Genomic DNA, 106,396 nt, shown 5'->3' on the forward strand with positions numbered 1-106,396 from the left:
ATATATTATATTGTGCCGGGAAAGTTATTGGTCATTTTGTGTCAAATTCATTTATTTGTATGGGATTGTTTGAAATTCTTAAAAAGATTAAATCCAGAATTTGTTGTCCGATGGTGGGGTCGATTAATATATTCGGCCCAAACTTAGGCCCAATTAGATCTATTAAATCTAGGGATGTAAATGAGCCGAACTGTTCGCGAGTTTTTCGGATCTCGGCTCGTTAAAAAGCTCGTTCGAGCTCGTTCGTTAAGTTTATCGAGCCGAGCCCGAGCCTTAAATTGTCGAGCCGAGCTTGAGATTAATGATGTTCGGCTCGTTAGCTCGTGAACATGTTCGATAATAGGTTCGTGAGCTCAAAATTGAGCTCGGCTCGTTATGCTAGCTCGTGAGCTCGAGCTCGAGCTCGGCTCGTTTAAGTGGTTCACGGGAGTTGCTGGTAAAAAAAAAGGGGATATCAGCGACGGTTTTTACTAAACCGTCGCTATATAACGACGGTTTTAATTAAAACCGTCGCATAATAAATTAAGCGACGGTTTCTTAAAACCCGTCGCTATTATAGCGATGGTTTACATAAAACCGTCGCTATAATAGCGACTGTTATGAATAAACCGTCGCCGATTAATATCAGCGACGTTTTAGCAAACCGTCGCTCATAGCAACGGTTTTGGGGTTTAGGGTTTTAGCAACATGGCTGATTCATTTTGTATGAAACACTTGTATTATTATTTGCAGATTAATAAAATAGCAACGGTTTTGGGGTTTAGGGTTTAGAGTTTAGGGTTTTAGTAACATGGCTGATTCATTTTGTATGAAACACTTGTAATATTATTTGCAGATTAATAATATGATTACATTTCTCAAATTTTGTTAATTTTTTTTCGATTATACAGCACAATATATTTTTATTTCAGATTTAAATAATTATAATATTTTTTAAAAAAAACATTTAGCGGCGGTTTTTTGTTCAAACCGTCGCGACATTAGCGACGGGTTTTATAAAACCCGTCGCTAATGTCGCGACGGTTTGACATACTGTCGCTATAATAGCGACGGTCTAAAATAACCGTCGCTTTTTGGCGACGATGTCTGTAACTAGCGCTATTTGCAACAGTTGTAGAAACACGTCGCCGATCAGATCGGCGACGGTTATGCATAACTGTTGCTGTTGGCGACGGTTTAAGAAGACGTTTTTGTAAATACCCGTCGCTATTAGCGACGTTTGTGTCAATATCCGTCGCTATTAGTGACGCTTTTAATCAAAACCCGTCGCTATTAGCGAACCCGAGCCAGGCTCATTAAACAAGATAAACGAGCCATTAACGAGTCGAGGCCGAGCTTCATAAATTCCGAACGAGCCGAGCACGAGCTTCAAACCCGAGGTTTGTAACGAGCTCGAGCCGAGCCCGAGCCGAGAAAATAATGAAACGAGCCGAGCCAGCTACTGCTCGGCTCGGCTCGGCTCGACTCATTTATATCCCTAATTAAATCTATAATTAATTTTCGGCCCTCTATGAATCGTTCGTCTGATAAACATACAAATATTTAAATGTAAAATGTTCATCTTTCAATTCATCGGCTAATACACAACCAATTAATGTTTGGATAAAAAAAAAAAAATTTTAACTTTTGATCATCCTCATACTCAATCTATGTATATACTTGAGTTGAGCCGCTAGTGAGATCGAGCAAATTCGAGTAACTCGAGTATGATATCGATTTTCAAGACAATCTCAAACACTCGGTGTAGCATAGAATATTTCAACTTATCATTAAATCAAATCTGCCCATCATTTAAAATTTGTGGAAACACACGACGGATAAAGTGGGGAAAAAACACCAAATAAATGTAGTGAGTGTAAAGTGAAGTCATAAATTCTTAACCACGTGTGTTTGGTAGCACATCACATTCTATGTTAGTTTTAGTACTATTACATATTTAAGGCATAAGACATTACATACTTATCAAAAATGACACATCGAGTGTGACATTCCATGTTTCATATCAAACTAGGCGCATGTGCAAGGTTTGGTGCTCATAATAATAATAATAATAATAATAATAATAATAATAATTTCCAAATTAGGATGGAGTATTTGTTACTATATATATATATATATATATATATATACACACATTATTATCTGTTTGTCATTCAAGCTATCGTAACGATATTTATCGGAGTAGGTTTCTTGTGATACGGTCTCACAAATTTTTATCTGTGTGATGGGTCAATCATACCGATATTCACAATAAAAAGTAATATTTTTTCGTGGATGATCAAAATAAGAGATCTGTCTCGCAAAATACGACCTTTGAGACCATCTGAAACAAGTTTGTGTCTATTTATCGCGCACGAATTACGTTTTTGACGATAATTTGCAGGACTAATATCCGATTTGAATTCGAGACCTTTTCCCATTTAGGGACATCATTGAGCCACAATGTCATGTAAAAAATAAGTAGACATTTATTTTCCATTAACGATATTTATCAGAGAAGGTATCTTGTGAGACGGTCTCACAAATCTTTATATGTGAGACGGGTCAACTCTACCGATATTCACAATAAAAGTAATACTATTAGCATAAAAAGTAATGTTTTTTAATAGATGATCCAAATAAGATATCTATCTCGCAAAATACGACACGTTAGACCGTCTCAAACAAGTTTTTGTCTATTTATCGCGCACAAATTACGTTTTTGACGATAATTTGCAGGACTAATATCCGACTTGAATTCGAGACCCTTTCCCATTTAGGGACATCATTGAGCCACAAGGTCATGTAAAAAAATAAGTAGACATTTATTTTTCCAGCTAAAAATTAGTATAATTTTATGAATATAGACATATTAAATGCACAACTCACTCAAAATATAATAAATTATCGAACCATTATAATAAAAAAAGGTTAGACTTGTCCACGAGGGAGAGTAAATTATTTAGATGGGCCCAATATTAATGGAGGGCCCATTAAGAAATAAAGCGCTTGCTTTGGTTGTTGGAGGAGTTTGAAGTGGGCCTACCATGTCTTAATCCTTACAACGTTCCAACACAGCTGTTCGGCAGCCAACAACAACGTCCCTCCCCATTTTTCCTTCTAAAAGTTTGTTAAAATTCTTGGAATGTTTGATAAATTTTGACAACCCATCTCTTTTTTTTTTTTTTTTAAAAAAAAAATATTGTGTGCACGGATAAATTCTCTGGTTAACACAGTCGTCTGCAAATTCTGTACGATTTAGGTCATCCATGAAAAAATATTACTTTTTATGTTAAGAATATCACTTTTTATTATGAATATCGGTATGGTTGACCCGTCTCACAGATAAAAACTCGTGAGACCGTCTAATAAGAGACATGCTCTTTAATAAATTACATGAAGCATTGGTTTTTGCTCAAAAAGTGTAGACCAAGTGGTATTAATCTTGTCCACAAACTTAAATCTAAGTGCAAGAAACAAATTGTAATCAACAATGTTAATAGCAACCTTAAATCTTTATTAATGGGTCCATTATACAGCAACGATTGACTTAATCATTATATTTTATAAAATCAATTATATCACTAAGATTTTCTAACTCAAAAATCATAACTAAAATGAATTGTTCCTTGATTAAGTTAATCAGATGCCGATTAGTTTCGACTTATCTTAAATACTTCCTTCCTAATGAATAAAAACTCGTCTATAACATTTTAGTTTAACAATCTGTGTTGAAACAACGTTAAAAAAAAGTTATATTATAGTGTTAGTCACTCGATTTGAATTCGTGATTTTATCGAGACAACTTAAATATTTTAAATCATGTATATGAGTATATCTGTATCATTTTCCAGACGATTAAAATCAAGTGTTACATAAAATTTAAAGCTAGTGTTAATAATTTTTATAAAAAAATGGAAAAAATAAATAAAAAAATCCAGAGCTTACCATATATTAGACGCCAGCTTCTGAAGAATTAAAATTGCAGGGAATTAATTTATAGAAAATTTTTTTAATTTAAAATTAATATATTCTTAGACATATGTTGTTGCTTTACTTTAAATGTCGACATATATTTATTAAATCGTAGTGATATTTTCAAGATATAAAATTCTTTAAATAAGTAGAGGAAAAGAGATCCGGCAAAAGTTATAAATTTAAACTCTATTTGCCTTAATTTTTGACAATGAAATTAATGTGTTCTTTTACTTCACATAACTTCATTCGGGCTTGCATTTAAGTGATTTTGATTTAATTTTTTTAGATTTCCAAGAAAATTCAAAATCTTAATTTGAAATATAAATTCAATTGATTTTAAAAATTTTAATATAAAATTCTAATACGATATGAATAAGTTTGTAACAGCCGAGACAACGACAAGTTCTCACTTGAAAGAGAGGGGTGTCTTCGGGAACGCGTTTGTGGGTTGAATGCGAAAATTGTAATTTGAAATTCAAATAATTTAAATGCAATAATATTCAAAATTGAACTCTCACGTCCAGTTTTGTAGTATCAAATCGAATAAAATTCAATTGTTTACTTATCGTATCGACTTGAAAAATATAAATATTCCAGGTTTCTTCAAACAACAAAGGACTGGGTCCGATTCTTTTATTTATGTGAAATCAATTTCAACCTTTTAGTTTTGTCGTAAAATCCTAATTTTAAAATAAAATGATTTTAAATTAATTATTACAACCAATATTTATTTTACTCGTTTATAAATGCTAACAACCTTTTTCTGATTATTTGTAAATGCTACGATAAATGCAAAGATACAATTTCTTAAATCTTCAAAATTATGTAGTTTTTTAATATATTTTTTATATTTTCATTTTTGAACATTAAAGCTTATATTTAACTAAAAATTGCATAATTTGTGTATATATTTAGTTAACCGTAGCTCTCTCTATTCACCGAAGTTCAAATGGAGAATGATAGAAAAGAAAATAACACGTTTAAATTTTAATTCAAATACATGTGTCAATTTTCTATGGTTAAAATAAAATTATAATAACAAAAAATTGGACACGTGTAAAAAAAATGAAATAGCGTGTAACTCACTTAAGAAAAATATCTAAAGCAAAAATTTGTGTGATACGGTTTCATGGGTTGTATTTTATGAGACATATATCTTATTTGAGTAATTTATGAAAAATATTACTTTTTATGTTAAGAGTATTATTTTTTATTGTGAATATCGGTAGGGTTAACCCGTCTCACATATAAAAATTCGCGACACCGTATCTGCGTGACCTATTCAAAATCATGATATGTTAAAAGTATTAAAAGTAAATAATTTTTTTTATCTATATAGAATGTAGGGTCAAATTAAAATCTTCATCTATATAAAATAATTGATAAGAAAGTGAATTTTTTTTGGGTGTAATAAATCAGATCAAAATAATTATTCTTTTATAAGATAATATAGACTAACAACGATTACATAAGTTGTGAGTAGGTCTCTTGTGAGACGATGTCACGAATCATATTTTGTGAGACAGATCTTTTATTTGAAAAAATAATATTTTTTCATGGATGACTCAAATAAGAGATCTGTTTCACAAAATACGACGTGAGACCGTCTCACAGAAGATTTATATTTTGTGTTAAATTTAATGTTATGCTATGATAATATTTTATATTATAATGTTATAATTATTTAAAAATTAGAAAAAATTAAAGAAAATATTTCAAAAGTTATAATTTTTTTAAAAATTGGATGTTATTATATTAGTAAAAATAAATAAATAAAAATGACCTCACACACACACACACACACACATATATACATATATATATATATATATATATATATATATATATATATATATATATAATTCACCATAAATTGGACTTTTGTGTGTCATTTGTCAAAATTAATTCCCTCTGCCACCCTCTGGTCGGCAAACGAAGCTTCAACTTCAGGTGTCTCTTCAGACCCCCACCCTCCACTGTGTGTTCTCTGTGTCTTTGGTCTCTGTCTGTCCCCGTCTCCCATCATCACTCCTTCTGCTTTGCTTAAATACAACCCCATTCTCTTCTCTCTCATACACATATCACTTGCAGTTTCTGTACTCCAAAAGGTGTACACACACCCAACATCATTACTTACTCACATCTGTTTTTGGATGGGTGTTTTTTTGCTCTGTGGATTTGATGCGATAAAAGGGATAGAGTGAAAAAGATCGAGAATTTTTGTGAGTTTTATGTCCTTGCTTCTTCTAATTTATACCGCGTTTGATTTGTGTTTAGAAGTTGCAATTTCTGGTCTTGATTTGTTTTTTTACATAATTGTTGATCCGGGTACCTAAAGGGGTACTCGATTCTGTTCTTGTATTACCTGTTGTGATTCTTTTCTGCGTGTTTGTGTCTTTTTGGCAGAATTTTACACAAATGACTAATGTTATTCACTCGCTGAACAAACCCATGAATCAAGTGGAAAATATCTTGGATCCTCGGCTATGGCATGCCTGCGCTGGTGGGATGGCTCAAATTCCACCTGTTAACTCAAGGGTCTATTATTTTCCTCAAGGCCACGCTGAATATGCTAATAAAACTGTGGATTTTGGTGGATTTTGGAGAATCTCACCTCTTATACTTTGTAGGGTATCCGCCATAAAATACTTGGCTGATAGTGAGACTGATGAAGTTTATGCTAAAATTAGACTACTCCCTTTGAGAGGGAGTGAGTGCGATGTTGCTGATGAGGGCATGCTGTTGGGATTTGAAAAAGACGAGGAAAAGGAGAAATCCAATTCCTTTGCCAAGACTTTGACACAGTCTGATGCAAACAATGGAGGGGGTTTTTCTGTACCAAGATACTGTGCTGAGACCATATTTCCTAGGTTGGATTACTCGGCTGAACCGCCCGTTCAGACGATCTTGGTTAAGGATGTCCATGGTGAGGTATGGAAGTTCAGGCATATTTATCGAGGTACTCCGCGGCGCCACCTATTGACAACGGGTTGGAGTAATTTTGTTAACCAGAAGAAGCTTGTAGCGGGGGATTCAGTTGTGTTTTTAAGGGCAGAGAATGGCGATCTTTGTGTAGGGATACGAAGGGCGAAAAAGGGGATTTGTGGGGGAGTCGATGCTGTGTCGTCTGGATGGAACACTGGTGCTACAAATTGTGCAGATTCTCTTTGCCGAGGCTTCTCCGGTTTCTTGAGTGAAAATGGGAATTTGTGCGCTGGATATGCCAAGAAAGGGGGTGAAAATGGTGGAATGGGACTGAAGGAAAAAGGATGTGTAAGGGCTGAATCTGTTGTTGAAGCAGCAAATCTAGCTGTGAATGGCAGGCCGTTTGAGGTTGTCTATTTTCCTCGGGCAAGCACACCAGAGTTTGTTGTGAGAGCTTCTGCAGTGAATGCTGCCATTAGAGTACAATGGTGTTCTGGAATGAGGTTTAAAATGGCTTTCGAGACGGAGGATTCATCTCGAATTAGTTGGTTCATGGGAACCATTTCGTCTGTACATGTGGATGACCCTGTTCGTTGGCCTAATTCGCCATGGCGTCTTCTTCAGGTGATTCAGCGTTTAACTCGCATTTCGTCCATTTGGTAAAATTCATCTATTGAATGCTTAGTTACATTGTATCATAGAAGGTTGGATATATTCACAACTATAAGCCAATTCCATCAAGTAGTTTCAAATGGATAGTTTGTGAATTTCTTGTCGGTTCAATGTGAAATACTCATTATAAATGTAACAAGTGTGTTTGCATGAAACTATAAATTTTGATTATTTTAAGCGTGGCCATGTTCCTGGTTTTTGACTTTGTTTTATAAACTCGTTTGAAGGTGGTATGGGATGAGCCTGATTTACTACGAAACGTGAAGCGGGTTAATCCATGGTTGGTTGAATTGGTATCTAATGTACCGGCTATCAATCTTTCTCGCTTCTCACCACCAAGAAAGAGGTCACGGTTTCCACAACCTTCAGAATTCCCGTTTGTGCATCTTTCGATGCCACCTCTACTTGGCAACCCCCTCAGTCCAAGCAGCCCCTTGGGTTTTTTTCACGAAAACATTTATCCAGGCATACAGGGAGCCAGGCAAACTGAATTTCGATCATCTTCATCACATCTCCACTTCAAGAAACCGCAGATGGGTCTGCAATCGATTGATTTCAAGCATCTCGATTATGCTAGCCCACTGCCTAAAATTCCCACAGGGAACTGCCCCTCAGGACAAACAAAATTTGATGCATTGCGATGCACGTTGAAAATGGGAAGTTCTACTCAAGATTTTGAGAAAAACAACGAGACAAAGAAACCCGCGTTTGTTTTGTTCGGCCAGCCAATTCTCACAGAGCAGCAGCTCTCTCAAAACGATTCATCAGACAAAAACCAAGAAAACATGGCCAACAATTCAAACGGATCAGGATCGGCCGTCATTCAGAATTGCCCGCTAGAAGCCTCTTCAGATGGAGAGTTCCCACTGGAGAAAGACGAGAAGCTCGACTTTGGATTCGGTGTTACAGGACATTGCAAAGTGTTTGTGGAATCTGAGGATGTTGGCCGGACCCTCGACCTTTCACTGCTTGGCTCATACGAGGAGCTGTACAAGATGCTCGCCTCCATGTTCAACTTGGAACAATCTGAGATGTCGAGCAATGTAGTTTATAGTGATGTAACCGGCGCAACTAAAAACATGGGAGACGATCTCTTTCGGTAAAACTCGTATAATCATTCACTTCCATTTTTTGCAACATACAACAGCTGTAGCTGTGTTTAACCGATCTTTATTGTCATCGATTCTGCAGCGATTTTACGAAGAAAGCGAGAAGGCTAACCATCTTGATGGATTCAAGCAGTGACAATCTTTGAAGTTAAAACAAGAACTTGTTTAGCGATTTTCATTGTACAGTTCCAATTTAACTTTCTGAGAAATGTATGCCCTAACTTGGGCACATTGGCTATTTGTTCTTCTTGTCAAGTTCTTAGATTTATTTCTGCATATTCTTAAATTCGAATCACTTTTTCAAGAAATACTACACATCTAAGTCAAACAAGAAAGAGATCTATTCATTAATAAGAAAAAGAAAAAGAGTAGGTATATTGCGAGACAGTCGTACGAATCTTTATCAATGAGACGAGTTAATTTTACTAATATTCATAATAAAAAGTAATACTCTTAACATAAAATATAATATTTTTAATAGATGATCCAAATAAAATATTCGTCTCACAAAATATGATCCGTGAGACCGTCTCACAGAAATTTTTGTCAAAGAAAAAACACAGCTTGATCTTCGGCCTTAACCCACCTTCCGCGGACGAACCTTGCGGAGGAATCCTTAGTTTTTCGGGACATTGGATTTTGTTGATCAATTGTGATTTCTTTTGGAGTTAAATTCGTTCTTCCATCCCAAAGTATTGATATGCAAAAAATATTAGTGAATTTCAATCATCAACCTTTTCGTTTTAATAATCAACATATGGTGGCCACACTTTGAAATAAAGATAGTATATGTTTACCTACTCATATTTGTCATTAAAGTAACAATTTATTTTACATTTATTTGCCTAATATGGAATATATAATTGTATATAAAGAATAGAGTGCCAAATTACAGGTGAAATTGTTAACAATTGAGCCACTGATGACTGAATGAATCATGACAATTTACTTTCGACACTTAAATTTTAAATCACTATTTAAATCTTAAGTTATTTTTTAATTGTTAAGCATGTTAATCATGTCAATAATTATTTTATATTTCCAAATACCTAATTTTTTTATGAGGTATAAAATATAAAGAAATAAAAACTTGAAGGAAAAAATTAATATACTTTTTGTCTCTTGGTTTTCATGCTTATTTATAAATTTATTTAAAATATAATATTGCTCTTCTTAACAACTTATATTCATCAAATCAAGGGTATTGATTGCATGGAGTGATTTAATCTTGTGGTTACAACTGTTCATTTAATTAATAGTTGTTGCACCATATAATATTAAGCTATATTAATTGTGTTGTATTTATTAATTACTACAAAGCAAATTTGTACATGTGATGATGATGAACAAACAGATTAAGTGGATCTAATTAATGTAACTAAATAATCTCAACTCTTGCATAGTTAATTTTTGAGTGCTTCATCAAAGCTTAACATGTGTGTTTCATAATTGCTATACTGCATTAATTGTGTCTTTACTTGTTAGATTATTCGAAACATGGTGTTGTTATCCGATTTAAAAGATTCGAGTTTTATCGTTACAGCAGGTATAACTTTTGATAAAGTCGTAAACGCTCGATCATTTATATATATATATATATATATATATATATATATATATATTCACAATCTCAGTTATTTTTTTATATCCTTTATAAATAAATACGTGTGAATCAACAAAGTTTAAATAAATTTCAAACATTCGAATTAATTTAAAAAAAATATGTGATCGGATGCGTTGTGATTTGACTTTACAACTCAGACCCCAAGTGCAGATGAAGAAATCAACATCCAGCCATGAAAGACCAGCAATGGTGGCGCAAGAGTGGGGGAACTCAATTGGGATTTGAGCAAAATATTAGTATAATTAGGGGGATGAAATTAAGGATTAAGTAGGGAGGACCGTACATACATATATGGATCTAATCCCAAGTATAATGTTTAATACTTTGTCGGCCAAACAACACCAACCACCAAAGATTTATGGGATCGGATTCAATATTATAAAATAACCCTTTTTACGGTTCAGTCGACCCTACCCTTGCGGGCACTGTCCGCAAGGTTCGATCCAACGACTCGGATTTTTTCGAGTCAAATATTTTTTTTTTTACATGGAGGTGGGCCCGGATCACTCATGTGGAGTGATCTGAGCCGTTCATTGCTCGTGCAGACGGTAGGTTGAAACAAACCCCTTATTACCATGTTCATCCAAAGGGGATTTTTTCCATGTTATCAGCATATGTCGTGTTATTAACAACTCAACACATGACATGTGTGCTCGCATATATTGTTCTCTTAACAACTCAACACGTGATATGTGTGTTAGTGGATAAATTATTGTCACTCATTCAACCATGATATATGGATGAGTGATCATGATTCATCACTCAACACACATCTCATATACTGAGTGGATGATAACACTGCTGATACGAACAGCTACCAATTCATTCAAAGGTACCATTGGTGGCTTTAGGTGGATTTCACATATATTTTTTAAATTATTCACCTGTTAAATCAAAGTAAATTCGAAGGCAACACGTATTTGATATTTTCTTCTTCAACATCATCTATTTCAGTGCTCAAGCTTTTGAAGTAGTAACTTTATGCCATTGTTTTGTTTAAAACTGAGGAGTGAGTCTCATGTGAGACCGTCTCACGGATCATAATCTGTGAGACGGGTCAACCCTACCCATATTCACAATAAAAAGTAATACTATTAGCATAAAAAGTGATACTTTTTCATGGGTGACCCATATAAGAGATCCGTCTCACAAATAATATCCGTGAGACCGTCTCACACAAGTTTTTGCCAAAACTGAGAACCGGTTTGTTGGAATGATGCAACTAGTAAGTGATCTTAAAAAATTTCATGCTTTTCGTGTTTAAAAATTTCTGATAATGTGTGACGTTTAGACTGTTGAATGATTTAAAAATATTAAATTTATGCGGTTATATTAACTATAACTTTTGATAAAAAGTACGCAGAATCGTAATTTCTCAACAACGGTAAATTTTATCACGGAATCATAGTTCGTTAATTAAATATTTAATTAAATGAACTGGGCTCACGTGAGGCGGCCTCGAGAGGTCAACCCTCGAGGCCCAGAAACAACGCTCGCGCCGTGTGGATGCTTGGGCCTTTCTCATTTCGTAACTCATACGATCTAATCTAATAATATATAATAGCAATCAATTAAATTATTAGATTACTAATCCCATAAATGATTATTTTTTTATATAATTCCATAAAAGTCAATTTCCCAACTGTAAAACACTGTCTCGATCACAATTTTACTGATTTTGTTCTTTATTTTCAAATTCTAAATGAAATAAATCATTAACATGTTTTATTTTATTTTAGTTTAATAAAATATATGGATCCACGACAAATAATCCTAGAGTGAGCTGGTTAAGAACACCTTTGCTTATTTAATTATAGTATTAGTCGCTCAATTATGTGATTAGTAGTTAATTTCCAACTACTTAATTGTGTTGGTGTATTAGTTTCTCGCATCTAAAACGCGAAAGAAGTTTAAAATTTTAATTTTCGATAGTCGAAAATTTATTGACACGACTGAAAGTTACGTTCCTCGTCTATATATCACTGGAAATCTGGTTGGAATTTGTGTCGAGAAGCAATGATTGGAAGATGACGACAATCTGGAGGTGACATGACGAGTGGTGGTTGCGAGGTGGTGGCTGAAATCTTAGTCAAAACCGAGGAGGTGGCCTAGTGGTTGAGTTGAAATAGTTCACTCGACCCTACCCCTGCGGGCACTGCCCGCAAAGTTCGATCTAACGGCTCGGATTTTTTCGAGTCAATTTTTTTTTTTTTTTTACATGGAGGTGGGCTCGGATCACTCATGTGGAGTGATCTAGGCCGTTTATTGTCCGTGCAGGTAGTCAGTTGAAACGAACCAAGTTGAAATGAGAGAGAAATTCTCTTGCCAGCAAATTTGAAACACAATGTCGTATTTATAAAATTAATGGATGATGTAGAATGTAGAATCCCACTAGGATTCTTGCTAGTAGCTTTGCCAACTGTGATGCTTACTACTAGGTGTTAGAGTAGATGTTTCAGCTCAACTGGTGTGGTTTAATCTAACTATAATATTATTTATATAATTTAATATTTTCTAGATTATGTGATCTCATCTAATAATAGTTTGATTATGATATTTCAATCAAATGAGTTAAAACTCTTATCGGGTATTTTGTCTATCCAAGACATCCACTAATTAGAGTTTTACTAGGATAGTCCAAACACAATCCATGATCATGGTTTCATCATAATTCCGATCGATCAGATATGAGCGATGTGGAGAGGGTACAAACCTCGTTATAATTATGCAAAGTCAAACTTTTCGGAAAAAAAAACAACTTACTCAAGGTAACTTCTACTAACTCTATTTTGGCAGCTGTCAATTATAAAAAAATTTCACAAAATTCAGGTAGTTGTACTACCCTTACAAATTTAGCAGACATGCTAATTTTCATTTTAAATATGAAATTCACTCGTAAACACTTTATAAGACATGTGTTCGATCTCCCTCAAACTCATCAAATTCAATTCCTTGAATTTAATTATCTCAACAGGAACATAAAATCCTATATTTGAATGACCTTCAATTGTTCAGAATACATCTAGTCGTGGTTCATAACTCATGTAATTCGAGACAACTCGTGTCCCTTATATAGGATTATCTTGGTTAGCTCAATTCTTTGCATCAATCTTTGATTACAAGAACGTCAGAACTCATATTTGATTATACTATTCGAATCATAGTAAAAGCGTCTAGTAACACCTTCATTGTTTTATAGGTATCACTAACAGTTCCTGCAATAACAAGTATATAATGATTAACGATAGTACGGTGGTCCACTCAACTCATATATCCTGATCGAATCTACAACCACATATTTATCGAGAGTTGAATATGAATTCGAGAATAATATTATATATATTTGAGTAGTCATAGTGACATCTTATGTGCAACTAGAAAACCATTTTTCCCTAAAGCACATTTTTTTCTATGACCATAGATTCCTTACATTATTATCTTATTAGATCACATATGATATACACACTTTTACGTGGGTAGTGAATCTCTGACTATAATACTTCGGATTCTATGTATATTGAAACAAACTACGCTCAAACTCATCAGTTGATGGCCCTCGTAGAATCGTTAAACGATTCTAAGTGAAACTCTAATACGTACCACATACTTATCTAATTGATATATGACAACAATTTGGAAAGTACGATGAACGATTGATCAGTGACTGATGATATAAGCACTCATTGTGTATGATAAGAAATCTTTATATCTCTACCAATGAAACATGATATATACCACAATTTTAGTTGATTTGATATGTGAGACATGGAGGTCATACATACATATTTAAATGTATGTATATATGCGTCTACTCACATATGTATTCTAGATGAACAAACCTGTAATCTGAATCAGATTTTGATTTGGGTATATCTAGTAATACATGTTCTACAAGTCGAAAGGGTTTAATGTACACGGACTTGGAAAAGTTGTCCGAATAACCTTAACTTGGGCAATATATTTCACACATTAAATTAAGAATCGAAGGCTTTGTAATGTGAAAACTGACAAATAAAAACTCCATGTAGGGATCTCAAGTTTGCAGGTTTCAAACCAGCCGATCTACTAAGTAATCTACACTCGATTATGTAATCAATTGATCGTCGATGTGCAAAATCTGTAACCAATAGAATCACGACAAAAAATATAGCAGGCTAGCAGCCTTGGTACATAAAAAAGATTTTGATTTTCTTAAAAATTGTGGTAACAAAGACTAATTTACATGAACGATACAATTCAATTCTTTTATCATGAATCAGTCCAGGAGTCATAGAAGCATCATACCTACACCAGTGATCTCTTCCGAGGCAATCGCTTGCGCTCACCAGAAATCAAAACCATGACCTTGGCTCCCAGGTCGCCCGTAGAACCGAAAATCCATCACTGAGCTAAAAGGCCACCAAATTAAAATTAGACCTGGAAGATACGTTGTACCCACCTGCAACTTGTCAAATGTCCATGTACACAAACATTTACGCTACTTTCAGTTTTACGGTTTAGATGAGATACAATTATTAGCATCTTCAAATAAGTTTCATCATGAAGTCGAAGTGCATATCAGGTGAGGTTTTTGGCTGAGGCCAAGTTGCATTTTCAGGCACTTTAATACATTTGAAGCCTAGACTTGCATATAAACTTTTGGCTCCAAGGTTTTGTAAGTCGCAGTGTAATGCAATTGCCCGACATCCCCAACTTCTGGCTTTCACCTCTGCTTTAGCTATTAGCATTTTTGCTATTCCCTGTCTACGGTAGCTTTGTCGGACAGCAATGTTTGATATGTAAGCAATTCCTTTCCTATACACAATGGCATCATGTCTCATTCTGACCAATAATCAGATTTATCACTGATAGAAATCAAAGATTAAAGTTGGATGTTATTATAATTATAATGCATTCATTTGATACAATTTTATTTTGATTTGGTTTTACGAAAGAGTTTTGCCACTCCAAGCTGTCCTGGAAATAGTTCTTTATGGCCGAACCGAGCCACATAAATTTTATATTTTTAATTCTGAAAATTCAACAATCAGTTTTAAATACATGTTGCCTTGTTTGTGCTCCAACGTTTTTGGAGGGGAAAAGGACTCGGCAGATGTGACTTGAAATCGGGGCTAAACTTACAAAAGTGAACTCCTATGCTGCAGATAATGTTTGTTGGCAATTGACATGCTTTAACTTAAGCATCAAAAAGACAATCCTTACAACTAAAACAGATTTGTGTGCTTCCGAGTTGGGGGCATTTTTTGGCTTCAATTCGTTATGCCAGCAACAATTAGGGTTTTTAGAACTCCGACTTTATTTTTGCATGGGCAAGTCCCAAGTTTATAGAAAATCTAAAATCACGATAGAAAATGATTTCTCAAACCTGAACAAAAGTAAAGATTGCACTATAGGTGCCCACAGAATTTCATAGTCTTGGGTGCTATTATAACACAATTTGGAAGTCAATGCATATGGCTTTATATGTACCCTCTTCTCAGAGTCTTTCCTCTCCTTTTAAGGTATACTCTCGAATATCTTCCCTATCAATTTCAATTTTCTTGGCTTATTCATAAATGATTGGTAACATAGTGAAGCTATCTGAAAAGGAAGAATTTAACTTTTCAAGGTGAAATCATCCAGTGTGATGGTAGACTATCCCAATATTTAATGTTTCTTGAAGAAACTAAAATAATTAGTCAACTTCCACAAAAGAAAGATTTTTTTATAATTCCAAGCTAAAAATAAGTGCTCAAAAATGAGAACTAAAACCTACCTTCTCTGAAGAAGAGGTCCTTTTCTTGGAAGAAAATCAGCGACGGTGTCCACAGTCAAAATTCCAATCACATATCCTTTACTTTGACCATGTTTTCCGTTAAAAATTCCGGCTTTGAAATCATCATGCCCCATGAAGAATGAATCTACACCAGAACTTCCAGCTACAGCCACCATGCAAGTTCTTTTGCAGCCATTTGGTATTGAAAATCCAAATAGCATACCTATAAGCCTGTCAATTCTCAAAACAACATCTAGAGGAAAAGAATATTCAGGGAAGAAGGAACTGCAATGTGTCTCCGCCACTTCCCAGCAGTCTTCGATCCTGGCATCGCGAACAAAGATTTCAGGAGACGTGGGGAAAATTTCAAACACTTGACTAGCCCTACAAAGACCTACAAAGAAGAGAAATTCTTTAAAACAGGAACATCATAAATAATTAATTAGTTTAAAATCATTTAAACTCTGCTCTGCCTATACAACAGAGTGCTAGCCACATACTAGTTCACTTCTTATAGTTTATGTTGTTTGTCACCATTCTAGCATTGTCTATCTTTAAGTACCAAACCTTAAATTTGCCTCCAAATCTTTTATTCTCTGCACTCACTATCATAATTCATATGGTTTCGGACTCGTGACACTAATTCTAATTAATACACCTAGGAATTCACACTTGGATCCAGAGATAGCTCCAACACAAAAATACACCACTCATATCAATCTCATTCAAAACCCCAGTTTCTTACAAATAGGTTCAAATGAAGAAAAAATCACATCAGTCACGGTCAAATTTCTTGAATTTCTTTCGACCATCTATTTATGCTAGACTAGATGAGACGATTCACCTATGCACCGATTGTTCTAGTGGGACTTACAAGGTACTGACTATAGATCATAGTACACTGGTATCAGCATCTATTGCAAATTGCAATAGTGTAGATTTGTAATCATATTAGCACACGATTAAAATCATGTCAACCCAGCGTGTTTCTGGAACACGAGCACCACCATATTTGGTCAAATATTATCATGAAAATAGACTTCAATTGTAGGAATTTAATCAGACTGATACAAGATTCCAACCTCTTCTTCTTTAGCTAAGGATCGAGTTCATACCACATGGCCTACACAAAGTAGAGTTCAATTACCAACCTAAAACTTGATTTTTGATTAAAATCAATAACAGTAAACTGAGCCTTATGGCTTATCCTCATCACACAAACAAACAAAAGCTCAAACCAGGTGCAACATAGTTTATCAAGGATGACAAACTAACCATTTCAAATGAAATAAAAATGAAAACTTTTAATTGCCCTACCGGGCCCGCCCAACCTGATATTGTAGGAAAGGAAGAAGAGAAGGATGTGGGCACTCCCAAATGAGAAATCTTGGAAAGTGAGAAAAAGGGACGATCCAGATTCTTGAAGTTGAGACAAAGACTGAAGAGGTTATTGCCCTTTTCCACAGACAACCCTCCAAAATTAATCGTCTGCATTTCCAAAATCACGCCTCCTCTCCTCTCCTCTCCTCTCCTCTCCTCTCTCAAAATTTCCTTCAATTCTGCTCTCTCTCTCTGTCTGTCTCCTCCCTCCACGGGAAGAAAAAGAAAGGAAATTTCAACTTCAGAAACTTTCCGGGTTTAACACTCCCACCTTACCAAATTAATTAATTATTAGTTAAGATTGTCCTTATATTTTTTTTTTTTTTGAGAAGGTCCTTATATTATTTATATAATTAAATTTGAATTTATCTTTTAAAAAAACTCAAATATATATTAATTTTCAAAAAGTTTGTCACGATATTTTATCATATATATGAATAAAATATAAAATAGTAAAGAGATTTTATTTTTAATCATAAATTTAAAATCATTAATATTTTATTGTAAGTTTTAGTATGTAAATACAAATGGTATGTCTTTTGTTATATGATCGTGCAAATATATTTCCGTAAAAGAAATCACTTTTATTCAAGTTTAAAATAAAAAATAAAACTTTTAATATAAAATATAATATTTTTCATTAATTAAGTCGATTATAGATCTGTCATAAATAGTTCACAAAATTTTTGTAATATATCAATATTTTCAAAAAATTTCACACAAAAAATGAAATATCGAGATATCAAAAATTTTAATTTTCTGAAATTTTTATTAAATTTTTATATAATATATGAAATATCTTAAAATTTATACTAAAATTAAGATTATATATATATATATATCTTCTACTAATTAACAACATGATTTCTATAATATAAATATACTATTTTAAACGATAAATATTAAAAGTATTTATGTTTATTTTTTATTTTATTTTAAAGAATACTAATACATAAATATATTAACTAAAAATTTGAAAAATATGTTATATTTTACTACTCTTTAAAATAACAATTTATTAGTAGGTTTTAATATTTTATGTGTTAGTAGTGGCTAACATTTTGGATAACTTATTTTAAGAATTGAAACTATTAATGAATTTATATAAAAATAAAACAAATCAATTAAAGCCCAAATTAAAGGGTGCTACAGTTAATATTTAGAATAAAAATTAGAATGAAGTGCATTTAAAATTTACAAATTTATATCGACAATTTTTTTATAAATAAAGATAAAAAATTTTATATTAACAATAATAAATAAATAAATAAAATATTTTAGAATTTTAAAATGTTTGTAAAAATAGATAAGATCGATGCCAAAAGATCTTTATCGAAGACCAAACAACATCATATCTCCCAAAAACAACTCCACATCAAGCAATTCTCCCAAAACTAAAAACAATGAGTGAGTCTCATGTGAGATCGTCTCACGGATAATAATCTGTGAGACGAGTCAATCCTACCCATATTCACAATAAAAATTAATACTTTTAGCATTAAAAGTAATACTTTTTAATGTGTTACCCAAATAAGAGATCTATCTCACAAATACGACTCGTGAGACCGTCTTACACAAGTTTTTGCCAAAAACAATTTGAGGGTTTGATACATTTAAAACTTGCATTCCCCAAACTAAAAAAACAGATATATTTCTTCCATTTAGGAAAAAAAAGATATATAAATTAGGTCTGAATATGTTTAAAAGAAATATTTTTGTACTGATTTGTATAAAAACATACAAATTAAGGTATTGCATTATACATCTACATTGAAATATACACAGCACTACAACTATCTGCTATAATTAGCGACAAAATTGGAAAAAATATCATTAATTTTAGTGACTGTTTTTTTCTCAATTTGTCGCAAATTCGAATTTTCAAATAGGTTTAATAAAATTGTGGGTATATTCCTGATACTGTGGTGAATAGTGGCGATTTAATTATGATTGATGTTATATCGTAAACAGTCGCTAATAGATATTATACAATATAACCCGTCACTAATATTAGCGACAATTTTCTTAAATCGTCGCAAGAACATGATATTGAGATAATAATACATTTCGCGGTGATTCAGGTATAATTTTCATAGTTAATCAGCGATATAATTTAATTTTTTGTTTCAATACCAATTTCACTCAATCATGTTTATCAAGTATTAATATTAATGACACATTTGTCTTTTCGGATAACAATTAATACAAAAAATTGAAACTATGGTATTGGTATATGATATTTTAGTATAAAATGTTTCAAATTTGACACTAATATATGATTTTCCAGTACTCAAACATATGCAGCAAATGATGATATTAATACAATTATTCCAATTTTATACTCAAAATCTTATCTTTTGTATTATATATGAAACAATCGATACTCAAATATTACATATCTATATCATATTTTCAATGTTTGTACATATTTTTATCAGTAATACATATTTTTATAATCAAAATATTTTTTTTGGTGGATAATACAGAAACATTTTTTTATGACAAATATGAGTAGGTAAAAACATTATCAGTAACACACAAGCCTATATAATACAGAAACATTTTTTTTTTGGTGGATCAGATAATATAAACACATATTTTTTATGACAGAATGCAAAATTAAGTTTGATTTTTGAAAATTTTAAGCAAATTCACCCTTGTTAAAAAAAATTAATAAACAAAAATAAGAATGTAAGACCAAATATACCCCTCAAGTTAATAAAATGGATTTTAATTTCACCCAATAATTCATTCATTTGAAATTAATTTTATTTTTGGGTAACTAATGTATAAATAAGTAATATATTACTTTTTATAATCAAAATATATGGATTTATCCCCAAATGCAAACTCATGGTGTGTTTAAAATTCATCTTTCAAATAATTTCTCGAATAAAATCTACTCTTTCAAATCAAATACATCGATCCAAGCACAACCTAATACCAGTTGTTCGATTTAGTGACAATTGTTGAGTTGAAAGTTTATATTTTCCTTTTTAATCCAATACAGGAACACAAAACCAGAATCATTACATATCCAAAAACATCAGTAATATTTTCAAACATTGAAATTTAAAAACTTATGATGTCCGATTCTCAGTATCACATGGATATTCTACAATTGGGACCAAATCACCTTACTGGCTCTAAAATTTAATTGATGTCTCATTTGCATGTCTTTACATTTGAAGCACATTATGTATCAACAATTTAACATACATACGATCGTTGATATGGGAAGTTATTGATAGCAGTAGAATTCAATATTTTTATGAAACAGATCGATTTTGTTTATATATGCAGTAAAAAGTAATATATTTTTATCTAAAATCAACATATATTTTTTCATAATATAACTTACAAAAAATGATATATTTTACCGTGAAAAATAACATTTTGAACATACAAATAATATTTTTCATAAGATGAATCGGATATTTATCTCACATAGTTGAACCGTGAGACGGTTTCAAATGAATTTTTGTGTTTTAAATTATATACCAAACTTCTGGGAATCGTGATCCTGATTCTTTTTTTTTTTTTTGATAGGAAACTATTATATTGATAATAATAAGAAAACGATTACATAATGTTGTGGACAAGCAATCCACTCAAAAGGCTAGGAATCTTAAATGAGCCTAATCTTAATAAAGTCATTAAATCAACACGAAATAAAACTCCAATCCCTGACAAGATCTGATAAAAGTAAATGTTTAAACGCCGTAGTCGCTGTTGTCCATCTTGCCACCCTGATCCTAACGACTTCCCATAAATTTTCTGAAAGTTCTTCAATGCTGCTGAATATTCTGTTGTTGCGTTCCAGACAAAGCGACCAAAATAAGCAATGAATAATGATGCACCAGAAATGCTTTAGACGTTTTCCTTTCAGGTAGCTATGTTCCATAAGGTACATATCTCTAGAGTGTAGAGGAAAGATCCATTCAAATCCCAAGTGTTGTATGACCTTGGTCCATATACGCCGCGAGTAGGAGCAACTAATCAGAACGTGATCCTGATTCTAAGTTGTAAACATACGAACAATGTCTTTTTTATTATTATTATTGCAGCACAAAATATCAATATAGGATAGCGGTGGTAAATTGTTGCTTTACGGATTCAACAACATCATTAAAATTTATTAAACCATAAATTAAAATGTGAAGAATATGGCAATCTTAACACCTCAGCGATATGTCAAATGATGCCAAGTATCAACGTTAGTTCCAAATACACAAAAGATACTCACACGAGCACTAAGCTCTTAGAACAATGCTCATTCATCATTAGTCAATCTTGTGGCTAACACTGCTCCAGTTAATGGCATGGAATTCAGAGAGAGAAGATCTTAGAAAACAACAGTATCGTAGATACAAGCACAATAACTGGTTATATATATATATATACATATATATCCATGATCCCGAACACCACAAATAGAACAATGTCGATCTCTGATGCACATTATTTAGCGCCTATATTTGACTCAGACATATAATTAATTCACTTCAATGCCCTCAAAGGCAAGACAGAGAATAACCAAAGAAAACAGGAAATTTCAATCTAGAGTCATTTCAATGTTCTACAAATATGGCGCACATCACAAGTTCTTGAAGGCGGACCCATGAGCTTGCTTTTGAGGGGTCAGCTTTGCCAACAATGCCTTGTTGTGGCAGTGCTCCGCATCAACAAAATAAAATTTACCATTAGCCTTGAAGGTCACAAAAGGCCTATTTGTTTCTGCAGGTCGAATATCTGCAAACTTGATGGTTCTTGGTAAACGTGTTGCCAGCCATGACAACATCTCTACCTCAAAGCTGTCTGAACCAGGTTGCCATCTCAGTTTGTGGATGTAAGGGCTCACAAACCAGTGAAGGGCAGCAGTAGTAGAAGCACTGAGGAATATAACGGTAGATGCCACTGCCCCCTTTAGAATAACATTCATATCAGGTGATGTCATGAAAGTGATGACGGGCCCTAATGAAACAGAGAGGCAGCAGGTGGAAAGGGAGAGGAGCTTCACTTTCTTGATAGTATTTGATATGGGACCGCAATAGACAACACCTGTGCCCATTTCTTTATTTTCCTCTTCTTTCCTGTTCTGAGGTCCAATACTAATCTTGTTGGCGTCTTCAGATGTTGAAGCTCGAGATGACATCCGTTTGTAAACTTGGGTAAACTTCAAGACAGGGTTGGTGTCAATTTTGGAACCAATTGTTTGTGGGCATGGACTAAACCTAGCAACTACATGAAAATAGAAATATGAGTCTCGATCAAAATCTAACAGCCAATATTAGCTTCTGGTAGTCACATGTAGAACTTCTCGTGCGTCATTGAGTTCAAACCAATATTTATCACGAGACAAGTTCATTAAACAATATTTCTCCTAACTCTATTCCTTCAGGTGCTTCAGTTGGCATTCAAAACTTCCCTATCCGAGCCTCTCATAAATCATGATATTCGAAAGCAGGGGGGAAGATCGGGCGCAGTCACTATTTGCTAGCCGAAAATCTTCAAAGGGAAGTTATTTAGAGTTTTAGACATCTTATCAATCAACATTAGTATCAACATTGATGATTGGTCACTGTTGAGTCACCCACGCCCACATCTGTGTTCTAAATGGCGGTTGAGGCGGCCGCCTAGACAGTAGGCGGCCCTCGACCGCACTGCCTACGCATGAGGTGGGTGTTTTAGGCGGTCCAAGCTATACGGTATTGGTCAGGCGGGTCGAGGCGGTGAGCAGGCAAGCGAGGAAGCGGGTCGAGGCGGTGAGCAAGCGGGCAAGAAGGGCAGTCAAGATTTTTAAGTTGTAGTCAACAAATTTTAAAAACTTAGTCAAAGTCAACTAATTTTAATCTCAAAACCCTAGCACATCCCACTTTCTCTTTTTTACTTTTGGTTTTCACTCTCAAGTCTCAATCACTAAGCCCACCACACACTGGGTACATATATAGATGATTTGGAAGATTAGTTATATTTAGTCTAGTACTTGTTCTAATGATGGATAATGGATTGAAACTTTGAAATTTAAACTTAGTATTTTTGAAAAAATTATAATATTACTTTGTCAGCATAATAACATTAATATGATGATGAATCTTTATTAATTATCTTGTTAGTTTGCATTTATATATTTATTTGCACATTATCTAGATGATATTATATTGTATGAAGCTTCTTTGTGCTTAAACATTATTAATTACACATGTTATATAAAAAATATGACTATTTGTGATTATATTGCATGATTGTATATGATTATCTATAAAATTATTTTAAAAAATTCAACCGACTAGGCGGCCGAGGCGGTAGGCGGTCACCGACCGCCCCGCCACCATCTCTCGCCATTTACAACCTTGGCCCACATACACACAAACAGGGTTGCACACCATTGAGTCAGAGTGAGAAAGATTCAAATACATCTACTCAAACTGAATGGGTAATCGATAAAGGAAAAATATGTCCCTACCCTTTTCACAACTGCTGCAGAGCACATAATGAACTTTCAAAAACACCAATCAGCTGAGTGTGTAACTTGTATTTCAGTGTGTTCGAAAAAATGGTGATACATAGAGAAGAGAAGTATACGAAAAGCAAATAAAATATTATGAAATTGGATTTGATATCATGGTGATTACCACAAACCTTGACATTTTTGTGACTTATTTAGATCTGATTTCTTTCCATATTTATTCCAAATCAATACCTATATAAAGGGGTGATTACAGTATTTAGAAAAAGAGCAATTAATTTAAATTTTAGCACTGTGGGCATTGTCTCATGGACGTGGATTCAGGTGGTTGCTGTAAATTTTGAGTTGTGTTGTGCTCTTTTCACTAAATATTAAAATTCAGCCTGGTGTCGAAACGTGAAGCCCTGATCTAGGTGGTTATATTTCAAAAATTGCCTATAAAACTGAAATAAATAAATACAGCCACTGCAAATGTGAACAAAGATTCCAAGAAAAATGTTTTTTCTTTCATCCCTCCCAGGTTACTATTTGCGTGATTTTTAGCTATTTAAAATTTCAATCAAAAGAAGAATGTAAAGCAAGCAATGCAACATAAGTTATATAAATGAGAAGAGGACAGACATATGCATAAAGAAGCATGTATATATACAAATAGTTGGCAACACCAAATTCTTCCAGGGAAAATGAACGAGTAGAAAAGAGTAAATATTGTATATTCCCCATATCCAAAGCGAGAACATTATATCAGAAAGTGGCACAACCAGGTGCATCAGTTACTTCAGTTTTTTAACGGTGATCATCAAGGTTATCAGGACTTAGATCCTAAGTAGAATCAATATGAGGCCTCCGAAATTCGAAAAGTCCGACAAAAAATATTGATAGAAACAACTTACCAAACCCAAGACAAATTTATCGGTTAATCAACCAATCTAATAAGCACGCATCAATATATCAAATCCTTGGTAAACACGAATCACTCAAAGCATGTATAAATTGCTAGTAAAGGAAAATAATCAGAAAACAGCAAACAAAAATGCATGAGATAACCTGAAGTCCATCTTCTTGTCTGAGATCGCGCCAAATGGAGGAGAGCACCTCTCGCCATTTTCCCTCTTCCGAGGAAACTAAACTAAAACCCCAAAATGTTTAGGGTTTTATTTTACTTTTACTTTAGCATCATATAATTTTAATTTGTTCCTCTTCTGTCCGTCCCACCGCACGTGGAATTAAATAAAAATCTCCTAAAATAAAACTATATATATATATATATATATATATATATATATAGACAAGTAAGGACTTCTCTAACCTGCGAATAATCAAATGTTCTTGAAATAATTGACGAACATGTAGAAGGAAGAGATTGAGCAAAAGAAATAATTTAGGCAAAAATTTGTGTAAGACGGTCTCACAGGTCGTATTTGTGAGACATATCTCTTATTTGGGTCATTCATGAAAAAATATTACTTTTTATGGTAAGATTATTCGTGAGACGGTCTCACATGAGACTCACTCAATAATTTAATGATTGATGATTATTGAATTGTATCGATCATAATTATTATTATTTTTTTCAAATGGTGTTTTATGCACGGTTAATTTATCAACGTACTACTGTTAAATATTATCTTAAAAATATTTAATTAATGTCTTCTCCTTATGTTTTTTAAAAATACAAAACAATTTTTTTGGAAGATAATCACCTATAAACGGTGAACCTCTTCAAAACATTAATATTTTGTAAAATATTATGTGTTTTTTCTTTAAAAAAAATAATTGCTCTCTTATTATTTTTAAAAACTTTCCTTTATTTATTTAAATATTCGATAGTTTAGCTCTTTTAAAATGCGTATGTCCGTCGACCATATTCATTTTTTTTTGTTGCTAAAAACATAATTAATAAAAATTATTATTACTTTACAATACTCGTGATATGTGATACATGTTATATTAAATTTTTTTAATGTAAAAAAAATATATATTATTTTATTAGAATAAGATACCTATAGATTAAATAAGATTTATAAATATAGTTTGAACTTTTAAATAAATTAAAGATAAATTAATTTTTTTTAGAAAAATAGAGATATACACAAATATTATGAAAAGGTAAAACTATAATAAAAATTTGATATCACATTTAGGTATCAAAGTTAGTTAATATAATATGGTCAAACTTAAAGTATAGTAATGAGCGACGCACATGTGATATGCGAAGCATATGTAAAATAATAATTATTACGTATATGATTCATGATTATTAATAGATTGATGATTCATAAAATTTTGTTATAGTTTTAAATTATTATTTGGATAAAAATAATGTAATTATATTAAATATGCGGTTTGTTGAAATAATATGTGTATTTTTGAATTTTTAAAAGAAATTAGATATTTTAGTTATGATAAATTACATGAAAAATATTACTTGAATAAATTTTTTTTGTAAAAACTAATATAAATAATAGATTTCACAATATTTATTTGTATTAATTATATCATTGATAAATTATTTGTATTATTGAATAAATTGCAAATCTCATTGGTGTGTTTGGTTGAGTGGATTAACTAAGGATAGATTAATAGTCTAATATTTATCGTTAAAATTTTAAGTTGTTTTAATAATCATTTTGACTCGCTTTAAGATCCAATTTTATGGATAATTATTTGATTAATAAAATTGGATCTTAAACCGGGTCAAAATGATTATTATATGTATGTATCTCCAACGCTATGCATGGGATTTTGAAACCCAACCTATTTTACCGTATTTATATATATAAAGCGCGTTTTTCCCAAATTAAAGCGACTTCTTAATTTTTCTGCCACTTTTTCTCTGGAAGGTGTCACTCACGGCAGTTCTCTGCATTTCGATCGAAATTCAACCATCCAAATATCTTCCAGGTTCGTGAATTCTTGGCGATTAGTTATAAATCGACTCATAATTGTGTGATTTAACGCGCCTTTGTGTATGTGGGGGTGCGTGTGTGCCGTGTGGAGGAGTTATACAGTGTTCCAGCTTTTTTCCATGTATTATTATGTTGCCAATTAGTTACTTCATAATGTTTTGAGATTTTTTTTCATTGATGGTATTTAATGGCTTGGATCTATGTTTATTTTTTTATATTTAAAAGTTGGGGGAGGCATAGGTTTTTTTAGGTGAGTGTGTTTTTGCTGATGCAACTGTATGGGGATAGTTAAGTACTTGTAAGTGGGTAGGGTTTGTGTTTTATGACTTAATCCAATTCAAGTGGGTAGGGTTTGTGTTTTATGACTTAATCCAATTCAAATATGAGGTGATGCTAGAATAAATGTATGGTTTTCAAGAATCTGATGACTGTTATCTCGTTGTTGGAACTGTGTAGGTAAGATGGAAAACAAAGTGAAGTCAGAAGTGAATCAGCTTCCTGAAGCTGATGCATTACCTGACGGGTTTGTTGAATCCTCATCTCCAGAACATCTGGAGGAGGAAATGAATGATTACAAAGAGGAAAAGTTATTGCAGCTTGATTCTCGGTCGGATGTAGTGATAACTGATGGCGGTGGCACATCTTTTGGTGAAGTTGACGAAAATGTGGGGGATCAAATAGATAAAGTGATCGTTGTGGCAGATCCATTGGAAGCCGAGGCAGCTCGTGGAGAAGAAAATCATGATAAGGAGAAATGTGATTGTTTTTATGTTTCATGAGGATTTAGATTTTTTGCATGAAGATTTAAGTGGTTTGGTCAAATAGTTTGATGAGGATAAAACTAAGTGAAATCATAGTGTGTGTTAAGATAGGGAAAACTATAAAAAAAATGGTGTTTAGTTGGAACAAAAGCACTCGAGAAAAACTGAAGCTAACTTCTGGTTTATAGACTTTCACTGCAGCTTCTCTTTCAGGAAACAAAGATTTTTTAGAAATCTCTTTTTTGTTCTTTCATTCAAACATATAGTTATTTCTATTTTTTTATAATAAAAAATTAACTTGGAAACCCTGCCTAAGAACTTTTTTATGCCAGGTATTTCTTATTCTAATTGACCTTGGAATGTGTAGTTTTACCTGTCGATGCATGTTAATTGGATCATAGAACCAAAGTACACGATGAACAGATGCAATTTTGCATTTTTCTGATTCAGTATTTCCATCAGTTGCATGGTGTAAAGAAAATTTGTAGAGGATGAACTTGATTGATCAAATTATTCCCCTTTTGCTGACCACAAATTTTCTTTCGTGTTTCCAATTAACTTTACTTCTTCCATGGGTAAATTCCATGGGACCGATTTACTGTTTGTAAAAGTAACAGGAGACTACTAATTTGTATTAAGACGATATTCAATATATCCCATCACATTATCAGAATGCTAAAACCCTTTAAGTTTCAAAATTCATAATGCCTCTATATGGGAAAAATGGATGCATGTGACCAACCCTAGAGCTTGCTTTTAGCACAGGGATAGAATTACTCCAATTCAGCTGACAATTAGGCATTTTCAATGTCAACACTTGCAATTTTTTAGTTATTCTTGGTAACATATACTAGTTGCATTCACGAGAAAGTTCTAAGTTATAACTTTATTTCTGTTGTTGTATTCTGTTAGAATTCATGTTTTACATGAGTGTTACTACTTTTGAACAATTGGTTCATATGCTTTAAGTTACTCATGACTACTGTTAGTTTCATTGGTGTTATCGTACACTCTGACATAATGTTTACTTCAGATCATTTGGTTTGATTTACAAAATCCTTAGAGCACTACAGATGTTAACAGGCATCCCAATTGTCAAATATTTGCTATCAGTGCTGCCATTAATTTTCAGAACAATGCGACATGGAATCTAGAATAATTTGCAACCTTATTTTGATTGTCAGAGTAGTGTTGCTAACAATTCACAACACTTTATTTTACAGCTTTTGACAAAGATATGGATTTTCAGGCAGTTCGTTTGCAAGATGTTTCATTGACAGGAAGTGCTGAGAACAACAAAAAAGTATTAGTTAATACCAGTGTCCTAAAAATATTAATTGATTTGTTATCGATCTATTTTCAAAAGTTTATGCAGTTAATATAATATTTCATGGGGAGCGTAATTGTCTTTTTGTGCTCTCTGGGCCCTTTGTTATTGGAAGTCATTTATAGTTTGAAAAGATTACAATAAATACTTTATGGCATCCTCTTGTGGTTTCAATATTAGTTATTACTCTTGCGCCTTATTTTATGCCAGGAAGTCTCAGAAGTAAAGCGTAAGAATGTAAAGCGATCCTTTAAGACAGAGAAAGAGTTTTTGGAATTCACTCTGAAGTATCAGCAAGTCATTGTTGAAAGAGATTCTGGTATTTGATTGTCTTTGTGACAACTGATTCCCTCATGTTAATTCTCATCGATGTTTTCTGAAGGATTTGTAGGTCCATGTACTTGACTTCCATTTTTACCAAGTTATTTTTTTCCTTCAAAATTTGGTATCTTTATGTTATTGAGCATATTGAGTTCGTCTTAGATGCTTTACTGTGATGCCTGATTACTGTGTGATTTGGTTATGGCTGCATGCCAGAGGATCTCAATAAATTTAGATTCTTTTGAATATCATAACCTCACATTTTATCTGAAATGGACTGCTTCATATTGTTGTGACAACTGGAGTCTTTCCTGTTATTTGCTAAGATATGAATTCCTCTTGTCTGCAGCAATTGCTGTTAGAGATAAGCTTGAGTCATTGTGCCGGGAGCTCCAACGACAAAATAAAATGCTTATGGTATTGCCTTGTATTGCATAAAGTATCTGCTTCAGCTCATGCTTTTCCAGGATTCGTAGACTTTTTTATATCAACTTTAGAATCTCAATTTTATTTAAAAGCCTGTTATTCTCTCTTGGTTTGCTTCTCTGCTGTGATCCAATGTGGACGTGAAGGGATGGTTGTCATTATATGTTGTATGCTGACTGCATCTCTTTTAAGTTTTTCTTCTGCTATCATTAGTTTTCTGCATTATACTTGTCACTGATTTAAACTAGTGTGAAAAGCTCTCTCGTTGAGTATACTTGACGTATTTACTTATTAAGTTAATTTACAATAAAATTTTAGCAATTTGTAAAAAAAAACAGAGAGATAATTCCAACTAAGATTATCTAATGGATTAGTGGGATGGAGGTTATGAGATGTTGTAGAAAGATTTAAAATATGTACAGAGTTACAATAAAATAAATTTTATTTTATGTATGCTTCCTTACCTTGAAGACTAGTTTTTGAATCCCACTTAGATATACCAAATTCGGTTTTTATAAGGCCCTCTTTCTTTATTAAACAGTAAGAGATATTGTGGTTGAAGATGTACCACATGCTTCACAAATCGATTGAGAAAAGTTGGAAAAATTCATGGTTTGTTTTCCATGAATCTTAGTGATGACAGACATTTTTCTGATCACAGGTAGAATAAGTACGATTTAAGGATTTGGGTTTTTTGATAAATCTTGACGTTTTATGCTCAACATATCATTTTGTGAGTGTTTCAAAAGCACCATTGCAGTTGCTTGATTTCCACGTTTCTGCATCTAATATGGTGTGGTCGTATTGATCTTATCTGGCTCATAATTGATAGTTTTGTTGTCTTGAAAAAATGAGGGAATGCTCTTCTTTTTCAGGATGAATGCAAACGAGTGTCCTCAGATGGTCAAAATTTAAGAATAGATCTGTCAAACAAGTTTCAAGACGCAATTAAGGTACACACAAATTCTGTCTGATATACTGTAAAGCTATGTCTGTCTTGGTTATATCTAGAGTTAGGATCAGATTGAGCCTAATTATCATCTCTCTCATTATGTGTAATTAACCCCTTTTCTATGCCAGATTTTGATATGATTTGAACTAAAAAGAGTTGGTAATCTTTTGCCAACATGTTAATCAGGCATGTCTATGGTCAACGACTCAATTCTTTAACCCGACTGTCAACTTTTTGTAGAACTTGTTAATTTTTAAATTTGTTAGTTTCTTGCCCTCACTTGCAGCCCCTTTATCATATTTCCCCATTCTTTCTTTTGTGATCGAACTCTTTGGTTTTCCAGATTTTGGGTTATTCCATGTTTATATAGTTCTAATATTTAGTTGGCAGCATAGTTCATCCTCTTATTTGGTAATACTAATACCTTCTTCCACATCGTTATTATTAGCTATGCATCAGGTTGGATCTCCTTGTGATCAGTGTATGATGCTACTCCAAACCTATTTCAGGCTGCGTCAAAATTTTTCTTTAGACATGTATTCTTGAATTTCGATTTGAATGTTTTGCATAAGCTTGCAATCTTCCACTTTTAGCATCCAACAGCCTGATACTTTTCTCTGTAACATTATCTCTTCATGTACAAAGGCTCACGCAGGATTAATGCATCTATTGTTCATTTACTTTTCTTTCATATTCACATTTCTCATCTCTATCGCAGGAAGTAAGTAATAAACTGGAGGAGCAAAAAGACGAATGTCTATCTCAACTGAAAGAGAATGAGATGTAAGATTTTAAAGGTCATGAACATGATGGATAAAAAAAAAGAGGTCAATAATATGTCTGCTTCACTGTAATTGTTTGCAGAACAGATATTAGGTGATAGATAACTGGTGAATATTAAATATTGTATTCGATGTTTTCATTCTTGTTGGGTATTTGTTTGCAGAACAGATGTTAGGTGACAGATAACTGTTGAATATTAAATATTGTATCATTATCAACTAACTATGATTAGATAGGATTTTATCTTTATGCATTTGTATTTTAAATTCTTCGGATTAGGATAATCAGTATCGAATTTTATTCCTTGGTTTCAGATTTCTAGTTAGGGGCAGAGTTCTATAAAGTTCATTGTATTTTACCATTTCAGATTAACGTGAATAAAACAGTCTATTTCTCTTTCATAAAAACCACAATCACTATTCAAAGTAAAGTGTTGTGTGTACAAGATGAAAAAACAGTAAGAGTCCAATCGCTTGACTTTTTAGTTTGATTGGGATTTACTGCCTTTCCGGTTTCATCCAACTGCACCTTATCCATGCTACTGACGGCTGCATATTTGTTATAACATCTAAGATTGACTGAATCAATCAAATCATTTCAAGCTTATTTTCATCATTACGTAGTCGGGCTTTCTCCGTGGGACCACCTTAGTGAAGATATAGAGCCAAATGATTAAAGTCATAGCTTCAACTATATCTGGTTTTCCTTTTGTTTTGACATGTCCATGACCATCTTGTTCCTGAATTCCTGCTATGTGCGGCCGAGTGCAATAATTTTAAAGATTAGGTTCCAATGTGGCTCGGAAATTATGTTGGAGAGATCAGTTTCATAATCTAGTTTCTAGGACCATCTGTCTGGAGTCAATCCCAAATTACTCACCTTTCGGCCTGTCATGTTACATTCGTTTTGGATGGTCAGTGTGCAGATAAACATTGAGAAGATATTCAATATACTCAGCACATATTATTTTAAAATAATAAATTACTGAGATCTGTTAATTATTTGCCTGTGTTTCTGTGTCCTTTTTTGGGGGTGAGGAATTTTCAATTTGTTTAAAATGGTATGCAAAATTCTCCCGCTTCAGGTTAAAGACCAAGTTAAAACAACTTGTCGATCAATATACTCTTTCTGAGCAGCAACATGCACAGAAGGTAGATACTTTGTCAAGTGTGGTATTTCTAGTTATAAGATTTTTTCTCACATGTTATCTATTTTGTCCAAAAGTTGAACATTCCACATGACTTGGCTTTGCAGTTGAAACAAAAAACACTTGAACTTCAGCTTGCCGATTTGAAACATCGGCAACAAGAAGAAAAATTGAAACAGGAGCAATCCCAGATGAAACCTTATGCAGAACAGGTTGCACAATTGCTAGCAACTGAAAAAAATTTGAGGTTGCAGTTAACAGCTGACGGTGAAAAGTTCCAACAATTCCAGGTAGGACAATTCTTTCACGCCACACCTCACAGGGTTGATTCTTTTATCAGGAATATTTTCTTTTATAAATGCACATTAAAGTTACCCAATTATCTTTGCAAAATATCAATGTTCTGTACTAGATATTGATTTATCTTTTTTTAGTGATTTCTCCCTTTCCGTTTTTAATTACGAGGGTCGATAAAAAAATAGGCCTTATTATTCACATGTTCCCATTACCTTTGGATATTTTGCTTGTGTTTAATCTTTCCCATTTCGAAATCAAAATCAGAACAAAATAAATTAAATGAAAGGAATCCGAGTCGATGGAAAGGAAGATGAATTCCACTTTCGATTTACTGAGATCATTTAAGTTGTAAGCATGACCTACTTAGATGCCTGAATCTTTAATAATCTGAGAAAGAATTAAAATCATTTTTGAAAAGTTCTCCATTTTTCTTCAAACAGATTATGTGCTAATAGGCATGGACCAAGATTCTTTCGAAGAATACTCTCTAAAATGATTATCTATCTCGCAACCGCAAAAGAACTGAATTTGTTATTTGGATTTCCAGCATGGATTTGACAGGGTAAAACACTAGTGCCAGGACAATCCAGAGGATATGCGAGAATCTCCTGTGTGTAACTAGTTGAAGTTATTTAAACGAAAGTTAAATGGAGATAAGAGGATGAATAACCATTTAGAGTTTATGTCCTACTCCTGTTTTTCTTCTTTAATTTCAGTTTTTTGCTTTGTTTGACACAGTCAATCTATTCTTAGATTCCACCTGCTATCTGCTATTGTTCGCAATCTAATTGTGTTTTTAATTGTTTCCCAGGAAGCATTACTGAAAAGCCACGAGGTTTTTGAAACTTTTAAGCAAGAAATTGAGAAGGTACGGAGGCACTCAATATCACGGCATTTTCGTCTTCTTTATAAAGCAAATTATCATCCTTAATGTTTCTGTTCTTGAAACAAGATGGCAAAATCGATAAAGGAACTTAAGAAGGAAAACACCTTTTTGAAGAGCAAATGTGAAAAATCAGACGTTACTCTCATAGAACTTGCAGATGAGGTATGTTTGATTTTAATGTCTTCTTGCAGCGGTTCTGTCACTTGATTCCACGTTTATTTCTCTTTCTTTCTCTTTCATTTTACTTTTTCAAAACTTACTTTCCCCTGCGATTATATTAAGTGAAGTAAGAACTCCATGGAAGAAGTCATATGAACAGAGTGTTGCCAGTTATATTAGTGTGTAGATTTTGTCAGCATTGAATATTTCATTTCTTTTGTTAGTTTTTGCAAGGTTGAGAAAGCATGGTTCTATGACGCTCCTTTGATACAGTATATCTGGTGAATTGGATAGACACCCATTGAAAAAAAATTAAAAAAACATATAACTTCCTGAAAAATAACCTAGAAAATTCCCGTGTCTGTAAAGAGATCCATTTATACCAACTTCTGATAAACATGAAGATAGTACTCCTTCACTCTTTGACATGACCATTATTCATGCCTTTTGACTAATACATTCATTAGGACTGCTGCCTTCAACTCATATAGGAAACATTAACATCCTATTTTATACAGAGGGAACGCCTGAAGAAGCAGCTCGAGAAAACCAGAAATCAAAAGGAAAAACTCGAATCCTTATGCCGCTCCCTGCAGGCTGAGAGAAGAGCAAATGCAGTGGGAAGCAATAGCTTGGATTCAATCCCAGATTAAATATGACCGTTGAAATATGGATGGATTTTCAAAAGTGTTTTTACATATTTGTCTGTCGCCAGTGATTGTATGATAGTTTATACTTTGGTTGGAGTCGAGGAACTGCCAAATAAAGTAATCATTCAAATTTTTGTCTGCGTCGTTGCGAGTCTTCACACCTTCTTTCAGTTATGTCTCCACAATCATGAATAGCAGTAGTACAATGTTGTCCATGATATAGATATTCATGTCTTAGTTTCTTTTTTTGCTAACATGATATGTACTCTATTGCCATCGTGTAGGGTGAATTTATTACTAAGTTGTCGCATATTAAATTAAACAGCACTCTAAATTTTTGGTAGTCTTTTACCAGTTTTTTCAAATTTCGATTTATGACTCTATTGGCCATATGCAGTTTCCGGCTAATTTCGATGATAGAAAATACCATATGAAGTTTTATCGCCCTCTCTGTCTGCAGCAAGAACAGCCTTTTCCATAAACCTCATCATCTTAACTCAGTATTTGGGCATGAGATAGGAACTTCAAGTACTAGGACGGCTAGGTTAGCCGTGCTGCACCCATGCATTCTTCCATTTTTGTTGTTGTCTATTGCTCCACACTTTTGTGAAATAGAGGGCGATTCGATTACTCATACCCATGTCATGATTTTAGAACTTGAGAAAAAACATGTAATTGGGAGAATTAGAACAAGATTCATCGAAATGACTGCATTAGGACAATACAGCACAACGGTAAAGTGGCAACGCTATTTGGTCCTTCGGGAGAAACATCCAACTCTCCCCGTCTATTGATTTGCCTAAAAGAGGTAGGAACAACTAAAGTCAAAACAAGTTGACGCACAAATTACATGCAAGCCAGAGATATCCTACTTCCTACCCAAGCTTATGACACATTATTTCTGTATTTCCATCAATTAAATACAGCAAATACAAAGTACGTACCTGAGACAATACAACATCCAGAATTCTAAGAAAAAACAGATGGATTCTGAATCGGTCCTAAAAATCTATTTTACATTGCGGAAAAATAAGAGATTTTACCGCAAAAGGTTTACCACTACCTGCCTATGCCCCTTTTCTTCTCCACGTGCTCTTTCATTGTGTTCCCCGACTGCAAACTAAATTGCTCAGTTTTAGCATAGTGCATTTTGATGGCAGCAACGGGATCTGAGACAGCAGAACACTGGCCTCCAACAAGTACTCCTCTTCCAACATCAATTCCAACAAGCCCTCTTGATTGCTGTTGGACTCCCGAAATGACATTCAATATATTCCTTCTTTGCATGCCAGTGATAAATATATCTTGTGGGTTCATCATATCTGTGGAAAAAGGCCGCGCCTCTCGACTCTTTAGATGGTCTGTCAATCCATTGCTGTTGCATAGATCTCTACTAGGAAAAACTGAAACACAGTTGAAAGAGAGGTCACTGCTCTTCACGAGTCTCTGAAGTGGTGGCTGCTCGACTTTTGCTGCAGGCATAGCATAATTACTAAATGCTGAGGGATACTTGGTCAACAAGAGTGAAGAGTCGGTCACAGGAGGAAGTCCAGTCTGCATCCTGTTCCTATCCCAAAAACCGAAATTCATAACAGGAATATTTTCAGAGCCAAGGTGGTGGTCACAATCAAATTTTGATACTGGTTAATCTAACCTGACCTGTAGACCACTGAATTTTAGGTTCAGAGTCGGGCCATTGGATTTATGATGCTGACCACCATTGTCATCAATTCGTTGTCTGCTACAATTTGATTTCTGCTCAGAGGATGTTAAGATTTTACCAAACAATTTTACATCACCATTCCTAAAAGGTTTTTCCACGTTAGATGAATAACTGGATTGGGTTCTAGATTGACCAACCCTCTGTCGTTGCAATGGATGCAAAGCCTCGACATCATGGGAATGATTCCTTGAGCTGCTCCTACACTTCTGAAGAGAGAACTTTGCACGATGGGCAGACTGCAAATTTCCATGAGGGAAATTTTGATGCGGAATTGGTTTTTTGCAAATAACAGACCCGTTTATCTCCCCATTCACTATGGGCCCAGGAACCGGGGACCCTGTTAGGAACTGACAAGGATTTGAACATGTGTGACCAGATAATTGCTGCTGACAATCATCTGTACTAACAATTTTCTGAGGATGCTTGCCATCAACCCAATCAACACCAACAGCTGATAAAGCATTATGATTTGAAAGTTTCTGATATCTAATTGGAACAGAGAACAGTGTAGAGGACCTCAAGGATGCTGTATGGCTATTCTGGTCCCGTGGATCGACACAAGTTTTTTCAGTACAGTTTTCAGGTGCAGCTTTCTCACCTTCACTTGATTCATTTCGCAGGCCAAGATCAACCACCTCCTCAATCTTTTGTACAGTTTCCTCATCAGAGAACACATCCATGGTACTGAGTTCCTGCACAGATACGCACACACCATTTGCACCATTCTGTCTAACGATATCCACATTGAAGTCCATAACATGATTATTGAGTTGACAATTACCCATCAACGAATTCTTTGAAACAGAATCAGTATCCGTGGGATCACGAGAAGCTAGCCAATTATTGTCCTCACATCTCTTTGAATCAAGCTTCAAATGCCGTTTGCTTTCTATTATATCGTACTCATTCCTTGACTTCATGTCAGATGGCAGAAGATAATCTTCCATCTTGCAATCTGATCCCTCAGTGCAAAGAACGGGCCCAGTCTCCACAGCACTAGCATCTTCCATGTCACTACCACCTCCATTAGCATCCCCAGAGACTGCATTACCTTGTCCAGGTTGAATCAGATCCAACCCAAGGCACTTCCTAGCTTTGCTAAAGAAAACCTTACATTGGTCCCTGGATCTTGTTCTGACACATTGTGAGATAATATCGAAATCTCTGCCATAAGATGACAGGGATCGAATGAAGATTGATTTCTCCATATCACTCCAATCAGTAAAATCCAGCTCCCCACCGCTCTCATCTGAACACTCGTCATCAACACTCAATGTAACTTCAGGGGTTGACGGACGCTTCATAGAAAACCCAACTCTCTGACACCTCCAATCCTGATATCCATCCACAGGATTAACTGAACTCGGGATGCAAGAACTCACAGCCTCGGACGACATTGAACCACAAATACCAGCCAACACATCAGCAGCTACAGCCTCTCTCTCATTGTCGCATAGATCTGGACTGTTTAACCTCTGAAAAGGACTATCATATGATCTTGGTGCTTTGTGAGCGTTGGATGCACCTAAAGAAAACCTAGGTGTGCATTTCTGGTGAATCTCTGCGCCTATATGGGCATTAGCCACAATAGCTGATGCTGCACCCAGAACATCAAGGGAAGCTGCAGCAACCTCATGGCCCCATCTTTTACGCGATGCAACCAGGTATATAGTCGATTGGGGCTTACTACATTTAAAAATGTCAGACTTCTTTATAGCTTTCTCAAAGCAGTCCGACTTGTGATTCTTGTAGTAAAACTCAACACACTCTGCTGTTGTTTTATGATCTAGAAAGGATGCAATCTTCCTGAAATCTTTGCCAAAGGTAGCAAGCTTATCTATGAAGATATCCCTCTCTTCAGAAGTCCAGATATTGATCATAGACCTTTCTGTTTCAAGAGCACGAGGATCTTCCACCAGACCATTATTTGAAATAAACCTTGACATCTGCATCTCCTTTTTGTCCAAAATTATAGCAGGCATCTTCAAAGTATTTCTGTATGGTTTAAACGAGGACTCTGAAAGCAGCCCGCTAACAAAATCAATCATATCTTCTGCCAAGACTGTTTGAGAGTTCCCAGCTGTAAATATAGTCATGGAGAATTAATGAAAAGTCAGGAGGGATTTTCTGACGCAAACCAATTTGGAATCTAAATATGTTCCGGCAATTAACGAAAATGCACAAGGAAATACAAAAATAAAATCAAGTAATATTTGCAAAACAACTATAGAAACGAACCACTCCAAACCAGAAACCAGCTCATTTTCAAAGTAAACACTGATACATATCTCATCAATCATTAATGCAGACACTTCAAACACCAAAGAAGACTAACATATCCAACCAACAAATCAATTAGTCAGGAACTAACCTTTCTCATATTTGATTATTTACAACAAAGCAATAAAGTGAGAAGAAGATGAGGTCCCCGATTTCATGCGGTGCATGCAGACAGGCGAAAAAAGATGTGTGACACTAAAATTCTCGAGTTTATATCAGTTACCACACATAGGCATCTAAGATTTTTAATCTAAAGGCCAGTTTCAATACAGAAACAATTAGAGACTAAAAGAATGTGTATTAACCAAAGTTACAAAAATGTATCTTTAGAAAAACAGAAACAGCTTTATGTATGGACATATTAGTGAAAAAGGAGATCTTTTCAAATTTAATTTTTTGGCTAAGAAAAAACATCCAATTACTTGATTTTCAGCTACAACACTTTCGACCCAACAGATTATATATCCAAAAGCACTCTAGATCTACATCCATCCATCAGCATACGCGAGTAACCCCCTGGGTGCCGATTAAAATACACTGAAAAGTGAGTCAAATTTAATACCTACGAATGGGTCATTTGTTAGATGAACAGCCAATTTAGAATCAAATCTGTATCCTAAACTCATTTTCAGACTCATGTCCAAATGAAATTGAATAATGATATGATCTTTATTCGTAGTAGGTATTCTGTATGTTTCGAAGTATTGCCAAAACTCGCTCTTCAGATTTGAGTACAAATGAAATTGACCTCTAAACCCCATGTGATATCTAATCCCAGTATCAGCATTAAGTTTTCCATGAAGGAAAGCCAACTGAATGCATGAAATCAAATTCCATGACAGAGAACACTTCTTCGTGGCTCGTGCACTTAAAGGCTCGAGACACCTCTAAAGGGTGTCTTGGATGTATTTAAGGCTGGAGAATGCAAAGTCATTCATTCATTTTCAAACATTTATTTCATCATCATTCTGTAACGTGTAAATACTGGATGAATATGGTGAAATTTTCACAACATATTTGAAATCTACGGTATCAGTGTATTATACTTATACCCAAATGCACCTCCCTTTGATAACTGATAAGGAGTGGTGCATTGCATCTATATAAAAATATAAAGCAATTGATGAGAACATAAAATTTATGCAAGTACATAGTGATGGATGTTTTTTACCAGCTGCAGAAATCCGATCACAACTGAAGCGATACTTTTTATGCCCAATTAGATCTGACTTCTTATGAGACAACGCTCGAAGTTTCCTCACAGAAACTAGTCGACCTTGCAACCATAAATGATGAAATAACTTGTACTTAAGAGTGAGAACCTTCTCCTTGAACCTTAGAAATCGCTTCCTCTTTAAAAAGTTCTTTTTGATAACTGTGAGATCTCCTTGCAAGCAAGAAGCACTAGAACCCATTCCAAAATTGAAGATATTATTTTCGGAAGGTACTAACTTACTTAAAGCCTCAGAAGTCACATTTGCAGAATCTTTATTGGAAGCCAATATTGAGTCATAAATATCCGGTATATCACAATGCATATCACAGGTCCCAGCAAGATCTGGACAACTTTTGGTTACAATCAGCTCGTCATAATCAGCACAGCCAACATTCTTCCCGTCATACAAATAATTGTCTAGATAGTTTTCGACCAAGTCACTAGAACTGTTGGCATCTGCAGAAGTTGACACCTCAACACATTTTGAGGAAGCACATCTTGTGTTATCGTTGTTCTCTACTTGCAACCTCACGTGCTCAGCTTCGGTTGCAATAGGTGCGTTTTCAACAATCGTACATTCAGATGAGACAAGGTGCAAAGGACCAAGCCTGAAAGCAAAATTGGAATCGGTAACTTGCTCCTCAAAATGTTTCAAGTGGATCTCTTGTGGTTGCAAGCTGGACACATCTGGAAGAGGGCAGCAACTTCTACGTTCTGATGTCAATGACTTCAGTTCAGTTTCCAGCGAATCTATCTCAGATTCTGTAATTTCAAGTGCTTTTGATATGTCACTCTTCCACAAGAACAACTTGTTGGTTCCCACATAATAAGTATTCCCAGAACTTTCATCACCAGATTGTAACAATTCACTAACAAAAGAGCTCACACAAGATATTGATGAAAGTTCCAGGTTTTCCAAGTTAAATGTTGGTCCATCAAAGGGAGTCCGGGACACAGTACTGGGTGAACAGCTGAAATTAGATGCTCCAAGGTCAGTTTTTGCACCATCGATGGTTTCTTTATCTTCAATACCTGTAACACTTAGAACAAAAACGAAATAAGTATAAAAGAAGAAGAAGAAGAAGAAGAGAAACCTACTGACCAAATGAGCAAATAAATGAAGTTCTCAATTATAACCAGTCATCAATCAGTCAATCTCAATTCTGAGATAAAAAATAATATTAAAAATCACAACCAGGAGTTCATCAGCAATACAAAGAAGCTTACTTTATCATTAAAAAAAGCGGAAAAAAAAAACACAATCAGAAGTTATCTAGCAATGAATGGCTTCTTCTTCAAATACAAAGTCAACTGATAGCTTCTTCTTCAAATACAAAGTCAACAGAAAAAAATTTACATACTTCGCATTCAAGATCCAAATTTGTAAACTCGTCACAACAGTGATTGCATGCTCAGACAAAAAAAAGTGGTTGATTGAAAATAAACCCCTGGCCTACCTCTACTCTCTAGCATGAAAAACAAACTAGAATCATAAAGCAAGTACACTAATCTCATGCATTCATGAAAAGCTTATCTATATTACACTTAAAAGCATAGTCATAAAAATACTCAAATATATCCCACTAAAAACAAATCATGTCTAGGCTCTCTACTTCCTCGCAGATGTACATGCCCCCATGTCATTACAAATCCACCGAAACTTTTGTGGGCTGCGACTCAATAAAAGGAAGGTAAATTATGTAGCAATGACCACATATTACCTGTGGAAGAACTACAAGCAATCGAAGACGGAGATGCGGGTGAGGTACAATCTTCCAAATCTGCAACTCTTTGACTCTTTTCAAGCATGTTTATGGTATGAGCTTTCACCGTTTCTTCTATATTATTGAATCTGATGACCATGGAATTTTTTATTGCATCATCTTCAGGGCCATCGACTTTCTTCTTTTCATACTTTGCCAGTCCCTCTCCCCAGCCAAGACGTGGCTTCTTCCTGGAAATAGGTTCCTCGGAGGATGCTGCAGCAAATATCCTCAAATCAGCAGCACCAGCACCAGACTGCACTGATGTCACTTTCTTTTGCAGAAAGTCAGCAGCCGTCTCAGTAGGGTCCACTCCCATACTCTTTGAGCTACTTGAGCGGCTGAGACTAGAGCCCCTTGATGATAAGCTCCCTGACCTTGACCATTTCAGAGGCTTCCAATTTATTGACCCCAAGCGCGTTTCTTTGTCATATTTCCCTGTACTCACCAACACGTCCACGTTGCCATCATCCTTATCTGGCTGTTCTTTTGCGATAGAATCAGGTTTTTCTGAAGTGACTTCATCAGGAGTGGGATGAGATAAGTTGCTCTCGTTTATGTTGTTTGCACCGTAATTATTGTGAGCTTGAGCATTCTCTATAAACCTCTGTTCATTATTCTCGGCGCTTCTTCCAGGACCGTCCGAGGATGCAGCATGTTCCCAAGAGGTCGCTCTCCAGTATTTTTGGCTAAAGGACCCCCTATTATCTCTGAAATTTCGGAGATGCCTAACCCCATCACTGCCCAGACCGTAAGGCCGAAAATTCTCTTCATCTAAGTTCCTGTCACTGAATCGAGAGCCATAGGGAAGAAATCCCTGACCAACCTCATCATGATGCATGTGCCACCCAGCTTGTTTTCCATGACCTCCAGGAGATATAACAAGGAAATTTAATATTTAAAAGCCAAAACTGGAAGGCTGTAAACTCGTAGAGCACAAAAAAAAAAAAAGTAAAGCATACCCTAAAAGAATCACGCCTAAGCAAGATTTTAGCACTTGTCAAGGCAATAAAAAAATAGAAGATGGACGGATTTAACACCACAGACCCTAGTTAAACTTTTCAATGATTCTTTTTTTTCACGTATCAGATCTACTCCCACCTTATCCACAAAAAAACCAAACACATGTTCATGAATGAAAATTATGGCCACATACCAGGGTCCCCCTGTGTCTTCTTTCACAAATTACGTAAGACTGTAATATGAAAAAACTTTTCCTCATAATTTAAAGGCTAAAGAGCTCAACTTTCCATTGATTACTCAAAAAATTGCCCAGAACGGCAGAACCAATTTCAAATAACCAAAAATAAATTCTGTAGAGCCTAAATTTGACAAAACTGAAGGTTAACCGAATGGTCCGATCAAAAACCGCAGCATTCAGACTCTAACACGCTTAAGAAAATAATAAATTCGATTGAATACTGACCAGGAGGAAGAGGGTCAGAACGGAAATCAGGGTGCCAACGCGGCTGTTGTTGCTGATAGTGTTGGCGGCGATAAGGCGGCGACCCGTCAGGGTGGTGTTGGTCTCGCCATCTGAGAGGCCAACCAGCTCCGTATGCACCGCCAAAACGAGGGTCCGTCCCAGATTTCTCGTGCTTCCGAAAACCTCTCCGATCCCATGGAAAAGGCTCCGGCGGCATCAAATCCTGACAATTTATTGCTTCTTATGCACCTCGTAACCTCATTCAAATCCTCGGACGCCAAGAAAAAGAACGCCAATCCAATTTAACTCTAAGGTCCCAGGAAAAAATTCAAAAAAAAAAAAAGCACTTAAAATCACAAATACGCGAGACAAAACACCTTAATTTAGATTTCGTTTCTCAATTTTCTGGGCCAGTTGAAAGTGAGGCCGCGGAAGCCATAACGGACAAAAGCAAAGATAATCGAAATCTTTCATTTTATATACATCATTATATTATTTATGTCTGTTCTGTGAGTGAGAATTGATGACTCGTGAATGATGTGAGACATGCGGACTGGTGTTTGATTAGGGTTTCTACCGCGTGCGCGCCAATGTTTGTACATTTTGGATGCTGGGTTGTACGTTGTGGGGGAATAAGAAAATCTTTCCAACTTCCTTGTTGAATCAAAGATAAGCACAAGTTGAGTAAATGGTGTTCTAAATTTGCTTCAAAAGTGTCTATCATGAACATTTTTGACATTAATAATAATATATGGATAATCCATATCTGTTTTTGTGCAATCTCAATGAGTAAATATAGCCGAAGAAGTAACGCAGACTGATGTTATATATGAATTAGCCGTTTGTGTTTATGGATAGTTACGTGATATTTGGTATTTATTATAACACAAAAACTATTGTGAGACAGTCTCACGTGTCAATTTTGTGAAAAACATATTCTATTTGGGTCAGAAAAAAGTATAATTTTTATGCAAAAAAAATATTTATTTTTTATTGTAAATATGAGCAGAATTTACTCATCTTGTGAATAAAAATTCGTGAGACCGTCTCAAAAGAGAAATACTCTTACTATCATTAGCTATGTGTGGAAATAACGAGATATCAACAATTTTGTTGTTTGGTATTGTTTTCGGAAATTATTTTATATGTCGAAAAATTTATTAGATAATTTATGAAAAACTTGATCACGAGTTATTGATGTTCGAGTTTAACTTGGATAAGTCAAGGCAATGATTGCTCGTATGGTTGGTTCAATCTATATTTTTTTCAGAGTGAGTCTCATGTGAGACCGTCTCACGGATCATAATCCGTGAGACGGGTCAACCCTACCCATATTCACAATAAAAAGTAATACTCTTAGCATAAAAAGTAATACTTTTTCATGGGTGACCCAAATAAGAGATCCGTCTCACGAATATGACCCGTGAGACCGTCTCACACAAGTTTTTGCTTTTTTTTCATCTTTTTCGTCAACTCAGATACTAATTGTGTATCTTTCAATATAAACGTCATAATCTTTATTATAATCATCATCAATGGCGGGAAAAAATGCCTACAATCGAATTCTTAGCATGCTGAAATATATTAATAACCATATAATTTCTCAATTATCCCAAAAAATTATCTTTGCTATGTAGCTAGAGTTACAAATTATGTTTAATTACTACTGATTGTAGTTGTTAAGAGAAAAAGGCACGTTAAGTAAAATTTTATCCAAACATTGCGTAAGATTATTTAATACATATATATATATATTTAATACTTTTAGATTTCTTTTACAAATTTGAATAACAAGTTGTTGACTTTGGGTTGCAAGAAGAATATGCGCAGCAGATCTTGGCCCCACACGCGGATCTCAACGGGAATATTAACAGGAAATTCAATCTCCTTTGACGTCCACTTCTTATTCAGAATTATTATTATTTTGAGTGGGTCTCATACAGTCATGTGAGACCGTCTCACGAATCCTAATATATGAGACTGGTCAATCCTAACCATATTCACAATAAAAAGTAATACTCTAAGCATAAAAAATAATACTTTTTTATAGATGACCAAAATAAGAGATCTGTCTCACAAATACGACCCGTGAGACCGTCTTACACAAGTTTTTGCCTATTATTTTACTATATTTTTCTCCAATTTTCGATCAATTTTTTTTAGCATAATTCTATCCACTTCCCGTGGGTTTTTTCAAATACAACTGTAATATTATATTTACATAGTTTAGATTTGTGGAAAAAAAAAAATTAATTGCAAACACCTTTTATTAAATTTATATTTATATTTGTCTTACATTTTACTAGTGTTTTTTTTTTTGATGATAACCTGAAAATCTATGTATTTATTCTTAAAAATTATATGTTTATGTAATATTTAATATATTAATTAATTGATATAATTAAAATTATATTAAAACTAGAAGTTTTTTTTACATTTAATGTCGCACTAAACTGGCTTAAATTTATAAAAATTGAAGCTTAATTATGACATGGAACCTTGCATTTTACACCCTTAAATATGTATTTATCTTATAATTTAAGGAGTTGAATTAAATATAAATAAATACAAACATAAGAAGAGAGGTATAATTATAAATAATTATATTTATCTGTTATTTTTCACGAGATGATAGTTATGTTTAATTAGAAATTTTTTTGGTTAATATGACAAACAAGATTATTAATTTTTTTAAAAAATAATTTCTCAAGATGGGAGTAGTTGACCACGTGCTCATCACGTGTTATTTATTGATAAATGGGCTTCTGACGTGTGGCACAATGTTTTGACAAGTCAAAAGTTGGCACATGTCCATTTCTTCTTAAATTAATTTTCCCCGAGCTATTTTTGAGAGGATTTTATTTTTTAATCTCGATCAACTATTTAGTTAAAAAAATGACTTCATCATCTATGTTGATCGAAATTATTTTACAAATTTTACCACTATTTTTGGCAGTGACGTGTAAATTTATATTTTTTAGTTTACATTAATATATAATCTATTTTTTAAATTTTTTTGAACCAATAAATTCAGATTCAGGTCGATATCTTTATTTTCTATTCTCTTGTCATAAAAAATCAAAACATGCAAAAATTCCTCTTGTATCCAAAAGTATAAATGAGTAATACAGAGTACATACTGTACAAAACCCATCCAATCCCGTAACTGAGCAAATAAGGTTGCCATTCTGAGCTTTTAAACGTTTTCCGTCGCATCATCGTTTTGTTTCACCTCTGTCCTTCCGGCTGCAGCCATCTCTGATGCCAATCGTTCTTCCAGCGCACGTGCACCTCTTTCCCTTCAGATTAACCAGAAGCAGTGCCGCAAAGTTAATTTCGTCCCAACCCGACGTTCAAAATTTCAAATGGCATTAGAATCTTTTCCAAGTAAGTTAGGAGTCCAAAACACCTCACATCACTTTTTCCTAATGTTAAAGTACTCAACATTGAAACTTTAAAATCAAGGCCTTGTTTGTGTACTTCAAACATCAATTCCATTTCCAGTTTCTACAATTTTTATATGCAATAGAGCCCAACATGTCAAAAGACAATTTCTCAACCATATTACAGACTGCTATTCATCACAGATCATAAAGAAACGGGAGGAATTTCAGTAAAAGTGGAAATGAAGTAATGAACTAAATTATGAGAGGATCGGATAAAATATACCAGACATGATTTGGACTCGTTTCTTCAGCCATACCGCGAGAAATGATAAAGGCTCTCTTCTATACGATTCTCGTAAACTTCATTTTGAATTTACCAGCGATCTCACTTAACGCACTAAATACCGGTGTATAGTTCAACTTTTCAAGGAAAGTGGGTACGAAGTGTGAAAGAAGACTATTCCCACAAAACTAACAAATTCTTCAACATATCAAATAACTTAAAAAAGGTCGCAGTGCAGTAGTTAGCTCAGTGGCAGTATATGTTAAAACAATTGGAAAAAAACATGCATCATAAAGGTAAACACCACGTTATCTCCAATTGACAGAAAATCACGCAATTCATAGGCAAGTAAAGCAATCTGCCTCCATCATTCTTTAGTCAAAAGTAGCAGAAAAGATTACCTCCTCCTAGATGCTTCGATAGGATCTGAACCAGGCAATGAGCCTAAAGTGTAGCCCCTGGATTCTTCAGAGGTTTCAGATCTTCTTCCACAAAGCATCCGCTCGAAAATTGAAGCAACAGGATTAATGGCAGGTCTGCAGACCATCATCCATAGTTAGTATTGAAATGCAGAGACAGTAAATAAAAGGACAGGAAGAGAAAGTCTTATTCACAGATGAGACCAGATGTATGGTCAAGTACCTTAAAAATTCAGGAAAGAAGGTAGAAAACGCAAAATCATCACTTGTGTCACCTCTTCGTTTCATCTCTGTATTACTCTGCCAGTATCTGAGGTAAATCCAACCTATGTAGGTGCCAAATATTAAGGTAGGAAGATATGAGGCAGACTCCACTGTAAAAAAGCTTACAACAACAGCCACCAACAATGCCAGAGAAGGTAACCACTGCAAAAAAGTAGAATAAGTCATAAGTAAAAGAATAAAAGAAAATATTACTCCGTGTTTTCAAGTTTTGAGATAAATTTAAAACTTTCGAGTGTAAAACAAAAACATAAAAAGCAAATGTCCATACTTTTGCTTTTAACTTCAACCAAGATAGCTCTTGATCAGGTACTATTTGCTTGATGCCAACTAAGAACCCAGAAAGAACCCCTTGGAAACCAGAAATAGGCATATAGCTGCAATATAACAATTAGAAAACTATAATTTTCTTAAACTCCTTTTTAGATAACCAGGGTAGCAACAATTAATGGAGGGTATTAACAGCTAGATTGAAAGGTCAAAGTCTCAGAGACAGGTCTCTAGTTTTGAATGACTAAATTTGGACTGAATACTGAACATGACAATGCACTGAAATATTTTACGAAATTACAGTTTATTCCAGTGAACAGGCATGAATAAAAAAAAATTAACAGGAAAGGAATCGATCAGGAAATAGAGCATTCATAAATACAGTTTCTGCATAAAAGTACTCTTATGTCACTTACAGGTAACTTTCCTCCCTTGTAATGTAGTACAGGGAAATAGCCGTGATGAAAACGCAGACTGATGTGAGAAAGTTAACAACAAAAATGAACTTTAAAAATTCTCTAGAACCCCATAAAGGTTCAAGTAGCTTTCCGATGAAAAGAAGACCAATGGTGCTGATGACTACCTGCAAAACAATGTCAATATTTGGAACCCAGCGACGAAGAATAAAGGCAAATGCAGTTGATTGCAAATGAAATAAAACCCAAAAAAAACAACATACTCCATATATTGATTGCTCAATGTAACCAGCGGTAATGAGATTCCAAGCAAAAGGAATGGTCCTACAGTAGATCCACAAATAAATGGTTGAGTCATGGTTCCTGGAATCTAAATCTGAGTTAAAGGATATGTGAAAAATCAATAATGCCCGAAACTATCCCCCATTGGTAAAGCTTGTTGTAGCCTCCACTCAACATCAACAAAGTTAATTTAATAATGGCGATGTGTTGGGATTTATGACCTTTTTCATACTTAAAGTTGAAAAGAAGAAAAGGACGCTAATTGCACTTAATTAATGGCTTGCGTGCAATAATTCACTTATCTCTCCCCCGGTTGGTGAAACTCATCATCCAACTATATGATTAACATAATGATTCCAAATTTTTATATAAGTTTACAATGAATGCACCAACAGGCAACAGGCAAATTCTTTTTGCACCAACTGATAAAGGTTCTTTAATAATACTCAGTCAACTTAGACCTTCACATTGCCATCTACTTAGCGATTCATCAAAATTTTACTTGTTTCCAACAATCAATCCAAATAAACAAAGTAATAAATACATAAACCAACAAATACCAGGTTAAAGTAACTCTCCCACCTCCCGTTAGGCTACCTAAACAACCCGGACGCATAAAAACACACAAATACACGTAGAGAGATAAAAAGAAAGAAGATATTACTTCGCGGGAATAAGAGCAAGATAAGAAACAGCAGAGGGCAAAATCTGAACAACAATGTGGCCGCCGATCAGCACTGCCGCCATCCCTTTGCAGAGCCTCGTAAATCCAGTGAACATCGAACCCTTAAAAACATCAATAAAAATGAATTTTAAAAAAAAATCACAGGTTAACATTCAGATCTGTTGATTGTGCATTGCTAATTCGGATCTGATTATGTGGTACTTACCCCTGAGAGCTGTGCAGAGCTCATCTTGGAAAGAAAAAAGGATTTGAATTAGGGTTTGATCGGATACCACACTCGGTGGTGAATATATCTATAAATTTATAATTGTTGAATTTGAAATCTGGAGAGGCTGAACCTAACGAATAAATAGTTGCCATTAACGTTGAGGAGAAGAAACTTGCAAAATTATCAATTCACCACCTGAAAAAGTCGTAGTTTCCGAAATTGACCCTTGTATCATAGCTAGAACTTGATATATGATTTTTCTATTTTTTTAAAAATAAAATTTTATATTTATATAATATTCATATTTTTATAATTTAAATCTTTGTTAAAAAAGTCAAATATATATATATATATATATATATATATATATATATATGTGTGTGTGTGTGTGTAAGATATCTCTAATATACCATGAAAACTATTGTGAGACCCGTTATATATATATATATATATATATACATATATACATATATATAATATCTCTACTAGTACCACAAAAACTCTTGTGATATCGTTTTACGAAACAATTTTATGAGACGAATATTCAATCCGACTCATGAAAATTATTATTTTTTTATTTCCAATATATTATTTTTCACTACAAAAATATCAAATATAATTTTTTGTTAGTTATATTAATGAAAAATATTATGTAACAATGCTGATTTGAGTTAAAAGTTTACTTTTATATCAAAAATATATTGTATAATATATGTTAATTTGAGCGAAAAATATTATTTTTATATCAAAAATAATTTTTTCTATCTCAAGTATTGATTGGTCAACACTTCTCACAAATATAAATATGTTAAAGATTGCACAAAAAAATATACTCCTAATGTTGCCCTGAAAAAGTTTAAAATATTATCCGCGGTAAATAAGATTAAAAAAGAGCCTTGGAAAAAATTGATTTGCCCTAAAATTTTCTCTCAATCCCATTTCTTTGCTCCAAAACCCTAATATTTGAAGTTGGATAAATTTATAAGATTCCATTGTCGGCATATTCCGGTGCCATGGGTTGTGCATCATCCGTTCCAGGTGAATTTCAACATCAATCTACGGTTTAGATCATTTTGAATCTCCTCTCTTTTATTATTAATGTTAATGTATGTTCTGAAACAAAAAAAAAATAGAATTCATCGACATAGTTCTGAATATGTTGGCCTTTATCATTGAATACGATGACTCCTGGCTTGTTCCTTGCTCTTACGAGTTCTGACTTTTATACGTTTGTCAAAAATAATATCGAATCCGATCGAGGGTGTCGGAGTCCATGCTCTTAATTGATATTTAATTACCAAACAACAAGTATTAAATACTGTAAACAGCGAAAACGAGTTTAAAACGTTCATTTGAGCCTACAGAAATTTCGGCACAACCTCCTCGTAAGTAGGATATCCCAAAAATTTCAAAACACAACAACAGCAATATACGCTCGAAAATAACATCAAGTTCACAATCAACCAAACAAATATCCTACAGCCGCACTGACAAGGACTACACACAACATACCACAAATAAAATCCAAAACAACATAAATACATCACCATACAGCTACACAAGACATCTCCCTAGCAAATGTATCAAACCAATATAATATATAGATATCTGGGAACTCTGACACAAACCAACTGACTACTGGGTACCACTCGCTGACGCTCCACCAGATGCGTCAAATCCCCTGGAATGACCTGTTATGGCATCAAAAACAACCACAACATAAAAAAAAACAGGGATCAGACCCCAGTATGACAAACCAGTAAAATCACGACGTATATAAAAGACATGTAATAATACCAAGTAAATGCAGTGACATGCGATGCATGAATGATAACAATGGAATAACGGATACAAAATGGAGTCCATACGAATATCATCATCAATAGTAACAGTGGCAACCCTTGCCAGGAATGCAGCATCAAATCGCCGCTCCTCCATGCACGTAGCATCGGGAATACGAGTAGCTAAGTCGCTCGTCCCTAGCTGTGATATGGAAAAATGGCTAATCCTAACCCACTTGTCTATCTGATGACTCAATATATTTCACCCATCGTAGTTCTTCGTCTCACCCTTTCTACCTGCGACATGATCTGCCTCCTCCCACCAGTTCTTCCCACCACCGTTCTCTTGCCTCTCTGTTAATTTTCGTCATCATTCGAAGTTCTCTGTGTCCACTTCACCACTCACAATAGTCCTTCCGTGATATCAAGACATACTATTATATTGTACCAGAAAATCCTAATAGTGTACATTCGTTGTCGATGCCACAACCTCAAGCGATGATTACGACCGATTCTTCTTTCGTTCCCGGTCTGAGGGTTACTTCTATAACGATTAGTGATCGGAAACCTTTCCCCAGGTTAGAAAAACTAGAATAATTGTAGGAACGAGTGATTACCGCTTTACCAAAAGCTATAACCAGTGGTAATGGTACAACTCAAATATTTTAAACCGCACATCAGTTCAAGCACCACGGTTCGATCGCTTTCAACAGTGACAATTATTGCACCCAACAATCTTCCCCCAATAATTGTACTTTTGCAATCAATGGAAATCGAACCCGTGATCTTGGCTCTGATACCAATTGTAGGACCGAGTGCTTATCGTTTTACTAAAAGCTATAGCTAATGGTACAATTCAAATATTTTAAACCGCACAGCAGCTCAAGCACTACGGTTCGATCGCTCTTCCAGCAGGGACAATTATTGCACCCAACAATAAGGCCTAGTAGAAGTTTATACGAATTTTCGCCAGACGTTAAGATGAGTTATTTTAGTTAGATGCAAGCATAATTATCATACGTTCATTTACTAAATTATTTTATATTAAATGTAGTAGTATGTTTATATAATTCGCAAACCTACAATACATACTTTCCATACAGTTTTTAGTAATTTTTGTTTTTATTTTTCATGACCTTCATTTCTAAACCTTCACTTCCTCACAGAAACCCAATGGTGCGTTTCTCAATTCGTTTTAAAACCTGGTGGTGTTTTTCTTTTCTTTTTTTTTTTCAATGAAATAATGTTCTCGATACACATATTGTTATTTTCAAAATAACATGGTTTTCTTTCATTAAAATGGTCAACATTAAGGTGATGTGTTTTGCACAACGTTGAATTAGTCGATTTTAGGTTTTTCGCAAAAATATTGTGGTTACATTAAGTTGGATTTTGATACATTTATATTGAATAAACATATTATCCGATATCCTAACTATATTTCTTGGTTTGAATAATATTACACAATTCAATAACTGTCGTGGCATAATTAATTTTTCAAATACCCTAGTCAAATTTTTAGGCTCATCTCAATGTTCTCTTACGCCATTCAACTCTATTTTATCTTAATTAGTTTAAATATTTTTATTTAGTTTATTTTAATTAATTTAAATATTCAACAAAAGCACCATTTGACTTGGTCAAAAAATAACAATAAAATGAAAGCATCCTACTAATAACCGTAGAAAATAGTAATGAAAGTATGAAATGAAGGTTTTAAAATCATGTACCAAGTCTCAGTGAGCAACGTGCTTTAAATTTTATACAAAGCAATTAATACGACAACATTTACAACTTTCATTAAAAAAAAATACATATTTCATCATAAATCTATAATATAAAAAAATTAATTTTTTCCTAGACCCGCGGACCAAGCAACGGCTCTCTCGGGTTGGCCCGTCCACGCCTACCTTTTGGCAGATCGACCGCGATGATGCATATAACTGTTCAGAATATGTTATGACATATCTATCATAAACATCTTTAATTATGTTAATAACACGTAAAACTTTATTAAACATGGGGTCATATATTGTCTTAATAAATAGTAACTATAAGTCCTTTAAAAAAAAATAAGAAGAAAACAACTAGGAGTGATGTGCAAACTTTAAATTTGAAGTAGATTTTAATGCATGCAATCTAAACGATAAGTATAACACAATGAGCTGTCATATTTTATCGATTTTAATAAATTTGAAGTAGATTTTAGTGAAGCAACTAGGGTCTCTAGACAAATTTAGTGGCCCGCTGACTTTGAAATAGATTTTAACGAATGTATTGTAGTACAACAATACATTCATTGAAATTCGAGCATCCCAACAAATTACGTCTTATTTACACTAAATATTTTAATAATTATGTCTTATTTACACTAATAAATATAAATTCAAGGTAAGAAATGATTGCTTTAAATTAAGTTAATCATATGTAATAAAAAAAAGTTAATCATATAAATAATATTATAAAACTAAATACCCAATAATTTATCATAACTAAATAAAAAATTATATCAGTGATTGAATCAATTAACAATTAATAATTGTATCTGACATAGTATTTATGATCTTCTAAAATAATTTTCAGAAAATATTTTTTTATTAATATTTCAATTCATATAATATATATTAAAATATAATATATATTAAATTTAATAGGTTTTCTCGGACATCTTCAATCGTCCTCCGTAATAGTGAAATCCATTTAATTATATTTATATATTTAATATCTTTAATAATAAGTAACTAGATTCGATAAGAAATCTATTTAATTATATTAAAAGTAATAATTTACCAAAATAGATACAAATTTATTTTGGTTGATATCAAATATATAATGTGTAGTTATGTGTATAAATACAAATGTTGATAATAAATTTCAAATTATAAATAACGCTTACGGTAAAAAAAAATATAATCCTAAAACTTTCGCCTCTTATTTTATCAAAAAATTCAGAACATAAAAAATAACTAATATTTTATTCAAATAATAAGGTGATTACTTGATTTAAAAATAATAAAATTCTAACATCATTTCTTACTTTTAATAAATTTGAAATTTTTAATACTCTTAAATTAATATTTAAACAAAATTGCATTTATATTTACAAAAGACTCGATAAAATTTAGTATGTCAACTAACAAAATTTATATTTACGAAATTATTTTGATATAAAACAATCCATAATTTATAATTATAAAATTATATATCATATAAGTTTCTAATACAAATTTATATCAATTTTGATCTTTTTATCTGATTTTTGTTCGAGTTAATAATTTATTAAAACAATTATTATAAAATTTTGTTTATATATAATAAAATTAAAACAACATGGGCCCAGTGTGGTCCGATTAATCTTTACGTTAGAGCCCAACAATTTACTGAAAACTCGGCCCGATTAGCCAAGGTATCCATTCACAGCGGGAGAAATGTTCGTCAAGCCAATTGACCCAGGCCGCCTTTGAGAAGGATTCAGGGTTTAAAAAAAAAATACACCGACAGGAGCTAGGATGTCATTTCCGGATCACTTTTGGGTATTGGAATTTTGATCTCGTCCTGATTTTGATTGTTGTGTATTCCGATTATATATATAATATGTTTTCTGGATTTAATTCAAAGCCGAATTGTATCTTGTTTTCGTTTGAAGAATGGCTGGTGGTGTAAATTTCATTCGCAGGGTCATATATGAGGCCAATGAACTTATTGTCAACGGTCTTGCAAACAGGTGATTCGATTTTAACGTCAACCTGGATTTTTTTTTACATATCAAGATCGTTTTTTTTGGCGATCTTTTTGTTTGATTTTGAGTCTGGGGGGTCTTTGCCAATGACAACTTCCGTAGGCTTGCTTTTGGGTCGACCTTGTTGATCAAAATTTCTTTTAATTTTTAATAAAAACATAGACAATACAAAAAGTGACATATCACCAACAATAAAAAAACACACAAAAATATTTTTAGTTCATTGCAATCATGAGAGTAAATTAGTACCGTGGAAGGTCGGACTCGGAAGGTGAAGTTTTTCATTCACCTCCGAGGAACTGTCCAAACGGTGTAGAAGTCCCATCAGAGCCATCCCCCATTTCCATTCTTTTCTGCCAAATTTTTTGTTGTTCTTTTATCAAGTATGCACAGACTGATTCATCAACGCACACAGGGTTCATCCTTAGTATTTTATTTTCTTCCTTAAAAGCCATTATCGCATTCCTTTGTTTCTCAATATCAATGAGCTGTTGTCGATGTACCTCAGCATTCTCCATCACAACCACCATTTTCTCAGTACATTTGGCCATGGTGGAAATGTCCTTCAAGTGTTCTTCAGTAGCTTTTCTTTTGGCTTTGGCCTTTTTTATGCCAATTGGACGCTGAGAACTCTCTCCTGACGGATTATCTTCATCCAGGTTTATAGTAAATCCATATAGTCTTGGAGAATCGGGTGTCGATGATTCAGTGTTGGGAGAATAGTCAGACTGGGATGAGTCGATACTCCCGTAGTTTGGTATGAAATTAGGTAAAATAGCGTTTGATGACCTAAACTTCTCTTGGTCCTTAAGTAAAGACTATACATGATCCAACCGCCAAGTCGACCAAGCTGATTGCTTATATAAAGCTTTTGCTTGATCCAACTATAACAAGGTATGAATTGTATCTTAGTTACAAAATTTAAAAAGTATAATTTCACAGAAATATGATAAAGAAAATTAATTACTCACAATGTCATTCTCAGAAACACCACTTGGACGGCTAAGTTCTACCTGGCTAGTTTTGGACAATTTTGTTTATGTTGAATCAGCGACATTGGATGGCCTTTATTGTTCGAGGCTCTGTTGATTTACCGGTGATTTGTTCGTTGTATGTAACTGCCACTCGTGACCATAACTTATCGCGTGATTGGTTTATACCAATTATTGGATTTTGGGAGACATCAAGATAAGCCATCACGAGTAGTTTGCCCTCCTCGATTGAGAATGCAACACCACGTTTAGAGGAAGTCATTTGATCGTAAATAATTATTCAATTTGTAGAAGTGATGTCACTGCTTTGAATGATACTTCAATTTATAGCCAAAATATTTTGGATAAGAAATTTGGATCAACGGTCTAAATTAAATAATATCTGATCTGACGGTTGAAATTTAAATTAATTAGATTGATTTGTTTTGGGATACGAAATTTGACTGCAACATGACAACCCACCCTTCAATTGGCTTTTAGTGGAAATACATAGCCCGTGACAGCTGGTATATAGACAAGAGGTGATAGATGAGTCGTCTCTGATTGCGACTAGACACCCGTGATAGCTGTCTGCAACGTGACAACCCTTCAGTTGGCTTTTAATGGAAATGCATAGCTCGTGACAATTGGTATATAGACAAAAGCTGACATATGAGTGGTCTCTGATTGCGACTAGACTACACGTGACAACTGACTACAACTAGACAACCCTTAGTTGGCTTTTGCTGGAAATGCATAGCCCGTGACAAAAAATGTGGAAATGAATAGCCCGTGGCTTTATTGAAATGCTTTTATTGAAATGTTTTTAGTGGAGATGCATAGCCCGTGGCTTTATTCAAATACACAACTTGTGACAAAAAAAATGAGTTGGCTTTTATTCTATATAATATTTAAAAGAAATTAAAATATCTAAAATAACTAAAATAAAAAATGTCATCACTTATTTAAAGACCAATTGCTTCTTCATAATTTACTCATCTTGCTCAAAAATGAATTTTCATGAGGGAGGTTCTTCAAATTTTTCTTTCTATGCGTCTTGACGACGAAGATCAACCTAGTGCCAACATAAAGAATGAGTTAAATCGCATTGACGAACAACAAACGGTTTTAAGCCAACTCATAAACAGTGTTACCATTGTCTCCAATTACTTTTGATAATGTGGTAATTTGCACCCGTTGAGGCTCAATCCCTGGCCATGTTGTGATTAATCGAGACAGATTAGCCACTGAACAACGCTTGTACAATGACTATTTTCCTGAGTCTCCAATGTACAATGAATCAATGTTCAAGCGACGTTTTCGAATGTCTCGTCGGCTATTCTTGCGAATTATGGAATCCATTCAACATGATAATTACTTTGTACATGAAGTAGATGCGTTGGGGAGGCCCGGGTTGTCCCCATACCAGAAGATAACAGCCGCAATGCGTATTTTAGCATACGGTGTGGCGGCAGATTCAACGGATGAGTATATAGTCTACTGCGATTGAAAGTTTAAAAAGATTTTGCCGGGCTGTGGTGGAGGTGTTTGGTGACTGATATCTTCGGTCTCCCAATGCCGAGGACATTGAAAGGATTCTCCTTATTGGAAAACAACGTAGATTCCCGGGGATACTGGGAAGTCTAGATTGTATGCATTGGAAGTGGAAAAACTGTCCAACAGGTTGAGCTGGAAAATATGCTGGTCGTACCGGAAAACCAACAATCATTTTGGAGGCCGTAGCAGATTACGAGTTGTGGATATGGCATGCATACTTTGGTTTGCCAGGTTCAAACAATGATATTAACGTGTTGTCAAAATCTCATCTCTTTGTTAATTTAGCCAATGGGGTAGCTCCCACCGCTAACTATGTAATGCAAGAAAAAGAATACACCATGAGATACTACCTAGCAGATGGTATATATTCAAAGTGGGCTACTCTAGTGCAACCAATTCACAATCCACAAGGTCCAAAAAAGAAATATTTTGCAGCACGACAAGAAAGTTGCAGAAAAGGTGTTGAACGAGCATTTGGAGTGCTGCAATCAAAGTGGACGATAATCACTGGACCTGCACGAGTTTGGAGCAAACAAGTGCTACATGATATCGTGACAACATGCATCATAATGCATAATATGATTATTGAAGATGAAAGGAAATTCGATGTGCCAGTCACAGATTATCGCGAGGCACCCATCCAGATGTTGAAATGGCACGTGATGAGCATGCCTGATTTCAAGAGTTTCTTGCACGCCATCGTAAAATAAAAGATAAATCGGCTCACTATGCACTCTGAGATGCTCTTATTGACCATTTGTGAGAGGATTTAATGGTTAATTTGTGTGTTGTTCCCCCTAACGCAACTCATTTAACTAAAACTCTCAAGTACTCATCTCCTACTACCACAAGACATGACATCTCCTCGCCCCTACCCCCGGTCCCCATCCTGGTTATCCCATATTTTGAGTAGATCACACACATTTTCGACACTTCCTTAGATCCTCAAACCCTAGCATCGTATATCGACCACATCCTTGCCACTACCTCGGATCCTCGGCAACTACCCGAGGCAAGTCAGTCGTATCCTCACCACCTTCTGAGGTCCTTGGACCCTAAGAAGGCATAGAGAAATATTTTATTTTATGCCATATACAATTGTTGTCCCGATAAAATATCTGCTGGAACAATTGCACAATAGACGATAACCTTGTCAATGTGATGATTTTGTACAACTCCTTACCATTGAGGAAATATTGAAGCAATTGTTCCATTTTATTAGATTTTATTCGGTTCATCAACAAGCACCAAGTTGCGTATGTTTTTTTAATCAGTCTTGGCATCATTTAAACACTTTTTGACTGGTCAATGCAATTCACAAACAATTCCATGTATAGCTACTCAAATTTGACATGTGTCATTTTAGATTCAAAATGATGTCATTGCGCAAACCATCGATTTCAATAGTTGTCTATGCCATAAACGAAATATTCATCGTCAGTCTCTCGCAAGTTGTCTTCGATCCTCTTAATTCTCTTGACTTGTTGGTTATATCATTCATTCTATTTCAGTTGCTGTATAATGTAAACTTACTTGTTTTTGATATGCAGAATCAATTCAATAAAATACCTCAATGATTCTTTGTTGTTTTCAGACAAATAATCACCTGCATTCATTGCAAATGTAGCTTTCATTAATTTGATCTGTGTAGTGAATTTCGAGCTTCAGAAAGCATAAACTTTATTTGTTGTAAATCTGGAGTTTCAGAAATCATAAACTTGCTGAAACACAATTATCTTGTTTTGGGTTTCAATAACTATATTCATTTGCAAGTATGATCCTTTTTACTTCGTTATATACTGTCACAGTGTCTGTTGTTACACTGTAGTTCTTCAAAGTAATGGCGTTGTCCCGACAGAACTGTAATAAACTTGTGGGTTCAGTCACGCAGTTCCGTCGCCTTTTCTCTCCCAGTCCCTTTGATCCACCTCCTCTTTTACCACTGCGTAGAGTTGTTGTTACAGGTACTTTTTGTTTACTAGTTATCCTGGTACAGATGCAACTATTTATTTATACCTATAGTTTTCAAGGTTTAAGTATGATTTAAACGAACCATCCTGCCATGATCTTTGCTGCAAGCACAATTCACATTCATTTTCTTCTCCCCTCTTTACGTTTCGGGAGAGCTTGGTTTTTGCAAAAATCTTGTATGATACTTTCTTCCAGGTATGTGGTGGTTATGTTTACCATTGTCTATGCAAAAATTGGCACACACTTCGAAATTGTGGATAACTTGCTTGCATGTGCGTAGTTGGAAAGTAGTGCTATGAGGTTGATAACTTTTATTATTAGATTCATATAACATCCTATCGCACACCATAAAAATCATTTAATGGGCCCACTCTTATATTTAGTCATTGCATTTTAACAGGTATCCAAGTATTCTTTTCATATTTCTATTATAAAAATTAACCATTAGTTTCTATTTTTCTACTTGCTGATTTTGTAATAAAGTAAAGATAGTGAATGATTTTAGGTTTAGGAATGGTCACACCTTTGGGTTGTGGTGTGGAAACTAGTTGGAAGCGATTAATAGAAGGGGATTGTGGAATTAAGGCAATAACAATTGAAGATATAAAGATGAATGGCTTTGACAGAGAGACACAATTGCATACCTTTGATCAATTGGCTTCCAAAATTGCTGCGATTGTACCATGTGGAACCAACTCAGATGAATTCAACGAAGAGCTGTGGCTTAACTCTAAGGTAGTAATTCCAAATTATTTTTTGGTTTAGCTCTGATACTAGTTGGTCTCTTGAATCAGAATATTTAAATCACAAATCAGCTGGTTGAAAATAAATAAATCTTCGTTTGGGCAAGAATTATTTTCTTTCATGCAAATATTGATTTTCTCTGAAGAAAACGGCCATAATGAAATATATTGCTAGAAGTTTTCTTCTTAATGTAATTGGCAGTGAAAATGTTGATTTCACGTGCTAGCAATCTACTTTATGCTGAACCATTTGTTATACTAGAGAAACAATGAAAATTTGTGAATAGGCAAAGGACATCCGGAGCCATGGAATGATAGAGTAAGTATCACCCAACAAGCCATCAGGTCATTACATCATTCAAATAAATTTTGTAGCTCGGCAAGACCATAAGAACATAAATGTTCGAAACAAGGTAACTCATTATGCTTGAATACCTTTTATCCTCATCTATCTAAATAATAATGAAGTGTGCCCGGAAATCAGATAGTTCCTTTTGTCATTTTGTTTTGAATATTTTACTGTTCTCATGAGCCATAACAATACTGAATTTTTAGATTCTATATTTACTCACTCACAGGACCATAGATCGATTGCAAGGTTTATAGGGTATGCATTATGTGCAGCTGACGAGGCTCTTAGAGATGCAAATTGGATGCCGAGTGAGCAGGATGAGAAAGAAAGAACGGTAATTTGTTATCTAGAATGATGAAGATTGGAATAATTTTGGATTTTGTGGTGCTTACTCATTTCTGACCTCAAGACCATCAGGGTGTTTCCATAGGTGCTGGAACTGGCAGCGTCAGTGATATTTTGGATGCTTCAAGAATGATCTGTGATAAGGTGGATTGACTTCTTTGTTTGACGTAACCATTATTATTCTTAGTAACTTATAATCGTTTCTGAAGCTGTAGAAGTTGCAATTCAGTTAACCCTAGCGAGAACTTGCCCCCCCAATTTCGCTCTATTTTCTATCAAGATAGGTTTGGGTTAGAAAACATTTTTTTTCCGTCCCAATTTCAGAGATAATGGTCTATAGGAGGGTGAATAGACCATTTAGAATTTTAATTAAGCAATTTGCAAGATTATTCCTTGATAAATAAACTGTACTTTAACTGTTAAAGCCGATGATGACTCAACAATCTTGATTAAAAATGATCGTTTAAGCATTCATTGAGCAAGGGCGGATGACTCAAACAATAATGGTAAAGACTGAGTATGATCAAGTGTAAAGAATATATAAAAATAGCATTCCTTCATATTGCATTTTATTTTGTTCTGAATTATATTCAATATTGCTTTTATATCCTGATCTTATCTTTCACTCATTGGAACCAGCATAGCAGCTTGGTCTTATAATTGGATGCCTTTGACCAACTTGTGAACTTGTAATGCCGGGTATATAATTGTTTTGTCTTCTAGAAGCTTCTGTATATGGCTTGAATGTGCCAACTTGTGAGCTTGTGATGTCTATCTCACTGTTTTGTAATCTAGAAGTTTATACATATAGCTTGAACGTGCCACCGGTTAAATTTTGGTTAAGAAAGAGAGCGTCTATATTTGCCGTAATATCTGCTCCAAGAATGAATTTCCACAAATCACGTTACCTGATAATTTGAAATCAGTCCTTAAAAATTTGTAGAAACTTTGCCATCTTAACCCAATCAACATACTTTTCTCTAGTCTGAACTTCATTCTTGCGAACTGGTTTTGACATACACCAAAAAGTGCTGGCTCGCAAACACACGTCCTTACTTTTTCTTTCGCTTGCAGCACCTACGGCGACTCAGTCCATTTTTTATCCCGAGGATACTAATCAATATGGCTGCTGGTCATGTGAGCATAAAATATGGATTCCAGGTATTCAGTTAACATAATTCTATCATCTTGAAAACATAGGAAGGCATAAGAGGACATTTCTTTGTTGATTGTGTGGAGAATCATGGGAAATAAAGATGATGATAACATTTATGGTTCTGGATTTATCTTGCTACTTATTTATAGTTAAATGGTCGAGATTGAATCGTAATCCCTTAACATTGATTTTTGAATTGCTTTAATTTTTTTTAATCAAGAAACATGTTGAAGCCGGTCATTAAGTTGATGGCAAAACTTGCAAATAATAGCGAACAAACTTATAATAGTAGTATGTCCACAATTTTTATAAAAGGTTGACAAATGACAGCGTATAAGAGGGAAAAAAGTGTCTATATATATTATATGGTCTTTGACATCCATTTATAATTATTTAATGATTTGAAGAAAAACTTCCTGTGAAATATAAACACAATTGCATGTTTTAGTCTTGATTTTGAATCTAGGGACCAAACCATGCTGCAGTGACAGCTTGTGCTACTGGGGCACATTCTATTGGAGATGCTGCAAGGATGATTCAATTTGGAGATGTTGATGTCATGGTTGCTGGGGGAACAGAATCTAGCATCGATGCTTTGTCGATAGCAGGATTCTGCAGGTAATTATCAGTCAACTGATTGAGCCATCTATTGTCAAGTACCTTGAATCCTTTGACTGCTTGAAAATGCCTCAGGCGCCCCTCCCTGAACAGAAATATAATTTTGCTTGAAAATACCTTAGGTTGTTAACGAAGTGATGGTCATTTCATTGCTCAGATGAGTGGAAAGCACAAAACACAGCATCTAAAATCCCAAAACAAAACACACGATCTGTATAACCCATTGGCCGTGACCAACCAATAGAACTCAAAAATTTAACAAAGACAATAATGTTAGCTGATAAGTTAATTTTGATGCAAATGGTGTCTTTTGTTAGAACCTTGAAAAGCATGTACAAAGCGAATGATAGACCTATTCGTCTACAAAAATTTACTGAAGATCTAAAAAATGATATACTGAGGGTTTTAGAAGTAAATAATTAATCCTGATACTTTTCTATTAGATCAAGCACATCCAGTGCAAAAAAATTACAGTTAATGTATATCAAATTACTCCATGGATCAGCTTTCTAAATAACAATTCAGAACAAAGCAATTGCTTTAGTCTAGTCCTCTTGACATACAAACATCATGTTCACTACAAGCTAATGGCATGGGATTCTGTATTATGTCCATTCATGACAAACATTCAAGTGTTGTTATACTCCACAACGAAATATTTCTGAAGCTCCGGTTTGTCAAATCTCCAAATACGTATTTTTCAAAATTCACAACAAAAAGCCAAGAGATCAAAATTTCCCAGAAAGAAATTTCAAGGTCATTACATTTACTCTCTTGGCTATATGAGCACGATCATCTCTATACGTCAATTGACAAAGAAGGATGCAGAGTAATAGTGACTTTAATTTGTCTTATGAGACCAGTAATTGATTCAAAGCTACTTTTTTCGAGATAAAGTGGTGGATGTCTCTACTAAAATTTACAATATCTAACACAATGCAATATAAGAAAAATATTTTATGGTGCAATTAAATACAAAGAGTGATTATTTTGTCGGAAATGATACTATACACAGATCAAGGGCATTATCGACCAAGTACAATACTTCTCCTGAAGAAGCCTCGAGGCCTTTTGATTGTGCTCGTGATGGATTTGTGTAAGTGATAGTGTTGTTAGTATCTTGGAGTTGAATGGCATTCAAATCTAATTTGCTTAAACTTCCATGCATCACTCTGATGAACTGCTGAAATACAGTATAGGAGAAGGTTCTGGTATCCTGGTTTTGGAGGTGAGTCCTGTTACAATTATGTCAATAAAGTCTATTCTCCTTAAAATTAGACGGAAGCTATTGTACACTCGATGTAAAAAGAATGTCTCTACGATCCCTCTCCATTTTCTTCCGAAGTTGTCAACTGAGGAGGTTTAGGAGCAGAGTTACTTTAAATTATAATCTCCTGTTTCATTTTATTATGTCATTAGTGTTTATAAACTGATTGACCAAATGTCAAAACAGTGCAAGGAAACATAGGATAGATATGTTCATTGGGTTAGTAAAAGCCTAAAATATATGTGATACTCTTCGTGTCGTTTACTCTTCTGGTTCAAATAAATTAATGTGTTCCTGCTTGTTTAATAAAAAGGACCTGGAGCATGCGAAGAAGCGAGGAGCTAAAGTATATGCTGAAGTACGTGGTTATGGGATGTCAGGTTATACACATTCAGTTATCACATCTTTTTATGTCTTTGATACGTTTCAATCTTTTGTTCGAAAATAATATCATTATTAATCCAGGTGATGCATATCACATTACACAACCTCATGGGGAAGGCAGAGGTGCTTTTTTGGCCATGTCCCGTGCTTTGAAGCAGGTAACCTGTTATCTGTTTTCATGTTGTAATTACCCTTGAGCTAACTGGCATTTTTTTAAACATTGTGGGTAGTTCCTGCATGTAAATCATATCTACCGTAGTTTCTCAAATGGCAGTTGGCCTACAGCCTCAACTTAGTGGGAGGCCGATGGGACCAAATGTTGAAATAAATACTTTGATTGTTTCTCATCATCAAGGGGTTTATTTTTAGTTGGAACATTCATTTCTGGAACCAGCATATTTAGGGTTTCATAAGGAAGCGTGGTTTATAACTTCATCATGTGGCATTTCATCTCCCCGTAATTCAGAGTCTTCGAGAGTATTAAGGAAGGCATGTATATGATGTTAGATACACGTCCCAAGATTACTTGAGGAGAGCGAATATTAATTTACGGAAAAATGCAAAAATAAAAAATAAATAAAAAAAGCTGAAATGGTCCGTTCTTTGATCAAGCGAAACCCTTGAGACTGCTAAGGTGTAAACTAGTGTTTTGTACTGTATCTCATGGTATTGGCGATCCTTCTGCCTTGTAGAACAATAATAGTACCTGCCATTACCATGATTTATGAACATATCTTGGTTCTAACATATGAAGTCAATCAAAAGGTTAACATCTGTGGTCAAGTTTTCTGCTCTCGTCCTTGTCCTACCCCCTGTGAATGCATTCTATCTACAAGATTAGGTTTGGGTTCGTGATTGTTCCTGAAAACTTGACTCACTTCCGTATTTGATTTATTGATAGATATCAAATTACAATTTAAAAATCTTCATGTTTCCTCGGTATTAATCTTATGAACTATTGGCTAATATGGATCAATATGCCTATGCATTGTGCTCCACCCTTGACTGAGTGACTCGATCTTTTCACTTCACAAGTCAATTGAACTCTTGTGGCCTTATGCCGTTCTAAGGAAAGACCTGGAAATTATGCTTTCATGTTCAATAAAATTGAGACAATTTATGATTGCAGTCTGTACAAGCTAAGTAGAAGTTACAAAAGATCCATCAAGTGCCCTTACAGTTCTATTCCTTCCCCTGGAAGAAAGGCACACACACACACACACACACACAAGAGAGAGTGTTTTTAGGAAAAAGAAGATATTTTACATCAGAATCACAGAAGCACTATTATTTTTCTAAGATGTCTGCTTTATATGACTGACAGTCTGGCTTGACCCCTAACCAAGTGGACTACATCAATGCACATGCTACATCCACTCCTCTGGGTAATTTTATGTATTTATAAGGGTGACATTGTAGACCTTCAGAATTTTCAAATACTCGTATGTTTTTATCTGATGGAAATTGGGCCAACATTCTGAAGCTTCTCATTCAGGTGACGCAGTGGAAGCCAAAGCCATCCTGTCCTTGTTTTGCAATCATGCGGCATCAGGTGCCTTGGCTTTGTCCTCCACCAAGGTAATCTCAGCATTTATCCTAAATTTCTTGATGTTTACTTTTGGTTTGATTCATGATTAATCACATGAGATACATAACCTTTTAAAACAGGAGGGTAATCTTAGTGTTTATATCGAGAACATTTCCCATAAAAATTTGAATATGAACATATTTACACATTCTTAGGACTGAATGTCATAAATCGCTTTGCTAATTTCTGATTTTATTTGAACGAATGGGGCATGCTTCCAAATCAAGTTCTTTACGTATTTCCAAAAAAAAAAAAAAAACAAGTTCATTGTTCCTGATGTCCATATCATTTCAAGGTTCCAAATTGATGTGTTTCTTGAATTCTACTAATATATTTGGTATTAATGACATAAAACATTAGGGTGCTACTGGACATCTCCTAGGAGCAGCTGGAGCTGTGGAAGCATTATTCTCAGTATTATCCATACACCATGTAAGGCATGCCATTTTTCTTGTTTTTTCTAGTTGTAAATATTCCATGGCTCTCAAAAACGTTGGAGCAATGTTGTAAATTTGGTGTCTCCGTTTCATGTGCTTTTTACCAATTTTATCAAAAGAAACTTATCATACCAGTGCGGCAGTGCCCGTACTTGAACCTTTCTACTACGCTTCCACACAGTACTTTTTTTAATTATTATTTACATGTATTATATGATGTTAATTTTTATGATATTTTATATGCTTACATGCACTTCATACCACAAACGGAAGTAAACATTCACGTTTCTGTTATGAAACTTATACTATAATATAATTTTTCGAATTTTCTCATTTCACCCAGCTTCTGTGCCCATTTTATTGCGCAGGGTATCGCTCCCTTGACACTTAATCTCACCAAACCTGATCCCATGTTTATTGGTGATTTTATGCCTTTGACTGCTTCGAAGAAGATGAACATAAAAGCTGCTCTGTCAAACTCCTTTGGCTTTGGTGGAACAAATTCCTCCCTTTTATTTGCTTCACTAGAATAGCTTGCCACACGGATGATTTGTTATTGCTTTGTTTCATGTGCGACACTCACGCACTTCAACTGAGCTTTTAAATTCTTTGTTTCATGTGCGACACTTACGCATTCCAACTAAGCTTTTAAATTCTTTGACGTGGCGATAATTTAGTAGATAAAACTTATGAGTGTAGTAGAAGATTTAGGCAGCAAATCTTGTCATGCTAGAGTTTTGTAGCTACGGGGATGATCCATGCATGGATATAGCAGCTATTAAATAGATAAAACTAATAGTTTCTTGACGACGATTTTGTTAGACCTTGATATCTTAGTTTGACATTAATACTTATTGGATTTGGTGTTTCAATTTTCGGTTGATTTTATGAACATTATGAGAAGTGTATTGCCCTAATTCTGTGATTTTCGACCGAGGGATGACATCAAAAAATAAATTTAGAAACACTAATATTTGAGATAATTGGAAATATAACTTGCAATTTTCATGTGACAGAGGAATTAGTTACAGATTTTAAAAAAAATTATCTTGTTTACTCGTTGGTGTGCTGCTTTCAAGGACAAGTGAGCCAGCTACACTTGTTTGCGCTAAGACAAATATGCAAAACACAGAAATCAACTGCGACAAGATTGTAAATTAATGACAAAAACAAAAGGGGAAAGCAAATAAACTATATGTAAAAAAGTTACAATGTTATGACTAGTTGCCTATATCACATCTACAAAAGTGACTATGTCCTTTAGCTGTGGATGCTAATTCCACTGTTAAACTTGTACCAATATATCTCGGGATTTTTCACCGTTTACAACAAATTTCTTAAAAACTTAATAAAATAACGTAAAAAAAAAGTTAACAAACTAAGGTGTCACACCTTTTGAAGATGTGTGACTTTCATTTTTTTTTAAAAGGAAGTAAGAGGCGTGACTTGCCTTTAATTTTTTTTTTAAAAAAAAATCAAGTCACGCCATCTCATATAGCGTGACTTGCTTAATAATATTTTTTTAAAGTAAGTCACGTCTATCGAACTGGCATGATTTTTTTTATTTAAATATTTGTTGGACGCTGGTGGTAGAGGATGCTGGAGGAGTCTGTCATTTGAAACACCGACGACCCAATGCAGTCAATAATGCATGTTTCTTTCTTTTATTTCACAAAAAAAACATTAAAAAAATTTATGATTAAAAATCATGTATTAAAGTGATTTGATGTATCACTGAAGAAGACTAACATGACATGTTTTTTATCTAAAAAATTGTTTATATATTATTTGACTTCGTTTCAAATGTATTATTCTTGTGCTTCATTTATCTGGATTTAAATGTATCGTTATTAGTCATTCCTTGTGGATTTTCGTTCGATGTTCGATTAAGGCATTGTATTTCAACACATGAGGTTTGTATGTTTTAAATTAAGTTTTTCATTCGACGTTTGATTAAAACCGTTAATTTATTTATTTGTGATTATATATTTTCAGATAAAATTTTGATTTTGAACCTCTATTTGAGGTAAACGTTGATATAAATTAATTTACTTTGAGTATTCGAATATAAATTATGAATTTATCATAATCTTATGGTTTCGAGTTATGATTAAAATGCTTAATTATGTTTCTATGTATTATCAGTTATTCTTATTATTTTATATTATACAAATGATAATAACAATACTTTTTCTTCAATGTTTTATATTGGTAGTATTTTAAAAAAAATTAGTATAAAATTATGGTGTCGCAGCTTTTAACACATGCTGAATCCGCGTCAAAGTTAATGTGTCGCAGCTTTTAACATGTGCTCAGTCCGCGTCTTTTGCATAAAAATCACGCCATCTCTGATGGCGTGGCGTGACTTAACCTGACATACAACATTGAAAATCACGCATATACACGTTGCATATCTCCAACAGACTTGCACCTACCAGATGATCATAATGACATGTTCGACGCAAAGCAATGAGCTCTGGTTGCTGCTATGCAGCCATAGCGATTTGCTTGGAAGGATAGGATGAAGGACCCACATAAGCTTCACCGAGAGAGACAAATAAGCGATGGCAAGCCAAGGCTGATGCCACAAAGAACACTACAAATGAAGACCAACAGAATTTCAGCATTAACATCTGGTCTTTTCCAGCGGAATATACCGCCTTTAAGAAAATAACTCTTAGCCTTCTATCTCGAAGGATGGATTCATACTCACTACTTGGAGAAGTTATTCTAGTAGAAGAACTATTCTTCTGTACTTGGCTTCGCCTGCTACCATCACTATGGAGCTTAATCTGGAAAGATCGAACCACTTTACTAAAGCTCGACACATCCACTTGTACATTGTATCAGCAAGGGCCATGCAAAATTGTTGACGGAAAGGACTTGCCTCCTTCGAAACTGCTGCTTGTATCAATGAAGTTCCATCCCGTTGATAAATATGTTACTTCATTAAGCTCAAAATATCATGGTAATAACATCAATCTACTCTTTACGCTAACAAACTATTATCTCACAAATTCAATATGGAAGTGCAACATAATCACTTTCAGATGGACATTATAATTAGGGTCAAAAGTTTCGGCTTATCAGGCTCAACCATCCCACAAAACGACTATCGGACATCGAAACACCAGCTCTGGCAAACATACAGAGATGAAATGGAACCAGCAAAATGGCAGTAAAAAAGAAACCAAATATCCCCCACTCATACTCGTACAATCTTTGAGCCAACCAGAATGAATACTAATGGCATTCCCACCCTTGTCACCACCAAGAATCCATTAGGAAAAACAGGCTTAAGCAGTGAATAGGTACTCACTGCACTCATTAAAAGTTTTCTTAGGACGAAACCATTTTTAGATGGCAGAAGTCTGAAAACCAGATTTGCCATATCAACTTCAGGGGCAACTTGCACTGAATGACCAAGAGAAGCTCTAGTAGTTGACGGCAGCAACGAGAGCAACCGGTTCCTAGACATCAAATGGAAGGATACAATCTAGATGAAAGCACTAGATTAAAACCGATAACTAATCAATCGGAACAGGAGTTACATTTACAAAAATAATCAAAAGACAATCCCATTTGAGAACAGACACTGTATTCTAATTGGGTATATAAATTGCCAAACTACAGTTTCAGTGTGAAAAAATCTTCTTCCAACTCAAATTTGAAAAGAAAAACCATTAGTAAAATATACCTGGTTGCTCAAAAAAAGAAGAAGAAATACCTGGTTGCTCCAACTCTAAAGAAAAGTGCAAGCCTATTCCATTTAAATTCTCTCCTTCTGTTAAATACCACCTGAGATGAAAGCTTAAGTAAACTAACCAACAAAAAGCTGCCATGAACTATAACAGCATTTTCCTAAACATCCCGTTGTTATTCACAACAGTATTTGCATTGCGATGGTAATAAACTTGATGTATTTTCCAAAGTATACACCAGAACTACGGTCTCGTCCTAAAAAAAGACAAAAAAGAATCAGAAGGAAAGATGTATTAGCCGCGAAACAATGTCATATCATAACTCAATTTCTTAAATCATCTGCATTAATATGCTCAACCTCATAAGCTACAAAGTAAAGAACCTGCATTACAACAGTTACACAAGTCAACATCAATGTCAATCGCCAGATAAGTAAGGATAATGCAGTGACGAATTCAACAAAGTACCGAATGTAAAATTCTCCTTGCAGCAAGAGAATCATCAACAAGAAGTTTTTGGACAACATAAGGGCATGCGGCTTCAAATGTCTTGAATGTTGGATCTGCAGCAACTGCCCATCCTGCAGGACAGATGAACAAACCAGATAAAATTGTCAAGTGATATTTAATTGCATTGGTTCACGTAGAAAAGGCATAACAGGGCAAAATTAATATATAAATATTCTAAACAAATCACAACCAAAAAATACACATGGTTAATGTTGACAGCAAAGAGCAAACTCCTTTGTCCATTTTAACTGCAACTAGAGAAGAAGCAATAGGCATAAACCATCCAGAAATCTGATCGATAAATAAAGCGACACAAACTCCCTCAACACATTACACGGCTTTATAATGCCCTTGCTTTAAAGACAAGAATTAAGCCACCACATATTGCTTTCTCTTCTGTACGACAATACAGATTATCTGATAGGTAGGCATGACATGCTTCCAAGATTTGTTATCCAAATTAGTTTAAGACATAATGGTAGTGATTTGTTATCTGAATCAATTTAAGACATAATGCTAATTTGTTAAAACTGGAGTCTGATTACTGATGAACTTGTTCATGAACATGGCAAAAAAAAAAAAGTCATCTAAATTTATGCCCTTCCCTCTAATCTATTTAAGAAAATGACTTTCAATTTTAAAAAAAATCACATAATACAACCCACTGCAAATTTATATTTTAACAAATGGAAGTTATTTCTTCAAATTCATTCTCCCGCAGAAACGTAGATAATTGCAACTACCTATTTATCAGACCAGCTGGGGTTATAATAATCGAAAATGACTGAAACAGCTACTGCTTGTTCAAAAATGAATTGGTAATGGTTATACATTGTTGCAATATGTCATTAAAGACGAGCCTTTTGGAACTAGCACTGGACTAAATCATAGTTTCAAAGCACTCTGCTTTAATAATAGGGTCCACTGCTTAGGTGCAGAGAAAGTACAATAGCAACATTTAAGCATTTAATTATTCAGGTAGTTTGAAGGATGTAAGCTTGAATCTTGATTAATTTTAAATGGTTCATTTAAATAGTGACGCTGGCATTTCCCACAAACACCATATTAACCATTTTGTCAACCAGAAACTATACAAATAAAACACACTGATTCTTAAAGCTAGGAATGTAATAAATCATACCCACGGAACTCTTCAAAGAAAGAAAATATCAATTTGTTGGAGCTAATATATTATTTAGCACCATGGTTCTCCTAAATTCTACGCTTTAACAAAAGGAAGTAACATGTTTGAGCTGGTGTATGTGCATGGCGTCTGCACAGTTACAGATTTTTTGCACAAGCTCTTTAGAGATCTTACCTTCCAGAGAAGCAAGAAACCGCAGGACAAGTATGAAGTATGGCAACATGCGGCAATGATACTTCAATGCTATAGACCATATTTTTCCCGGAACCTTTAGAACAAGTAATCAAGCAAGTCGTCACAAAACTAATCAACATGAAAACATCATGATATTTAACTGAAGAAATTACTGAAATCTGCGAGTAAACTAAAGGGTATTCCAACATGAGGAAACATATATGCCCTGAAAGAAGTAAACATAAAATAAAAGTATATAATCATCAGAAACTGAGATGTTCAATAAACAATATAAAGTGAAATGGAAATATCGATATCAAGTTGAATAAAACACGCAGATTGATTCACCTCAATGAATGGAAAAAATCAAAGCAGCTGCTAATCTCATGCATAGGGGAAATTCAGGATATGGACTCATAGACAGATTTCTAATGACTACTGAGCAAAGTCCTCCAATTCTATGACCCCACCCAGTGTCAAGTGCAGCGAGAGCAGTATTTGAAATTAAATAAAAGATCCACTTAATTGCAACCCCTACAACATTTCCTGAATATTTCATAGAGGACTGGGTTAGGCCAAACCTATGGTCTGCCGGTTGTTATGCCAATAGCAGCACCGGTTAGCTAAGATGGTATGGAAGAACTGCTGCGCCTAGGACTGTCCTCAGAATGAAGAATAGAGACAATACACGGCGAGTGATCAAATAAGGTACATTAAAAAGTTGACCAGCACGGTACATGCAGAACTGACCCACATCCAACTGGGAAATCTAAAGATCATTCAACCAGATTCCGGAACAACAATTATCATTCTCTTACATGGCAGAACCTTAAAGTGAAGCTTCAGTAATCTTTCTAAATCTTTGTTGATCATCAAGAAAAGTGACACGAGCTATATAACCTGACAAACTAGATTGTCTGGGATCATATAAGTTTCATGTGATGATAAATGCATGGGTTCCAAATTCTTTGGTCTAAACATGATAAACATAACTATGCGACTCGTTGAATTATCTGGAATAACATTAAAAATGAAAAGAAAAACTACATCATGAATTGAAATTATATAAGTTCACGATGATAATTAGACTTTCTTACCAGACTAAACTTAATATTAGGCACTCCACTGCTAAATTCCGACTCCCCTAGGGCACCCTCAAGTCCTGAATGATTGCCAATAAATATTTTAAATATAACGCTCAAATTGCCAGCTATCAAAAGAACGCCTCTACACAGAAGACGGTCGTCTTAAATGCAAGAAAAAACACGGTATATATGCATGGAAGACCAAATAACTACATGTATGGATACTACCATGGTGAAACGTTGTATATTAGTTCCCGGTCTTATAACATCCATTTCGGTCAAATCATACACAAGGGATGCCCAATCACCAATCACTATGTGCACAATGGAAGCAAGCATAGCAAATTGATGTCTCTTCTCCATCCGACAAACCAAGCCAAAATCAAGGAACCTATATGAAGAAGAAGTTTGAAAATATCATATGTAAAAAATATTATCCGTATGTACAAAACATCACAACACTACTTAGCTATATGTAGATTTACCCAACTTTCCTGGATGATAAGTGTTAGAATTATTGGTTTATTCCTGTCTATTATTCTTTCCTTATCCGTTTATTCTTTTCTGTTTTGTTCCTTGATTTCCTCCCTGATTGTTAGGAGGATTGTTAGCTGTTAAGTTTGTTCTTTTTTTGGTGCTAGGTTTAGGGTTTCTACTGTAATATATATACTAGTTCTGATGATCAATAAAAGAGAGAATTTTATTCCAAAAACGTGCATGGTATCAGAGCCACGGCTCGAACCTTTCATGACTGCCAACCAAGGAATAATTTTTGGCTCGATTGGGCTAACCTCTGAATCAGAGGTAACCTCTGGAAATTCCCCTTCATCCTCGGTGCACAACATGACATCCACCACGATTCAAATTACTGTTCACCGTCTAAATGGGCAGAATTTCTTGGAGTGGTCACAGTCCGTAAAACTTGCAATTGATGGACGTGGGAAATTAGGGTACCTGACTGGAGAGGCAGCGAAACCTGATGAGACAGAGTCAACATACAAGACATGGAGATCAGAAAACTCTCTTGTGATGGCGTGGCTTCTCAACTCCATGGACCCCTCAATCGCCAGACCACATATGTTTATGAAGACTGCGAAAGACGTGTGGGACTCTGTGAAAGAGACATACTCAGATTCCGAGAATTCATCCCAGATATTCGAGTTGAAAGCAAAACTCTGGAACCTGAAACAGGGTGATCATGAGGTAACAATCTACTACAATGAGATGGCGGCCTTGTGGCAGGAGCTGGATCAACACTACGATGATGTCTGGGACAGCAAGGATGATTACGCAAGACAAAAGAAGAGAGAGGAGAATGATTGGGTATACATGTTCTTGGCTGGAATGAATCAAAATCTTGATGAGGTTAAAGGACGAATACTTGGAAGAAAACCACTTCCGTCTATCAGAGAAGTCTTCTCTGAAATTCGCCAAGAAGAGAGCAGGAAGAAGGTGATGCATAGCCAGGCCAAAAACAACATTGGCTCCATGAGTGATAATTCAGCCCTGGTGTCTCGAAACCCGGACACAACTCCGAATGCATATAGGAAGAAGAAGCCCTGGTGTGACCACTGCCAGAAAGCCTGGCATACCCGAGAAACTTGCTGGAAACTTCACGGAAAGCCACCAGGTTGGAAGAAACGATCTGAGAAGGCACTACAAACAGTGACTGAGATTTCTCAAGAAACTCCAATCAACTCTGGACAGCTTCCATTCACTCAGGACCAAATAGATCAACTTGTTAGGTTACTTCGAACTTCAAATCCAACTCCATCCTCCAGCAACTGTTCTGTCGCACAAAATGGTAAACCTGCCACTGTTTCCCTCATGTGTTCTAAACCTAAATGTACCTGGGTCATCGATTCAGGTGCAACCGATCACATGACTGGTTCGTCTTCCTTTTTCTCCTCTTACAAACCGTGTGCAGGTAATAGAAGAGTTAGGATTGCAGATGGGTCTTTCAACTCGATTGCTAGGATAGGAGACATCAAACTCTCGCTCACTATTACTCTTTCAAATGTCCTCCATGTTCCTAAACTGTCTTGTAACCTTATATCTATTAGCAAACTAACTCAAGACCTTAAGTGTCAAGCTAAATTTTCAAACTCTAATTGTGTTTTTCAGGAGGTGGACTCGGGGAAGATGATTGGCAATGCTAGGGAATATGGTGGACTCTACTTCCTTGATGGGGAAATTGAATCTTGTAAAGTTTCCCAAGCATTTTCTGGTTTGGAGACTACCTCTATTGATCTGAATAATGAAGTCTATTTATGGCATTATCGTCTAGGACACCCAAGTTTCTTTTATATGCAAAAGTTGTTTCCAAAGTTGTTTCTGAATAAAAATCCTTCGTTGTTTACGTGTGAAATTTGTGCTCTAGCTAAACATCATTGATCTGTGTATCAACCAAAAATGTATCAACCTAGTAGACCCTTCTCACTAATCCATAGTGATGTTTGGGGCCCTTCTAGAGTTGCTGGTCTTCTCGACAAAAAATGGTTTGTCACTTTCATAGATGATCACTCACGGGCTTGTTGGATTTTTTTATTAAAAGCAAAATCTGAGGTTGAACCGATCTTTAAAACCTTCCACAACATGATTGTCAATCAATTTCAAACAAATATTCAAATGATAAGAAATGACAATGGAGGGGAATATTTTAAAGAGACTCTAAGCAAATATTTTAGGGAACATGGTATCCTCCAACAAAGCTCCTGCCCTGATACTCCACAACAGAATGGTGTGGCTGAGAGAAAAAATAGGCACATATTAGAGATCACCCGAGCGCTTATGTTCTCTACTCATGTCCCGAAATACTTGTGGAGTGAAGCAGTTCTTACAACAGTCTATTTAATTAATAGATTACCGTCTAAAGTCCTCAATTTTAAAACTCCGCTGGATATTCTCAAAGATACCTTCCCAAACTCGAAAGTGTTCTCCTCTTCTCTACCCTTGCAAACGTTTGGATGTACTGTTTTTGTGAGAATCTTGATCGAAACATGAGTAAACTAGATCCCAGGTCTAAAAAATGTGTGTTTATTGGCTACGGATCCACTAAAAAGGGGTACAAATGTTTTGATCCAACTTCAAAAAAATTGTATATATCTTTTGACGTTTCTTTTTTTTTGAAGAAAAACCATTCTTTGGTTCTCATCCACAGGGGGAGATAAGTGAAGATGATGGTGGTGGTCTAGGTTTTTTATCACCTAATTCGGGTCCTAACAATCAAGGAGTTATTTCTATTGAATTAACTTCCAAAAATAAGGACACTATCCCTGGATTACATGAGGACTTGGTTGTAATACCAGCAAGTCCTAAAATTGTGGGAAACATTGACCACATAAATGTGGACCACTCAAAAATTTCGCATAACAAAGGATCTAGTCCAACTAGCCTGAGTATTCCTCAATCCTCACCAATTGATACAGGTAGTACCCAAAGAGGAAAATTCTATGAGCATGTCTACCAGAGAAGGGTTCCACATCAAGGAGGGAAAGACATCATATCTCAACTTGACCATGAGTCCAACTCAGAGCCATCTTCTGAAGGTAAGTTCCCAACTCCTCTGGATCTCCCAATTGCCCTACGAAAAGAAAGAAGATCATGTGCCAAATACCCTATATCTAACTATGTCTCCTATTCTAGATTGTCTCCACAATTTTCAATGTTCTCAGGTAATGTCTCATCTGTCCATATTCCAAGAAATATTCAAGAAGCTCTAGAGAGTCCTGAGTGGAAAAAAGCAGTTCACGAGGAACTTGGTGCACTTGAGAAAAATCAGACTTGGGTTCTTGAGGAGCTGCCTGTGGGGAAGTCTACTGTTGGGTGTAAATGGGTATTTACACCGAAATTTAATGCAGAGAGGATACTTGAAAGATACAAGGCACGTCTTGTGGCAAAGGGCTTCACACAAACATACGGCATCGATTATTCAGAGACATTTGCACCTGTTGCGATGATGAATACTGTCCAGGTGCTGCTGTCCATTGCTGTAAATTTGGACTGGCCTCTTCAACAACTCGATGTGAAAAACGCTTTCCTAAATGGAATGTTAGAGGAAGAAGTCTTCATGGATCCTCCTCCTGGGTTTGAAGGTACATGTGGTAAGAAAGTTTGTAGGTTGAAGAAGGCTCTATACGGCCTCAAACAGTCTCCTAGAGCTTGGTTTGGAAGATTTACCCAATTTGTGTTGAAACAAGGCTATGTGCAGGGGCAATCCGATCACACTATGTTTACAAAATTCTCAGAATCGAGAGTCTCGGTTTTGATTGTCTATGTGGATGACATTATTCTCACAGGTGATGATATTGAGGAGATGCGCTTGTTAAAAGAAAAACTATCGAAGGAATTCGAGATCAAAGATCTAGGTGGGCTTCGGTATTTTCTGGCTATGGAGTTTGCTCGGTCGAGCAAGGGACTGGCGGTTTCTCAGCGCAAATACATCATGGATTTACTAAAAGAGACAGGTATGAGCGATTGTAAACCCGCTGAAACTCCAATAGATGCAAATAAAAAACTCGGGGAGACAACCACTCAAAATGCCGCAGATGTACACCAGTATCAGAGACTTGTAGGTAAATTGATTTATCTATCTCACACTCGACCAGACATAGCATTCGCTGTGAGCCTAGTGAGTCAGTTTATGCATGCTCCCTCTAGAGACCATCTTGAAGCGGTTAACAAAATCCTAAGGTACCTAAAGGGGTGTCCTGGAAAGGGCTTATGCTTCAAGAAGAGTGAGAGCAAGAAGTTGGAAGTTTATACAGATGCTGATTGGGCTGGGTCCATTACTGACAGGAAATCAACCTCGGGCTACTGTACCTTCTTGTGGGGGAACCTAGTCACATGGAGAAGCAAGAAACAGAACGTTGTAGCGCGTAGCAGTGCTGAGGCTGAGTTTAGGGCAATGGCTAATGGGATATGTGAGGCTATTTGGGTTCAACGACTGTTACAGGACATGAGAATTGAAGCTGCTCTTCCGATTAGACTGTATTGTGACAATAAGGCAGCGATTAGCATAGCTCATAATCCGGTTCAGCACGATCGGACTAAACACTTTGAAGTGGATTGACATTTCATAAAGCAAAAACTAGATAATGGTCTGTTTTGTACTCCATATGTTCCATCATCCGAGCAAGCTGCTGACATCCTCACCAAGGGATTATTTAGACCAGTGTTTGAGAGTTGTATAAGCAAGTTGAGCATGATAGACATTTATGCTCCAACTTGAGGGGGAGTGTTAGAATTATTGGTTTATTCATGTCTATTATTCTTTCCTTATCCGTTTATTTTTTTCTGTTTTGTTCCTTGATTTCCTCCCTGATTGTTAGGAGGATTGTTAGCTGTTAAGTTTGTTCCTTTTTTGGTGCTAGGTTTAGGGTTTCTACTGTAATATATATACTAGTTCTGATGATCAATAAAAGAGAGAATTTTATTCCAAAAACGTGCAATAAGTAACGCAAATTTCCAGGATGTGGGTCCGCATGCAACAAGCCAGTCTCAAGAAGCTGAATCAGCGATGCCTCTACTCCTTTGTTGATCTAGAGTATTCGAGGCAGAAGAGTTGACAAGCATAATTCAAAAAAAGAGCTGATAGACTAGAAGTTAGACAAGCAGATGAGAGTTGGCTACTTTTCCAGCATTAAATTAAAATGAGACATGTGATCCTTGTTTTGCAATGTATTCCGATAAATGTCACCATCTAGCTTAACATCTTCCATCCATAATTTATTTCATTCTAAACACTGATACTAATATTCAGTCCCCTTACTGGTAGATTAATACTGGAAAAAGGAATACACGCTGCAGGAGCAAACACAATTTGTGCATTAACTGGAACTAGCTTTCTAATAGTAAATCCATTTAAAATAAAAGCAATTCACTTTCATAATGCCATAGCTGTACTTTCCCTAGCAAGGCATTGACAAAGACATACATCACCGAACTTTCAGTTCTAGCAAGATTATATTTTTTCTTGTTGATCTCTGGAAATTTACAACCAGCTTTATGGTCTTAGGAGTTTATCTTATCTCCAAAGCGTTATTTTGGGGAAAACCGTATTAAAATTCAAGCATTCTGCAGGTACTCAATAACAAGGAAAGAAGGGAAAAAAGTGTTTATTTTGTAAACCTTTAAAATACAGCTTTGGTTCAAGCACCAAGACTCTGGCAAGGACAGTATAGTGACAACTAGTATGTTTTAATAATTAAATTTCCTTCCATATCTTTACTACTTTTGCAACCAGGAATAATTTAACTAGGCATTTAATGTTCTAAGTATGCAACTCCATCAATATCGTGTGAAACCCAAAAAATAACCTCACTTGTGGATACACATGTACTGTATTCAAGATCAAAGTAGTATGATATACTATACGAGCTCATAAGGAGTATAGCTTTCTAGTTAAATGCATGCTCCTCTTATACAGTATTGCAATGCCAGAGTCAAATGGAATAAAGATACCAAATCCAGAAGCTTTTGCTTAGATTCTTCTGAAGATACATATATCTGTTAGAGTAGATGCCCTGCAAGCCAACGGTTGGCTAGGGAATTTATTGACTCAAGTGAAATAAACAATCTTTATTTTAATATAATTTAACTTTTTATGGTCTTGTTATACTTTATCTGTATACCCATGCAAACAGCATAGATAAAGTCCTTGATTATGCTTTAATACAAATGAATCGTAATTCGATGTTGAAACTCATTTGTAAACACTGCATATTCTAAATTCGTTCCTAGTCGATTCAGCCGCCTAAAACAGGGATAAAGGCCGCTTGAGCTCGAGACTAGCATCTGTGATGTTGTTTACTGCGTTTCTTGGTAAGGGCATAGAGATGTCCAAACATACAGATGGGTTGTCATATGATGATTATACCGAACAACCCTCCCTCGGACTTTCCAAGTGGTTATCATTCATCGAGAGGATAAGTCCGTGGTTATGATTGTACACCATTAGTCCTTACGACCCGGGACAACACTGAGGCTCTATATGCTAGGGTTGTGCTTTGACTCGTTTACCGGCTCCAGGAGAGTCATCAGGTGGCGAGGTTGGGTATAGTTGCGACACATATAGGAGCCAGTGCATTGTAGTCGGGGATTCACCGCTCACCTGCGGGTGTGGATATCCTATGTGATCTAATGAAATAATAGTGCACGGAATCTCTGGCCAGAGTATGAGATGTACGTTGGAGAAGGAGTTCTCCAATAGTACACGCGATGCCACTATTATAGTTATCACATAGTTATCGAATTAATATGCAACCCTCGATAAACCAATGGTTGCAGATTCGATCGGGATATTTGAGATGAAGGGACCGTACTGTACGTTAATCTACTGGTTCTTGCAGGCACTATCAGTGATACCTAGGGGATCATGGGGCGATGCTACTAAACGCTCTTACCATGATCCGATGGGTGCAATCAGAAATGAGTTCTGACATTCTTGATCAAGGTGTTGATGAAAAGAATGAGGCTAACTAGGGTAAGCCCGAATAAAGGATTATGTCCTGAATCACAAAGAGTTGTGAACCCACGGCTAGATGTATCCCTGAACCATTGAGGGTCACACAAGCACTGGATCGTTTGTTCTCGTTGAGAGAATAAATTCAAGGAGTTGAATTTATATTATGATATAGTAAATTCAAGGAGTTGAATTTATGATAATTAAATGTTGAGAAAATAAATTCAAGAAGTTGAATTTATGATATAGTAAATTCAAGAAGTTGAATTTATGAAATTTGGAGAGAATAAATTCAAGGAGTTGAATTTATAAAATTTATAATTTAATTTATTAAACTCAAATGTTGGGTTTATTAAATATTAAATTTTGGAGGTAATGAAAATTCAAGGAGTTGAATTTATAATTTAAATAATAAATTCAAGTTTTGAATTTATAATGTATTTAATTTATTAAGCTCAAAAGTTGAGTTGATTAATTAATAAATTAAATATGGTGGATAATATGTTTAATGGGCTTGTAGGGGTACAAGTCCAACATATTAAATAATTAAAGTTTTAATGGGCTTTGATTAAATTAATTAAACTAGTTGGACTAGTCCAATTAATTAAATCAAGCCCATTAATGTTAATTATGTAATTAGGTTTTAATTTAATTATAAATAATGGTTGATAGGTCAACCCTAGCCACCACCACCATAACACCTCACGTGAAGCATCCTCCAAAGAAAAGAGAAAAATTCGGCCACTTGCTTTTAAGAAAAAAAATTATTGTGCCGTCTCTCAATTATTTTCTCTCCTACGTAAAATATCTTCCAATTTTCTAGTGCAAATTGGAAGAGGAATAAACCATCTAGTCGTAGACCTAATTCGAAGTAGATCGAAGAACGTTCGTATGGATTCGCGAAGAGCTATCTCCGCTAACCCCGGAATAGTTGGAGCCACGTGATTTAATCACCAAAGGTATAAATTTCTAACATCCTATGAATGTTTTGTTAAATCATACGAGCGCCCAAAGCAAACAATATCTTGAATGTCAAGATTTAAAAATTTTAAAACTTCCGCTGCGTTTGGGCGTGTAGAAAACCGGGATCCAACAATATCAACTCGTTCGGACTGTTCCCAACCATCCATTCCATAGTGAGAACTCTTTTTGTGGTCAAATGCAGAAATACTTTAGGCGAACAAATAAACAGAAAGCGAGAATGAACTTCCTGCAGAGAAAAAGATCAAACTGAGGTAAAAACTAATTAATGAAAATGGACTGGAAATAAATATATGTTTCACATAATAGCTCTAGACTCCAGAAGTAACCATCATTTACCTCTATCAAGGAAAGAACCTGTCTCGCTAACATCCTAATCCGTTCGCTGAAGTCAACATATATTTGAAAAATTCAGATAATTTAATTAATCAAGCTTATGTCAACAAGTTCCATTTAGCTCATCCCATATGAAATTGAAAATCACATGGATAAAAGTAAAAGAATAAATAGATACACAATGTTTCTTTTTTATATATATAAGAAACGATATTTTATTAATAATTAAGTGTCAATTATATTAGTGGACTAGTGATCCACTAAATCAAAATCTACACAAAACTTTAATACTTAATGATAAACAAAAGCCCAATCTCGCAAAATATCAAGTATGGTGACATTCTTGAACTCTTCGCGAGTGCCAACCCACAGTGCTACCGCTATCTTTATTCTTTCCCAGCACTGTTCTCGTGATTCGTCCTTTTCATCAAATATTCTTCTGTTTCTTTCGAGCCAAACGAACCAGCAGATGCACTGAACAACGACCTGCCAAAAGGTTTTTCCCTTGATACCTGTCTGCTGGCCAAGGTCCATAGCAAATAATCTCTCTGTTGATTCCGGCATCACCCATACTAGCTGAAGTTCCTTCAACGCCTTAGCCCACAAACCACACGAGAATGGACAATGGATGAGCATATGATCTTGAGTTTCTGAGTCATTCTTACACAAAACACACCAACTCGGACAAATATTCATCGAGGGCCACTTTAATTGCATGATCTCCGAGGTCGGTAACTTACCCTGGGTAGCTATCCATGAGAACACCTGTATTTTTATTGGGACCGGAACCTTCCAAATGTGGTCTAGAAGAGGAAAAAGTGGAAAGTGCGTACTTGGAAAAAAAGACTCGAAGAATGATTTGACCGTGAAAGCACCAGACGAATCCCCTTGCCACACTCGATAATCCTCTACCCTTTCGACCAACCTCACACTCTCTATCGATCCTAATAACTCGGTCAACTGGATGAGTTCCTCATCTCTGACTGCCCTTCTAAAATGAAAATCCCAAGATTGAGTATTTAATTGGCTAACGAAAACAGAATATTGAGAAATTGGGATATTATGAACTGATGACAACTGAAATAAAGCAGGAAATAGCTCTTTGAACGAAGAATCCCCCAACCACCTATCTTCCCAAAATCTAACCTTATTACCCCCCACCTTTGACGACACAAGCCGCTGAAAAGTCGGGTAAATTCGTGAAATAAATTTCCAAGGGCACTTGAACGTAACATTTCTCGCCAAACCTGCATCCCACCCGTTTTCTTGAAACCCATATAAACTCACAATGATCTTCTTCCAAAGAATTCCTTCTTCGGTGCAAAATCTCCACCACCACTTCCCCATCATGGAACTCAAAATGATATTTCCAACGCCTAACCCCCCTTTTTCCTTAGGTTTACACATTTGCTTCCACGCAACCAAGTGGCTATGAACATCTCCATCTGCTCCATCTCAAAAACAATTCCTTGAAATCCTTTCAATCATTTCTGCAATAAAATTTGGCATTCTAAAGAGAGACAAGTAATATATCGGAATCGAATTCAAAACCGATGATATCAAATTCAATCTTCCTCCTCTTGACAAAAATGCTTTTTTCCATCTTGCCAATTTTTTGGCAACCTTAGTCACAATCGAGTTCCCAAAACGATTCTTTAAATGGATTTCCACCTAGAGGCATTCCCAAATATTTAATAGGCCAACTCTCCTTACCACATCCAATTTCTTGTGCCAATAACTCAACCTCACTTGCTTCACAGTTGATACCCATCAATGCACTTTTTTCAAAATTTATTTTTAATCTAGACATAAACTCGAATGATCTCACTACTAAAACCAAAAACCTGATGTGGTCCTCATTTCTCGCAAAGAATAGTGTGTCGTCCGCGAACTGAATGTGAGTGATCTCTATATTGTCTCCACCCACCTCAATCCCCTTTATCATATTTGTTACCTTGGCCTTATCAATCAATCTTCCCAAAACATCCACTACCAAGCTAAACAATAACGGAGACAAATGATCTCCCTGTCTAAGTCCATCATGCGCCCTAATTTTCCCCCTTGGCCTCCCGTTAATCATAACCGAGAATGAGACGTTGGACACACATCCTTTGATCCACTTTCTCCATCTGTCTCCGAACCCTTTTTTCATCATCACAAAATCGAGGAACTCCCAATTCACATTGTCGTAAGCCTTTTCGAAATCCACCTTAAACACCCACCCTTTCTTCTTCTTTCTCCTTCATTCTTCAATCAATTCATTCGCTATAAGAACACAATCGAGTATCTGTCTTCCCTCGACAAAAGCGTTTTGCGATTTCGAGATCGTATCTGATATGACATTTTTTATCCTTGAAGTTAAGACTTTTGCTAGAATCTTATACAAGCTTGTGGTTAGGCTAATCGGTCTGAAATCCTTAACTTTGATAGATTCACTTTTTACCTTATCAAAAAAATATAAGTTTTGTTGGTAATACCATTTACGACTCTCGTCCGATAAAATTCATCAAAAACTCTCATAAAATCTCCCTTAACTATATCCCAACAATCCTGGAAAAAAGCCAAAGTATCCGTCTGCCCCTGGACTCTTACCACCATCACACTCGAAAATCGCTTTTTATTTCATCTTCTTTAAAAAATTTCTCTAGTTCTCGGCTCATAGAATCGTCAATGAGGCACCACTCGACGCCTTCAATCCCCCAACTTCTCACATCCTTCTTTCCATAAAACTCCTCGAAATACCTCAAAATAATTGCTACAATCTCATCTTCATCACTTGTGATCGATCCATCCTCCCTTTCTAATCTGTTTATGGTAGCCTTGCTCCTCCTTTGATTTAAAAGTGAATGGAAAAACTTTGTATTCTGATCTCCCTCTTTAACCCATTTAATCTTGCTTTTTTGGTAATGTATTCGATTCTGTCGACATATTAAATCTTCCAACTGCATTTTATTTTCCTTTCTCTCATTCGCTACCTCTTCCGACCCCAATCCATCACTCTCTAACTCATCCAACACGCTGATTTTTCGTCTTAACTCCCCCATTCTCATATCCACCATCCCATAAACCTCCTTATTCCATCTCTTGATTTCCATCTTTACCGATTTTAGTTTCATCATAAATTTATACCCCTCCCAACCTCGAACCGCCGCTCTGTCCCACCAAATTGATGCTGAAGATTTAAAATTTTTTTCCCTTACCCACACATTCTCGAATCTGAAAGCTGTTGGACCCCACTTAATTTTTTCCAAAACAACAGGGAAATTATCAGAAGTGATTCGTGGCAAAATTGTTTGCCTGTTGAATGGGAAAAATTCAGTCCAACCTGTCGTGAACATGAATCTATCCAATCTACAGCAAATAGGCATATCCCGTAAGTTCGACCACGTGAATTTTCCATTCAATAAAGGTGGATCACATAATTCCAACTCTTGAATCAATGAATCAAAGCATCTCATGCTTGAGGTTTGTGAATGACTGTTCATTTTCTCACTTGAAGTTCTAACCACATTGAAGTCACTCCCCAAACACCATCTCTCATCACATAGAACCCTTAGCCCGGCCAGTTCATCCCAAAAGTTATTTCTCAAGCTTGGTTTCCACAGCCCATAAACAGCCGTAATCCACCAAAAATTGAACTCATTCTTTGGAATTTTTATTGAAGCCGAAAACTCCCCTATCAAGTTGTCCTTAACTGGAATGAACCTAGGATCCCACATAATCAAAATCCCCCCTGACCGACCCAATGCAGGTAAAATAACCCACTCCACAAACCTTGATTTCCATATACTTGAAATAAATCTCCTATCCACCACCTCCTTTTTAATTTCCTGTAGCACGATTAAATCCGGTTTTTCTTTAACAATAACAGCTCGAATCATGCCCCTTCGTCTTGCTGAACCCGCACCCCTAATATTCCATGAAAATATTTTCATTGATTGACCTCATCACCCTCCACAATGATAGTAAAATTACTGCATTTTCTTTCCACCAACCTTACTTTCGTCTTGAGTGATCAACAAATCCACTCTTTCCACCCCCATCTTTATTAGACATTCATTTTCAACCGCCCACTCATTTTCTTCCCTTTCGAACCCCTCATTACCTTCTTTCCCTGTCTGCCCAAAGTTCTGTCCTAAGAAGATTTTCCCCGACATACCCGACTTCTCAGCAAACTGTGTCTGCCCCACCCTTACTGATTTCTAAAACCCTCCCACTAACCCCTCACCCGAGACTGACACAGGAATAGAGCACAAAGAATTTTGATCAAGAAAAACAGAAAAAGAATTGGGTATAGTGCTTACCTTTCTCAGAGATAACGCAAAAAAATCATTCAAACCTTCGAGTTCCATTGAATGCGGATTTGACTCATCTGAATTTAATGAAATATGACTATTGTCGTCATTTATGTTGCCTTCTTCCTCTGACTTGTCATCCATTGCATCATCTGATATTGTTTGCTCCCATTTCCCATCTTCTTCCTCATGCGTATGAATCCCATTCTCGAATACTGTAAGAAGTGAAGCTCCTCGCTTTGTGAACTTAGCTGCCTCTTTCTTTGACTTCACAATCTTCCTCTGATAAAAAAACTCAAATTTTCTTTCTTTTAGATTGTTCTCTTCCGCCATGTTGTTGATTGTCCCTTTGAGAAATTCATCCTCTTCTTTCGACCTCAGTTTCTTAAGAATCTTAACTTGCCTGCCTCGAAACACAGGTTCTGAACAGCAGCCTCTTCCATCTGTATTTTGTCCCTTGGCCTCGGCATCTTGTAGTCTGTAATGAGGTGTGATCGCCGAACCAAATTTTTGAGAGTTATGCTTAGATTCGTAGGATCCTTCTTCCATTGTTTGATCCTGATGTTTAAATTTTTCCGAATCCATCCATCATGATTTTCATAACTACCATTACCATTACCTCTCTGGATGAACCCGAGCCCGCCAACACTCTAGCACCATTGACTACCTCTTGAGCATACGATCTTTTTTCATATGTTTCATATGCGTCTATGTCATGGTTCGCTGTCACGGTCGCGGAGATCGGAACGGATGCTACCGTTCCAATTACAATGAAATTTCGCGGAACGAGTATTTAAAAAAAATATTATAAATATATAAAAATTAAAAATTTTGGAAAATATTTAGAAATATAAAAATTAAAATAAATATCATTTAAATAGATTATTTGATGTAAATAAGAAATTTAAATATTTTTAAAATTTTATTAACAATTTATTGAACACAATTTATATCGTCATTATATTTAAAATATTTCCAACCATATCAAAAATTAAATATACTATTAAAAATTATTTGTATTTAATTAATTAAAATTTTAAAATATTTTCGATTGGATATATATAAGTTCGCACAAATTTGAATCAATTTAGAGTGATGGACTAATAATAAGCATCAAACTTATATAAAGTGATGTTACAAATTATTTAACATCAATTAAAATAGAAATATTTTATAACTATCTTAGTTTTTTCACACTTTAATTTGAAAATTTCTCAATAGAAATAGTTGACTTGCGGTCTCTTCTTTATTAGTCTTTCATTGATGGATGCAGCGGGAAGAAGACTCAAGATTCACCATCTCACATCAACCGATGTGCTTTGCTTTCCAATGTTCCTAGAGAAATTAATGTTAAGCTTATTAAATTACTCATATCATATGATAATATAATAACAATGAGAAATGAAATATAAGTTGATGAAAACAAACATTTATATAGAAAGGTACATGTAAATGTTATATCGTCGAGACTAATACCATGAGGAATGACGTGGAGGAACAAAATCATTAGTGTATTCTTCTTCGGGATTCAGTTGAGAAAATTGATCTCCACCATATGGTTGCTGATATAAACCAGTGTTAAATTGTCCTAGTGGATATGCATTGAATAGTGGATTTGAAACTGAATGTATATGGTGTAAAGAGGGAGAATTTAATAATGTATAGGACCTACAATTGCATTATTTGTACTAGAAAACAAAGATACGTGCATTACTAAATCTGCCGCTGATTCGAATTTGCGACGGTTTTATGCAAAATCGTCGCTAAATTTAGCGACGGTTTTTATTCAACCGTCGCCGATTTTAGTTTGGCGACGGTTTTATTCAAACCGTCGCTAACTATAGCGACGGTTTTATTAAACTCGTCGCCATGTTAAATCGGCGACTGTTGAATAAGAGTTTTGAAAGGAATTTATTCCTTGATATTCTTTCCTTATTTGAATATCTCTAGTATTTTGCCTTTCTAGATATAAGATTTAATATATGATATAAATCTAGGATTGATATGATACATGATATCTTTTAGAAGTGAAAATATCTCTAAGATGTGATATCCTTGTTTAAAAGAGTTTGTTTCCTAATAAACTCTTTTTCTATGCTTAATAGGGTTTGCGAAGAGATGATATATATAGAGATGAGATTTAATATTTTCGGTGTACGAGAGACGAAGCTGCTAGGAAGAATTTCTGAGTTCAAAGATATCTCGTGCCATCGTTATTGTGTCGCTGTGAAGTGCTGACAACATTTGAAGACAACACCTAATCACTGTTTTGATTAGTGTGCTGATTTCTGAAGATTTTTCACTTCTCAGTTGATGCATCCTTTGAGTTTTTGGTTATACGGTTTGTTAGAAGTATAGGATGCAATTTGTCACTCGCCTATATGAGGGAGTTGTTTTAGTCTTTCACTAGTATCGGTTTTTGTAAACTTACAAGTTTTTCTAGTGAATTGTTTTGCCCTGAGGCATCGCACAAGTACTTGGTACTTGTGCATAATTTACATCTTGTCTCGCATATTTTTTTTCAATTAAGTTATGTGTTAATGTGTTAAACTAAAATTTCCGCTGCATGTTGTCGTGAGTGTTACAACACCTACAGACAACACCTACAATCTGATACACGTAACACTTAACCGTATTTTTTTCATACACTGTGGAAACGAAACTTTCAATTGGTATCAGAGCCTACGCTTGATATTACTAAGTGAGATTCTGTTTTTTTTTGTTTTGTTTCCAGGTGAAAAAAAAAAAAATTCTTATGGAAGCTTCATCAAATACTGTCTTTAGGCCACCCGTGTTGGATGGATCGAACTATGCATTGTGGAAAGTAAAGATGAGGGTCTTCATTAAATCCATTGATGAAAGAGCTTGGCAACGTGTACTTGACGGTTGGAGTCCACCAAAACTAGCGGATGCTGATGGAGACACACGACTTAAACCTGAAAGTACATGGACTGTGGATGAAGTGCAATCTTCAAACTATAATTCCAAGGCTCTCAATGCTATATTTTCATCCGTTGACACAAGGATGTTTAATTTAATCACCACTTGTGTATGCGCCAGAGATGCCTGGGAGATACTCCAGAAGCACTGTGAAGGATCTGCGAGTGTGCGTAAAACTAGGCTAAGGATGGTGACAGCAAAGTTCGAAAGTTTGAGAATGGAGGACAAGGAGTCTATCCTTGAGTATGACTGCCGGCTAAGACAACTCTCAAATGAATCACATGGCCTAGGAGATCCCATACCAAATGAAAGATTGGTGAACAAGGTCCTAAGATCTCTTCCTGAGAGATTCAATGTCAAAGTCTGTGCCATTGAGGAATCTAAAGACACTTCAAACATCAATCTGGATGAACTCATGAGTTCCCTAAGAATTTTTGAAATGAATCTTGATCTGCAGAAAAAGGATAAAGGGAAGACAATAGCCTTTGAAGCCTCAACCGAATCATATGAAGAAATTCTTCAACTATCTAAAGAGGTGGATAAATCTGATTTAGGTGAAGAATCTATCTCTCTTTTTACTAAGAAATTTGGTGACTATTTGAAGACTATGAGAGAAAAGAAGAAAATTGGACAAAAGTCTGAGCTGCCCAATAACTCCACATTTGCAAAATCACAGAAGTTTACTCCTATGAAAGGACAGTTTCGACCAAAGACCGAAGTGCAAATTCAATCTAATGTCAGAAACCCTGGACTCAGTGCAATGTAGAGAGTGTTCGGGATATGGACACTATGCCAATGAGTGTGCCAATCGTCTTAGGAAAAACAAAGGCATGACTGTCACCCTGAGTGATGAAGAATCTGAAGATGATCAAGGATCAAATGAATCTGAAAATCACACATCATTATCTACTGTGATCAAGGAGAAACGCTCAATGCAAATCAATCCTTTGGGTGTTGCCACAGGTGTTGCAATACCTGGTCGCAACACCTCTTCGAATCCTGTATGTCTCAATTCTACAACCCTTAATGAATCAAGTCAGTCTGAAAATCAGGAGGTAGATGATGATGAGATCACTCTGGAAAGTGTGCAGACAATGTATGAAGAATTGTACGAAGACTGGATCAAACGAAATAAAGTGAATTCAATTCTATCCAAAGAAAACACTGAGTTGAAATCTCAAGTATCACGACTTGAAGTAATCTTGAGCAAGAAAGATCTGGAGCTATGCAAAGTCAAGGAGGAGCTTGAAAAATCATCTCAAATTTTTGCCAAACTTAATTCAAGTACATCTAAACTTGATTCACTTCTGATGAATGGAAAGAATGACAAAGCTGGACTTGGTTATTCGAATAGCTTGTTTGAAATTGGAGAATCATCCAATACTGAAAGAAAGCCAACTGTCTTTGTCAAGGAAAAGGCTGAAACTTCGAATGTTCCACACACTGGTAAAGGTGCTCCATCGAAGAGGCAATTGTCTACCAAGAAGTCCAAGTCTAGGAAACGTCACTTCATCTGTCACTACTGTTTTAGACCTGGTCACATCAAACCCTACTGTTTTAAACTTAGAGGTGACTACAAAAGATGGGAATCTAAACAGGTGTTGCCACAGGTGTTGTACAACACTCGGTGCAACACTGCCAACAGGAAGCTATCGGTAAAAAAAGTTTGGGTACCCAAGGCCAATATTAAATGTTCTGTTATTTATACTTCATTAAAGACTAACATTGCAGGAATTTGGTACTTTGATAGTGGCTGCTCACGCCACATGACAGGTTCTAAAGACCATTTGATTGACTTTGTTGAGCTTAGGAGTGGTCATGTGACGTATGGTGGTGGTGCTAAAGGAAGAATTGCTGGCAAAGGAACCTTGAATGTTGATGGACTGCCCAATCTGCACAATGTGCTTTATGTCGAAGGGCTTAACTCAAACTTAATAAGCATAAGCCAACTTTGTGATGACGGTTTGCATGTAAGTTTGATAAAGACAATTGTGAAGTGTTTGATAATTCTAATACTCGTATTTTGACAGGTATAAGGTCTGCTGATAATTGCTACCAACTTGGAGAAGACTTAGTATGCAATCATTCAAAGGTGAGCGAATTAAACTTGTGGCATCAAAAACTGGGACATGCAAACTTCAAGACATTAAAGAATCTTGGTAAGTATGATGCTGTGAGAGGTATGCCTAATTTATCCTCTGGAATTCCGTATGTTTGTGGTGCATGTCAAAAGGGTAAGCAGACACGTGTTCCTCATCAAATGTTGCAACACTTTGGGACAACACGGTGTCTTGAACTGTTGCACATGGATCTTATGGGTCCAATGGAAGTGGAAAGTCTTGGAGGTAAGAAGTATTCATGTGTTTGTGTGGATGATTTCTCTCGCTTTACTTGGGTAAGATTTCTTAGAGAAAAATCCGATACATTTGATGTTTTCAAGAAATTACATGCTAAGATTACTAATCTACACAATCTGAGGGTTGGTAAGATAAGGACCGATCATGGCAAAGAATTTGAAAATTCACACTTTACATCATTCTGTGAAAAGAAGGGGATAACTCATGAATTTTCTGCCCCTAAGACTCCTCAACAAAATGGAATAGCCGAAAGGAAGAATAGGACATTGTAAGAAATGGCTAGGGTCATGTTGAGCTCAAAGAACATTTCAAAAAGATTTTGGGCCGAGGCCCTAAACACAGCATGTCATATTTCAAATCGTGTGTACCTAAGGAGTGGTTCTACTATGACTTCCTATGAAATCATCATGGGAAAGAGGCCAAACCTAAAGTACTTTCATGTGTTTGGATGCGTATGCTATGTTTTAAATGACCGTGACCATCTTGCAAAGTTTGATTCAAAAAGTGACAAGTGTTTATTCCTTGGCTATTCATCCAATAGTCGTGCATATCGTATGTACAATCTTAGAACAAAAACGACTATGGAATCTATTAACGTTGTTTTTGATGATCTTGCAGATCTAACAGGAAAAACAATTGAGGATGATGTTGATGGGCTACTGGACAAAGTTGAGTCACTGCCTAACACGGATGTTGTACCCGGTGTTGTAACACCTGCAACAACACCTGCACTGGCAGAATCACATGATGAACCAGGAGAGAATGCTTCAGATGATGATGATGTAACCAATGAAGGAACTGACATTCCTAGTAAGATCCAGAAAAATCATCCATCATCTCAGATCATTGGAGAAGCCTTTGGAGGAATGCAAACTAGAAGAAAGGAGAAAGTAGATTATCGAAAAATGATCGGACTAGTATGCATGACTTCCGTGTACTCTCTGGTAAGTCATTCTTGTTTTGTTTCTCTCATTGAACCTAAAAATATCAGCGAAGCCTTAAAAGATGAATTTTGGGTCAATGCGATGCATGAAGAACTTGAACAATTTGTTAGGAATGATGTGTGGGATTTGGTTCGTAGACCTGATAATGTTAATGTTATTGGAACCAAGTGGATTTTTAAGAACAAAACTGATGAATCTGGAATTGTTGTGAGAAATAAAGCCAGATTAGTTGCTCAAGGGTATACACAAATTGAAGGGATTGATTTTGATGAGACATTTGCCCCTGTTGCCCGAATTGAATCAGTCCGCCTTTTACTTGCCATTGCTTGCTACATGGGCATAAAACTGTACCAAATGGATGTAAAAAGTGCTTTCTTGAATGGCATTTTGAATGAGGAAGCTTATGTAAGCCAACCTAAGGGATTTGAAGATCCTCATCATCCGGACCACGTCTACAAGTTGAAAAAGGCATTGTATGGTCTGAAACAAGCTCCACGAGCATGGTATGGTAGGCTTACTGAATATCTGCTTGACTTAGGCTTCAAACGAGGTGAGGTTGAGAAAACCCTTTTTATTAAAAAGTCAAAGCATGATATTCTTGTGTGTCAAATTTATGTGGATCACATCATTTTTGGTGCCTCTTCTCAAAAGCATGTTGATGATTTTGTGAAATGCATGTCTACCACATTTGAAATGAGCATGGTAGGATAACTAAGTTTCTTTCTTGGATTGCAAATCAAACAAATGCATGATGGTATCTTTCTGTGTCAATCCAAGTATGCTAAGAATTTGGTGAAGAAATTTTCTGCTGAGAACACTAAACACATGAAAACTCCAATGGGTTCGACTGAAAAATTGTCCAAAGACGATGTTGCCGCAGGTGTTGACAACACCCAGTATCGCAGCATCATAGGCAGTCTTCTTTACTTAAGTGCTAGTCGTCCCGATATCATGTTTAGTGTCTGTTTATGTGCTAGATACCAAGCTGATCCTAAAGTCACTCATTTAAAAGCTGTCAAAAGAATTTTGAGATATATTGCTGGGACAGTTGACTTAGGTCTATGGTATACCAAAGAAACAAACACCAATTTAGTGGGCTTTAGTGATGCTGACTGGGCTGGAAACCTAGATGATAGGAAAAGCACCACAGGTGGATGTTTTTATCTTGGTAACAACTTGGTGTCATGGTATAGTAGAAAACAAAATTGTGTGTCTTTGTCCACTGCTGAATCTAAATATGTTGCTGCTGCTAGTTGTTGCTCACAACTTTTGTGGATGAATCAAATGATTAAAGATTATGGATTCCTTAGTGACACCTTAATTGTTTACTGTGACAACTCAAGTGCAATTGACATTTCAAAAAATCCAGTTCAACACTCTCGAACAAAACACATAGACATAAGACATCATTTTATTCGAGATTTAGTTGAGAAGGGTATGATTCGTATGGAATTTGTTGGAACTGAAAATCAACTGGCTGATATTTTTACAAAACCATTGGATTTTGAGAGATTTTCCAATCTTAGGAAGTCTCTCAGTTTGTGTGCACAATGATCACTCACGGATGTTGGCCTGGGTGTGACAACACCCGTGGACAACACTCAGCATGCATGTGCATGTTATTTAGGGTGCTAGACATATTGCATTCATCCTGTTTTGTGTGAAGCCTGTACAAGTGAAGGATACTGAATGGTGTACTCTCTGTTGTGAATCAAAATTCCTTTCATAATTTTCTGAAGTGTGGTTTATGCTCAATCTAAGTCATTAAGTAGTTGAGAATGTTCGTGTGACACATGATCTTGTTCAATATGAAAAATGACTTGGAAAAATTGTTGAGCAGACTGGTGAAAAATAGAAAAGAGGAGAAAATTAGAACATAAAAAATTGTGTAGAAGAAAATGAAAAAGGCTACCTAGAAGAGTCCAATGAAGACCGTTCTTCTAGAGTGGGAGCCATCACTTCTAAGTCAAAATACAGTTGGAAAAAGCTACCTAGAAGAGTCCCATGAAGACCGTTCTTCTAGAGTGGGAGCTACCATGTCTGAATTCAAAATGTTCTAGGAAGTTTGAGTACAATTTGGGAGTGTTGCCAGTCAGTGTTGCCAACACCCAAGTACAGACTGATCACAGTTTGATCACATGCCTGTGCATCTATTTTTAATCATATTTTAGGCATAAATTTAAGACATTCTTTCTGATGTTTTTGTGAATTTATCACAACCAGTGGGCTATCAGTTTTTAATTCATGAATACGAAGAAAACCCTAATCCACCTAATTTTGAATTTTTTTGATCTCTAACTGTTTGTGGGGTTAATTTGACGTGGCGTTTAATACTGTCTGATTTTTTTGTCATGATTGCACTGTTTCAGAAAGTTACCGTTGTGTAAAAACTGGTTTGGAAAGGTGCTGAAGTTTCGGCTCAATAGGATGTTACCGTTGGAGGATAGTGGTTAACCATATAAGAATGGGTGTTGATTGATTTAATTAATTATTGTTTCCCTCCCATTCTAAAATATCTTCTGCCCTCACTGTTCATCCTCTCTGCGCAATTTCTCTCGGCCCACAGTAATCTATTGTGCATTTCGAAGTTTTCTACTGCGTTCTTTCTTGATTTTCAGATGGCTGGATTCGACCCTCAAGATATCAGGAGTGAAATGGCTGCTAGCATGGGCGACAAATCACCTGACACAACACCCACAGCCGAAATCGGTGTTGCGGGTATGGAAATTGTGGTTGTACCCGAACAACCGACTCCTTTGGAAATTATCGCCCCGGGTGAAACTGGGAATGAAATCGATGTTGAGAATCCACCAGATTTTGAAGCCCTGAACAAGGTATTTCCCCCTGCACCTATGCCGCGAAGATCCAAGAGACAAGCAGGGTTTGATCCCGACTTCGTTCCTGTCAAGAAATCTCGAACCACTACTCCCTCAAATCTTTTGGATCCTGATTTCTCATCAGGAGATGACTCTGCTGATGATGATTTTGAGTTGGTGGCTCGCCCCAAACCAACAATTGCTGCTAAGGATACCTCTGGTGTTCAAAAGAAAACCCATGCTACTGCTCCTCAAAATGTTGATGAGAAAGAACCCTCTGACGAACCTGAGGAATATGAACAATCTTTGGCCGAGTTTCTTGCTCAACTTAAAGATGAAAAGGCCGCCAAGAAAACGATTCCTGATGAAGATGAACCTGACCCCGAAATGATGAAGGAATTTGAACAAAATCAGCCTGGAGCTGCCACTGATTCCTCCTCATCCTCGGTATCTGATTTTGAGTCTGAGGAACAGGATGATGGTGAATCGGAAGATAGTGGGTCTGATGAAAGTGAGTCTTCCGAGGAAGTTGCTGCTGCTGATGTAGGTGTTGCCGAGGATGTTGCCGACACCAAGGACAACACTGACTCTATTGACTATGATCTCAGTAAGTCGTTCTCGCCCCAATTTTATTCTGAGTCTGCTCTGGAATTGTGGCCTCTATTTATTTCTCGAGAGCTGATTGAGGAGAAAAACATTGATGTTGACGCGTATGGGAAATATAATCTGATCGCATTCTTGAAGAAGCGAAAGCTGCTATCCACTGTCACCACTGTGATGCCCTACTGCCGCCGAGCTGTGTTGGAATTTTACTGCAATCTCTTGAGAAGTGTGGCAGATGAAGACTCGGTGAAGTATGGGAGAGTCTATGTTCGTGATCGCATCTACAACTTCTCACCTTCGGTGATCAATGCATTCTACCATACTCCTGATGTTGAGGAGGGTGAAGAAATACCTGACATCCATGCTGTCATTTCTGTACTCACTGGTGGCATGACCACAGTGTTCCCTGACCATCCCAAGAAGATGAGTGCTGCCAAACTCACATCCTTCTACTCTGTCTTGCACAAGACCTCGATCTGGAATTGGACTCCATCAACAAATTCATCTACGGTGACCAGATCGCAGGCCCTTGTGTTGTTTGCTATTGGCACAGGTCGTGCCTTTAACTTTGGGAAGCTGATATTCCAGAATACATTGCAATATGCTGAAGGGGACTTCAAGAAGACTAAGCTGCCTTACCCATCGTTAATCTATGCCATCTTGGAATCTCAAGGGTTCATTGCGAACATTGATGAAGACCTCTGCCCCGTTGGTGATTCCCTGAAGATTTCACCAGCTTACTTGAAAGGCACCAGAAAATTCGATTTACCTTGGGTGGATTTGAGTGTTGCTGCCGATGTTGGCCACACTGCTGAAACAACATCTGATTCTATGCCTGATTTGACTAACCTGCCACCTGCACCTCCTGCTGGTTATGTTACACTCGCTATCTCATACATTCGTGATCAAATCACCTATGGTCGACAACAAATGGCATTTGCTCGCCAACAGATTGACAATGCTCAAAAGACCATCGATCATTATGAAAACCAAGTGGCAGCTTATGAGCTTTTACTTGCTGTGAGTCTCCATTCTGGACAAAAAGGGGGAGTGGATGCTGATGCTGCTGGTCCCAGTGGTGTAAACAAGGCAGATGATGTTGACATTGACTCTGATGATGAGGATGTTGCTAATGAGGCTGATGTTGCTGATGAGGATGTGGATACTGTAGCAGATGATGATGATGGCAGTAATGAGTGATGATAATAGTTGTTCGAAATGTTTTATGATCTGCCCTGATTTGATTTGAATGTTATACATTGAATGTTGCAACATCTGTCACACAACATCTGTTTTTAACCACGCTTGTTTTCAGGGGGAGTCAACAGAAGTTGGCTGAAAGACTGGGTTGCTAACTCAGGGGGAGTTGAGCGTGTTAACTCAGGGAGAGTTGAGCCATATAACCATCTTTGATTTGTTTTGTCCAGAAAGGCAAAAAGGGGGAGATTGAAAGAAATTTATTCCTTGATATTCTTTCCTTATTTGAATATCTCTAGTATTTTGCCTTTCTAGATATAAGATTTAATATATGATATAAATCTAGGATTGATATGATACATGATATCTTTTAGAAGTGAAAATATCTCTAAGATGTGATATCCTTGTTTAAAAGAGTTTGTTTCCTAATAAACTCTTTTTCTATGCTTAATAGGGTTTGCGAAGAGATGATATATATAGAGATGAGATTTAATATTTTCGGTGTGCGAGAGACGAAGCTGCTAGGAAGAATTTCTGAGTTCAAAGATATCTCGTGCCATTGTTATTGTGTCGCTGTGAAGTGCTGGCAACATTTGAAGACAACACCTAATCACTGTTTTGATTAGTGTGCTGATTTCTGAAGATTTTTCACTTCTCAGTTGATGCATCCTTTGAGTTTTTGGTTATACGGTTTGTTAGAAGTATAGGATGCAATTTGTCACTCGCCTATATGAGGGAGTTGTTTTAGTCTTTCACTAGTATCGGTTTTTGTAAACTTACAAGTTTTTCTAGTGAATTGTTTTGCCCTGAGGCATCGCACAAGTACTTGGTACTTGTGCATAATTTACATCTTGTCTCGCATATTGTTTTTCAATTAAGTTATGTGTTAATGTGTTAAACTAAAATTTCCGCTGCATGTTGTCGTGAGTGTTACAACACCTACAGACAACACCTACAATCTGATACACGTAACACTTAACCGTATTTTTTTCATACACTGTGGAAACGAAACTTTCAAGTTTCAATGACTCACCATAGCCCCCATCTAGGCAAGTCACAGACAGTCAAGAGAAAAAGAAAATTGTGTCGGTTATGTCAAGTAGACGAACCCGATCTTCAACCAAACTTTCTAGTGGGCCCTTAGATTTGCTCCCTGCAGATCGACTGACACCATAACCATGGGAGATGATAGTGATTCTTCATCTACATCGAATGATACTTCTGAAGCTAGGTCGGATATCGAATCAGATGACCATATTCGTTCGACTACTCCACACAAACGCATAAAAACAGCCACATACCGTCAATCCAAAGGGTTTGAAAAAGAACCTTTGGCAGCAAATTCTACCCCTAGGTAGTCTTAGTATTATTTATTGTTTTTGTTGTTACTCATGGCTCAGCATTCCTTTATTCTTATTTGCAGGACTTAGCAACGAGACGTGCCATGTTTTCTTTGGTCGAGGAAGACATAGATTTCGATTTCGATTTCGATTCCTGAGCTCAGGACCATCTCAACATGCATCTTTCTCACACTTACCCTCTGGTCTAAAGCAGGCCATAACCAAACCCTCTCTACGACATTATTTGAACATGAACCTTGGTACTTTAGGGTCGATGGAGAAGGCAAATATTCTATATACAATGTACATATTGAAGACTTCTCCTGATTTCTCTCAGTCCCCCATGCATGGTATTCTAGACACCATGTCTTCTATGTTCACAGCCTTCCAGGATTCAAGCTCTACATGTTCATAGACATTGATACCACGTGGGACTTTCAAAGCACATAAAGAGAAGTTAGATGGTATGATCTTCGAGAGGAAAAGCACTTTAGCCACTTTACAGCAGAAAAACAAGGACTCCGATGCTAAAGAAGAATTGGTGAACCAGTTGGAAGCGGAGCTGATCAAACATAAAGCAGACATTATGACCCTTCTTCAAGACGGTGAAATCTTGAAAGTTACCTCCGGCAGGCTCAAAACAAATATCCAATTCCTTGGTGATGAGCTTGTGAACCAAAATCACGCGTATCAACAAAGGGAGGACACGTTGAAGACAGCTGAGCAGGTTCGAGCAGAGTGTCATTCCAAGTGGGAGGAGTTGCGCAACTTGGATCTTTCTTGTGAACTTGCCTTTATTACCTTTGTATAGACTCGGGATGATTTTCGTTTTTCTTCCATCTGTTTTTATCCTTTTATGTTCTAAACTGTGGTCATGAATTCTGATTTTATTGAGATATTTCATGTTGAGCTCCAATCTTCGACATGAGTTGATTCTTTTGACTTTTGAAGGATGATGGTTTGAAGCAACGTTGGTTTGAACTACATTTTTACAAGAAAACTGAATGAATATGTCAAAAATTAAAGAAACTAGACTACTGGAAATTGAAAATAAGCAAACTATTTACGGAAGTTTTTTGATATTGTTTTCGATGAAATTTGTGAGAGCTCTCTTTGTGACCATTGCTTATGTTTTTGTTTCATTATTCCGAGCAGTTCTGGTCTATCTTCCACAATTATCAATCATGGATGGCTGATCGATTTCTTCAAACTACGCGCGGTCTTCTTTGCAAACCAACTAAATTTCAAGTGGACTTTGATGGTTGATGGGCTTTGATAATTTATGGGTTTTTGTGCAAATTTGAGAATTAATAGCTGATGGACTTTCGTGTATGTAAAATGTAAGATAAATACAAATTTGATAGATATTTTTGAAATTATAAAAATATATTAGATTTACTACTTGTTTTCACAAACTTTAAAAATTGAGTTTGTTGCAACTATGATAAACCTCAAGAGATCTTAAAAAAACATATTTGTACCGATTAATTTTTTGACATTTTTTACTTTATTTTCATGTTATAATTAAATTAAATTATTTAATTTAATACTTAAAAAATACCGATTTGGAAACGTCATCAGAGTATTTGGGCCTAGCAAATGCATCCAATATCTTTGTGAGATAAACAATAATTGGACTCTGTCACCCATTGGGCTTTTCAATGGACGCTTTATCGTAAAGTCTTGCACTTTACCTCCCTTTCAAATAAAAATTGGGTAAAAGAGAATAAAAATTGGGAGATTTACATTATTGGTCCCCTAATTTGTATATTTTTTTTTATTTTTAGTCAGGTCATCTGTAAATTGACAGTCACGTTAACTTGGATTTTTTCAATTTAAATTTTTTTTACGGGAATGTTGATGTCACGCTAGAAATGACATGACATCGAACATTGTTGTCACTTCAGATGCCGCGCGTATCAGCACTCATGTTAAAAAAACGACGAAAATCGAAAAGAATATAATTTACTAGAGTAAATCATGAATTGATCGATAACATGACCAGAAATGAAAAATATATAAGTTATTTAACCAAAAATGTAATTTTCTCAAATTTTAAATGACAATATATTAAATAATTATAGAATTGCAAAAGAGAAAATGGTAAATTTTAAATTATTAATTTTCCAAAGGATGTCTTTTGTTTGTTTATTTTTATTTTTTCAAATAATGTCCCGTAGTGGCCATTCATATATTTCCCTGGACATATTTTATACAAAATATAAGTTTGTATAAAAGTTCATGTGAGATGGTTTCATTGGTTAATTTTGTGATACAGATATTTTATTTAGATCACTCATTAATATAATTTTTATAGTAAATATAGATATGAGTGATCAGTAATTTGTGAGTATGTCTCACAATAGACCTAAAATGATTTTATTATATTTTATATTTCAATAAATAAAACAATTATTTTAGTTAATTATTATTAAAAAGAGCAAAATATGAAACATAAATTTTGTGACCCTTATACGTAAAACCAAAACTACACAAAGAAAACTTTTTCCTAAATTTTGATGTATTATCTTTCATCTGCTGCATTTTCGAATAAAAAAATAGACAAAAATTTATGTGAGACGGTCACAAAAAAGTATTACTTTTAATGTTAAGATTATTACTTTTTATTGTGAATATATGTATGGCTGACCCGTCTCACATATTAAGATCCGTGAGACGGTCTCACATGAGACTCACTCAAAAAGATATTGTGATATTAACTATATATCATATTATATATTCTTGATTTCGCCAGTATATCATGCAGAAAAAAGCTACGTCGCTTTCAGGATCAGTAAAATATTAATGGACACGTTAATCTTGTTTCCCTCCAGTGCATGAATATTAAAATTTATTTTTAAATTTGGATAATTTTTAGTTATGCGTAAAATATTTTTTTTATTAATGAAATACATAATAGTTTTGTAATATAATTTAAATCCACAGAGATATTAATAAAATGTATATTCTCAATCTTCCATGTTCATCCAGGCACTCTCGGACAAAATGAGGTTCAGAAGAGGAAAAAAGCAACTTTCTGCTTTACAACCCTAGAAAAGGATATCTCAGTCAAACCCTACAATTATATTATGGGCTATAATAATATTTTCATGAATGAGTGACAGATATTAATTGACTCTTTTGAATTAATTTATTTTAGTCTGCATATTAAAATTAAAGTATTTCTTTTATCATATTGTTTCATCATGAGACGAGTCAATCATGCTCATATTAACAATAAAAAGTAATATATTTTGCATTAAAAATAATATTTTTTTATAAATGATATAAATAAATTATTTGTCTCACAACAGTTTTTGCGTACAATTATATACCAAAAGTAACAAGCAATGTGTGATTACAACTAACAATACTTTGAAAGAGAGAATATGTTGGAATAGGGAAAATGGAAATAGCACATTTATTCATTAAGTTTCCATATTTTGAATTTAGGTCATCTAGCTTGTTGAGTGGATCTCATGTGAGACCGTCTCACGGATCTTAATCTGTGATACGGGTCAACCCTATCCATATTCACAATAAAAAGTAATACTCTGAGCATAAAAAGTAATATTTTTTCATGGATGACCCAAATAAGAGATCTGTCTCACAAATATGACTCGTGAGACCGTCTCACACAAGTTTTTGCCCTAACTTGTTAAGGTAATTGAGTCCTATGCAATAATATTGTTGTTTCTAATTTTTAGTTTTATTTGTTAATGTGGTATCAAACATGTCGATAATATCATGTGGTATATTAATAATATTCAATAACACGTCAGTCATTTTTAATGTCACATCAGCAGTACTATGACAAAATAATATTTAAAAATTTATTGCTCTGAGATCATATTTTGACTGCTTAAAGGATCAAAACCTAAAATAAGTCAAGTTACATATTGAATTGACTATTTACTAATCAACTGGAAGCGAGTCTAATTAAGTTGTAAACTCATGCTAACTAGATATCGATGTTATTTGAATTTGACTATTTACTAATCAATATACATAGATATATATCATAATGATTTATAACTCTAGTCATATGCCGATCTATTAATTGTCCCACATCGGTGGTATTTAATACCTGGAAGTTGTATATATGAGCTTGGACAATCCTCCCCTTATTGAGCTAGCTTTTGGAGTTGAGTTAGGTCCAAGTTCCAATCTTAACATGTTATCAGAGCTAAGGTTCAACCGTTATGTGTTGGATCACCCGTTCTGTCTATAATTGAGTCATTTTTAAACTCCATACTCCTAGTTGCTCATAGTTGGGATACTCGTTCTGCCCATAATTGGGTCATTTGTAAACCTCACGCTCCGGATGTTTATTCCTGAGCGTGAGGGGCTCGAGGACTTAGTAAGAAAGCAAGTGAAATAGCTAGGTCATTGAAAGGAGCAGCCGAAGTGTTAGTTGTCTCACATCGGTGGTATTTAATACCTGAGAGTTGTCTATATGGACTTGGACAATCCTCCCATTGAGCTAGTTTTTGGGGTTGAGTTAGGTCCAAGTTCCAATTTTAACAATGCCAATCTTTACGAGTCAAACATTAAACGTAAAGATGTATAATCAATTAATATCTCATCGTTCATATAAACCGGCACCTCCGAAGATGAAATCAAATTATAGTTTTACAAGAATTTATATAAAATAGAAAAACTCGTTCGATATTTTTTCGAAAAAAAAAAAAGAAAGAGGCAGAAGGGTCCTCGGTACATATCCCCATACAGCCTATATGTGGAGTGTGTGTATCCCTATTTAGTGGCAAACTTGAGCTACAATTCCAACCCCACAATCAAATTAATCTTCTCCTTTCCCTCACATGAAAACCATACGCAAAATTGTAGGGAGACTTAGCTCCACCTGATTTTAATCTTCCTCCAACCTCAGCAACCATCACTAGCTATATATATATATATATATACACACACACACACACACACACTTCTGATCTATGTGTGTGTATATGTTTTTTGTAGATATAATGATACTCGAATTTTATTTTAGGAGTTTTAATTTCTTTTTTGCACGAAAATACTCAGAAAAATGTCTATATTTTGTGATTGATTTACTATTTATAGTATTATTATTCTATCTCAGGCTTTGTATATATTTGTGTATGCATGTATGTATATGCCTGGTTCCCTGTATGCCATCTGCAGAACCCACCGGAGAATCGATGAAGTTCCGTGCATGGCGTATGAGGAGCCAAGCATATGGTATTAATGTGTATTTTTTTAGAATAAATAATTAATGTTCTAATTTATTATATATTTTTATAATTATAACATAAAGATTTATCAGTAGTTTCGTCCCTTTGAATTTCTACCCCGGAGACTACTTCAGAGAATGAAGGTTATTAATTTTGATGCTTATATTTGAATTCCAAGATTAGCATAATCAAATATCTTAATTACTGCAGGTAATTAAAGTTCACAGTTCTTTTAATTACTAGACGCTATATATATATATATATATATATATATATATATGTTTGTTTAACCCTCGTTGTATATATTTTTTTTAGAAAAATCTTAATGCATATTATTTGCGAAATTTGAAATGTAGGAATTTAATTTCGAAAAAAAAAAAAGATTGTGAGAAGAAATGAACAAAAACCTGCTAAAATTATTTACTCAGTTGTGCTGCATGCGCGAATATTCGAACAAGGCATCAATTCTTCTGTGTATACCGACAACATCAAAGTTACAACTTGATCTATGCGCATTCACCAATCACGTTTATAAAATTAATTGTATGTAATTAATTAATCAATAGGTAAATTTTCGAACCAATATAATAATTTGTAAACCAGGTTACTCGGGTAAATCATACTGGACAAACTCTGTATGACAAAGGTAGCTCGTCCGAGAATGTGTTGCAGATAGGAGAAATCGAACTTTGACTATTGATCAAACGCTCACCTACTCTACCAACTCGAACACCTTTTTGAGGGTATAAGAAGAATATCGATTCTTAATTCGTTGGGAGATCGAGTATCCCATCATGGGTTTCGCGCGGATTGACTCCTCGATTCATGTCGGTCCAATATATTATGAACATCCGACCAACATAAGAGAAATTTTGTGGAATATTTTCAAAAGAGGACCTCATTTGAATCTGGCTACTTGTGAATGTAAATGTTGGACCACATTTGAAAGGCGTTTCTTGGTATGTGGTTGGTCACTGGGGAATAAGATTGCACAGTCAAAATGAATGCAGGTTCAAATTAAAAGACGTGTTGGGGTTCTTACATCAAGAAAAAGTCCATGGACCACCATTGGAAATTTGGAAGAGCTCAGAAAAAAGGTGGATTCCATCCAGGAAACAAGCTATCAAAGAATTTATGTGTGTGCAGACAATTATATGTATATAAATTTAATGATAGTTTTTGAGGTGCAATTATTATCTAAATTATTAAAGCAATCGAAACATGTTGTTTGAGTTGTCGTACGTTTTAAACGATTTCAGTTGGCCTATTACTAACCGTTGTAGTTTCGATAAAGAGATCAACCACATGCATAGATCTAGATTCAAAGATGACTTAATTGACAGTATTTTTGAAGATTTAATTTCAAAAGTAGTTTTTGATTTTTTTAAAAAATGTTGATGGATTTATTATTAATATATAAAAATTTTACTTGGAAGTGTCTAAAGACAAACTTAATTCCGCCTACTATATATCAACCAAATAAATACAAAAATAATTTTAATTTAATATCACAAAATTTCTTGTGAGACGTTCTCATGGGTCAATTTCGTGAAATAGCTCTTCTATTCGGGTAATTCATGAAAAAATATTATTTTTTATTGTAAATATGAGCATGTTTGATCAATTTCACGAATAAACATATGTGTGACCGTCTCATAAGAGACTCATTCATTTATATATTATCCATAAATGTCGGTTTGAAAGCTTCAAATTTTATTTTATTTGAATATCTCTCTATGTTAAAGTTCAACACTCCTCATGGGCTCATTCTTAATTATTTTAATAATGAAACTTTTAAGAAAGTTAATATTTTTTCTTTACTTAATTCTATTCACAACAAAAAAATATTAGACAATTTGGAATTCCAACGCTCTTCTTTTTTGTTTTATCTTTGATGGCTATCTAATTATGAAAATGTTACAACAATACAACTCTCTTTTCTTTGTTCTTTGGTGACTATTTAATTACGAAATACCATATTTTCTTTTTATTTTTGTTATTTGATAGATATTTATTTACACAAAAAAAAAAACACTTTGTATTTTTTTCATTTATTTTTTTTCCTTTCTTTGTTTTTCATTACAAAGAACAAATTATATAAGCATGCAACACGGTCATCGAATGGGTCATCGAATGCTGGCTATGGTTCTAGCTTGTAAATCTCTTTGACTGAATAATAAAGTCTCAGTCAATAATGTTTTCGATTTTATGGTCTTCCAAGTTATCGACTCTTTTGGTTCAGAGGTGACTAATTTTAATTTCTAATGAAGTGACTCATATATTGATGTGATAAAGTATATCCAAATTGTACATCTAATAATTGAGTGTCACCTTATTAGTGAGCACGGCATATCAAAACTATATATATATATAATATTTCATACATTCAATAAATGCGTGTTACCTCATTTGTGAGTACAAAAGTGGTTTTCAATGCATTAAATCAAATTAAATGGAATTCCATATGCTTAATTTAGCGGGATAAAACGAATTAATTAAACCAAATGATAATCTGAAAAATGCAAAAAATATTTATTTAATAAAAAAGTATAATTTTCCATGCTGTGTATTTACATATATTGGAGATTAAAAATTATCCATATAAATAAATTGATCCTTCCTTGGAATGGAAGTGTTTGGGTTCTTGTGATTGGATTTTATATAATTTTTCTTGTTGCGCTTCAATCGAGTTGATTTCGTCTTTGTAACACATGGGTGTGATATGTTTTTAAATTAAATGATATTTTTTTAAAAAGTAATCGACTAAATACATTTATGTTGAAATACGGGGTTTTTATTAAAAATAATTTAAATTTTAAATTTTTTTTCAAAAATACTTTTAAAAAAAATATGTTTCAAAACTACCTCAATCTGCTGATGAGAAGAGCGGACGCTGCCTACGTTACAAAGCGCGGACGCTGCTCCACGTAGGAGCGTCCGCGCTTGTCATCAGCGGACGCTCCAACATGGAGCAGTGTCCGCGCCGCGCTTGGTGAGCGCGGACGCTCCAACGTGGAGCAGCGTCCGCGCTTGGTAAGCGCGGACGCTGCTCCACGTAGGAGCGTCCGCGCTCACCAAGCGCGGACGCTGTATTATTATTTTTTTTGTTTACAATTTTATCGATTTTTCTACACCAATCGTTTCGTCTTGACCCATTCTTATGTCTTTATTATGTACGAACGAACATAATGTACGAACGATTCCTGAACAATTCACGTGAAAGTTGAGAAAACAAGACTCT

The 106,396-nt window shown here is 35.1% G+C and overlaps 11 protein-coding genes across 20 annotated transcripts; 4 read left to right on the forward strand and 7 right to left on the reverse strand.

The window, feature by feature from the left end:
• Positions 1–5,854: 5,854 nt before the first annotated feature.
• Positions 5,855–8,971, forward strand: LOC140804919 (auxin response factor 18-like). The gene is made up of 4 exons (XM_073161075.1): positions 5,855–6,179; positions 6,364–7,506; positions 7,782–8,653; positions 8,746–8,971. The coding sequence occupies exons 2-4, from the start codon at positions 6,376–6,378 to the stop codon at positions 8,807–8,809; spliced, it is 2,067 nt and encodes a 688-aa protein (XP_073017176.1). The 5' UTR covers positions 5,855–6,179; positions 6,364–6,375; the 3' UTR covers positions 8,810–8,971.
• A 5,422-nt stretch (positions 8,972–14,393) lies between these two features.
• On the reverse strand, positions 14,394–17,689 carry LOC140805202 (GCN5-related N-acetyltransferase 4, chloroplastic-like). Of its 2 annotated transcripts, XR_012112291.1 has the most exons (4): positions 17,374–17,689; positions 16,043–16,436; positions 14,672–15,081; positions 14,394–14,631 (listed from the first exon to the last, which is right to left on the reverse strand). XR_012112291.1 is itself a non-coding variant. In XM_073161430.1 (3 exons), exons 1-3 carry the CDS (start codon positions 17,534–17,536, stop codon positions 14,811–14,813), a joined length of 828 nt encoding a protein of 275 aa, XP_073017531.1. In that variant the 5' UTR covers positions 17,537–17,689; the 3' UTR covers positions 14,394–14,810. The 2 variants fall into 2 exon arrangements, 1 of the variants encoding a protein (XP_073017531.1); XM_073161430.1 differs by having other exon boundaries at positions 14,394–15,081.
• A 4,167-nt stretch (positions 17,690–21,856) lies between these two features.
• Positions 21,857–25,093, reverse strand: LOC140805016 (uncharacterized). Its single transcript, XM_073161196.1, has 2 exons — positions 24,939–25,093; positions 21,857–22,663 (listed from the first exon to the last, which is right to left on the reverse strand). Exons 1-2 carry the CDS (start codon positions 24,994–24,996, stop codon positions 22,020–22,022), a joined length of 702 nt encoding a protein of 233 aa, XP_073017297.1. The 5' UTR covers positions 24,997–25,093; the 3' UTR covers positions 21,857–22,019.
• A 1,804-nt stretch (positions 25,094–26,897) lies between these two features.
• LOC140805142 (uncharacterized) lies at positions 26,898–34,725 on the forward strand. The gene is made up of 12 exons (XM_073161348.1): positions 26,898–26,921; positions 27,257–27,556; positions 28,785–28,864; positions 29,099–29,207; positions 29,559–29,626; positions 30,511–30,588; positions 31,306–31,370; positions 32,455–32,521; positions 32,625–32,807; positions 33,626–33,682; positions 33,767–33,862; positions 34,378–34,725. Exons 2-12 carry the CDS (start codon positions 27,262–27,264, stop codon positions 34,510–34,512), a joined length of 1,233 nt encoding a protein of 410 aa, XP_073017449.1. The 5' UTR covers positions 26,898–26,921; positions 27,257–27,261; the 3' UTR covers positions 34,513–34,725.
• A 603-nt stretch (positions 34,726–35,328) lies between these two features.
• LOC140805141 (uncharacterized) lies at positions 35,329–43,523 on the reverse strand. Of its 5 annotated transcripts, XM_073161344.1 has the most exons (6): positions 43,295–43,522; positions 42,918–43,140; positions 41,450–42,358; positions 39,684–40,760; positions 36,164–38,312; positions 35,329–36,076 (listed from the first exon to the last, which is right to left on the reverse strand). In XM_073161344.1, exons 2-6 carry the CDS (start codon positions 43,132–43,134, stop codon positions 35,569–35,571), a joined length of 4,860 nt encoding a protein of 1,619 aa, XP_073017445.1. In that variant the 5' UTR covers positions 43,135–43,140; positions 43,295–43,522; the 3' UTR covers positions 35,329–35,568. The 5 variants fall into 5 exon arrangements, with proteins under 5 accessions (XP_073017445.1, XP_073017446.1, XP_073017444.1 ...); XM_073161345.1 differs by having other exon boundaries at positions 35,329–36,070; positions 42,918–43,522; XM_073161343.1 differs by having other exon boundaries at positions 42,918–43,522.
• A 2,428-nt stretch (positions 43,524–45,951) lies between these two features.
• On the reverse strand, positions 45,952–49,353 carry LOC140805174 (rhomboid-like protein 19). The gene is made up of 8 exons (XM_073161400.1): positions 49,146–49,353; positions 48,920–49,041; positions 48,237–48,297; positions 47,974–48,140; positions 47,559–47,664; positions 47,229–47,431; positions 46,988–47,122; positions 45,952–46,216 (listed from the first exon to the last, which is right to left on the reverse strand). Exons 1-8 carry the CDS (start codon positions 49,167–49,169, stop codon positions 46,114–46,116), a joined length of 921 nt encoding a protein of 306 aa, XP_073017501.1. The 5' UTR covers positions 49,170–49,353; the 3' UTR covers positions 45,952–46,113.
• A 4,977-nt stretch (positions 49,354–54,330) lies between these two features.
• LOC140804187 (3-oxoacyl-[acyl-carrier-protein] synthase, mitochondrial) lies at positions 54,331–66,929 on the forward strand. 4 transcript variants are annotated; one of them, XM_073160030.1, is made up of 16 exons: positions 54,331–54,462; positions 54,576–54,653; positions 59,025–59,160; positions 59,673–59,902; positions 60,489–60,596; positions 60,680–60,751; positions 61,682–61,768; positions 62,230–62,381; positions 63,397–63,477; positions 63,576–63,609; positions 63,962–64,028; positions 64,114–64,190; positions 65,357–65,417; positions 65,528–65,610; positions 65,981–66,052; positions 66,426–66,929. In XM_073160030.1, the coding sequence occupies exons 3-16, from the start codon at positions 59,037–59,039 to the stop codon at positions 66,588–66,590; spliced, it is 1,413 nt and encodes a 470-aa protein (XP_073016131.1). In that variant the 5' UTR covers positions 54,331–54,462; positions 54,576–54,653; positions 59,025–59,036; the 3' UTR covers positions 66,591–66,929. The 4 variants fall into 4 exon arrangements, with proteins under 4 accessions (XP_073016131.1, XP_073016130.1, XP_073016132.1 ...); XM_073160029.1 differs by having other exon boundaries at positions 54,606–54,653; XM_073160031.1 differs by lacking the exons at positions 54,331–54,462; positions 54,576–54,653 and having other exon boundaries at positions 54,743–59,160.
• On the reverse strand, positions 54,950–55,922 carry LOC140804528 (uncharacterized). The gene is made up of 2 exons (XM_073160566.1): positions 55,851–55,922; positions 54,950–55,486 (listed from the first exon to the last, which is right to left on the reverse strand). Exons 1-2 carry the CDS (start codon positions 55,920–55,922, stop codon positions 54,950–54,952), a joined length of 609 nt encoding a protein of 202 aa, XP_073016667.1.
• A 2,043-nt stretch (positions 66,930–68,972) lies between the features above and the next one.
• On the reverse strand, positions 68,973–72,959 carry LOC140805241 (uncharacterized). Of its 2 annotated transcripts, XM_073161483.1 has the most exons (6): positions 72,900–72,959; positions 72,684–72,748; positions 71,587–71,680; positions 70,227–70,339; positions 69,785–69,855; positions 68,973–69,527 (listed from the first exon to the last, which is right to left on the reverse strand). In XM_073161483.1, exons 3-6 carry the CDS (start codon positions 71,633–71,635, stop codon positions 69,263–69,265), a joined length of 498 nt encoding a protein of 165 aa, XP_073017584.1. In that variant the 5' UTR covers positions 71,636–71,680; positions 72,684–72,748; positions 72,900–72,959; the 3' UTR covers positions 68,973–69,262. The 2 variants fall into 2 exon arrangements, with proteins under 2 accessions (XP_073017584.1, XP_073017585.1); XM_073161484.1 differs by lacking the exons at positions 72,684–72,748; positions 72,900–72,959 and having other exon boundaries at positions 71,587–72,665.
• Positions 72,960–73,514: 555 nt separating this feature from the next.
• On the forward strand, positions 73,515–77,742 carry LOC140804531 (uncharacterized). The gene is made up of 2 exons (XM_073160570.1): positions 73,515–74,933; positions 75,832–77,742. Exons 1-2 carry the CDS (start codon positions 73,515–73,517, stop codon positions 77,740–77,742), a joined length of 3,330 nt encoding a protein of 1,109 aa, XP_073016671.1.
• Positions 77,743–84,047: 6,305 nt separating this feature from the next.
• LOC140804532 (uncharacterized) lies at positions 84,048–85,331 on the reverse strand. The gene has a single exon (XM_073160571.1). It carries the CDS (start codon positions 85,329–85,331, stop codon positions 84,048–84,050), a length of 1,284 nt encoding a protein of 427 aa, XP_073016672.1.
• Positions 85,332–106,396: the final 21,065 nt, after the last annotated feature.

This window comes from Primulina eburnea, chromosome 11 (genome assembly GCF_022965805.1).
Source record: "Primulina eburnea isolate SZY01 chromosome 11, ASM2296580v1, whole genome shotgun sequence".
NCBI classification, from domain to species: domain Eukaryota; kingdom Viridiplantae; phylum Streptophyta; class Magnoliopsida; order Lamiales; family Gesneriaceae; genus Primulina; species Primulina eburnea.

What these genes read in the sequence shown, in the direction of transcription:
- LOC140804531 (XM_073160570.1), top strand. Translation starts at nt 73,515, where the DNA reads ATGACATCCACCACGATTCAAATTACTGTTCACCGTCTAAATGGGCAG. An exon ending in CTATTGATCTGAATAATGAA is followed by an intron (nt 74,934 to 75,831) that starts GTCTATTTATGG and finishes TCTCATCCACAG; the next exon opens with GGGGAGATAAGTGAAGATGA.
- LOC140804187 (XM_073160030.1), top strand. Translation starts at nt 59,037, where the DNA reads ATGGCGTTGTCCCGACAGAACTGTAATAAACTTGTGGGTTCAGTCACG. An exon ending in AGGATGAGAAAGAAAGAACG is followed by an intron (nt 60,597 to 60,679) that starts GTAATTTGTTAT and finishes CAAGACCATCAG; the next exon opens with GGTGTTTCCATAGGTGCTGG. An exon ending in TGGCTTTGTCCTCCACCAAG is followed by an intron (nt 65,611 to 65,980) that starts GTAATCTCAGCA and finishes ATAAAACATTAG; the next exon opens with GGTGCTACTGGACATCTCCT.
- LOC140804532 (XM_073160571.1), bottom strand. Translation starts at nt 85,331, where the DNA reads ATGATTCGAGCTGTTATTGTTAAAGAAAAACCGGATTTAATCGTGCTA.
- LOC140805141 (XM_073161344.1), bottom strand. Translation starts at nt 43,134, where the DNA reads ATGCCGCCGGAGCCTTTTCCATGGGATCGGAGAGGTTTTCGGAAGCAC. An exon ending in TGCTTGTAGTTCTTCCACAG is followed by an intron (nt 40,761 to 41,449) that starts GTAATATGTGGT and finishes TAAGTGTTACAG; the next exon opens with GTATTGAAGATAAAGAAACC. An exon ending in TTCAGTGGTCTACAGGTCAG is followed by an intron (nt 36,077 to 36,163) that starts GTTAGATTAACC and finishes TTTTTGGGATAG; the next exon opens with GAACAGGATGCAGACTGGAC.
- LOC140805241 (XM_073161483.1), bottom strand. Translation starts at nt 71,635, where the DNA reads ATGTTGCCATACTTCATACTTGTCCTGCGGTTTCTTGCTTCTCTGGAA. An exon ending in CAAGGAGAATTTTACATTCG is followed by an intron (nt 69,856 to 70,226) that starts GTACTTTGTTGA and finishes CTTTCATCTCAG; the next exon opens with GTGGTATTTAACAGAAGGAG. An exon ending in TTTAGAGTTGGAGCAACCAG is followed by an intron (nt 69,528 to 69,784) that starts GTATTTCTTCTT and finishes TTTGATGTCTAG; the next exon opens with GAACCGGTTGCTCTCGTTGC.
- LOC140805202 (XM_073161430.1), bottom strand. Translation starts at nt 17,536, where the DNA reads ATGCAGACGATTAATTTTGGAGGGTTGTCTGTGGAAAAGGGCAATAAC. An exon ending in TTCCTTTCCTACAATATCAG is followed by an intron (nt 16,437 to 17,373) that starts GTTGGGCGGGCC and finishes TCTTCTTTGTAG; the next exon opens with GTCTTTGTAGGGCTAGTCAA. An exon ending in GGACCTCTTCTTCAGAGAAG is followed by an intron (nt 15,082 to 16,042) that starts GTAGGTTTTAGT and finishes CATTGTGTATAG; the next exon opens with GAAAGGAATTGCTTACATAT.
- LOC140805174 (XM_073161400.1), bottom strand. Translation starts at nt 49,169, where the DNA reads ATGAGCTCTGCACAGCTCTCAGGG. An exon ending in CTTGCTCTTATTCCCGCGAA is followed by an intron (nt 48,298 to 48,919) that starts GTAATATCTTCT and finishes GATCTACTGTAG; the next exon opens with GACCATTCCTTTTGCTTGGA. An exon ending in GGTTGAAGTTAAAAGCAAAA is followed by an intron (nt 47,432 to 47,558) that starts GTATGGACATTT and finishes ACTTTTTTGCAG; the next exon opens with TGGTTACCTTCTCTGGCATT.
- LOC140804919 (XM_073161075.1), top strand. Translation starts at nt 6,376, where the DNA reads ATGACTAATGTTATTCACTCGCTGAACAAACCCATGAATCAAGTGGAA. An exon ending in CGCCATGGCGTCTTCTTCAG is followed by an intron (nt 7,507 to 7,781) that starts GTGATTCAGCGT and finishes ACTCGTTTGAAG; the next exon opens with GTGGTATGGGATGAGCCTGA. An exon ending in ATGGGAGACGATCTCTTTCG is followed by an intron (nt 8,654 to 8,745) that starts GTAAAACTCGTA and finishes TCGATTCTGCAG; the next exon opens with CGATTTTACGAAGAAAGCGA.
- LOC140804528 (XM_073160566.1), bottom strand. Translation starts at nt 55,922, where the DNA reads ATGACTTCCTCTAAACGTGGTGTTGCATTCTCAATCGAGGAGGGCAAA. An exon ending in TCGTGATGGCTTATCTTGAT is followed by an intron (nt 55,487 to 55,850) that starts GTCTCCCAAAAT and finishes GATCATGTATAG; the next exon opens with TCTTTACTTAAGGACCAAGA.
- LOC140805142 (XM_073161348.1), top strand. Translation starts at nt 27,262, where the DNA reads ATGGAAAACAAAGTGAAGTCAGAAGTGAATCAGCTTCCTGAAGCTGAT. An exon ending in CAACTGAAAGAGAATGAGAT is followed by an intron (nt 31,371 to 32,454) that starts GTAAGATTTTAA and finishes CTCCCGCTTCAG; the next exon opens with GTTAAAGACCAAGTTAAAAC. An exon ending in TTAAGCAAGAAATTGAGAAG is followed by an intron (nt 33,683 to 33,766) that starts GTACGGAGGCAC and finishes TCTTGAAACAAG; the next exon opens with ATGGCAAAATCGATAAAGGA.
- LOC140805016 (XM_073161196.1), bottom strand. Translation starts at nt 24,996, where the DNA reads ATGGCGAGAGGTGCTCTCCTCCATTTGGCGCGATCTCAGACAAGAAGA. An exon ending in GACAAGAAGATGGACTTCAG is followed by an intron (nt 22,664 to 24,938) that starts GTTATCTCATGC and finishes ATTTTCATGTAG; the next exon opens with TTGCTAGGTTTAGTCCATGC.